The sequence below is a fragment of the Gavia stellata genome, chromosome 8 (assembly GCF_030936135.1).
Source record: "Gavia stellata isolate bGavSte3 chromosome 8, bGavSte3.hap2, whole genome shotgun sequence".
Lineage (NCBI taxonomy): Eukaryota > Metazoa > Chordata > Aves > Gaviiformes > Gaviidae > Gavia > Gavia stellata.
The window spans coordinates 19,646,163-19,790,341 of NC_082601.1; the positions used below are offsets into that span (position 1 = coordinate 19,646,163).

Below are 144,179 nucleotides of genomic sequence, written 5' to 3' on the forward strand. Positions count from 1 at the left end.
TTTTATTCATTGACTGTGACAAGACCTGTTATTAGTCTGTATGCAGCAAAGAGTTGATCAGGCATTTTACAAGCTGTTGGGGATGTCACAGAAGTCATCGTAAGCACTTCTGTTTAGAGTGCTTGCCAAGTATGACGGAAGAAACCATTTTCCCATACACAGGTTTGCCAAGACAGAGCTCCAGTCCATTCCCAGGGTAAAAGGCTGCAGTTCGAGAAACTACTATTTCTCTACTATGTTTTCAGTGTTTGACTGCCAAACATAGTTCTAAGCAAAAAAAAAAAAAATCAATAGTGTGCTTCTTCTGACTCTATTATCCCCCCACAAGGATGACGTCAGTTCTTCTGTTCCCCAGTGTATATATTCATTCCCAGTGCTCTGTTCTACATGGTCAAACATAGAAAATATAACTGTCCACAACTCTTATGTTTTGTCCAATCCACAGTGCATTGTGTATTCTAATCCCAGGCTTTCTAAAATTGTATCTTCTGTTGTTTTCGGTGGGGGGGTTAACGTTGTAACAAAGTCCTGGGACTTCCTCCTGTCCCAGCACAAACAGCATTCTGTTTGTCTATATATATGATTTGCAAGAAAATTGTGGCCAGTCTCTCAGTGTATTCCTCGTGTTCTACATACCACTCTTCAACTTCTCATTAAACTCATTAATTACAGAGCTGCAGGAATATTGCTACTTTAACCCAATCACAAACAGACTTGGGGGAAAATCATATACCAGATAAGCCAGGAGTTAGGAAAAAAAGGTGTGATCTCTTAGCAAGCCTGATCCCGTTGATCGCTTTACTACAAGCAAGGATAGGTTAGTACAGGGAAAACTGGAAGAATGTAACAGTCCAATCAAAAGAAGTTTTTATCACTTATGACAGCCATCCAAGTAATAAAAAAGGAACAAATCTTGAAGATTTTCATTCAGCATTGCATTACAGCAAAATAATAAATAAAAATCTTCTATGGATTAGCGCTGGTTAGACCAAAACAATGAGGGATTCAGTAGCATGCAAGAGAGTGCCCTTCACATTAAATGACAATTTGGAAGTGTTTAACAACATATGGTCTCTTTTCTTTGACATATACGATTAAGAATATATCTTTTTTATATCAAAATATAAAATACCATCTGTCATAAGTACCAACTATGATACTGCCTCTCTATATATCCAATTAATTCACTATACTTTCTAATGTAAATATTTCTCCTATTTTCTCCTTTTTTCTTCTTCTGTAACTGTATTTATTTATAAAATGTCAATAAACGTATATATTAAAAAAGTCAATACTGTGTCTTGAAATGTAATTAGGAATAACAATGAAAGTCTGTTTCACTTTGTATCTCAAAGAAGAGCCAAATTTTCACATGGTTTGAAATGACATGGCTCATTTAAGTCAGAGGGTATAGGTAAATTACAAAGATCTAACTATGTTGTTTTTCCTTATTATACTCATTAACCCAGAGGAATGCTCACTTTTCATAAATATTTTTGTTTCTTTCTTTTTTCAGAAGTGCAGAGTTCCTTAAAGACACATTACTGCAGAATGAGAATCGAAATATAATGAGTGTTCCTCATTAAGGTGTCAGAATTCCAGTGAACATGGAGGAATAAAAGGATTGCTCTCAAAACCATGGTACAAATCAGGAAAATATAGAATGCATTTCAGTTCACTGAATTAATACTTTACCTCATTAATGTAATATAAAAAAAAAAAGAACCTTTGACCACGTAATTATTTTAATGACTTTTGAGAACATTAAAATATGCAAAAGTCTCAAAATACAGTCTCAAGACTGTAGGACCTAAGTTTTGCCAGGTTAAAACAGGAAAGAACATAACAGCCTGTTTGAAGCAGGGTGCAAGTTTTCTTTTGTATGAGACAAACATACACAGATAAACATACACATGCAGACAGACAGACATACATCTTTACTCTTTTTTTCTGAATAATTTGGCTGTGGGTGCAGCAATAAACTGCACTAATAGGTTTTGCATTAAAAGAAATTACTAACCCACAACATAAATTGCATTTTAAGCCTTTAGCTTTTTAAGAATCTTTTTGAAATTTTAACTCTTGTGATGCCCTCAGCCTAGTAAATATCTCAAAAGGGATTGAAGAGTCAATTACAGGCATATTGTTTTTCAAAAAGATTTCCCTTCTTAAAAAGCAGAACAGCAGGTATCATGGTAATTCACTTTATCTTTCGATTCATTTTACACATCACGGTATAAAAACCTAAGACTTCTAAGTCTGCTAAACTGTCATGGAAGGGGTGACTATATCTGTCTGAGGTTGTTTCAGTGTAATTTATAACACAGTACCTTTTCACCTGCTTCCACGTAGTTGTCTGTGAGCAGAAAATGCTGACCATCTTCTAATACTACATTCTCAATCCTTAAGGGAGCTTTCAAAAGCAAACCATAATGCACTTCTTGGTCATTCATGGCGGAAACTTTATACACAGTCCTAACAAATTGCTTTTATAGGCTCTTAAGTTGTCCAATACTTTCTAAAATTCTTGTATTATTTCAGTAACTAGATATAAATGAACTTCTAAAAAATTTTCTTGTTTTAGCCATAATAAGTTCCTGAGGTACTGAGTTCCACAACATGTTCATGTATTGACTGAAAAAATATTTCCTCGGCCTTGTATTTCCCTCTTTTTAATTTACAAAAGAGTTTTTGCTCCTGTGTTAACACAAGGGTAATAGAAATTCCAGCTCGCTTCTCTGCATCATTCATCGGTATGTATGCTTTTATCTGATTATCTCCTATTTGTCTTCTTTGTATGGCAAAAATTCTCACTCCTTTCCATTTCTGTTTATGCTGGTTTTATACATATGACCATTCTTATTACTCTTCTCTAAATCATCGTATTTTCTGTAATACTGTGCTTGAGAGGAGTACATGTGGTACTGTTCCCATTACAGTAATAATTCTTTTATTGATTTGATAACACATCCGTTGGTTCTTCTGCCATCCTATTGTCTAGTTATTTGAGCACAGGTGCTGTTTGGCTGCAATTTGATTCTGAGCTATGGGCAAAGTTGACCCACAGCACTTTACAGCAAAGCAGTTTAAGCGCTTCAGTTCAGCATGTAGCACTTTCCACTCAGTATCACTTAGAGGCCGCCATCCTCTAAAGGTCTTTGCTCCCAAAAGCTCCAAGTTAACCGTGACAGCTATGGATCCAGCTATGGATCCAGCAAGCACAATGGACACCACGGATGCGACCATAGCATCCCGCTGCCTCAGAGGCTTCTGAGGCGCCTTCCCACTACTGCCGCCAGGCTCTCAGTGGCCTCAGGCCCAGGCCGCCCACAACTCGCCCTCTAGTCTCGCCGTCCCTGGGGCTGGCCTGCACGGGCGTGTCGGGGACCGCCGCGGCTACGTGCGGCCGAGGTGCCCCCATGACACCCGGGAAAGGCCTCCTTTCTTGCTCCGCCTCCCAGAAGGCGCCGACGGCTGCAGCGGCCGCCCGCGGCCGGGGCAGAGGACGGTTTAACGGCTGGGGCAGACGGCGGTTTAAGGGCCGCAGCTGCTCCCAGGCGCGAGCGCCAAGCGCGGGCTCGCCGGCGGCACGCGCCGTTGCCAGGCGGGCCGCGTTGCCATGGCTCCCAGCCCCCTCCCTTCCCGGGCTGCGGGACCGGAAGCTCCCGCCGCGTGCCCTTTGAACCGGGAAGTCCTTGCGGAGGCCTGGGCGGACTCGGTTTGAATGAAATCCGGCTGATTCACGGTGGCCCGGGCCGAGGCGGCGCGGCCGGGGAGGGGTCTGCGCAGAGGTGAGGGCCCGGCGGGACGGGCGCCCTCGTCACAGGGATCTTCGGGACCCCGGCGCGGTCCGTGGGGGCCTCGCTACGGCGTGGGGCGGCCTCTGCGTGGCGGCGGTGGCGGGAGTGGGCCCGAGCGTCGGGCAGGGACGTGGGTGGTGGGGACGGGAGCTACGCCGTCCCCTCCTCGGGAGGGGGGACGGGCAGGTCTGGTAGCCTCGGGGGCCGGTTTTCTCCCCGTAGGGCACTGGCCCGGGTGGGGAGCACGCTGGGCCCCGTGGGGTCGGCGGAGTCTGCCCGTGTTTGTGCTGGTTGTGCTCGAAGAAAGTTTGGGCGCTTCCGGGCAGCGGCGGTGCCGGGACGGCGCGGCTGTGAACAGGCGGGCCGAGGTGGCCGGGCCCTGGGGGGCGGCGTAGTGGGGGCCCCGCCACTGGAGCGGGCCGCCTGGGCCTCGGCGCCTGACGGGCCTGGGGGGGCCCTGTCCCTTTGCCGGCCGAGAGCAGCCTTCGTGTTTCCCTTCGGCAGCGCCTGGGTTGCAGGCGCTGGCTGGTGTCTCGGGGCGCCCAGTGTCGCAGGGGGGGCCTCCGAATGCGAGTTTATTCTGCGGTAGCAGCCATCTGTTTCCCGTCAGAAGGACTTCACGGATTGAAGGCTGGATATTAGGAAAAAGTTCTTTACTGAGAGAGTAGTGAAACATTGGAACAGGCTGCCCAGGGAGGTGGGGGAGTCACCCTCTCTGGAGGTATTCAAGGAGCGTGTGGATGTGGCATTGTGGGATGTGGCTTGATGGGCATGGTGCTGTGTGGTGTGGGTGGGTTGTTTTGGTGTGGGTGGTGGTGTGTTTTTTTGTGTGTGTGTGTGTTTTGTGGGGGTTTTTTTTGTGTGTGGTGGGTTTTTTTTTTTTTCTTTTTTTATGGTTGGACTTGATGATCTTACAGGTCTTTTCCAACCTTAGTGATTCTGTGATTCTGTGTGATTCTGTGAAATGCTGCTGCTTCTGGAGTGAAGCATTGCGGCGGTCCCCAGCAGTGTACGGCTGGAGTTGGGGGGCGGAGGGAACGCGAGGGTGAGGCATTGTCTGGGATACGTAAAGGAAGAAATCTTTAATCCGTGTCAGGGAAGATGAAGCAGAATTAAGTAGAAAAGGAGCGATAATAACAATTAACAGTGCTGTTTCTAGTATGCAGCAGAGTTAAGTATCGTTTTCAGAACAAATTTATGTGATATAGTTGGATACTCGTAAACAGTTGGCAAATCTGAATGTGTGCTGATGTCATCTCTTAAAGTTGTACTTGTTTCCGGTACACTGTAGAAAACCAGAAAAACAACAAGGATTGAGATTGAGTTTTTTAAAAAGTTTTATGCAAATGTATTTGAAAGCTGTATATAGCTGAAAAGGTACTAGGTGAGCTGAAAAGTCTGACAGGTTTGTATTAATCTTAAAGCTTTCACCCCCTGTGAGTCCAAGGTGTACTGTATGCCTCGGATTTAGGGAGTACACTTGAAAGAAGATTCTGCTGAGAAGAACACTGCTTATGAGCTTGTGTTATGGAAACAAGGAAAAGATCTGTATTTGTGAAGAAATCCAGAAACTGGCTTGCAAATGAATTGCTTCTGAATCACTTAATGTGACTATGAGCAACAAGGTTTTGCCCATAGCTTAATGGGAAATTTGTGTTCCACCCGCTGTTACAACATGCCACATCAGGGATATTAATTTGATATCTATGGTTAAGAAAATGAGAAGTTAGAGCATGCTTCAAAATTAACATTAAATAATACCAAAATAGAAATTAGTTTGTAAACTCTCTTGGAAGTGATTCAATCTTGACAGGTATTAGGGAGTGTATACTAATAGTTGCTACGATTATCTCCTAACATCTAGGATGATGGGAAAGGACAGGTAGTGAGGATACCTTGAATAACAGAAAACTGGTGTGATGAGTACTTGCTGGAGTTGGTGGTGGGGGATGGTTCCACAACAGTTGTGTGTCTACCCCACTTCTGCAGATTTCAGAGAAGCTCATTACTTTATATATAGCATAAAATTAATTTTGTGGGTTTCTGTGGTGGTGTGATTTGTTAATGAATCTTCCCTTACCTGTAAGTTTGGTGTGGATGTACTTAAGTAGCTTTAGAGTAGTCTGCTTGGGTCTGGGTTACTTCAGTAACTCCAGCTCATGAAGAATGTGGTAGCATTAGGTTTGCTGGGCTTCTGGAAATCAGAAAGCAGCATCCAAGAAGCTAACCTGCATACCTTCTAGTCCAGCTCAGGTCTATTGAGATTCAGATCTACATGGTCCAGAAACATCAGGTTTACAGAACTGAGCACATATGGAAGCAAAATAGTCATGTAGCTCTGGACTTGCACTACTGAGACTGCATTCGTTCATGGCATGGTTAATCTTTGGGTTTAGTGAACAGATTATTGAGAATTGATGGTAATTTTTTTTTCCTCTTTTCATACAAAATGTATAGGAAGACTCCCCCCTCCTTGTCACATGTGAAGTCTCTGTTCTTGCATTCAGTGTTTGGTGACTTTACCTGCAGCGAGTTTTTGCTTTTTTCTTGGTGAAATTATGTTTCTCTGCAAGATGCAATTCCTCATCTGATTTACCTTCATAGCTGTTTGTCATGCCTAGTGAAGTTGAAATTGTTATAGTTGCAGCAAAAATCTTCAACCACTTTTTTAGCTGCTGTTAATAAAATTGTTAGTCCATCTGCTGTGTGGAACTTCTCAACAGGAGATCAGGAAGTGCTTCTACAAAGCTTAGTGTGTAGTCTCAGGTGGAGAAACTGAGTTACCAAAGATGAAATGATTTGCATGAAGTCACTCAGTGTACAAATTGCAAAGTGTGGAGTAAATTGCTGTCACCTGAGTCTAGCCTGATACTCTCTCCGCTAATAGGGCAGTTTAGTAGCCAGTGTTTTCTTTTCCATGTATGTTGAAGCTAATTTTGATTTTTTTATTATTATTTGACTAACTCAAAAGTTGTCAACCCAGGAGAACCCTCTTTCATTGAGGAATCGCATCATGCAGTATTAATGCTAGATAAAAATAGTGCACTGTAGTGTGAAACTCGTGTCTCATGCAAAGAGATTCAGTAATTTAAGAGTGTGTTTCAAGTTGATTTCAAAATACATGCTGAAACATGCCGAGTATAAGCACAGCAGCTATTGGTTTATACCTATATGTATATATAAATTTGTGCACAATACATTTATATAATTTCATCCCTATGTTACCTAAGGAAAAATGTTTTCATTATTAAAAGTCAGCATTTAAGTCAACATTTAAGTGACTTGAAAGTAGTAACCAACAACTGAATGGTGAACCAGAGCTCTCCAAATGGACAACTCTTGCCAATTATTACAGTTACCTAACAGTAGTATTACGAACAAATATTAGACATGGGTTTTTAAAAAAGTTCTGTTTTCAGATCAGTTTTGAGATACTCTGTGTATACTTCCACTGCATTATTAATAACCACAGACTTTTCCCTGTTGAGGCCAGGACAGTTAGAAGAAAATTGCAATAATGGAGGCTTGGGGTTTTTAAATACCATCCCAAGACTAAGGTTTTTCAGCTGAGGTGTTTCAATCATGGACATACACAACCAGAGAAGCTACTTAACTTTCTTTAAGCCATCAGTAATCACATTGATCTCAATGATGAGTGCATGTCATCTAAATCCTGCAGTGCACCAAAATGCAAGTTTATTATAACTGTCCTTCTGCGATTTTCTAATACGGAACTATTTGATACGTGTACTCACTTTCATAAAGCTTCACTTTAAACAGAGACTGTTAACTCTAACTTGCAGACAGAGGGAAATATTATCAAAATACCTTTTACTGACTTTGGAAGGAAAGGAGGTGAGATTTGCTGTGAACTGTTTGTTTACTTTTCTGTGTTCTTTATATATATCTGTAAGTATGTGTGTATATAGGGAAAAAACAACATGTAAGTCTGTAATCAAAACTAGCCTTTAGCACTTTGGAGCAGAGGGGGGAAGAATTCTCAACTATAGGTTACCATGTTGTGTGCCTCCCCCAGGGAACCAATCAAGCTCACAGACATTGGTTTCTTTAATATCCTTGTGGGAAGCAGGGAAGGGATGCAAGACTCCTGGGTGGCCAGATGGATAAAAGTGAATTGGGTTGTAACTCTGAAGCCTGCTTGTGAGCTGGTTGCAGCTCTGTTGCAGCCTGTGCTGATATAACTGCTGGCTGTTGTGGTCCTGTCTCATCTGATCTCTCCTGGATCATTTCCTTGTGCAAAGCTGGCAGAAATGTTGCAACTTTTCTTTTGACTTGTTAGTGGAATTCCACCCCAGCCTGTCAGCACTGAGAAACTTTGACTTGTTCTTTCTCTTCTAACTTTCCAGGAAGATTTACACATCTTCCTTTGTTCTTTGCACTTGTTTGAGATAAGGTTCAAAATGGTCCCTGTTAAATTACCTCAGTTACTAAAAAACCCAAACCAACCCTAAAACCCAAAGACATTCTTTGGGCAGCTTTAGCTTAAAGGATGATTTGACATATATGTCTTCTGGAGTCTGGATTAGCGTTAAAAGCAATCAGCTCTTCCAAGCCCTCTTTTTCTGTTGTGCCAAGACAACTGTTTCTGGGATGCAGTGTGAATCCACTCAGAGACGTGAACAGGGTTAAACCCAACATTTTTGTTAGCCTATCAGTTTACTGCAAGGATGCACAAATGGCTGTCCTGGCAGTACTGAGAAAGCAGCATCAAGTTGGTAAGCAGCAGCAGCAGTTTCCCCACTGCTCCTTATGTTAACGTTGACATTGAAAAAAAAGTCTATCAAATCATGGCCACAGACCATTTCACAGATCTGTTTTAAAACACTGCACTACAAATGATTGAGTGAATGCAATTAGTGGGCAGTGTTCTCTGGGAGGAGGATAACATAACTCCCAAACTGAATGTGAAGCAGCCTTTCTCAACCTGAATTCAGGCAAACTTAAAGGCCTCTGTGACTTTCCCAGTCACATCAACTGCTCTTGCAGAAATAAACAAGAGAACTGTCCATACCTGCAGACTGCTTTTTACCTTTGTGCTTAGGTCATCTCAGCTATGGCAAAATCTTCTAAAATAGTAATAAAGGACCGTAGTTTCAATTTCTAACATCATCTTAAATTATTGATTAGTTTTAAATTGCTTAAACGGGTTATTAAAATACTTTACTCTTCCATGTAATTTTGAGAAACTTGGAAACTTCTTTCATTGTTACACATACTTGGGCAAGACATGGTATGTACCGCTTCCAGGGATTATATGGTACAAGCAAAAAAAAATAGTTTTCTTTGGGTTATTCTTCAATGGTACTTTGTGCTTTTGTAGGTAATCCATGTAACATTTCTTTTTACAAGTGCTCCTGTTTCTAAATTTCACTGGTTTTCTGCCCTTCCCCTCCTTTCTATTTCATTCTATAGGAAAGAGACCTACTGGCATCATCTTCATAGTCAAAAAGTAGGAGCTGCTGCTGAGTTTGTTCTGCGATCACCTCTTGCTGAGCACCAGGTTAGACATGCATATTTGCTTTATTTTTAAATGCTAAAGTTATCTTGATTAAGGTTTAAAAATGTTGCTAAAGCTGGTTTAAGGTTTATAAAGGCATTATTTCATAAATGGAATTTATGGCTGAAATAATATTTGGGCACAATGGATTAACAAAAATTAAAATTGTTTTTAATTTGGATTGCTAACCTAAATTCTTCAGGTGCTTATACAGAGTAAACAAATATGTTTAGGTCTAAATATACTATAACCTACTAAAACACCTTCAGTTACAAATAAGAAAGTAAAGTATTAGTTGCCAGAATTCTCACCAGAGTCAAGCCATGGAGTTAGTGAAATAATTTGCAGTGCATCTAGAACTGGTTTGCGGAGATTTTCTCTCTGTGCTACTGTTTTGAGAATCTGAACATCTTCAGTTCAGCGGTTAGTCTGTGATAGGTGGGAAATGTTACATCCCTCCAGTTCTGTAAGACAATGAGATTTTTGTTGTTCCAAACCCTGGAAAGTTATGCTGATAAATAATCAGTTTGTGTAACTAATTAGTCTAATCCAACTTCAATACAGCAAAATATGCTGCTATAAATGATGTACTATTCAGTTGGGTTAGAAACTGGAATAAATTATGTAAATAAAAATAGTAATGAACTGGAAATAACTATTGCTTTTCACTTGCTAAAGTGGAATGTAAATAGGTATAAGATTTGTTAATCAGTATTATTTCTTAAATGTACATAGATAATACACCTCAACAGCTTATGGAAGTTGCTGTAGCTGTAGGAAAGACCGGGTTTATGGTTACCAATTGTAGAGACTAAGAGTTTCTCAAAATAAACATACAACCATGATTGATTAAAATCATAATTTTAGTAGTTTAAATCTACTTCTCAGCTACTCTTCAGCCGTCGTTAGTATCATGAAAGATGAATCATTGTGGGTTTCAGTGGAGGAGTATCTACCACAGAGGGGTAAAATGAAATGTAGTTGGTGTTAATTTGTACTTGTGACTGTTTTATTGAAGCCATTTACTGTGTGCTTACATAATAGCTTTAAACAGCAACTTAACCATTCTATGGAAATCCTACAACTTGATTTGGAATTTACTGTAGTTCAGGATAAAAAAGTATATACACTTTGTGTTCAGCTTTTGCTTGTAATAAAGAAGCTTGGTTTCAATGACTGTCTGAAAAGTAAAGCATAACCATTGACCCTTTAATAAACTCCTTTTTAATTTGTACAGTGCCAAGGTAGCTTTAAAAAAGTACTTATTGTTAGTTGAGGCTGCAGTTGTTGGGTTTGCATGTTCTACAAAATCAAGGGAGTGAATCAAATGAAGCGAATAGCTTGCTAGTGCATTAAACTAGGAAAGTGAAATTAGCAAATAGAGCAAGATCAATATCCATGTGTCTTAGATATTGTTGTTTGAAATGGGTGAAATTTCATACACGATTAAAGTAGGAGTTAGATAATCTTGTCTAGTGGGAGGTTCAAATGCTGCCCCTGCGTGTTAACAAAAAGCTTAAAATATTGGTTTTAAACTTAAACTGAAATAAAGCCTGTTAGTATCTAGACAGTAAAAATATTTTCAGAAGGAATAATGAGATGGCATTCACCTTCAACATAAAGACTTTTTTGTTTTTAATATACAAAGCAAATTTATTTTTCATTATAAGTTCAAAGTTCTTTTGCATAATTATTTTTAAAAGAAGGTTCTTGAGTTAGTATTGTTAATGCAGTCTGAAATTATATATGTAATTCTCTTATGTGTAATGTAGCATCCATTTGGAGGATGAACTTATTTTGAAAATATCATTACTTGCTGTTCTCAGTTGCTCTTATATTGCCTGAACAGGCTTTGTTGTGGTGTATTAAAACTTGTGCAATTAAGATCATAGTTTCTGATGCTTTACTTTGTATCTTCTATTTCACAAATAAAATAAGCCAGTAAAATTTGCTAATTTCTGTAAGCCTTGGAAATGGCTTGATTTGCTGAAAGCAGCTGTTTAAAAAGCAATATTCAGTAGGTTTTGTTTATTTTATCACTGAGTTTTGTTGTATAAAGCTAAGAAGTTGAAAAAGCCAAGTAAGCAAGATAAAGATCTGTTACAGCTGGGAAAGAACCCTTGCTTAAATATCCACAATTAATTAGTAGATTGCTTTTCAGTAATAGAAAGTGAATAGACTGTAGAGAAAGAAACATCAGTGTAATTTTTTTAGTTGGGCACCTTAACAGTTCTTATTCCTGGTGATCACTCCTTTGAAATTTGCAAGATAGAAAAGCTTTTTTTTTTTTAAAGTAAGGAGTTAGTTGCATTGATTGGAATAATCCTGCACTAAAGCAATGGCACATGCAACACTGGAAAGGTATTAAATGACTGTACTGTCACTAGTGTTCTAACTATATACACATTAAATGTTTACTTTACAGTATTTCTTTTAGTATAATGAGTTCATTTAAAAAAAAAAGCTTTTGATGCAAATTCAGGTATCCATAATCTGCTCAGTGTCTTTCACATGTAGTTTTGATGATAACTGACAAGCTGTAAGTTAATTAGCGTAGAACTTACTAATGAGGATGCTAAAATCCTTACTTTTCTCATTTTTATTTATGCTTTCTGAACAAATTGGAGTAAACTTGATGGTATATCTAATAAGTTTTAGGCACTTCCTGGATGTAGGTGCTATTCTTAAGTAACAAAAATTCCCCAATTAATTGAATGATAGGAAAGTTTTGAAAAGTTGGACAAGAGTGTTCGTCTTCAGAAATGGGAATAACCCAAAACCAAAGCAATAAAACACGGTCTGTTAATTAGCATGGAAGACAGCTTCTTGAATTAATATGTGGTGTTAATTAACAGGAAGTCTGATGTTGTGTTGTAATTACCACCAATATTTTTGACATACTGAGTGACTGAAGGTGAATTATATAGATAGCAATTTAGTAAACACTTCAGAGCTTGGGAACATTTTTCCTTTGTTTCTGTTTTTCTAGAAATATGGATAGACTTCTGCGACTTGGAGGAGGTATGCCTGGGCTGGGACAGGTTAGTATATAGCTTGTCGATGTCTTCTTTTTAATATTAGTCAATTCTGGAATATTCCTTTTATTATATTTAAAAACAGCATCAAAAAACCAGTTCATAGTAATAATCTCTGACTCTAGAGATGCTATATAAGTGTACACAAAACATTGTTACAGCCTGACTGGGTTTTTTTTTTGTCAGTATGAACTCTTGTGTTGGCACTGAGTTTACAGAATGTTCATAAACCTTTTATTTGGTGTTTGAACATTTTAAAGTTTGGATTGAAAAGCATTGGAAACACAGAATAAAATTTAAAAAATAAATTTCCAATAATATGGATTTTCAGAACATGAAGATTGTTCTAAATGGCTGAGCATACCCACTTGCTCCTTCATAAATGATGTATTTCAGTCCTTGGATCACATTAGGATGGGCATTATAAGATGCTGAAGTATATGTACATTTCAGGAGGTAATTTGAGTTTATCACTTGCAGGTAGCTGTAGCCACCTGTATGTGTGTTTTATTGTGTCTTCTCCTGTTCACTGTTGTCCTCACTTCTGTAAACTACTCTACAGCAAAAAGGCCTCCCTGGCAGCTGTCCTGTTCTGGTGGGAGACCTACACACATTGTATGGCTGCCTCTTCTAATAGAGCAAATCATAGTGCTTTTCTCCTTGGCCAACTTGTGTGGCCAGCAGTCTTCAAAAACAAACCCAAGCTGGGTTCTGGGATGATTGAAATTGCTAAACCCACAGCTTCTTTTGGTGTGTGGAGCGTGTTTGCGTCCAGTATAACTAGGAAAGGAGTGGTTTAATACTGAAGCATTTAGTGAAATATTCTAAGCTGATTTACAGGCTCTAGGTGTTTTGCCAAATAAGCTGTAACTCTTGGTGCATAATTCTTTCCTTTTTATAGCTAAAATTCTATTCACGCTCTCTTAGTGAATCTTCAAGCAGCCCTCAGTTATTTTTAGTTTCACTTTCTTAAACAGTTATTTCTCTTGTTCCTCTGAGCTGCCAGCCTGCTTCATGACTCTTCATTTTTTTTAACATCTGCGCGGTCTAATCACTCAAGCTTTCACTTAGTCCTCTCTGAACTTGACGCATATCAAAGCTGTTTTTCAAATTTACAGTTAACTCTCTCTGCTGCTTTCTGAATTCTCAGTTTTAACTTAAAGCTTGCTAGGAAATTGTGGCAGACAATAGAACATAACATTCAGAAGCAGCTCGCTGAACTCCTCTGGCAGCTTTGGCTTGCAAAGCTGCTCCGTGTTTATTTAAATATGGAATTGTCTCTTAAATGAATTGATGAGTCTGTGTTGGATTAAAAAAAAAGGGGAAAACTGAATTGTGCTTTATGCAAGTTGCTCCTTGCACTAGATATCTTGACTACTTTTGTAGTCTTTTGGTTTACTGAATCAGCAGGAAGGCTTTTCAAAAAGAATAATTTTATGTCCTTAAAATATGGTGTTTCAATGGCTCTTCAAAGATCACTTCTGTTTTGAATATTGATTTCTTGAAAATTGAAATTGAGAAGATGGTACAGAGTGAATCAGATGGCTTTGAGGTGGAAGAGAGAAGTCAGGTATCTCCTGGATGTACTTTGCCCTGCTAGAAAGTAAAAGTTACTATCATTCGTTTGCACTAGAGTGTTTTAAACAACTGTACAAAGCTTTTTGTTTTTCTTACTGCTGTGTCACAGTTGTTCTCTCTTTGGAGGTTTTGCTTTTAAGGTTGAACATAGTAAAAACATCTGTTGAGTGAGTCATTTTTGCTAACATAAGAATCAACCGTGTGTATAGTTTTGTAGAAGAAGAGAAGCATTTTCAAAATAATTTTATAACACAATTTGAGGATTTTTTTTTTCTTGTTTGCTTAGCAAGAGGACTGCATCACATAAAGTCTGCTAGCAGTCCGTTTGATTTGCTTTGTAACTAATGCTCAAGTGACAGCAAATGCTTGGTCAGCACAGCTGCTATTTGATCTCTGCCAAGGAATTCTTTCTTATTGACTTGCCTTAGCTGCTTCAACAGCAGTCACTTGGCTGTTTCGCTTTGGTGAAACCACCTCTTCTGATTATCTTGTTTGGGTTTTTTGTTTTTTCTTCATTTCCAAACTCAAATATGTTTTCCCCGGTGCTCTTTGGATTCATGTTTTTACAAATTTCTTTTAAAGTCTTTTGGTGTCTTGTCTTCCACTTGAAAACTGCTTTCAGTGAATTCATGGTTCTTTCTTTTCTTACTACTTGCTTCTTCAGCATGCTATTGAGTGGCTGATTGGCTTTCAATGTTGAATTGTCCAGAGGTGGTTGGTGTTAAATTCCCTTGTCCCAAAGCCTATCTTCATATGGCTAATAAACAAATCTTTAAGGAAGTGATCTTAAGGTAATATTTCAACAATAAACTTTCCCTCCAGTGACTTGTGGCTTAGAAATTTTGAACCATTTCTTCTCTTTTAGTCTTAGATGGACAAAGGACTATCTTCATGAGGCAGCAGGTGGACAAGAGAGGAGGGAAGAGAATCTGATAGCTTTTGGCATCATAAGCCATCCACAGTATTTTCTGGCAGTGAATTTGGTTATTAACTTTGTGTTCTTTATATGGGAAGGTACCTGTGTTTAGTTTTGAACTTTATACTGTAAATTAGACCTTCTTTGCAACACTGCTGCATGCAGAAATTTTTTGTCTTGCATGCCTGGTATTGGAGGCATTTGAATTTCTGCTCTCATGATATACACATAAGAAGAATGAGTGATTGAAGCTTTTTAAAAAAGATGTTAAAGTTTGAAAGTGTTGTAATGTCCCAAACAAAATGTTTATTACTTTAATTTCCCTTCTGTAGCTCATGGGAGTTCAAATTTTGGCAGTGCCTTGTTTTCCTTCTCTTGTATGGTCTCATCTTCCTCCCCTTGTCATGTTGGGGTTTTTTAGTTACTATCTTCCCTTTCCTGGTTCATTCTTTTCTGTCTCTCCCTGTTCATCCCCCTGGAATACTGCCTACCACAGAATTTCACTAGTGATTTAATACTTTGCATTGTACATTTGCTGCAGACAAATTAACAGGCTTTGTGGGGTATGTAAAAGCATTCTACTTATGTAGCAGGCAGGAATTTGGAGCAACACTCCTCTTCATTTTGTATGCTGAACTATTGTTTGCTAGTGAAATCATTTCCACATATGCCTCTATTAGGCAATCCTACTGGATACTGTTTAAGAGTGTGAGAAAATTAAGTGCATTTTTAGCAGAGCTGTCTTTCCCTAACACTTTCAGAAAAATAATCCAAGCTATACAAGTTCTTGTCAATGCTAACACAGTCTATTTTTCTGAATCCAGATGTGATAGGAAGCAGTGAAATAATTAATGACACTTTTTAAAAATACTGTTGAAGTAATTTTTCATTACTTGATGGATTTTTGAAAATATTCATTTACGTTGCTCTGTTGGTGCAGACAACTGTTGTAGCACAGTAGGTGGAAAATAAAACTGGTTCTGTATTTCTGAATTAACATATTTGATGGCAGAGGGGAAGGGAAAAAATCCAAATGGGAAGGGAGGGAGAGACAGAGAAGTGACCTGGGTCTTATAAGGAGTGTTTACACCTTGACTTGGAATATAGAAAATAGAAGTGCAGATAGCTATTTTATTTGAATAATGGACTTGCCAATTAGCCATCAAGTGCTTCCATCTGTGAAATAGTTGATCAGATGGGTTAGCTGGGATGTTTCCAGATTAGGGCATTGTAAATGGCACTTGAAAACTGTCACTTTGATTATGAGGTTTCAAGCATTGCACTGCTTGATGCTGTGGAACCTTTTTCCCTCATATTATCATGGTTTTTTAGAACATGCTGATCCTATTTAGTAAATCTGTGGCACCGTGGGAACTTGGGAGACCTGCCACTGATCTAAAGTTCTGTTTCATCTGCTGATGTAGCCAGGATGGTTATTAGAAAAGAGCACTACTGGCTCAGTATTCTGTGGGGCTTCAGAATAAGAGTTGGTGATCTGGCAGGCAAAGGAGGGTCAGGCTCAGTGGAGATCATTCCCAATTAACAATTAAATGCATATTCCTTGATTTACTTCATTAAGCTGATTAAGTCTCTTGAAGTAAATGATGTGTTCTGCATCCTAAGATTCCCTATGTAAAACAAAACAAAAACCCCAATAACAACAAAAAACCCTCAAAACCAAAACAAGCCTAAACAATGCCGCCCCCCCCCCCCCAAAAAAAAAAAAAACACCAAACAAAACCCCAACCAGAAAAAAACCCCAACACTTTAGCATCTTATTGAAAATTGTTTTGGTTAATTGGTTCTTGAAACAGGTTGGGTTTTAGTTTGAAGGGTGCAAATGTGTTGTCTCTGATGTAATGAAGTGCTTTTTCCTTTGGAAAGCTGTAGGGTGTTTTTTGTATCTTGGTATCTGTTGCACCTGCATGACTTTTTTTTCTTCCTGTGTCTCCTGAGTGTATATGCTTTATGTGGTTTGAATTGTGGTGATACACTATTGTCTGCTTCTCATATGTATTTGAAGCTTCAGATACTCCTTTTGAGAATAGTCTGCCAGGGGAATAAACCTGAATTATAGCTCTTAAAATTGTGCATCATTTCTGTGCCATTGCTTCTGAGACATTTTCCACCAAATTTCTCAAGTACTAAGAATGTTAGTATTTCTAGAATTCCAATATACCTCCCAGTAGATGTGATGGTGTACAGTTTGGGTGGGTTATTCCAGTACTACTTTTTTTTCCCCCAGAAGCTCTCAACCCATTTAAAGAGTAGAAAAATTTTCTCAGTGACAAACATTTTTCAACTGTTAAAAAACATCCAACATCAACTCCCATAAAAAGTTCAAAAGACTTAATTGATTGCCTTTGTTACCTCGTGTAGAAAGTCAGTTTATATATCCAAAATAGATTATTTTGTTTTAAGGAGAAAAAAATCACCTTAGATATAGTGCTGGTTTACTTTAATTGACTGGGATGAGTATTTTACTGTATTGGTTAGTGTTTTAATACAGGGCTGATCAACCAAAAGTTTCATATCAAATTTAGGGTACCGGTGTGGCCTGGGTCTGCTTACACTGGACATGATGATAACTCTATGGATAGTGTAGACTTATTCGAGAGTTGTTGGGGATTGCTAAAGGCTGGGTACAGTTTTCCTACATTTGAAACACGGTTGAGTGATTGTAATGTGATTTATATCCAAAAGTGCTAATGGGAGAGGGAGGGAGAAACATGCTATAATTTATTTAGGAACAGTCATATGATTGTACTTAACACTAAGTAACACACTGTGTTTTATGATAGCTGCCCTAAAGTGATGGGCTGCACTACAGCCATACTTTACATATTAATCACAAACAAACATAAAACTAAAAGTAACAAAGCTAGTGGGTTGTGCCTGAGCATTATCAGCTTCCTGTGGTCTACTATTTTCCTATAAACTCTGGAGACCATTCTTAGCTGTCTCCTCTTGGCCTCGGATCTTAAACTTACTTATTTCTAATAATTAGCCAATTAGCTTCTTTCTCCTCAATGTAATTGCCAGTGTAGTCCAGCTGACTTTCCCCAGAAGAGACAAAGGAGCTTGGACAAGGAAATGAGTGTAGCCATAATGAGAAAGAATGGGGATAAAAAAGACTAAACAAGAGCAGACATCTTTGTGCCTTTTGCATTACACCTGTTCACTTGTATCGTTTGTTTCTGTATGTAGGAAACAGCCCCCTTACAGTGATTGATTTAATTTAATTCTCTTAGAAATTGTTTCTTCTTTCTGAAATCCCGTGCTGTTGAATATTAAGTTGCAATGCTACTATGCAACACCTTTGAACAAGGGCTTCTGTTTTCCTGTGGTGTAGAAGAGGCCTCTTCATTTTTTCCTGGAAGTCTGAAGTGTTCGTCTTGTATTAATAGTGGTGTGGGGTTTTTTGTTTTTGGTTTTAAAGTGTTACAAACAACTAACCTTCCTACATGCTGCAACTGAGTCTTCCAATTCACCTGCTTGTGTTCAGAGGACCAGCTCTTCACAGTGGAGAGCCTGTAGGCGTATAGAACCCAGTGCATTCTTCAATGTATTGAGTAAATCCCTTTTAACTGCTCTGCTGCACAAAGTGTACTTTAGGGTTACCTCAGACAGCACCTGCTGAGGGCTACCTCGCCTTCTTGGCAGAACTGTGCCTGGAATAACGTAATTAAAAAATCTGCATTAGAGCAAGACCTGGAGGCAGATAAAATCTAGAAATGATGACTTGTTATCTGCCTTGAGGCTCTCGTTTCTAAATCCCGATACCGTCTGTAATGGTGATAGGAATAGATAACAGGTTAGTCCTGGTTTTATTCTGGAGTGAAACTGATCTTTGTATTTTCTGGATTTTCTTTTTTTCCCAGTAGCTTGAGGTTGTGAAAAATAGTAGCTCTTTTCAAAAACACGCCCAGTGTTACGGAGGATTTTGTTTGTGTCCCTGATCTTACAGCTAACCATAACATTGTCATAGAATCATAGAATGCTTTGGGTTGGAAGGGACCTTTAAAGGTCATCTAGTCCAAATTGTCCTTATGGTTGATAATAAAGAATACTAACTGCACTGATGTAGCATACCTTCCCTTGCTTTTTTGCGTGTCTCAATAAATTTGTAAATTGTATAGGGTTAAGAGAGAGGAAACACTAGAAACAGGAAGGACTACACTTAAGTGGCCATTTCATGCAACAGTTGGTTAGGAGCATTGCAGAAAGTCTGACTATTGCAAATTGCATCAAGGTGATATATGTAAATAACTTTGTATCATGAATACATGTTAATATTGGGTAATAAATATTTATTTCTAATAAAAATTAGACTAAGTAAATGACTTTCTGTAAAGTATGATGTAGTAAAATTAAGCTTATCTGACCTCAAACTAAATTCAGCTAGCATCATCTGATGCCAAATCCTGGTAAGTATTTTTTTTTTTTTCTCAGTAAGCTTTAAGCCTCAGTCTTTGAGAATATTTTCAATGGTAGTATTAGAGAACAGGAGTGCTGTTTTTGTAAAAGACCTTTTACAATTTTGACGATTTTGCGCAATTAGATGAGGAAAACTCATTACATTCTACAGGTATATGGGAAATCCTGCATGTGCCCATACTGGTGGATTATTACACCTCTTCCATGAAACTGTTAGTAGTGCAAGAGAGATTACTAATAGATGGATAGGATAGAAACGTAAGCTAAAATTTAGTGGACTCCTTTCTTTTTTTTTTCTTCTGTCTTTAACTAAAATTCTGGCCAGGTTCTCTGTGGAGTGTCCCAGTGAACTAGAGATTATTTTTGTTTGAAGTTCTGCTTAATTTAAAAAAAAAAAACCACCAAACAACAAAACAACAAACAAAAAAGTGAGACAAACAGAAGAGGTAAGCAGTAAAGTTTTGGCTCTGCACTGAAGAGGTGTTTGCAAACTGGTGATCCCAACCCATTTAATCAACTGCTCAAAGCTATACAAAGTTCTGTGTTCTGTAATTTTGGTTTTTGAAAAGAAGGGGAGGTGGGAAACACTATATATTTCAAGTCCATCTATTTTGCTGTTTATGGAGTTCTGTTGTAAATGTGAACCTGGGTAAACTTTTTTTAGGAGACAGGATTTTGTAAAATGTACTGAGGCAGGTTTTTTCTCTCTATCCTGTTAAGGGGTTTTTGCAGACGTTTTACATTTAAAGTAGCAATTGATGCCATATTATTTCCCTAGTATCTGTACTCCATTTTGGAGTCTATGAGACTGTCTGTGAGACTAAACATATTACTACAATTTTTTTCATCTGACATATGGTGTAACAAGACAATGTGATCCTTTCAGAAATCTAGGCTGTTTGTTGAGACTTATGGTATTTTGTGGTCTGTTATGTATGCTTGATTATAATTGGTATAAAAATGGACCTAAACATACAAACTGTTTAGACATAATGCTAGCTTCAAAATATAATTCTGTTGATGTGGAACTAACTGTAAAATAGTGTGTGTACTAGCTTGAAAGCTGCAATAAAATTTCAAATTGTTACTAACTAGTGTGTGATTCACAGTGCAAATCAATATATTTTTCCTTTTTTTATGAACTCTGTGATTTTTTTTTTTAATGAAATGGATCATTTTCTCTGTCATGACTGATCATGTTAACTTCCTGTACTGCGGAAAATGCAATGGCTTCTGGTGCTTGTCATGACAATGTTGCTAGAACCATTGAAATCCAGGAATATGGCTTACTCCCTTTGCCACTTCCACTGATGGAATATGAGTTGGTATTTTCTCTAAGTGTGTTGTCTCAGGACAGGAAAAATTGTTCCACAATCACATTTTTGGTTAGATTTTTAGGCTTAGTAATGTGTAAAAAGCACTATGCTGATCTAAGGAATCTTTTATTCTTTATGTCAATATCTCATCAGGTTATACCATTTACTGACAAAGGGTAAGAGGGGAGAGCAGTGGTACTCTGAACTTTTAAGGTCTTTTTATAATCAGTAATACCTCTGCCTCCTCTGCATGCTTGCTCGAGTTTGTGTTCTCTCTGCAGGTAGTATTCTGTAATGTTTTTTTCCCTCGTACCAAGCTATACGCCCACCATTGGATTTACCTCCACAAAACGGTAGTTTTAAGTTCACTTCAAGTGTCTGATCATTCCACGCATCCTTTAATACGATAAATTATTATTTTACAATTATTGTCATTGCATTTATATCCCAGTTGCCCTTCTCCCCTCCTCTACCTACATAACAAGTGTCATGATTACCTGAAGCACTTGTTTTAGAGGAGGTAGGGAAAGGAAGTGAAGAAGTGGGGGGGTGAATACTTTTTTAAATTAAAAAGCAATGCAAGTTTTCTCTGTCTTGTTTTTTTAGTTAATCTTTCTCAATTGTCTTTAGATATAACAGCTCAAAATACGTACTGAAAGGGTTAAGTCGGCATGAAAGAATTCATTTCCACTTTAATGACCTAGCCTTGCTGGGTTAGGACGATGGGGAACATGCTTCTGACTTGTACTCCTATTGCCAATTAACACCTCCTATAACAGGTTGCCTCAGCTAGTCATTGAAGCAGAGGCAGTAGAAATAGTTTACATGCAGCTTGTTTTTCACACTAGTTGTTTAATACTCACAAAATTAAACTATTAAAAGGTTCTTTCTTACCTTACTGGGAAAGAAATAAACACTATAGCGGTCAGTGTTCGCTTGTGTCCCCTATGTTCACTTTTAAATTGTTCCAATTGCAAACATTAAAGTAGTAATGATTGTAGCAGTTCTTACATTTTACACAGAAATATGTTGTTTGGTGCAATAAAGCTAGGATTTGCTCTATAGCACTTTAGTTCACTGCCTTTTTTTATTACAGTTGCCCCTGCAAAACTGAGTTTCTTTGAAACAGCTATGATGTATTTCAAAATCATCTTTTGTGCTATTAGTGTGACACCAGAGCAGTGTTTAAGATCCGTTTAAACAAAAGAAAGTGTCTCCATTTGTGGAATATTTCTCAGTTGCTTGTGTAATTAATCAAGTCCATTTTTAATACCTATTTGAATAAAGGTAAAATAGTACGAATAAAGGTAAAATAGTACAAATAAAGCACAGTGCTCTAAAATGACACTTTAGTTCACATTTAATCAGCAGGTATTTTAATAACATAATAAAATTGGCTAAATAATTGATACCAGTTCACACTAAGAGAAAGGTGGAGTAATATACCTAAAAGTGTTAACAAATTTGCTAAAAGGCCTGAGTAGGTAACACTTCAAGGCGTTAGTTTTTATCCTGTTAGAATGGCAAATGCCTTTACTTGGGCAGCCCTTGTTAACGAAGTGTTAAAGGGCTGCTTTTTATATTGGATCATCTCTTTAACTGTTTGAAACAAAAATAGTATCATGCATAATTTAATATTGCAATGTAATCTTCTATTCATAACTTGAATGTGATTTGTTTTCAGTTACAAGTTTTACTGAAAAAAATTAACAAAAATAAAATGTATTTTAATAGTGGTAACTTAATTTTAACAATTATTATTGAAATTGGGATTCTGCCATTCTAAACAAAAACGAAACCAGAGTTTGGGTTTTATGAGGTTGCTGGCCATCAGGCATCTCATTTCAGTGATTGACAGCATGTATAGTTGATTCAGAAGAAACATGTATTTTCAGTAAGTAGTACATTAACAGTATTGGTTTTAGAACAGTTTTTGAATTTTAATAATTACTGTGTCCAGCTTACACAGGAATGCTTGAGAAAAAGAATGTTCAATATTCCTTTCAGTTTCCAAATCCCATTTTTCTCCAGTTCCCCAAGAAATTATCCAATAAAGCTGTGGGCAGGCAGAATGAAGGCTGTTTTGCAGTGAGATGGACAGTCTTACAAAACTATGCAGTGGGAGAACTGTCTGACCTTCTTTGAATACCATAATATAACCAAAAACACCAGCAGATCTTTTGCATTGCAGATGCAAATGCTTTCTTGTTTGGGTTTCTAATACCAGTTAATTTAATTTGGTACTCTGTTTCATAAGGATGGTACTCCTTTGTTAAAGTTGGCAGGCAGTGAAGTTTATGAACAGTGATAATAGCACATGCTGTGGAGGGTCAGTGTAAAATACTTGGCCTCCATGTAGAGATTAGCTAATAAAGTCTTTCTTCCGCTTTGCTTCGTGAAAGAAATGCATAAACTTCTGTGGAAGACTAGCAGAAACAGGCCAAAGAAATCTCAAAACATGTAACCCGTAGCTAGCTCCCACAGGTTGTGTAACTAGCACACAGAAGCTGCAGCTGTCACTCCACGGTTGTGTTAGATTATCAGCCGTTTATGGAAAAGGAAGTGGTGGAGAGATGGAAGTAAATTGGTTCCAGTTTCCAAGTGTCTGGTTTTTCAAATGGCATTGTCTAAAGCCAGGTAAACTACTTGGAAGACCCCAGATCTATTCCGTTGTTTTTACCTGTTAAATCTTTTAAAAGTTTTCGGTTAAAGAATTTGATTAACTTTGGGTTTATAACTTTCTGTAGAAAGACAAGTGTGTGCTTGTAGAATTTTATGTGCCAATTTGTCTTTGGTAGAAAAACAATCTATTGTAAAAGTAGATTCTGGACAGGTTTTGACCTATGGATCCTTTTGGCCTCAAAATTCTTGAATTGGTACCATTTCAAAACTCTCTTTTGAACAGCTTAATCTATATTCAAAACCAAGGAAGGAATATTAACATGAAAATTAATACACATAAGTGGTACAGCGCAATGAGTTGTTTCCTTTTCTCATAATTTAGCTAGTAATTATAATCTATAAGGAGAACAGAGTAGACTGGAAGGAGGTAGTGAGGTCTTCACAAAAGAAGCGTCTGTGACCACAGAAATACTAAGTATGTGCAGTTTGTTCTAAGAAGACTGAGAATTAATAAGTGTACATTATATTTGCATTGTATACTACCATTAGCTGATTTTTCATTTAAGAGTTCGGGTGAATTGGTTGAACTGCATGATAATTAATATTTTAATTAATATTTTTACTCTCTCAAGCATGTGCTTAAAGTGAAACAGTGAAGTTTGCAGTTCCTATCTCCTAACGCTTAGTATAGTCATTTTTATATATTTTTTTTTAAACTCACATTTAGTGTGCAGAATCATTCATGGTGAATACTATGTCTTAAAAAAAAATATGCTAAACAAGTTGATTTACACCAATGAAGCATTCCTTTATGAATTAGCAGTGTTTCCTATGCTGAAAATGAATTGTTGGCTATGAGTGCTGGCAGGAGAACTTTAACCTAAGTTTTGAAAACAGAAACTACTTTATCTCATAGAATGCCCAAAGGAATGATAAGGTATTATATTAAATATCCCCTTTTCTGGACCATCACCAAGGTAAACAAGCATTTGAAAGCTCCAAGGAGTATAGAAATAATGAAAGAAGGAAAGATTAGGAATGAGTACAGTAGGGTAACACCCTGCTTTAGTTCCTACCTTTGCTTAAACTAAAGATAATTTAGTTGCTTTGTTACAGAAACAAAATGTAATAATGTTTGCCTTTGTCTCCTCCCTATGTGTTGAATCTACTGACTGATTTTAAATAGATTTTGAAATGGGAAAAGTTATGAAGAATAATTAAACCCTTACAAGTTGTGAACACAGGTGTCTACATAGGGTACTGAGACGTGATTAATGCCTCGGCTGCAGGAAGGGTGTCAGTGCGATCTGCCATCTTAACAGACATTAGAGATTCCGTACAGGAGAGCCTATTCAAGCACCATAGTCTGTGGAATAAACTTCAGTTCAAGCTCCTGATTTTTTGAGAAGCTAGTCTCAATCAGACAACAACATTAATCTTCCAGAAATCACAGAACTACTTATGCTAGTTTGGGGGAGATTTTTTTAATGCTATTCTTTATTTTAAAAAATACTGAATGGTGTAATGGGATGCTTGCTTACAGTGAAACGTTAAACAAAATCTGTGAGTGCTGTAGAATATGTATGGTGATCACAGTATGGATGTTATCGTTCTTCCTAAGGCAGAAGATTACTGTTCGTACTCTTACCCTCACTTCAGACCCTCTCTGGTCTAGAACTGGTAGAAAATTGGAAGAGAGCTTTTTGTATGAAGAAGAGGGTTGTTACCAAACTAATGTTTTTTTCAATTAAAACCCAATTCATCTGTGCTTTATTCTTAGCAGTGGTTAAGTGGAAATCTAAGTCTTTGTGCTTTCCAAAGTATTAAGACTTCTAAGTGGAAAGAAGATCGCTTAGAATAGATTTAAAGCAGAAGAGATATAGTTAAGAAAGTAAACTTAGATGTTTATGGAGAAAAAAACCATAGTAACGGTATCAGAAAATGATTGGGCATTTGAAGCTTTATCAGTCAAACAACTTAGTCATAGTAAATTTGGAATAAGTGATTCAGGTGCCCTGTGCATCTGGTTCTGTGAAATGTTGTGAAGAACTGCGTGTAGAGTTTTGCATCATAAGTGTTAGAGGAATACTTCTCCATTGGAGTATCTCACTGTTGGGCTATGGCTAGTCAGGGAAATACTTGATGAAGAGGTGGAATTGAATAAAAATGGACCTTTGGCGAGAATATTATAGAAGGTGAAAGGTTAAACCTGCTGGAAGATTCCTGATGGAAAGGCCAAAGTGACAGAAGAATTAGCAATGAGTAGTTAAAGATGTGAGGGAAAGCAAGTATCAAGAGGTCATGGTCAGCAGTATCAAAGTTGGAAAGAAAGGCTTGAAGGTGTTAGGAAGCAGTTGTGGTTGACACAGATCCATGCATGTATGTGAGTTTCAAAATATAAAGAGTGGATTCAAAATATAAAGATTGGATCTGGAGCTAATAGAGAAGGAATTCATTGACATTGGGGGAAGAAAAAAAACCCAACAATTTTGTTAGTGTCTTTAAAGCGTTCTGAAGACTAGATTATGTTTCTCTGTGTGTGTGAAAGTGAATGTATGCAGAAAGGACAATTATTATACAAATTTAATATGCTGATTACTTAAGTTCCTGGTTTTATCTTCAGGCGGCCATGGCTTGTGTCAATTGCTGTGTCTTCTGTTTGATGTCATGTGGATGCATGTTGTACTGAATTTTTCCACTTTAAATGAAAAATCAAGAATTTACTCCAATTTTTTCTTTGCCCAATTTTGCTTGTAACTGTGGAATCAAAGTTCTAAATCTACAAAATGTTTGTGTAAAGGCACCATTTTTTTTATTCCCTTAACTTAATGTAGAGTATCTTTTTTTACCGTACTTCATAGTTGCCTTGTTGCCCTACTAAGTTTACATCACTTAATGCAGAAGTAACCTTTTGTCTTTTCAGTGGAAATTTGTTGTACGCAATTTGGTAATAAAGTAATAAATGTACTGTTAATTGGCTGTAATGAGGTATGCTGATACGGAATTCTGTATTTAAGAGCACTGTGTCTCTTGCTCCTCGAGAAAGGGACATTTAAACTGCTGCCTCCTGTGTTTTTCATTTTCAACAGTACACAGAACCTGTTTCAACCAATCATTCACACCTGGGACAGTTGTGCTAATTTTTGAATAACTACTCATAAGGCAAAGAGCAAAGTATTTTGTTCACAGCTTTTCCACCTAGGGATCGGAGGTCCGTTTTTTCTCTCACTGTACCGGTGTATCTGCAAAGTACTCCCATAGCCTTTATCTGCAGGTCCTCCTTAGCTGAAAGCTGATGAAGCAAAGGGAAATTGCTGTTTGTGTTGGTGCCAGTTAATCATGCTAGCCCAGCAGCATTTACATTCACACCACTGTAAGAAACACATAGTTAATTGGAGAACTGGCTGTATTTTACAGCTGACGAAGGTTAGCATTGCAGCAAGGCTGACTAATGGAAACTTATCTGACTCGTAGCCTGTGTATCTTGTAACAGGTTTGTACCCAGTGCGATACTTGCTAGTTTTTTATTTGACTGATTCTGATAAGATTGCTCTTTAGACTGGTGGTGTTTTGGGGTGGGGGGAGAGGGGATGATGTCTAGGTGACCTGTATTACAAAACAGGTTAGTGAAGGAAGATGCTGTAAAGAAGTGTTTGGGGTTTGGGTGGGCTTTTTATTGGTTTTGTTTGTAAGAACTGCATCTAACTTACAAAGTCACAATTATATGTGCATTTTTCTGGAAGCTTTGTAATATGGAAAACAAAAAGTGTTTAGAAACTGCAGAAAAAAAATGGTGGAGAAAAATAATTATTTATTCTTTTCATAGGGGCCACCAACAGATGCTCCTGCAGTCGATACAGCGGAACAGGTTTATATCTCTTCCCTTGCACTGCTGAAAGTAAGTGTTCTGTGTGTAGTGCATCTGTGTATAGTGCTGGAGATAGAGCACCTGGCACCTATCCAGAGTTTATGGACTTGTGCTCTTTAGGTGCTGGTCAGACTAATTTTAAAAATAAATTAATACTCAGAGTAAGAAACTTATTTTAATTACTTCTCCTTTGTTGGCTTCATTTTTACTGTTTTATAGTTCCTCACAATTCCCAAAAGTGCTACAAGTTGCAAATTATCTATAGATGAAAAAGGCTGAAAGAAGTATCCTGAGTCAAACTTGAACCTCCTGTTAAATGTACAGTGTCGTTTGGTCTTAATTCCAGATGTTGAAGCATGGTCGTGCTGGTGTCCCTATGGAAGTTATGGGTCTGATGCTTGGGGAATTTGTTGATGATTACACTGTGAGAGTGATTGATGTTTTTGCAATGCCACAGTCAGGAACGGTGAGTTCTTTGCAGCTAGACCTTGATAATTTTGTTTGCTTGTTTCTTTTTTCCTTATGGTAAATATTTTTAAAAGCTTTTCCTGGTTCATCTCATTTATGCAATCTTAAGGTATAATCTGCTAGGTATGTCTAATGTCTAATGGATTTAAGGGTTTCAGTAAAAAAAAAAATCAGTTAAACCTGATTTTTTGTATTTTTTTAGTGAAGACTAGTACATAAGTTTTGTGTATCAATATATGGAGATGTTATGTCTTTACATATAAATATATTGGTATAGCATCACTTTTTGATTTATAAATTGATAACTTTAAGAACTCGTATACCATGAGCCAGGGGAAGGATTCAAAATGTAAAAGGTTTGATTAGAAGTGTATCATGCCCTTAATTGTGATGGTGCTTTAGATATAGTTCAAACTTGCTCTCTTTGACAGATCTTACAGCGGCGTATCTCTTAAATGATATTTTTATGATGTGAAAAAAAATATGTATTTTAATTTTGAGTGAGAATATTAATGTTATGAAGAGATATTTTAAAGAGATGATGAGCTAATGGGTATAATTGGAATTTATGGTGCTTTTTTGTGTAACGTGAATTAAATATTGTTTTTTAAAAGAAGCACAGATCCCTTTGTAACTGAGAGCTGCACATCAATGAAATTTTCAAATTCTTTTGTTTATTCTATGCATGTGCATCGTATAAGTAGAATCTGCCAAAAGACAGTATGTGGTATTTATCTTGAAGAAAACGTGTAGAGCTGAACTAGTGAGAAACAACAGTCCAGAGTTTGCAGAACAAAAAGAGGAGGAAAAGATGAATTCCTATGTCTGTTTAATCATTTTTGCTCATAGTAGAGATGACTTAAATAGCAATTCAAAATCTTCTTTCAGCATTTTAAAAGTCACATTGAAATACCTTTCTAAAAATTGTATTTTACATTTAAGGGTGTTCTATCAAACAGTTCTAAAGTAGTTGGGTTGCCCTTTTAAACAGATGCTTATGAATGGTGTTTAAATTTTTGTTTGTGGAAAGTAACAAGTTAAAAGATAATATTGCTTTATGTACAACTACTGTGATTTTTGCCTGTCTTTTACATCAGGGTGTCAGTGTGGAGGCCGTTGATCCTGTATTTCAAGCAAAAATGTTGGATATGCTGAAACAGACAGGAAGGTAAGTCATCCTAAAGAGGGCTGACAGTAACAACTACTCCCTGCATGTTGCTTAGAAGAAACAGCTGGCTTTCCGCAAAACTAGTGACCTAGGGGCTATTAATAATGTTTAAAAAGAAATAATTGGCCCAGAAATCAGGTGAGTAGCATAGCATGTAATTCAGTCCACCTCATGCATTTCAGTTGTCAAGAGATTGTCACTCATGTTAAACCTACAGCTTTGATTGTTGCACAGGAAGATGAGTGCTGCTCAGTTTAGCATAGGCAGCTACTAGACAGTACCTGCTTAAAAGATGGATTTTTAAATTTAATATTAAAAAAATCAGAGTTGTAGCTTATTTATGAACAATTTTAATTAAAAGAAAGGGAAAATAATTTTGTAAAAGATCCTAGTATTTAAACAAATTTTTATTTCACTCCTGCCTCTCAACAGTTGTCGTCTGCTTGCTCAAATTCTTTTACTGTGGGAAAAACTTCAAAATTAATGTTAGCAAAAAGCTCAGCAGCTGAACAGAACAGTGCAAATTGCTTTTTGACTGAGTTCCTAGTTCTACTGCTGGTTTAATTGATATTTAATCCTTTCCCACCGTTGGTTCCTGTTGTCGATGTCTGAAATGGACTTTCTGCCGTGAAAATTCAACGCTTGATGCCAAGGAGTTAAAGAGTAGATATTTACTCAAGTGCTGAAAGGGTAAAAACTAGTTCAGGGAAGGTGTGGTAGCAGGGTGAAAAACTGAAAGCATTATCTACCACTGCTCATGTGCATCCCTTAATGATAGCCCTCTTTTGTCGCATTTATTCATGTCCATGTTTTCACCATACTATGGTGAGTAATTTAAATATTTCTAATGGTGTTTTTTTCACAGCTTATCCTAATTTATGCCCTGATACATTACTACTTCTTCTTCTTCTTGTGTTACATGTTTTTATTTTTAAGAATCTCTGTGTCCTCTTTGTTTCAGACCTGAGATGGTAGTTGGTTGGTATCATAGTCACCCTGGCTTTGGCTGTTGGTTGTCTGGTGTAGATATCAATACTCAGCAGAGCTTTGAAGCCTTATCAGAAAGAGCTGTTGCCGTGGTGGTGGATCCCATTCAGAGTGTAAAAGGAAAGGTATAGTAGGCTTGCCTTTTTTTTTTTTTAAGGTACTTCGGTGACACTTAATATAGAAGCACTGTAAAGATGTGCAAGTTCTTGAATTTTTTGAAGGCCCATTCTGCATTAAAAAATAAAAATAAAAAAAAAATTCTCATTGCAAATGAAAAGATAACTTGAATTTATTTTGCCTCTTACATCAGTAGTCCTTAAACAGGCTGGAAGTCTTTGATATTGTCAGTACACATAACCAATCATAATCCTCCCTTAATATTTTGCTATTCAGATGTCACTCAACGTGTTTGCAACTAATAATCCAAGTATACATCGTTTCAGATATTACATTTTAGCCACAAAATCTAAGATCAGTTACTAACAGATTGGAATAGGTTCGGCCCCTTAATGTGGGTACAAACTAAGAAAGCATTGATTTATAGGCGTTTCATATGATGGCTTTTACTATCATTTCTATTCCAAATATTTTGGGCAATAAAACTTTACAGAAGACTTGGTATCAAGCATTTGAGTTTTTGAGAAGTGTGCAGATAAATGATTAAGTATGTTAAATGATTATGAAAAGAGATTAACTTGCAAAGCATATTGGGTTATAGCTGTCCTTTGTTGAAATCTCTTTTGTTCTTGTTTAGTTCTCTTTTTATTTCTTTCTAGCCCCATATGCCATTTTCCTATTTCCTGCCTCATGACAGCAGGGAGCAGCTCTATTATCACCTTCACAGAGCTGTCTGCAAATGTGAGAGGCAATTCGATTTTGCTCAACCACAGGGAGAGTGGATTAGAAAAACTACAGAACGTACAGAAATTGGCTAGGTGGTTTACTGCTTTAAAATACTGCTGAGGTGTTTTGTTTGAGCATGCACTCCCATTGTATTGTAGAATAATTATTGAAATGCGTCATGGTATATATGGATGATATTAATGTAAATTTATAAATATTTAAAAAGCATTCATCTTCTGTAAAGCTGTAGTATCATATTTCCTGTGAGACAGATAATATTAAAGCTACCAAACAATTTCACTAAGGGTTCCCTTAATTTTGTAACAGAATATTCTGAAGCTACAGTTGCATTTTCTGTTGGGTTTTTTATTCTTGTTTTTTATAGCAAATTTGTTTATGTTACAAGTAATTGAAAAATTAATAGCTTCTGGTTGTTTGGCAGTTATTAGACATCAGAATCAATTTTGCTCCCTTTAAATTGCATAAAGAGTAGAAGAAAATTTAAGTAGTTTTTGTGGAAAAAAAGACCCTATGCAGCAGAATATTTAATTTCTCCAGACTTACTTTTTCTAGAACTTTTTCCTTTTGCTTTTTCTTATTTTCCCACTCCAATATAAATGTTGAAATATAATTATTTTTATTTTGTCAAAATATAATTTTTGGGACTACACTAGTAATTAATTTAGACCTCATCAGCTATGAAATCTGTTAAGGAGAAAAGCCTCCCAGTAAGTGACACTACTGTTATACTACACTTGCTCACTAAGTGCTTTTTTTACTAATTTTTTTGCTATTGTTGTTTGACACAGATGTCATCTTTGAGGGTCTTGGTTCTCTTCAAGAAAATAATCTTTGGCATATTTATTTTGAATGTGAATAAATTTTTGTCCATCTAAACATTTCTGGAATTTTTTTCTATCTAAACATTTCTCAATTACAGCTCTTCTTATGGCGTTGCTGCCAGTACTTGAGATCACTGGAAGTCTTGTAATGTTTGTTTTTCATACATCTCTAGCTGCTACAGTCAGATTAAATTACATTCTCATGTTTCACATAAAGTTTACATCTGTCATGTTTCTGGCAAGTGCATTCTTAAAAGCTTAGAAATAGAAAGATTCCCCCAAATCTGAATACCAGTTCTAATGAATTTCTTGATTTTGGGGGTGAGAGTGGGCCATGGAATGTGTATGACTTATGATCCTGGTTGGCAAGATCACTTATAAAAATGTATTTTGATTTTTAGATGAACTGAGAGAAGAACAGATATATTAGAGCTCAAGGGGATCTGTTAGGTCAGGTTTGACTGCTTCATGTGCATGGCTGCCTTAGTATGGTGTCCAGTGCCTCTTTGTATGTTAGACAACTCCAGCTAAGCCTGTTTCAGGGAAGTACCTGCTTTTTCTCAGCACCAGCAAAACAACTGCTTGCAGAGGTAATGTTGCTGGTGTACTAGCCACTATACTGGTGAGCTTTTGCTCATGTATGTAGCTATGTGAGTCCAAGATCATTATTCATTATACCTTTTACTAGCATAACTGTCTGGCAAAAAATTATAGTGAACATGTGGCATAGAAGATTTTAATATGGTGTGTTTTGACTGAGATTCAGTGTATTTAAAAACAAAGTCCAAAATAACACATTAGCTAATTTTAAACCTGCCTCAGGGCAGGTCCATGCCCATATAAATTGCTGTGGCCTATAGTCAGTGAAGCAGTCGTGGTTGTGCTAGTGAAGAATAACCGGGGCAGAGGTTATTTTCATGTGTCAGGAAGTTGAAATGAATTCTGATGACGAGCTTCAGGTTCACCTTGACTAGCTGAAGCATTAAAAAGCAGTTTCCCCTGTCACTGGTAGAAAGCAAAAACTTGTTAACTACTTTCTTAGCTGTCCGCGTCTGGATACACGTGTTCCAAACACCTAGTAGGACAGGGGTGTATGATTGCAATTTAAAGACAAGAGTAGATATAATTCTCATCAGTTAAAAAAAAAAAAAGAAAAAGTCATTTTATGTCATCTTAAAGCCAATGAGCTAAAATAAAAAGTCATAAAATCCTTATATAAAAATAAAACCCTCATATAGATCTGTGGATTCAATGCCAACTGCTTTAATGACCATTTTAGGACTGGGATATAAATATAGCAGGATACATGAAGGAAAAGTAATTCTGAATACTGATCTTATTACTTTACATTCATATTCTTGCACACGCAGTATGCTTTTTCATGACTGTGTACCATATATTGCAATTTTTAGGCTAATAATGTTCTAGCTGTCTATAAAATAAACTCACAACAGATCAGTGAGTTTTAACTGAAGGTCAGTGTTATCAGAAGCCAGAGAGAAAAAGCTTTATGTTTTGGCTTTTTTTATTGATTTTTGTGAATGAAGTCAAAGTAAACATGCTGAAATATGGTCAGTGGGGCAACCTGCCTGGCTGTTGCTTCATCTTGTACTTACTAATAAACCTTTCTTTTACCCCCTCCAGTTTTCCAGTCTGTGCAATGGAAGTTGTAATACATATTTAGAATATTCCACAGAAGCAGTAATTTCATTAAAGATCTGGAATAAAGATAAATATTGACATTTCATATTTATTTCCAACATACATTTTGAAATGTCTGTACAGAGAACTATATACCTTTGCCAAATGTTAAAAATAATTTTTTTTTGGACCTTAAGAGGTGAGGAACAGCTGCTAAGTTAAGGAAAATATAACTACACTAAACACACTGTAACATAGTATCTTTAACTCCACAAGCATTAATTTACTGTTGCACTCATATGTTAAATTAAGAAAAAAAAGTGGTGTTTTCTTTTTTGAACTGTTTTAAACTTTAAACTTTAAATCTTTACTATAAAAAAGTCACCATTTAAAATGGTTTGTTTTTCTGAGGCAGTTCACTAGTTTCCCTTGATTAATAATTGCTGGCATAGGGATCGGTAAAATATCCAAAATTGTCAGAAGTCCATTTCGTACATCTGAGAACTTTGTTGGTGCTTGTGGTGTTTAGTAGGATATGTAGCAAAATCTCTTACTCATACAGCAAAAGTTTATGTCTTGCACCGTAATTTTCCCTAGCAAGGCACTGTCAAAAGTATTTGTAGGAAGATCTGTTGGCTTATGGCAAAAGTATTTTTTTAAATTGTTTGCTGAGGAAGACTTGTCTTTGCGATAACTTTTTATAAATTCTACTTTGCATGTTAATCACCTCCTGACAGATAAAAACAAATACGCTATGCATCTTAATCTTGTGCTTAAACCATATCCCACCACTTTCATAAAAGTGGTTTTTGCTATGGTGTTTTATCCTTATCTTAATCTCATTCAGAGCGTACAAGAAAAAAAAAACCACGTACATTTGGGTAGCCAGGTAAATCAAAATAATTCCAGTTGTAAATGATCTCAGGAGATCATCTAGTCCAACTTTGTGCGGAGCACAGTGTCAGCATTGAGTTCAGACCAGCTCACTTAAGGTTTTGTCCACTTGAGTCTTGAGATGCAACAGCCTCATGGGAATACCTGTTCCAATACTTTATTAATCTTGCAGGTTTTTTTCCCTTGTGTATAGTCAGTAGCTTTCCATTTCAGTTTATTACTACTGTCTCCTGCCACATACATCATTGAAGAACCTTGTTCTGTAGTCTGAGTAACCCTGTCTGGAATGGGAAGGTTTGATACTTCAAGGAGTAGCCAGAATGTGGGCTACAGTCTAAAACCTGCTTGTTTAAGCAGTTTCTTTTCAGTGGAAGTCGTAAATTGCTTTCTTTTGTTCAATTTATGAGATCTTTAGAATTTTATTTGAAAAGGAGTAACAAATGTGATGAACTTTAAAAATGAGTAAAAGAACAAATGATAAAGTGTGAAAAAAAAATAATTCTTATCATGCTCCTAGAAGTCCCAAAGAGGGACAGTTATACTGTATGTTTAAAAAAAAGAAGTATTATTTGTCCTAAAATAGCTATTATCTAGAGAGAGAGAGAGAGAGAAAGATGCTGGGTTTATCCTCTTTGTACAGCTGAACAGCTGAGGAGAAGAGAGCTTAGCTGAGTTGCTGCTGGAGGTTCATAGCAAAGTTGTGTCTGTCCAAAGCCAAGGTCATCTTGAGCAAGGTGAAGGTCTCAAAGTCCTTTTCAGCTGTTAACAAAGAAAAATAATATCTTAAAATACTCAAATTTCTATTTAGAATGATAAAGCATTCTACACCTATCATAAAGGTGTGGTGGCTGAAATACTATACTTTGAAATTTTGTAGTATTCCAACATGTTTTTAATTCTTACTGTGCTAATGAGATTTTGTCCATTTTTCAAAATGGACAAAATTTATGTAGGCATAGGATAAAATGCCACCGTGAAACCAATAGATCACATGAAAAACAAAGCTCTGTTCAACCATTTGCTGGATGACATGTTCTGGTGACCTCTTCCATAAAACACTTCTCTTCCTCTTAAATCTAGGTGACAACCTGTGTATAATTAGTTATGTGTGAGCGATATGGTTTTGTTAATACCCGATTACAGTTTTTAACTCTTCAGAGTAATAGATTGCTCATTTTGTTGAGTGCTGACCATAAGAATAGTGATTTGCAAATAGTTTTGATCTCTTCTGCTACTGTTGCGTTCCAGTTTAGATTAAATTTTCTATATGCTACACTATCTCAGCTTGGTGACATATGTGGGGAAAGGCAGCTGAACTCCCTTTCTGAGACAGTTTTTGTGTTGCAAATCCTCCCAATTTATCAAGACAAATATGTATGTGAGTGGTTTTATAACTTGATAGTCTAAAAGGGTGAAACCAAAAGCAGACAGAGATTTAACTATTACTCTTCTGAATGTTGGAATTACCGTCTAGCCTCAAGAATTTTCTTCAGCTGAATGTAAGTCTTGCACTAGTTTTCTGAAAGACTGCATATTTTCAGTCCTCCACTCTTTTATCAGAGTGCTGCTATTTTTCCTTTGAACCTGTCCTTTTCTCTTGTTTGAATTAACCACAGGATTGGAGGAGATGGTGACTGTTTTTTAAGAAGGCAGAAAAAAGCAATTCTTAAAATGAGATGTGTGGAGATACTAGTGTAATGCCTGAAACTTGAAATTTAAAATAGCCCATTAAAAAATAAGTTTGTGAGAACTTTAAGTATATTGGAGCCACCTACCAAGACTTTCTTCCTATATTCAACTCCCCCTCCCCACTTCATGCATTTGTTTTAATAACCTTTACCTTAATAAATCTCCCCTAGACACAAGTGAATTCAATGGTCATTAGGGTACAGCTTGAAAGTATCAATTAAAAACAACTAAAGAAAACAGTAAATTGACTATATTGTCACTACTGCTTTGGAGGCATGTCTGTTTATTGTGAATTATTATGCAGATAATATTTTACAAGAAAGTATATTTTAAAATGCGATACCTACAATTTTATGTCAGAATCTTTTATACCTGGAACAACTTTCATTATTAGAACTGGACTTGCTAACACTTTTCTATTGTAAAGGGAAAAACTCTAAAATAGAGAAGATAACGTCACAGTGTGTAATTTTGGTTGAAATTTCAAGGGTACGTTTCTGTACATTTTGTATGACATCTAGTACAGTACTCTTACAATACTGTGGTATTTCTTAATGTTGACTGAACAGAGCATTTGGTGCAGTAACCTGCATATCGGAGACGGAAACATCCTAATTTGATCTAGTCAAGAACCGAGTTTCGATAGGAGCCTGATGTAGAGAATAAGAAAGTAGATATGTTTATACTGGGTTTGATTACTCTTGATTCAATAAGGATTGTTCCTCTTGTTCCTAAAGAATCGCATTTGTAAGAGATGAATTGCATCTGCCCTACAGTGTAGGCCACTCGGTATTTTCAGTTCAGGATGTGCTTTTCTAAACCTAGGTGTAAACTACAAAGTATTGAACTGTTTTATTACTGCCAGTATACTGCTGTTTTGTTACTGTTTTGTTTGAAAACCAGCATGTTTTTATAGTAGTTGCACCTATTTGGAATAACATATTTTGTGTATTTTACTCCTTTATTTTTTTAATGGGATGACAAAACTGTTAGTATAAATGCTGGTGTTCTAAAATTTGTTTTGCAATGTCCTTTGGACTTGCTGTGATTTAATTAAGCGATGTGTGTTTACCTACTAAACCATTTACGTAGGTTACTTGAGTTCACGTCCTTCCTTAAAACAAAAAAAGTTCCAAGAAGACTTTTTGTTGAAAAGTATTAAATGTTTAATTTCCTTTTGCCATGCTGGATGTAGAATAGTCCATTTGTCTTCATTAAGGCATATAGCTTTAAAACTTGTGGCTTTGCTACTTGGGAGTTATGGATGCATGCCCTCGCTTGTCAAGATAAATGTATTATACTGTAGTTCTCTCCCCTCCCAGTATGGATATTCAAGTTGTACTGTGGATTTGACCACAAGTAAGCAATTCTCTAAGGATGGAGAAGGAAAATGCACATACTCCTAGGAATATATTTTCCAGAGCTAAAATTGACATTTTATAAATAATTTCCATGTTGCAAACTTCAAACTCACAATCACAGCAATTCAGTGATATGCATTTGGCATGAGTCAGTTTCAGTTCTTAGTGCTTTTCATTGGAAATGGCATAAAAAGTAAGATTTCTCTGAATTTTTCATGTTGTGGGCTTACAGGGGACAGAAGATGTTCTTCACTTGTAGCTGTCTAACAGTGCATGGCAGCATAAATAACGAAATGGTCATAAACCCGAGCTGCACTTCTCAGGTCACATGTTCCATTTCATTTTTAAAGAATCTAGAAACAAACTAAGCAGTTGATAACAGGTCAGTTGCAGGTGATAAAAGATATTTTAGATGCCACATTACTACTTTTTCCACACCTGGCATAACCACATTATATCCTTTGCAGAGTTGTCTGTGCACTAGTATGTTTGTTCATAAACATATGGCATAAACAATACATCGCTATTTGAATTCCAAGGACACAATACATTTTTAAAGATAGTAACCGTATGTCATAGATTCTTCACTGGAAAAAATATTGGTGTTAGAACCTTTTTTTAATTTAAACAAAAAAGGCTGACTTATTTCTAACTGAAGTTTACCATTAAAATACAGTGGGTCTTGCAAAACAGGACTGTTTCTTTCAATATTGTTTGTAAATTTGATATTGAAGGGATTTTAATAGCAGCAAGCATGTAAAGTACTCTTGAAATTATCTTAATTTTTTTTTTTTTAAATACCCCACAAAGTTATGAAGACTGTTTTAGAAAAAGTGGTAATACATATATGGCATTCACACTCTCAGAAGAAGCTAAAGTAAGTCTGGCTACTAAGCATCCTAAATTTTAATCAAGCCATTATTTTTAATAACTATGTGCAGTCTATAAAAGGCCAGATTTTATCTAGTTAGCAATTGAGGAGTCCAGTGCTTGTCTTAAATTGTGAATAACTATGAATCATAGTAATTACAGCTATCCTCAAATTTATTAAGTCCACCGAAGATAATTGTAAATTTTGTTTCTGAAAATAAGCTATGTGGGCTCTGCTGTGGGTTGTTGACCTTGGGGAAATGCTTAAAAAATGTGGTATAGTTATTGTTTTTTAGATTATTATGCTTTTTGAAGATAAGACAGATGTACAAAAAGATGCAGTTTTTATTTTGTATTGGCAGCTTCCAAATATTTAGTATCTATTTCCAAGAGCTGCAATTAGTAAAGCATCCATGGTACTGAAATCCACACATCCCACAAGCTAATTATATTTGCAAGGTCAGATTGAATACATATTTTCAGAAAAATAAAGGGTTATATAAATGTGTCTTCTACTTGGCTGTTATATCACAGTTTGTTGATCTGGAGTATAATGTGTACAATTCACAAATTTGTCTGATAACAGAAAGTGGTGTGTGATTGTGTTTATTTTACTAACCAGTATATTCACAGCAATCACTTCCAAATATCTCTCCAGTAAAGATGTGTTAATTACAAAACAGACAAGGTCTTCTATTATATTAAAGCTACTAACAAGAAGACAGCAGGAATCACACATGTAAATAGCATCATCAACCCCTATTTTAGTCCTCTGTTTTGATCTGTGAGTTGCGCATAGACCAAAGGTGCTATTAAAGACTCAGTATATGAAATAGGCAGCATTATATGAACAAAATTTATTCAACAAGAAAACAGACCTTTAACATGAATTTAACAAGCCTGAGAAATTATAAACTCTCATATGCTGCAGATTCATGCAGTGATAATAAACAAAAAAGGAAAGTAAAGAGGTTTCCTTAAGCTAGCCAAACTGCTAATGGTTTTGTTATAAGCTGTCTGCTGTTGAAATGACCTCTGAAAAGTCTGAAGACACTTGTACTAGGAAAAATTAAATGGTCAGAGTGGTGAAAGAGTTGCACTGTGGAAGTGCATTTAAAAAAATTCTATCTTCATATTTCTGGAAAATATCACAATGGCATAGACTTTTGTTTAACTTTTTTATGCCTTTACAGAAAGGGAATTTAGCATGCATCTTGGAAACTGTAGTTTTCACTAAAACAGTGCACGCTGCGTTAGGTAATTTAAGTACAATGAAGGCTTAAAATTTTGGGATGAGAAATACTGACTTCTTACAACAAAAATCTAAGTAACTGAGTGGGGTTTTGTGCTGCTTTTAATTAATCCTTAGAGGTTCTTTGTTCCAAATACTGTGTCTAAAGTTTCCATCATAGAATACGGGGTGACCATGTTGCTGTCATCTGATTGCATCATGCTGTACTTCAAAATACACAAACGTAGAGAGGAGACTTCAGCTTGTACTCACCTCCAAGTGCTCACCGGGACTTTTTTCTTGAGTCTTACTGTGGCATAATTAACACCTACTTCACCCAACGCTTATTAGTACACTGGACATTAATGAGTCTATTTATTTTGATATAATCCTCTAAAGAGGGACTGATTTGTGATCACTGTGAAAAAAGCAATTACATTTCATAGGAATGAATGTGTAGGATTTATTGTTGTATTTGTGTTTTTATTGCGTATGAGGTCTAAATTTAGCCTCCAGGTTGTTGAGCATGTTAGTTTCTTTAAGATGGTTGCTATAGTGATGGCAGCAAATTCCTTTAATCTTAGTGTAGTTAAAGTATTTAGTTACCATTGGTTGTCACAGTGCAACTGAGATGAGAAATACCGTTCACACGCATACTTTTTGTACCCCTCTGAGATTGCAGAACTTGCAATTTTATATTTTTTAAAGCTTAATATTTGTGATTTGTGATTTTAATATTTCATACCACTTTCTGATAGATTGATATTTGTTCTACTCAGGAAATACTTGCATTTCATTCCTTCAGTAGGACAGATAGAGTGGACAGTCCTTTCCCACGCAGGTAGTACCTGAAGCATAATGAAAATTGTTTTTCGTCAGAATTAAGATGCTAGAGTAATATTCAGTATCACTCAAATATTTTAGCAGCTAGTTCTCATTTTAATGTGAAACTTATCCAAACGTAACATGGAGAACACCAACTGAAATGTTGAATTTATTATCAAAACCAAGTTTAAACAGTTTTTTATTTGGGGGTTTCTTTTTATTTTACATGACCCAAGCCCCAAAACAAATCCATGCTGTACAATGCCTTTCATTCTTGGATAAGCTCAACATTGTCTAGTGAAGTTCTCAGTTAAACTCAAATCTAGAAGCGTGGCCATTAGTAAGTTATAAAGCAGCTCCTTGTGATTATAGTATATTGCCAAGTTCATGTTTCTTGCTCCTCAGGGTAAATTTTTACTTGCTTGGGGTTTTTTCCCCTCTTATCTAGCTAGTCTCTGGAGAACCTGTGGTGTGTAAATTTTGTTTGCTTTGCTTGACTTTTTAATTTATCCTGCCTGTTTGTTATGGGTGGGCATTTCCAGGTGTTCATAAATTAGAGCATCTGGTTAAAGTGGAACACAGAGAGAGAGATATACACAAAAGCTTGTCACAAGTGTTTTGAGAGAAAAATCTGATAGTGATAAAAGAGGGAAAAAATACAATTATTTTCTATGTTAGTACAAAGAATGTACAGATATATAGAAACTGTTTCAAATCTTTTTGAGAATTAAGTTTTTAATGTAATTCCTTTTTTGTAGCATTAGTATCAGATGGCATGCTTCTGCTGCATATTAAATCTGAATTGTGTTTTGTTTTTATTATTGTTCAGAAAACATTGTCACTGTTAAGTCATGTTAATTGGGTCACAACCTAACATTTTTAATAAAGATCTTTTTTGTACGTTTTCTGCGTGCAGTTTTAAGACATGACATATGCAGATGGATTTGGTCAGTCAGCTGAGAGTCCAGGCAATAGCCCTTAGTGGCACTAAGTCACTCAACACGGCTGAAATAGTTGGGTCTCAAAAGTAAATACAACAGGTGATAAGTTATTAGGCTTTTTCTGTTTACACTTTGATAATTTTTTTTGTTATAAATACTTGCCAATTAATTTTATTTCCACATGAATGACCTCCATATTTATATTGTACTCCTAATAAATTGCATATGTATTTAGTTACTAATATTTGTGTAAATGGAGAGGAAAGTGCTAGAACAAGGTGGGAGACTTGATGGCGCTTTCTCTGCAGACTTTCAGTGACAGTGGTTGTTTTCTTGTTTGTTCAACATAAAAGACTTTGTTCAGATCTAATTCCTCCAAATATCAAACCAGCCATATAAATGCATCTGTTGTTGTCCAACCCATAGTATGGAGAGGAAGAAAATGGTACTATTTCTGTGGATGTACCAGGCTGTACGTGCACTGGTCCAGTTAAAAGACTGGGGCCTAAACAAGGAATCTTGTCTTGCAATTAGGAATCTGTAGTGGCAAGTACTCAGGAAGAGTGGGTTTCAGTGTATTGTTGGTATGTTCTCAGCTCTGTTTCACCTCACATAGGTATTGGATAGGGGGGTGGGTTTTATTGTATGGGGCCATGAAATCCTATTTCCAAAGACTTTTCATAGATAAATTCAGCACAGGACAGAATAAAAATCAGTGATGGTTTTACTTCATTTGCAGTGAAATAGCGCTGAATACTACCTACCATGTACCTTTAAATCATAAATGACCTTGGTTTTCTTTTACTCTATTTTTTACTCCTGAGCATGACACTGACAAGGACTTTTTAATCCATCAGACAGTTTATAGACCCTTTCGTAGTCACAAGAAGCAAAAAGCATCTGACTAGAAGGGAATACATGGGGCAAGTTCCTTGCTGGCTATAATTTTGTTGTCATTTCAAGTATTGTGGTAGTATAATTGATGTGACAGGGCTGGGCTTTAGACTTGGTCCCTTAGCTTGTGCTCACTTTCAGTTTTAGTCTCTCTCTGTCATTCATTTTGATTGGATAAGATTTAAGTGGCAAACATATGCATACCTTTGAAGCTTAGAGTAAGCGTACATAAAAATTCAATGTTATATGATGATATGATGTATATAAAACTTACAGCCCCATGGAAAAAGGTAATAATTGGTGTCACCTGACAATACAAGGTAGTGTAGTGTGCTGATAGCATAGCCAGCAGGAGGCTCTTTTTTATTAATATTATAATTAAATGATTTTCTGGATAAAGGCCAAAACCAGATGAGAGTTGATTGTGCCTTGTTCACTGTTGCTTGGCACTATTAGTTGCATTTTCTAAAAAGAATTGACTTGACATCTTGTTTTTACAGGTTGTTATTGATGCCTTCAGATTGATCAATGCTAATATGATGGTCTTGGGACATGAACCAAGACAAACAACTTCAAATCTGGGTCACTTAAACAAGCCATCTATCCAGGTAAACCCAGTGTTGATAGTCCTGTAAATTGCAAGGTTTATTCAGCAATTTTGGGGAAAGGTACCTAAAAACAGCAAGCTACAAATTGTTTATTGTTCTCTCTGTAGCATTTTTCTGCATGCATTTATAGTTGATGTGATTCATCAATGGAGTTATATATGTGAAGGGTTTAAAATTGAGCCCTAAATTAGCTACCTAAGTGTGAATGCATGGATAAGTATATACTGCAAAGGTTAAAGTACAGATTTATGGAAATGCAAACTTTTAAAAGTGACAATTGATGTCATACCGTGTGATGCAAGATAGATACAGTTTTCAGTACTGCAATTTAAAAACTGCTGCTTATTAACATCTCAGCTTTCCTAAAGATGAATTATTCTGAAGCAAATTATGGAATAAGTTCCTTCATTAATAATCTTGTCTTTCAACTGTATGCTTATGTAGGTTCTTGATTAATATGTAATCTAGATGTAACCTGGTACTGTGTCTTAAATAATTAATCTCTGATTTTTATATAATGCAGTAATTTGCTGAAAAAATGGTGGAGTAGGAAATTCAATGGATAAATAGGATGTTTGATTGGCTTCAACTGTAATGTTTCTTTTGAGAATGTTGTCTTATTTCTTTGCAAGCATTTGTGAAACTTAAATATTCAAAGTTTGATTTCTGAAGTTGACTTTCACTATTAAGACAAAAACGTTGGTCTTCAACAAAGCAAACCTTTATTTTGAGAAATAGCTTCTGTCCTGAAACAAGTATCCTCTGGAGTGATTAATGCTTTTATCTGTGTCATTCTTCTGCCTCAATGTTTTTTCCTTTTTTTTCTCTCCAGAAAACTTTTTTCCCTTACTGTGCTTTCTAAAAGGCATGTGTCCTTGCAACCATGAAGCCTAATTCCTGCTCTTTTGATCCATTACTTGAACAAGAAAAGTAGTATTTGCTAGATAAACATCCAAGAAAAAGACCATACGCTAGTCATAGTAGAACTGATATAAGGGCTAAACTTCTGCTGTAAGACAGCTGTCCTTTGGGAGTAACTAGATCACCATACCCCTATCTTTCAAAAGATCAGTTGTTTTTTATTACTAATGCATTGAAACCCTTTACTATTTACAAAAATGCTAGCCAAAACAATCAGACAATTAAAGAGCGTCTGTTTCAGGAGGTTGTGTTTTACTTTTGATTTTTGAATCAGTAAAAGCTGTGAACTATAATGAGTATGAAATAAGCAGCTAATACTCTTGATTGGATATAGGCATGCCCATGCTTGCATGTTTCAAAGCTTTTCTAACTGGGCTTTTCTGGACCATGTGTAATGACTTCCCTTGTAAACCCCTGTAGTATTGTTCAACTTCATTATTTTAAGATCACTGTCACTACAGCATGACATATCTTGGCCATGGGAGTTTTGGGTTTCTGTTGTTAGAGTGGGTATTTTTTGTTCGTGTTGGTTTTTTGCAAGTTGGTGGTGAGCTGTTGCAAATGTCACTGTTAAGCTAAAAATCGTAACTTGAAATTATATTCTGTTCTTAAATTCAAGGGTTCTTGCAGTATTGTTTTGCTTTAATGTCATGAATAAAATTCTGACCCAGTTGAGGTCAGCAGCAAACTTAATATTGATTTCAGCTGGGCTAGAAGCAGGGATTTTAAGACATTCCTTAAAAATTTCAGGAATAATAACAGTATGTGGCTTGACTTAATTCCTTTTTTTGTGTTTTTTTTCTTGTGTTCCCTTATCAACAGCTTTTTTACTTGCTCTTTCTAATTTGTAAGGCCTGTGGAATTATGGTTTCCTTTTGAAACAAAACCCACAAAGAACAAGCTTTGGTTTGCTTTGAAGTGTTTTATGGGTTTTAATTGAACTTGTTGCGGTGGCTAAACTACAACTACTGTTCAGGTTTGAAGTGGAACAGTTGTTTACCTTTTACATTTGTCCACTCTTTTATAAAAAGTGATTTTGGAAGGGGAGAGAAAAGAGACAGGATAACAGGGGAAGGCAAAGATATTTGTCAAATTTTAGGAGCTTTAGAAAACTCTCTAAATATCTACAACTGAGTTTAAATGCAGACCCCCAAACCTTATATGCAATCATTTTGAGTGGATCAAGAAAATGGCAGTGGAAACTACTTATTGCTAATGACTTCAACTATAAATTATTTTATTGGTGATAAAATCTGTATTTTACAATTTTAATTGTAATAAGTGGCACGAGTGATAGTAATCTGTAACTGCTGGTTGTTGTAAGTGTAACCATTCAAGTAGTTTTGTGTCTTTGTATATGTGTTTGCAAAAGAAATTTCTTTAAAATAAATGTATGAGAACATTTTCAGCTTTCATACGGATAATTTTGGAATGCTGAAATATTAAGTTGCATAAGATGCAAATACACCTTCATTCTGTATAGCTCTAAAGAATATATTTAAACATAAATAGGTGGAATGATTGAAACATAAGAAATATTTACCACTAATTCTGCATATTTTAGGTATGATTTATCATACCTCATTTCTAAATGTATACTTCATATGCAAAATTTTATTTGAAAAATAGACAATTTTAGTTGTGATGAGGATTTATTATAAAATTTTCTTACCACCACCACCCCCAAAATATTAATCCAACTTGCCCTTAAGTCATAAATGTAAAAAAAACTTTGTAATGCACATGAGCAAAATAGAAGATACATGCATATAGGTGTCATTTGACCTAATCTCGGTCGATCAGATTGTGCAGGGTGAAGGACAAATTTGCAAAGGGCATAATTATAATGAGGGGCTTTTTTTTTATTTAAAGTGAAAAAAAATTAGCTTTAATATCCAAGGTTAATTTGATTGCACATAGTCTAACCAATACCTGACGTGTTTATTCACTGCTTCAGCTACTCTCTCTTTGTATTGTACCTTAGAGGATGAACTTGAGAATGTTGGCAATGGTTGTAACTAAATAGATAGCCAACATTCTTTTGTTTGTAACAGAAAGAGCCTTATATTTTAATAGAAGTGGTAACCAAATTTACTGAGAGAGGAAAGACTTGAGAGAAATACACTTGTGCCTATGTGTAGGTCAAATGTTTGCAGGCAGTTTCCACTTTTTCCTATGATAGTTGTTACTGTGTGAAAAAATCTGTGGTTTAGAAATAAAGTATAACTGTCAGTTAACAAACACTGAAAGAGAAATAGGAACAGGTATATTTACTTGATACCTACTTGTAGTCTATGTATTTGTTTCGTTGTGTTTTTTCTTTTAAGTGATATTTGAAGATGGCTATACTTAAATGAACTTTTCCCTTCTAATATTTCTTCATTTCAATAGTGCATAATTTTTTATGCAAACTTTTCCCTGAATTTTACAGGCACTAATTCATGGACTAAACAGACATTACTATTCCATCACCATCAACTACAGAAAGAATGAACTAGAACAGAAGGTAATTGTTTTAGCTTTTATTCAGAGGACAAAGAACACTATACAAACTAATTAAGATTTGTGGCAATATTCTGATTTCAACTGCTGATACTTTCAGTAGTTGTTTTAACTCTCCTGGAGTAGATGGCTTTTCTTCCAGAAGGCGCTCTAGATGTGTAGGCACAATGTCATCAACCTTCCAAAACCACATTCTAATATTCATATAAATAGTTTGACAACATTTTTGTCCACATGTTTTATGGAAAGTCCTCATGCTGTTCTCTGCACTTAACAGGTTTGTGCAAAGTTTCAAGTTTTCAGTGATGAAGCAGAAAGACATACTAGCTGCCTTAGGTTTTCACAGGCTGGAATTCCTGAAGCTAGAAGACCATATTTTCCAAAATGGAATTGTATAACCAAGGAATCTCAGGTTTTTATTTCCTATAATCACTTTGACAGAAGGTGCTTCCAGTTGGTATGAATGGAGCTCCCCAAGACATCACTGAATATCAGGAAGTAGTGATGTCCTACATTTACAAAAAAAATATTGTTCAGTTACTGACAACAAATACTGTCAGTTACTTTTGTATCAAACTTCCTCAGTCACAAGTAAAATCTAGCTTGACAGTCTCCAATCAGGAAAGCAAACTGTTGTGGTTTAACCCCAGCTGGCAGCTAAGCACCACACAGCTGCTCGCTCACTCCCCCATGGCAGAATGGGGGAGAGAATTGGAGGGGTAAAGGTGAGAAAACTTGTGGATTGAGATAAAGAGAGTTTGATAGGTAAAGCGAAAGCTGCGTGCACAAGGGAAGCAAAACAAGGAATTCATTCACCACTTCCCATCGGCGGGCAGGTGTTCGGTCATCTCCAGTAAAGCAGGGCTCCATCATGTGTAACAGTTACTTGGGAAAACAAATGCCATAACTCTGAACATTCCCCGCTTCCTTCTTCCCCCAACTATATATGCTGAGCATGACGTCATATGGTATGGAATATCCCTTTGGTCAGCTGGGTCCAGCTGTCCCAGCTGTGTCCCTTTCCAGCTTCCTGTGCACCCCCAGCCTACTCGCTGGTGCGGTGGTGTGAGGAGAAAAGGCCTTGACTCGTGTAAGCACTGCTCAGCAATAACTAAAACATCCCTGTGTTATCAACACTGTTTTCAGCAAAAATCCAAAACACAGCTCTGTACTACCTACTATGAAGAAAATTAACTCTATCCCAGCCAAAACCAGCACACAAATGGAAAAAAACCCACAACTTACCTACAGAAGTTAATTCTTGAAAAGCTGGATTCTGTCCTCAGTTATGCCTGTCTACGTTCATGGCCTTATTAGGGTTATAAGTTGATCTCAGAGTTGGAGGTTATGATGAAATGGTCAGAATAGTTTTCTCACTTAATTTTGACTTTTAGAGAGCTAGAAGTAATAAAAACCCCAATTCTGAATAGTGAAAGAATATGCATGCAAATCAGGGGGTTGAAAATAATTTGTGAAATGCATCCTTTTTAGGATGTCCTTTAGACTTTCAAGACCACTGTTACTGAAAAGAATAACTGATTCAACAAAACCAGCTCTCTTGGGAAATGTCTGTGAAGCTTCCGGAGGTTATTGTTTCTGTTCAAATACAACAGTGTGGCCAATCCAATCTTTTCTGAAGTTCCAAGTGTGTGTTTTCTTTAATGGCTTTGCATATGTAAGTTACTAACTTTGCAAGTAGGAGAATAATCTTGACCAAGTTAGGGAAACTTTAATCTGTGAGGCAGCAACTATCTCCACACATCTTTCATACGACAGGTTCGTACATATGTCAAACCCCCCTCATGGTGGTGGTGGTCTGTTATCTCCATCTGTAGCAAGAAGAGTACATGCTTCATGTATTAGATGAGAAGCCCATCACACCAAACCATAATTGTAAAATCCAGATAGCCTAGCTAAACTGTCCATATGCAGTTCGCCTGCAACTCCTTCTGTCAGTAACTAAGATCTTGCTAATACAAATTATGACACAAACTTTCAACTCCGTTCATATGTTCCAAAGCCAGGTTTCTTTGGAAGCTGTACATAGGATGAAATGGGCACTTTTATTCAGGTGGTAGCAATTACAGGACTTACAGGTTCTCAAAGATGCCTGTAGTAAATGTTTGCAAATTGAAGGCAAGCTGAAACTGTTTGCTGAAAGGGTCTTGCCTACAGTCCTCAAGCGTGCAGAAGATCCACAAAAATATGCTTTCTTTATTCATGAAAATCAGGAAATTGCCTTTGTTAGCTATTCCTTCACTCTTTCAAGAATGACATCAGAGTGTCAAGTAAAGCTTTTCAGATATTTCTGATAGTCCCCATGTTTATCACCATCAAAACTCTGCATTGCTTTATCATATTGTTTTTCGGGCTGTTTACTTTGTAGGAGGACAAACACGCCCAAGTCATCCTTTGGTTGCTTTTAAAGTTCACTTCATCACAACTGTGGCAGCTGCTTGCATACAGTTCAGAATAATCACTGAAGCCTAAATAACTACTTCATACATTTAATCCAAGCATTAAAATATTTTTCAACTTCATCAGAGGCCAGAAGCTTCAACCATTCTTTATTTGGCAGCTAAAATACTCACCTTTCTGTTAGCACTCCTACAATGCAATTGTGCATTCTCAACCTACAGCAAAAATAAAAATGACAAAAGAAAAACTTAAGTATTCCTGTCAAAGCAAATGTCACCCTGGTTTCCATGCCACATTTTCATATCTAGGGTTCAAGAAGTTTGATCTTTAAAAACTTACGCAAAATCCAGCATCTGCTGTAGCGGAATGGTTGATTATTGTATTTCCTATATTTAAACATTAAGATCAATAATTTTTTATTACATTCTTACTATTAGAAATTGGTTTTCTGTCAAAGAGATGTTTATAGTATTATGAATGTATGTTACAATGAATGCTCTAAAGAGGTTTTGTTTTGCAGATGTTGCTAAATTTGCATAAGAAGAGTTGGATGGAAGGTTTGACACTTCAGGACTACAGTGAACATTGCAAACTCAATGAAACAGTAGTGAAGGAGATGTTAGAATTAGCTAAGAATTATAACAAGGTATTCATATCCCATAATGATAGTGTAACTGTAGCTGAGTACATGAAGTGAAGAAATTTATTGCTTAATTTCAGAAGTAAGAAGTTGATCATCACAAGCTTTATTCAGAATGACTTGTAAAGGACTAGACTGTAAGAAGAAAACAATTGTTGCAGGAACTCTTTTGGACCTTGGTTATTTGATTTGTATAATCTGTTTTCAGCCAAGAGTTTCTTGGGATTTGGTTAAATTAGACACAAGTGTGGCTTTAAGGGCCTTGTGGAGATTGTGTTTCTTATTAAGCAACTATATATCATTTCTATGTGAAGTTGCCTATTGGCTCTTCAGGCTTTGACACCCCACTTTTTGCCCTAAGCTAGCAAAGCGTTTAATTGCATGTTTTGCTTTGCAATGTGTGTAATCACATCAATTTTGTGTTTTTACTTAGTGAAGAGAATATAAGATTCCCGTAGATCACAATAAGCAGTTGATTGTATTCTTCATTCCATCAGTCAAGGATTACTTGACCAGTATAGCAGAATAAAAGTTATTTATCTATATCATTCCAATAGATAGATAGTAAGTATTTAGAACGCATTCTAGAGTCCAATTCAATGTTCTTTTTAGATAAAGAAATTATTGGTGTTGTAAGAAAGAGGAATCAGTTATTTGTACTGTTTTAATACTGCCACTTACACTTAGAAATATTTTTTATAAATACTAGATCTCAATAAGCACTCTGAGTAGTAAGCACATCAGTCGTTCTTGACAAGTGCTATTTTAACTTCTTAGAAGTCCTTAAAAACAATATTACATTCACTAGTTAAGTTAGTGGATTTAGTTTATAAACATACTGTGTTTGAAGGCAAGAGAACATTATAAAAATGTATTTAAAATAAGTGATATTAAACAGTATAAAAATTTATTGAGATCAAAACTCTAGTAGTTGAAAGAATGTAGGTAACATTATTTTTTGTTCTGCTTTACTAGTTAAACTATCTTGAACTATATTTAACTATTGATACCACTCATTTAAGATTTCTTGCTTAAAAACAGTTTTGTGAATATCTGACGATAAAACCATTCATAAGTATTTGCCTTGATCTTTTGCACTAACACTTAGTAATTAAAACCACGTCTGCTGAAAAGCAGAAGTACCTTTCCTTTTGACTTCCTGAAATGTGTTGCCGTTTGATTTTTTTCTTTTTTTTTTTGAGAAAGAGAATTATATTTTGAGAATCTTGTGGCTTGGGGAAAAAGTAAATGAAATCTGAAACACTGACCTTTTCTGTGTTTCTTTCACAGGCTGTTGAAGAAGAAGATAAGATGACACCTGAACAGCTGGCAATAAAAAATGTTGGCAAGCAGGTGAGGTGTGATGAATTAGAGTGAGGTGGAATGATATGCTTCGTTCATTCTAAATATTAATTTTTTTACATGTGCATAGGTGATTTTAATTCTATGTGCAAGATATTCTCAATGCTCCAAATAATGAATTTCTTTTTGTTGAAGATCATTGTGTAAGGAACAAAGCTTTTGGTTATAGGTAATCGGCAGAATATCTCCAAGTCGTGTTCTACATGCATTTGTATTACATGCTGAGGAGCAGTGTTGAGATTTGGTAGTTTTTCTTTTTTTAACTTCTTTCCGCGAAGAGTCGTAAAGATACCCAAGTCTCTGTCAGAGAGGCCAAAACTGTGGAGACTTTTAAAAAATAGTAATAGTTGAAAAAAGGTGGGAATGTTGTTTATGCATTATCATAACTAAAGAGCCAGTTCACCCCTATCCTCAGTTCATGAACACACTGTTAGTGCTTAGCTCCAATACACATGTATGCAAGTAAGCTCTGTTGCTTTGTATTGCTGTTGAAGGAAAACAGTTTAGGACTACAGCTGAAACTGAAAACACCCACTCAATTCATTCTGTCCCTTTGCAATGTCAGGATATAATGTCTTTATAGAAGACTCAACAGAAAACTATTTCTACATTTTGATTTCAGCATAAAGGTTGAGGAAATGTGCTTTGGTGTGAGGGAAAGGAGACCAAAACAAGTTTTAAGCGGTTGTGTTCAAATTCAAGAAGGGCAATGGAAACAAGAAATAGCTTTAAAAATATCCAGTGTGTCCTTAAAGAACCAGTATGTATTGTATTGCTAGTAGCAGTAGAAGAATTTAAAAGATTCTGGATTGCTCTTATGTGTCAGCTGCTAGCAGCTATGTCATAACACATCTGCACTATTGTTCAGTCACTCATGTATTTCTGTAGCATTCAAAACAATGGAGTTTATGCACACCTACACATACATAAATATATACATAAAATAAAACATGTAAGAAGGGTTGTATTTTAAGGGTTATGATGATAACTCAAACAGAAATTGAGCTTCACTAGTTAAATCATTAGCATACGTGGAAAAAAATCTATTTTGATACAGTTCTTTAAAAATAAAAGAATTTTTTTCCTGATAAAACTCAGTTTTCTTTAAATCACAAAATGGTTCCGTTAAGTAATTTCTATGTGGTTTTTTTATGCAACTTTATATATAAAGCTGTGTAAACAAACAGCTGCTCTCAATAGGGATATTATGTTTACTAGCTTGCATAGTTTGCTAGGAACAGAGAGAATATTGGAGAACTGTATGATCTTTGAAAATGAGTTACTTAAGAAGGACAGCTTACACAGGTTTTCTAGTACACTTTTATGTAAACTTAGATGGGTTCATTAGATTTTGACAATAATTCTTTTTTTAAAAAAAGTTCAAATTCCCACACATGATTGTCTTCCATGTTTCAATTTTTTTACACACAAGAATGCTACAATAATATTACAGTAAAATGTAATGATGTTTTTTAAATGTGCCTGTTAATTTTGCCGTATTTGGCAACTAATTACTTAATCTCAATTCTGAAACTGAAGAAGTGCATGAGTATGGTTTTCAACCAGAAATAATCGTACTGCTCTATGCAGGTGCCCACGAATGCCCACATCAATTGAGTAATAGTGTGTGTGTATATGTATTTCCAGAGCACTGCTCAGGCTTAACATTTGATTTTTCAGAACATTTGAACATAGCATTGTGCATTTTTTCAGTTTTTATGGGTATAAATATGCTAATTTTCTTGCAGTCAACACAACTATTCAAAGACTGTGTTATATCATGCTTGAGTCTTTACAGGATTAGAACACACATTTGTACAAAGATCTGAAAACAAATTGCAATGTACCAGAACTAAGATTAAAATATTGGCCTTAGTGAGATGCATAGTAAATTCCACATACTGTGTGTTGTCCTTACAACTCACAGCTGTCATGCTTACTCTTCAGATGCTGGATAGAAACCTACTTCCTAAACCTATCCTCAATTTATCTGAGTGATAGTATGGACTAATAAAATCTTATTCATGGAAATTCAGTCATTTGCTAGGTCTTGTTAGAATGGACAATTTAGGAGCATTACTGGCCTGTGTTCCCTAACTTACAATCATCTTAAATAGACCTGAAGTAAATTAAATCCTTCAGAGATGCGTTTCAGTAATTTCTCTCATGGCATCCTTTGTATTTCAGGACCCCAAACGTCATTTAGAAGAGCATGTGGATGTGCTGATGACCTCAAACATTGTCCAGTGTTTAGCTGCTATGTTGGATACAGTTGTATTTAAATAACCGATTTACTGTTTGTGATGCTTTCTGTGTATATTTGTTTATTGTTTCTGATACTCACAAAACAGAGACTGTTGAGACTATATTTGGTTAAACAGAGACATCTGACTTCATTTGCAATCTAAGTGCAGCTCTGTAACACCTTTCAGTCTCTTAATTGTGCAGTTGCTTCAGTTTCTTTATGTCAGGGTCTTTACAGATTCCAAAGCATTCAAGAACACAATGTGGGCAAAAATGTATTACATTTTCATTTAATATTTGGGGGGGAAAAAATCAGTAGTACATATATATTTTGATTGTTGCAACATAATAAAAATACATTTACAAACCTGTCTTAAGTTTTGGAAAGCCTTTTTTGAGAAAGGGCGGTGGAAATTAACAGTGTAGGAAAAGTGTTGGTAAAGGTTTGGTTTTACCCACTGTAAAACTACTGAGATAATTAATTGCTAGGACAGCAAAAGTTCTCTAATGAAATTTGGCTCCCACTGATTACCAAATACTCTCATTGCGATTAAAAAAGAATTTGTAGTAGCGCTGAATTCTGAGCATGTACAAAACCCAAAATGCTGAAAATTCCCCTGCCAGCTCCCTTTCAATATTATTCAAACCCTAATATCCACAGAAGACAATTGACCTTAAGAAAATGAATTCAGTTATGCTGATAACTGAATCACACAACTCTCACAAGCGGTGTCATAAATAGCAGTATTCTCAGAATAAACGTTAAAGTGATAGAAGCTGTTCAAGGTTATATGAACCCTCCCTCCTGCGAAAGAGAATGTGCACGAGATGTCCATATATGTAAATATATGGAGAGAGTCCCAACTGGAATATGACATTTAAAACTGTTTCCACTGACTAGAGAGGGAAACACAGGAAGGCAGGTGAGTTAGCTGCTTGGTTTTAAGCAGGCAAAGCCAAATAACTGGGGTTGGGGGGGTGACTTTGGGGTTTTGGGCAGGGAGCTGGTTGGGGTTTTTTGTTTGTTTTTAAAGTACTGGATGGTACTTAAGCTGATTTGATTTTTCTGTCTGGGCAGAAGTGTTCTCTTCCTGTGTCACAACATTTTTTTACTTTTAAAAAAAACAAATGGCAACAATTGTGGCAGGCAAATATTTTAAAACTAGATACATCTCTTTGTATTGAAGATGATTTTAAAAAATTATTTGACTTCTTACTTGCATACTAAAGAAATAGCCTATAAAATTTTCTTATTTTCCACTTTGCACCCAGTAATTTTCTTTTTACTTATTCATTACCATTCAAAAGCTTTTCTTTTGTTTGGAATTTCTTATTTAGGCCTTTTAATTTACTATTTTAGAATAACTCTCTCACATGTATATTTAGCATGCACTTCCCTCAGAGGGAAACATGCAGATTTTTGCAGCTGCCCTCCTTATGGCCTTCCCTCTGCCCCCACAGTAGGCAGTAGAATATCAGACTGGGAAAATGGAAACATACCAAACCACATTTGCCTGCATATAGTTAAATGGAAGTGCTTTCTGGTGATACCCACTAAAAACCTGAGTATCATCGAGGAAGGCTGTTGCCCGATGTGTGCATACACTGCTGCACCCCAGGCTGAGATGGGGCAGGAGCTGATCGGGGGACCTGCTCTGGGGCTCGTTTGCTAGTGGGGCTCTGCACCCCTGCCGCTACCTATTCCCACGCACACGCGTAACACCGCGAGGGAGACAGTTTGGCAGGTCATGGGTAAGATGGTACTGCAGAACAGGGATGAAGCTATTGCAGTGCTGCAGTGTATACATGCGTGACAGGCTGGTGTAAGCAGGGAAACGAACCACTGAGACTCACGTATTCTAAATCAATTTTGACAAACGTACCTCTTGCGGAGGGTAGCTGAAGGGAGTCTGTTGGAGATGTGGATCTCCTGTAGCATGAGCTTGTGCTGTGGTACCCTGCTTTCTATCCACGCCTCAGTTTGACTTGGAGGCACAATTTTCCATTTACTAAGATGTTTCATGAATAATCAAAAGGCTGTGTTTCGGGGCATCTTTCCTCATTTTTGTCCAGTGCTTTAGGAGCTATATAGAGGACTTGGAAGAATGTATACATGCAGTAGCCTGAAAAGCAGCAGCCCATATACCCTCCTGGAGGAAGAAAGAGGTTTTCAAGCAGCCACCTCCAGCCGCAATGGAGCAGACCTTCATTAGCAGCTTGACCCCTCGTCGCCTGTCAGCACGAAGGACGGGCATATTGTATTAGCAAACCTTTCTCCTTCTTTCTATGACGATTCTGCAACACCACCTGCCATTGCATATCCCCCCTATTATGCCAGTTTAGGAGTTGTGCACTGAAGATTTTTGGCATATATTAGCACTTCCATGTGATTGGCAGTATGCTGCCGAATTCATTGCAGCTCCGCATCTATATGGGTGTAGCTCCATAATTCAGGGCAGCGTTTCCCAGGGTTTATCTGTGTTTTGACCCAGCTGCTGCCTATATAAATCCATTACTTTTCTGTCAGTTTCAAGCAGGGGAAAGGGTGAACACACTGGTGAAACAACTGTTGGAAACGTTATTTAGACCTGATATTAATAAAACTATTTTCTTAGCACTGAAAGGAGAAGGTGTAGTGAGGAAAGTTGCATGCGCTGTACCACCCGACTGCAAGTAAAATGGTGAACTGCTTGCTTTTTGCTTCACAGATTATTTTATTAGAATAGTTTCCTTGCAGAGAGTGTGTGTGTGATGGCTTCTATGAAACACCAAATAACTGAACTAGCTCATGGTTAAGCAACAGAAAATCTAAATGGCCGTGGGATTCGAGAGTGCTGAAATACGCATTCTGGCAAGTCATACTGGTTCTAGTCTTCTGTGAATTTGAGTTTGCAAAGTTTCAGCCTGGCTTCAGATGATTATACGCTGGTCTTGGGTTTATTATGTGATAATCCAGGCCGCATTAACTACCAGGGGAATCTGAAGCCGGCTGCTGGTATCACCTGGAAAGAGACACGATCTGTAAAATACCTGATGTCCAAACCGCTAAGGGGAAAATACTAAGAAAAATGAGAGCTCCTCCCCGGGCAAAAAACCGGTGCTTTTAAAAGCTCGCAAGCTTGCCTAGGAAGGGAACGGGAGACGGACGCGGGGCAGAGGCGGGGGGGGGCAAGCGAGCCCCCTGAACCCCAGGCGCACCTCCACGCCTCGGAGGGTCCCCCTTCCAATTAGCGCGAGGCCCACACGGACGCGCTGCGGGCCCCTCCGGCCGCTCCCTCCCGCTAAGGGGGGTCCTCGGTGGGCGGGCGGGCGGCCGCAGCCCCCTCCCCGCAGGTGCGCGGGCCCCGCCGCCGCCTCGCCGCCCCGGCCGCCCGCGGTGCCGCGCGCAGCCCCCGCGGGTGCGCACCCCGGGGCCGCCGCTCTCCGCCAGGGCCGGGGCTCGGCTGGGCCCGCCGCTCGCCCAGAGACGCCCCCGGGCAGAGGGTGCCGGCGGCTCCTGCTGCAGCACCGTCGTGGTGTGGGCTTCTCCGCGCCCGTCCTAAAGCTGCCGCCCGAGCCGCGGGCCGCGGCAGCGCGCTGCCGTCAGGCGAGGCAGCGGCTCGTGACAAATCCGTTACAAAAGATCGCTCCCCTCCTCGCGCTGCCTGTGGGACTGAGTCACTGAGGGAAAGCAGGCGTCGAGTGGAAAGGAATCCGGAGCCGGGTGGGTAGATGGATGCCTTCCACGCTGGTTTGCTGATAATCTCCGGCATTACGGCTCCCAGATGAAATATTTATTTACTAAAGAACCCGTAAACATCGCAGCAAATACATTAGGGCACTTCGGCTGCGGGGCTTATGATTATTTCAGAACTTAAAAGAGATGATAGGCGGCCGCTGTCAGCGGGGACGGAGGGTACATTTTCCCCCGCGAAGCGGGCACGGGTGGGAAGGGGTGGGGGCGTTGCGCCGGGGGGCCGGGGGGGGGGGTCCCTCCCGGGAGCTGGGGGAGAGGGGCTGCGCGCTCCGAAAGGGGAGGCACATTGCGGGGGTGAGCCCGGGGCAGCGGCCGCCCGGCCCGCGCTCCCCTCGCAGCCGGTCCCCGGAGCCCCGCGCAGCCGGTCTCCTCCCGGACACACAAAGGCGGGGGACACGCGCGCAAGATTTGGGGAATCGCAGGGATTTTGATTTATTTTCCAGCCGTAGTAAAAAAAAAAAAAAAAAAAATTGCTGGAAAGGTCACATAATAATGAGCTCTTACAGCGAAAACACTCTTCCCTTCCCCCTTCCTTCTATCTCACAATAAAATCATCTCCTTCAATTTGCCATGATCGTCGCGACCAGGAGCCAGGTGATTATCCTAATTAATGTCTATCTAATTAAATTACTGTCAGCGGTTAACCAATGGCAGAAGCCGTTTCATCCTCTCCACAAGCAGCAAGATCAAAAGTGAGTCTTTCCTGATTGCTGCATAGTGTCAATTGGCCAATCTCTTCTCCCAGGGAAGGGAGAAAAAAAAAAAAAAAAAAAAAAGTAAATCAAACGTTTGGGAAGCATTTGGTGGATGAAGTGCTTTCTGTCTAGTGAGGGTCCCAGGATGTCTAGCTTCTGATGCTAAGGAGCCCTTTCAGATCCAGGGACTGAAGGGTTATTACTGTGGTGCTAGAGCTATGCAGCTGGAGCATTGTCTTTCTCCCTCTATCATGCTCTCCAAGAAATTTCTCAATGTGAGCAGCAGTTACCCACATGCAGGCGGATCTGAGCTTGCCTTGCATGATCATCCCATTATCTCGACCACTGACAACCTGGAGAGAAGTTCACCTTTGAAAAAAATTACCAGGGGGATGACGAATCAGTCAGATACAGACAATTTTCCTGACTCCAAGGACACACCAGGGGACGTCCAGAGAAATAAACTCTCTCCCGTCTTGGACGGGGTCTCTGAGCTTCGTCACAGTTTCGATGGATCTGCTGCAGATCGCTATCTGCTCTCTCAGTCCAGCCAGCCCCAGTCTGCTGCCTCTGCTCCTAGTACCATGTTCCCATATCCCAGCCAGCATGGACCTGCTCACCCAGCCTTCTCCATCGCCAGCCCCAGCCGCTACATGGCTCACCATCCTGTGATCACCAACGGAGCTTATAACAGCCTCCTGTCCAACTCTTCTCCACAAGGCTACCCCACGGCGGGCTACCCTTACCCCCAGCAGTACGGCCATTCCTACCAAGGGGCACCTTTCTACCAGTTCTCCTCCACCCAGCCGGGGCTGGTTCCCGGCAAGGCTCAGGTCTACCTGTGCAACAGGCCACTCTGGCTGAAATTTCACCGGCACCAGACGGAGATGATCATCACGAAGCAGGGGAGGTAAGCCACCGCGCGGACCTTCGCCGGGTGTCGGGGCTGAGCCGCCGGGCTCCGCCGGGGGAGCCACCAGGAGCCTCCACCGCCCCGGGGGAGCCGCCCGCCCGCCGCCGGGGCTCCGGCTCTGGGCGCCGGGAGCGCCGGTACCCGCCTGAGCCTGCCTGCGCGGTGCCGGTGCCGGTGCCGGTCCCCGCCGGGGCAGCCCTCCCTGCCGCCCCGCAGGTCCCCGCGCCCGCTGTCCTCATCCCTTCCCCGCGGAAAGCTCGACGTTTCGGGGAGGGAGTTTCTTTTGATTTTTTATTTCCCGGTCGCTACCGGGAGTCGTGAGGATAAAGCACAACGGGATGGTTCCTCCGCGTGTGCCTGTCGCTGCCGGTGGCTTGCTTTCCTTCTTTCCTTTTTTTTTTTTCCCCTTTCCTTTTTTTATAGGCGCATGTTCCCTTTCCTAAGTTTTAATATTTCTGGTCTCGACCCCACGGCTCACTACAATATTTTTGTGGATGTAATTTTGGCGGATCCCAACCACTGGAGATTTCAGGGAGGCAAATGGGTTCCTTGCGGCAAGGCGGACACCAATGTACAAGGCAAGTTCCTCCAATTAACACTTTTCCCGACACGTATGTAGGTGAGAACGATTAATTAAAGCCTTTGTGGACTGGCTCTGGCGACTTCTTAAACGAGAATGGGCCAATGATGTTTTTTTCGAGAAAGAAGGGTGGAGGAGGAAGTAAAAAGTGTTCGGAAAACGCTGGTTTAATCCTTCTCGGTTAAAATGAAGATAGTTGCGGCAGTAAAATACTGCAAACTTTAACGGGGTCCTTCGACCTCGTGTGCTGCTACAGTGGCAGAACCGGGGTATACGCGAGAACTGTGATGTGCTTGTGTTTTTTGTCGTTTTGCTTAGGAAACCGGGTGTACATGCACCCCGACTCCCCCAACACGGGAGCCCACTGGATGCGCCAGGAAATCTCCTTTGGGAAACTAAAACTTACAAACAATAAAGGAGCATCAAACAACAACGGGCAGGTCAGTGGGGGAAACGCAGACGCTCCGCCAGTCTTATTTTCATTGCTTCAGGCAAAAAAAATTCTGCCGTTTCCGAAAGGACGTATTTTTTTAGACCGTGTCGTTAGCTGAAAATAAAAGGGTGGTGGTGGGAAAAAGCCCTCCCGTTTATTTCCCCGCGGGCCTCGTCGATCCCGAGCGCGTTGCCCAGGCTGACACCGCTGCCCGGTGTGGCCGGAGCAGCCCGCAGCCGTCCCGGGGAGGCGGCGGGGTCCCGGGGAGGCTGCGGCGGGGTACCGCCGCCCGCGGGCATGGCTCTCCCCGTCCTTCTCGCTCTAATGTCCTCCTCTTCCCGCGGCCCCCTCCCTCGTTTTCCTCTGCCCGACAGATGGTGGTTTTGCAGTCCCTCCACAAGTACCAGCCCCGCTTGCATGTGGTGGAGGTGAACGAAGACGGGACGGAGGATACCAACCAGCCGGGCCGAGTGCAGACCTTCACCTTCCCCGAGACCCAGTTCATAGCAGTCACCGCCTACCAAAACACCGATGTAAAGAGCTCCCCGGTTTCTCCCGCTCGCGGTCGCCCCTGCTCCCTGCAGGGCACCCCGCCGAGGCCGGCCCGGCCCGGCCGCTGCGCTCCCCCCCCCCACACCCCCGCGTCTCCGGCGCCGGGAGATGGGGCTCCCCATCTCGCCCTCTGTGCCACTGTGCCCCGGCCGAGGCTGGCGAGCCCCCAGCGCGGCCGCAGCCGCCCGCGCCGCTCCGCGTTTGCCCCGGGAGCGCCGCTGCCCTCCCCGCCGGGCCGGGCGGGAATCCCGCGGGCGGCGGTGCCGCTGCGCCTGGAGCTGGGCCGTTATCCGCGGCGCATCCAGTCGGAAACGTATCCAGTCGGAAACGGCTCAGTTAGCTGTTAGGCTGTTAGCTTAAGCTTTAAGTCTGCAAAGATCAATTAACAACCTCATTGATTGCGCCGGGGGTGACGGAGCAACTTCCTCAAATTAAAAGCTCGTTAACGCCTGGCTACGTTTGGCAGTGGTCTGGCTTTGCTACAGACTGGTGCCCCCTTTTTCAAATGACATATGTTCAGTCCACGTTCTTGCTTTAATTATTTTGCTCGATGCAAATGTAAACTCTTAGCTACCGTTCTGCGGTACGTTTTGCCTAGTTTCTGGATTTAAATATATTCACACCCATGCAGTAGGAATACTGTCACGTCTCAAAACATGGGGTTAAATATTAAATTTTATCGTACTTTTTACAATAAAGTCAATCTTAAAATTAGACTGTCGTATCTATAAGCATGCCAAAGCCTTATTTCTCACGTTTTAAAGGCGATTTGACCGACTAGAGTAAAGCTTGATCCTTTCAAAAATGTGTTGGCTGCAGTAGGGTGTATTTTTCAGGCTTTCACAACGTGAATCCTCTCTTTCCCTAGATCACACAGCTGAAAATAGACCACAACCCTTTCGCAAAAGGCTTCCGAGACAATTATGACACGTAAGTAAACCGGATTTTTATTACCCTTCTGCCGGCTGCACACACCTGTCAAAGAGGGAAGCTTTAGGACGCGGGCTGGCTGTATTTCACACCAAAACGTATAATGTCAGGCTTTTCCAGAGGCCTCCGGGAGGGAGGCACCCGCAAGCTCCCCCGGCGGGGCCGCGGGCGCGGAGGGGCTGTCCCTGCGGCTGGGCTCCGCGCAGCCCTGCGCAGCCTGCGGCCACCTCCGCGCCGGGATCAGCGCTGCCCGCACCTGGGCCCGCATCTCGCTTTGGCACTTGCGGCGGTTTTGTCGTTGGTTTTTCCTGGCACGTATCTTTGCGCCCCTTTCCAAGTTCCCGTTTCACTTGTGCGCAAGGGCTCCGAAAGCAGCACCCGAGCAACCCGGGCTCACTCCCCGAGCAACCCGCCAGGTTTGAATGATCCCGGGCTCCCCAGAGCCCGGTGTCCGGAGGAAAATTTCTTCGTCTCGTTTTGTTCTTCTCTGGGGTTGGATTATTTTTTTATTTTTTTTCCCTTCTGGGTGGAGCTAAAGCCTCCGAAGTTTTAATCGCGGTTTCTCCCCGTGCTGCCTCTGCCCGTCCGCCTGTTCCCAGCCGCAGCCGTCTGACCCACCCGGCCGCGCCGCCCGCGGGAGCTGCGGCTGGTGCCGCCCCGAGCGCGGCTCCGGCGGGGCATCAGCCCCCGACTCCCCCGCCGCCTTCCCCGGCCCCCGGGAGCCGAAAGGGGACATCCCGGCCCGGCAGGCGCTGACGGCTGCGGCTTCCCCCGTCCCGGGGTACGGCTCGCCCAGCATCCCCCCTGCCCAGCCCGGGCCGGGCCAGCGGGAGGTGGCGGGCACAGGGCGGCCCACACGCCCGGGCGGGCGGGCGGCTTTGGCGCTCACCTGCCCCGCTACAAGCTCCGGGTCTGCGGGACGGGGCTCCGGCTTTGAGAGGGGAACCCTCCTTTTTCCTCTCTAAACTGCGGCGGGGAGCGGCCTCCCTTGGAGCGCCTCAGCCCGAGCGTATCTTCAGTGCCTGCTTAAGCCTCCCTCAGCTCTGACAGCGGTCCAGCATCCCCCAGCAGCGGGATTTCAGTCCAGGGGTGGAAACGACGCCGAGACCTGACCTAGTGCGAGAGGGGCAGGCCTGATCTCGTGCGAGAGGGGCCCGGGGCCGAGCACCGGCTCTCCTCGGGGAGCGGCCTGTGGTGCGGCCGCTCTCCCCCACGGGCGGCGGGCGCAGCGGGGCAGCCGGGCCGCCGCCGGGAGGGGAACGGCGGTCCCCGGTGCCACGGAGGGCGGCAGCCGTGGCTGCCCGCTCTTCTGGGAGCTCTGCGAGGAAGGTGCGCGGCCTTTAGAAAGGCTGCGTGGCCTTCGCCCCCAGCCGCAAGTGCTTTTCTCTTTTTAATAGGAAAAAAACTTTATAGGGTGTCACTTGAAAGGAGACGGGGGGAGGGGGAAGCTTCAATGCTGTCTAGCACGTTGAATTTGTTTAAGGGCCAAGTTTATTTTGGATAAGAAATTCCAGGAGGCGTGGAGGGTTAATTAAAGCACAGTTTTAGCCTGAATTAAATACAGATAGTAGTTATTCATCCATTAAAGTTTTTATAATCGCAAATTGCAGCCCAGCATGGAAGAATTATATATAGGCCACGCAGGGAACACTGGATGCGTCTGGTTTTACATTTCCTGCAGTAGGTGTTTAAAGATTAGCTTAATTTAAACTCGGTAAAATGTTGATGGTTCGTCTGTGACTCCCAATAATAAGTGTTAAACAGCCGATATAATTCCGTAGCCTGCCATTCATGCTGTTCGCGGCAAATGACCGGGTTGCCTGTTGCGCATATGGCGGGACCGGTCAATGCGTCGCCGCGCGGGATTTCACGCCGTGGGGATGCCGGGCTCGCACCGGAGCAAGAGCTCTCAGCCCTGCCAATGGACGGCCAGCCGGTTCCGAAAGACCGGCTCTCCCTGCCTCCCCCCGTCCTCCGCCTCCTCCCCCGTCAAGGCCCGCAGCGCTCCGGAGGCCGAGCCCGGAGAGGAGCGCAGGCCCCCGGGCAGGGCCGTAGCGCGCTGGGGCGGCCGCCGTCCCGTCCCGTCCCGTCCCGTCCCGTCCCGTCCCTCCCCCGAGCCCTGCGGCCGGCCGGGCGCGGCGGCGAGGAGGGCGGCGGGCTGCGGCGGACACCCAGCTCTCTCCCCTTCTCTTGGGCAGGATCTACACGGGCTGCGACATGGACCGGCTGACGCCTTCCCCCAACGACTCGCCCCGCTCGCAGATCGTGCCCGGGGCCCGCTACGCCATGGCCGGCTCCTTCCTCCAGGACCAGTTCGTGAGTAACTACGCCAAGTCCCGCTTCCACCCCGGGGCAGGAGCCGGCCCGGGGCCCGGCGCCGACCGCAGCGTGCCCCACACCAACGGGCTGCTCTCCCCACAGCAAGCCGAGGACCCGGGGGCCCCCTCGCCGCAGCGCTGGTTCGTCGCCCCCGCCAACAACCGCCTCGACTTCGCCGCCTCCGCCTACGACACGGCCACCGACTTCGCCGGCAACGCGGCCACGCTGCTTTCCTACGCGGCCGCCGGCGTCAAGGCGCTGCCGCTGCAGGCAGCCGGCTGCGCCGGGCGGCCGCTGGGCTACTACGCCGACCCCTCGGGCTGGGGGGCCCGCAGCCCCCCGCAGTACTGCAGCAAGTCGGGCTCCGTGCTCTCCTGCTGGCCCAACAGCGCGGCGGCGGCGCGCATGGCCGCCGGCAACCCCTACCTGGGGGAGGAGGCGGAGAGCCTGGCCCCCGAGCGGTCCCCCTTGCCGGGCGCCGAGGACTCCAAGCCCAAAGATTTGTCCGACTCCAGCTGGATCGAGACGCCGTCGTCCATTAAGTCCATCGACTCCAGCGATTCTGGGATTTATGAGCAGGCCAAAAGGAGGCGGATCTCCCCCTCGGACACCCCGGTGTCCGAGAGCTCCTCGCCCCTCAAGAGCGAGGTGCTCGCCCAGCGGGACTGCGAAAAGACCTGCGCCAAGGACATCGGCTACTACGGCTTCTACTCGCACAGCTAGGCGCGGCCCGCCCGCCCCGCCGTCCTTTTGCACAATAACTCCTCCGCGTCCGCGCACGGACCCCCGCCCCTAGCTGCCCCATCCGTACCCCCGGCCCCGGCCCGGCCCGGCCCGGCCCGGCCCGGCAGGCAGGGAGGCAGAGCCGCGGCTGCCGCCGCCCCCCCGCCCCGCTCCCCGCCCGGCCCGGCCCGGCCCGGCCCGGCGGCGCCCCGGGGGCGCGGGGGGCACCGCCGCTCCGAAACCCACTGATAAGTAGGATGCTTAAGACTCTCTCAAACCGTACAGCGCTTCCTTCCTTTTACCACGGATGGATACTAGGGGATAGCAGTAATAGTGGGGGAAAAGAGCCTGTGAAATGCCTGTACATAGTATTTAATTTATTGTAACCGATTACTTTGGTTCTGTTTCCTTCTTATTTGTTTGGATTTTTTTGTTTTGTTTTGTTTTCATTGTTAAGTCACAAAACTTAGATCCTGTTTACATTTCTCTACTCCCCCCCCCCCCCCCCCCCGCCTTTGCTCCCTCTTCCCCCTGCCCCTCCCCAGGTGAACACTCTTTCTAAATGCCTCTGGAAATACAGAGTGGTCCATAGCTGTAGCAGCGAGTAATGGGTTTCTCACTTTCTCTGCAATTCCTCGCATGAAATAATTACGCTGTGGCCTGGGCTAACACAGCTAAGGAATAGCGCAGCTTTCCCTACAAAAGAACAGAAATACGTCTCGTAGGAAAGTCGATTAAAGTAGCATGACGCCTTCCAAACGCAAAATTAACTGCCTCTGTGGTTTTCTTTAAAAGGAGTAGCTCGACATCAGCAATATTATTATTTTTGTGGTATTTCTCCTCCCCCCCTCCTCGCCCCCAAGTGCCAAATCCATTACTGGTCCCTGCAGGTGCCAAATATGCTGACAAACTCTTTTCAAATTTCTTTGCAGTTTCCCCCTCTTTCTTTATATTGCTGTAAATCTTTGTAATGAATAATCTAAAAAAAAAAAAAAGATATAGACGACTGAATTGTTGGTAACCATAGTGTAGTCCAGTGAAGATGAATTGTGAGTTGTATATTTTACTGCATTTAGTTTTGGAATTGACTTTTTCATAAAGTAGCTAACCGAGATCTGACTTCCTGGGGAATCACATGCACATCGAAAGTAAGAGCGATCTTTCCTGTAAACCTCTTATTATATTAATGAAGGAGAACTAATATCCCTCCAGGTCTCTCCTCCCGGCGAAGCAGAATAGTAAGTCTTCGAATTTTGAGTAGCAAATCTATACAATTAACGCATTTTTATATAGAAAAAAAAAATTTACAAACTGAAATATGCATCAGGCTAAATATTCAGTCTAGATTACACTCGACGGGGACATTTCCTAATAGAAATTCAGGGTCATAAACGTGTGTATATTTTTGACTCTTCTGTAAATCGAATGTTGTGATTTTTATATTTGTTCTGTTACGTCTGTGGAACTGAATAATTTATACCAGTACATGCTCCATTGAGAAATGTTTCGGTTTTTGCCCGTTTGTATCGTCTGTGTATACGAAATAAAATAAACCTGGCAAAACGTTGACGTCGTGTTGGAAAGCACTTTGCCGTTTTGCAAGTACGCAATTAGGGGAGGCCAAGGGGAAGAGGCTGGCGGGAGCTCGCCCCTCTCTGCCCCGCTGCCGGGCGAGGCTCCCGGGACGGGAGTCCCGCCGCTTCCCCTCCCTGCCGCAGCCGGCCCTCTCGCCCAGCGTGTGTCTTTTTTTGGGGCGAGGGGTGAGCGCAGGGGCGAGCGCGTACAGCGCGTAGCCAAGCGTGGAGGTTTGCGGTCGGAGAAAGAGGGAGACGAAGCCCCGTCGGGGTTGAGAGGTTTGTAATTGTCCCTGTCTTTGACGCTTCAACCCCCTGAAAGCGTTCTGCAGGCGGGAGCGGTGCCTGGCGGCGCGGGGGGGGCCGCCGCCTTTGCTCGCGGAGCAGCGGCGAGGGGCGCAGCGCTGCCCGCCCGCAGCCTCCCCTCGCCTCGCCGCGGCTGCGCTGGCGGAGCCCTCAGCGCGGTGCCCGGCCGGGCCTCCCGGGGCGGGTGCCCTTTCGGAGGAGCAGCCTTCCCTGCGGCGCGGGCTGCCGCTCCCCCGACACCACCTCTCCCTCCGCCGACCCTCTAGTGATGCTGCCCCCCCGTTAAAAAATACCCGTCGATGGGCTGTAGGAAAGGCGCCATCCCCCGGCACCTGCCTGGGTCGGGGCGCGCAGGTGCTTGGGGTAAAAGGCAAGTTTTACTCTTGAACCCTGGGCGGGGGAAGCGCGGGCGCGCAGCCGCCACCGGGATTTCGCCCCGTCGCGGTATGGACGGGGGGGCTGAGCAGCCCTGCTGCGTGCCCCCTCGCCTTTCGCCTCCCCGAGGTGCGGGGCTCTACCTGCGCAGGGCCCCGCGCCCCAACGTCTCCGCCGGCCGCGCTGGGCCGCGCGCCGGGTGGGCGGGGGGAAGCGCGGGCCGGGGGCCTGTGGTGGCGGCCTCGGAGGGCAGCGGGAAGCGGCGCCCGCCCCGCGGCTGCCGTCAGGCTCAGGGTGCAGCCCCCGGGGCGGCGGTGGGTCTGCGCGGCCGCGGGGCGCCCTCGGCCTCGGAGAGGGGCCGTGGGGGGCAGTGCCCCCCGGGAGGCGCGGGCGGCCTGGGGCGTCAGGCGGGACAGGGCCCCTCGGGGGAAGCGCGGGCAGCCGGGGCGGCGGGGGGGAGGGTGGGGGGCGCGCCCCTCCGCGGCCGCCTCGCACCGAAGGCCGCGGCGCCGCCCGCGTCCCCCCGCGCATCGCCCGCGCCTCTCTGCCTCCCGCGGGCCGCCGCCTGTCCCCTCAGCGGCGCGGTGCGGGGCTGTCCCGCCGCCCTCCCCGGGGCTTCCCGTAGCCGGGGGAGCAAGGCTCCGAAAAATCAAATCTTTTCGGGCCTCCCTCCCCGCTCTCGGCCAGCTAAAGCCGCCCGGCCCGCCCCTCCTGCCGCTGCCTGTCCGGCTGCGTTGCCCCCCGAGAGGGCAAAGCGACCGGAGCGCGACACGGCGGCGGTCCCGGGCGGGCAGCCCGGCAGGCAGCGCCCAGGGGAGCCCGCGGCCGCCCGCCTCCCCGCTGCGGCGGCGGGGTGCAGGGGGCTGCAGCCGGCAGGCGCGCCGGGTAGTCACCGCGGGCAGACCGCTTGTCGGAATTGGTCTGGCGGGGTTTTATCTGGTGGGGCTTATCCGGCGGGTCTGGAACAAATACGTAACGTGTGACAGGTCTGAACAAAACCCTTTCCTGTGCCTGAGTGGTTAATGCTATTCCCTAACTATTTCGACAGGATAATTCCATAACTACTTCTGCGGGAGACTGGAAGAGATAAGGGCTGCAGAAGTAAAAAACGCTATTTCCTGTCGGTAGGTCCGTTTATTACTATTATAATTTTTTAGATGATTATCATTATTAGAGCTGCGCCTGCGTATCTGCTAAACATACGTTTACTGACACATTAAGATGTTTGCGTTCACCTAGGATCGATCGTGCAGGTTTTGACCCGGTGTATGTAAACGATAATGTACTTGCAGTGCGCTCAGTATAGTCGAAGCAAAACCCCGTGTGTGGATTTGTTAGACCAGCAACTAATTGCATGAATTTTACATGAAGTGTAATTTGTATTGTTGTTCTAGGCATGCTGAACGGGCTTTTAATTTAATTATTGTGTAAAATAATCTATTCAATTGCCTTTTCTTTGCTTTACTTGATGTAATACAAAATCAAGCTCCGAAAGAGGCGATCTGTAGAAAGTAATTAAAAGTTCTTATTGGTAATACTTTCTACGATGTTTCACGTTAATACTATATCAAATGTAACACAGTGATTTACGCTCTGCAGATTTTGCACGAGTACGCTATGCATATTTGATGACACATTGCATATTTTAACAAGGTTTTTAATGACTGATTGAAATGTTTGCTAAGATATTTTCTAAGAGCTGGAGGAGAAATGGTTGTGGAAAATGTGTGTAATAGAATAGTGATAAGGATGAGAGGGTTTTGATTGACAGCATGAGGAAGCAGATGGATGACTAGGTAGGTCAGAGGTAAAGATGCCTTTGACAGCTTTTTAAGTTCCTTTGGCCATTTTGGTCCAATGAATCATGCAAAACATGTGTACATTACCAAACTGATGTCTCTGCATCGTTTACTGTTGGAATCCTCATCTTTTCAAACCCACCCTAACCTTCTTTCATCACCACTTGACGTGCTATGTCTAAACTAGATTGCAAGATCCTAAGAAGGCAAGAATCTGTCTTGTATTACTTGTCAGAAAAAAAAAAAAAAGAAAAAAAAAGTCATGTAAACCTATGGAGCTAGAAGAACAACCGCGACAGATTGGCAGAATAGGCGTAAGGTGGGACACGTTCTTCTTAATTTTCGCTGTCTGGTCATCACTCCCCTCCCCTAGGTAGTGCTCAAGGGAGATGTGGTGAACAATGATTTCTCTCCCCCCCCCCCCCCCCCCAAACTGGCATAAATCTGAATTTTCATAAGTCTGATAAGAGACCTAATTGCATAATTTTCCTTATAACATTATGCAATGAGTGCTATAGTTAAAATGGTAAAATGGTTTTCTTCACAGTCTGTGTTTTCAGGTGCTTTGTATGTCCCTTGCAAATTACTTTGTCAACTGGAAATGCTCTGATTTATCCCTGTAGAAGGTTACTGTTTTTGGAAATCTTATTTAAATTACACAGGACAATTTTAAAATCGCTGTGATACAAAAAAAGAATGTGTGTGTATTGGGAAAAGCAGAAAAAAGGATTTTGCATGAAAGTATGCTTTCCAGGTACTGTTTCTGTGCAGAATGGACACAAGTTTTCATTTTAAGTATTAAAACTTGTCACGAATGTGGTCTCCAGTGGGGAATGTGTCACTTGCTAAGATACGGGGGCAAAAGCAAAGAAAAAAAATTGAACTAACGGAGTGATAAGTAGACGGAAGGCAGCAGACTGTTTGCGTTCGGTACCCCGTTCTTTCCAGCTAAATAGATGTAATATATTTGTGGTGGGTCTAGAGAGCCACACAGCTTAGTGAAAACATTTAATGCATTTATCAGAATGCATATTAATCTGGGAATGCACAAACAAAAGCACTGCTTATTTCAGAGCGTGATCACTTGAAAGCTGTCCATTTGTTCAAATATGTATATCTGAAAAAAAAAAAATACTGGTTGAAGTATATATGTATAAAAAACTCTTGAATTTTTGAGCATACGTAATATTTTTGTTCTTACAGATGTAGAATAATAATTAATTCATAAAGTTCCAAGGCTGCCATTGCTGATTTGGTGTAATTTTTGGCCTTATAAAATATATTACACAATAAAATCTGTGATGTTTTATTCATGCCATCACTGCAATTTCTCATAGTTGGAGTGTTTCTAACACTAAGGGACTGACAGAAGTACAAACGATCTTGTTTGTCTTAAGTTGACTTTTTAGGTAATTTTAATTTTTTTTTTTTTTAAACTGAAGGCAGAATGGATGAAAACTTCAGGTACGTTACTTCTGTGTAATACCACCTATGCTTTTACACAGATATTAACAAGCATTTATTTCTTAAGCTTTAAATAAGAAACAGCTGGTAATGACTTTGAATCTGTTTTAAGAGACATTTTAGGTAAAATGTTGATAGCTTGTAAATGTGTATTCCTATCTTAGTCTCTGATCGTGCATGCAAGTTCATATGTGTGAACAACGTAAAGTAAGAGGTCAATCCTACAAAGACGATTCACTTGTCTAAAAATTCACAGACATAAATGTTTTCAGGATCAAGGCCTTTTTCAATAATTGTGATAGTCGTGTACCTTGAAGTGACTGATTTAGAATACACTTAATAATTTGATTTTTTTAATATAGTAGAAACACTGCATTGATGAGTTACCAAGCTCCCACTTAAGTCATTTGTAATACATTTTTTTGGCTTGTTGGGTAATTTCTTTTTTTCTTTTTTTTTTGGGTTTTTTTTTTGGTTTTTTTTTAGTGATGGCACTGACACATGATTTAAACTTTCTAAAAGTCACATCCTAATTTCTATAGGCCATGCTATGGAATTAATTTTTGTAAATAGGCTTCTTCCTTGAATTATATTTAGTTACACATTGTCTGCTTCTGTTTATCCAAGAAGCAGGTAATATTGGTCTGGGACTGAAGGGTGAGGGAGCAACACCAATATTTTGAGTTGAGAGAAATTTTAGGTTGCTGAAAGGTGTCCTAGTTTAGTCGGAGACACCCACCCACAAAGAATTAAACTGAAATCATAAATGTAAGCTAAAAAGTGCTTTTGGTGATTGATCAACACCTTGGTTACAGCTTATTTTCCTTTGTGGAAATGTTTGCTGAAGGGGAGGTGTTATTTATCGGGAGTTGACTGCAACTAGACTCTCACATCTCCGTCTTCCATAGACCTCCTGCTGGAGGCACTGAAGAAATATGGTGGTTGCTCTCTGGCCCTGGGGAAAGTTGGGGCTCATCCCGTATAGTCTAGGAATACCACTCGAGGGCCTGGCAGCAGCACCTCCCATCTTGCCTGTTGCTCTGTGATCAGTGCCTACATTTTATTGAATTAGATCTGCGGTGTAATAACACAGAGAAATAACCGCTCCCCACGCCACATCCCCTTTCAGCAAACCCTTAAAGCATTTGTTCCCTCCCCATGTTGCCACTGCTTTGCCACTATACTTATAAAACACGATGGTTTTGTACACAGGTATTACTTTAAGCTTGGTTTAAGCTCTCTTCTGGTAGCTCAGTTTACTTTTGCATTAGGAGAAGGGAGGATTTCACTTGAATTAGATGCAAGGTATTGAATAAGAGTTAAAAGGTTTTGCTTTCTGTTGACAGTTCCTGAATTTCCTATGGAAACCACCATGCATAAGTGGTTTTTCAGAAGTCTCTGAGTGGTTTAGTAGCCTGTGTTTAGAAATGATGAAAATCTCACTGAAAAATCTCCAGTGCTTGCAGTTCTAAATGATTTCCACACTTTTTACAATTTTACTCTTGGGCGCATTATTGAGCAGCTATTTCAGATATTCATTGAGGACTGGTATTTGTGGCAGAGTTGGGGTCAGAATAGCATGGATTAAGTCCTCAACTGGTGTACAATTATGCCATTTCATTGGCTTCAGTGGTTCACTACTGATACTGTATCATCTGATTGTTTCCTCTTGTGGTTTAGATACTATCCAAAGCAGGTGCTGTTTGATGGAATGAATAGGGCCAAGTATTTGATATACATATTTGTTTCTCCTATGTTAAAATAATTATAAAGACATCAACTGATTTCTTACTGTACTTACATTTTTATTTCTCTGTTTAGCTTATAAGAATAATTGAAGCTTCATTTCTGCTTATTGTCAAGGTTGATTTTGATGCTTTAATTGTCTTCATAATTGAATCAAACCCAGTTTGCTTGGTGTGTGTTACACAAAAATTTGTCCCTTTTTAGGGGCAATATTTAGGCCAACTGTATTCCTTTAATATAAAAGAAATGTTCAGAGGTTGAATGGAAGGAAATTCATTAAGTATTTTCAATCCTTCTTACATGTGTCTGAAATTTTGTAATGCCCAAATATTTTTCACATTCTTTGCAGTCTTATCTAGTGTAGCTCTTTTTTCCCTTTGTGTTAAATACAATAAAACCCCTCTGATGTTAACATTCAGTATTGTATTTTTAAACATTTCAGTGTTTCAGTTCTTGTGTTTCCATATATTGTTCACTTACAACTTCTCTCTGACCATTGATAGAAATGAAAATTATTTAAAAAATGTTTTTTTTAGCCGCAGACTGATTCATTTGTATAAGTAGACGTAAACTAAAGTAATGCGAAGTGTAATGACAGAAATGAAAAATCGGCCTTTAAAAATTAACATAAAAATTTACCATAACAACATGTGGAGGTAAGATTGCTTCAGGAATGTATTTCCCTTTACGCCATTTAGACAGATGTAACCTAAAAGGACAAACCCCACAGCAGTCCATTAGTAGGATATGCTTGTTTTCCAAATACGTTATAACTGGAGAAACAAATTGCCCTGTGACAGTGTAAAGTTTAGCATATACGTGCACATAAGTGTTTGCAGGATCAGGGCCTAAGTGTTTTGCTTTAGCAGTGTTATCTGTTGTGGGGTTTGGGGTGTTTTTTTTCCCTTGCTAATTAAAATGCAGTTCTGTCACTGTGATCACATTTCCCATCTACAGAGGGACAAGGGCAATGCCTGCGCTAAATACACATTGCGCTAAAAAGTAATTATATTTAATTTTGACTTTATTTTGATATCTACAGCTGCCTCAGGATAAGGATCTAGGAGATTTTAAGTGTAGTTCTGTGTACCCAACCGTTTCCATGAGGGTTGGTTTGCTGTCAGTTCAGCTCTCTGAAGTCACTTGGATGGTGATGTTGCTGTTGTGCGGGAAAGGCTGCCAGGCTGGTGGGTGCAAGGGCAGGACAGCAGAAAGCTGGTGATCCCTTTTGTAGGCAGGTAGGTATGAGATGTGCTCATCTATAACCCGAAACCTGACCCCAGAGAGTTGTTTAGGGTAATGCATGCATCGCTGTATTCCTGGGTGATGAAGCAGCAGAGCTCCAAGCTGGTGCAAATACACCAGTAGTCCCCAAGTAGCTTCTGGTCTCCTTCCCCTGGTAGATCTCCAAACCTTCCCATGAGCTCCAGCCTCTGCCTTGCTCTCCTCCATCCTTTTCCTTACTGGGGGGGCACTTAACTGGCTCCTCTGTGGCTTGTTCTGTTCAGAGCTTGAGCATGTAGACGAATGCTCTCTCCTTTAACTCCTTCTGTGGAGGATGCTTAAACAAGGAGTGCCTTGCTGAGTATCAGTGAAGAGGACGAGATTCATGGACGGCTGCTCTCTTTTGTACCCAAACCTTTTAATTTACATTTACATACAGTTTCTTGTGATTGTAAAGCATTTAACTCATACAAAACATTTAACGTAACACATTTTATAAGAATCTACCATGTAAATATTTTTAGCATTTGTAGTTGCATAATCAGGGTGTCTGTTTCCGAGTTTTTTCTTACGTAGCATGAAACAGGTGAACTCCCAGTTTTATGGGTGTTGCATTATAATTTATGGGGCCTCTGCTGGTCTAAGCTTGATTCTTTATAGCTTTTAATTTATTTATTTATTTTATTTTTTACAATTTTAACACTATTTTCCAGAAGACTCCTGGCCAGGTGATATCTTAAAATAACCTGCTTAAAATTTATTCTTTTATAAAAATATTTAAACTTGTAACAAATTCTAGTCTATTCTGTAATTGCAAGAGTAAGTATGTCATGTCTAGCCAACATAGATTTAACCTCTAAGATTAAATGTAGTCTCAAATAATGTTATTTCTGAATAATAGGAGAATATTCTAGAACTAATAAGCATTTTTTTCTGGGTTACACAAACACACTGTTTTGCCTGAGAAATCCTGAATTTTATGCATTTAAGGTTTGTTTTGTTTTGTTTTTCACAGAAAAGTAGCCAGTATAATGCAGCTAATGCATCCATCTTCTGTATTTTTCCACATCTTGGTGTCTTTACATTTTTCATCCGAGATATAGGAGCAACTCAGCTAGTGCTTTTATTCTATGCCATTACATTTTTCTTCAATTTTTTGGTGTAATATTAGATTATTATTATATTTGCAATATCCTTCACAAAGTTTCGTCTTGTATTACAGTGTCTGCAGTGACAAACCACAGCTCGTCTGAGACTGGGAAGATTTTTCTTGAGCGTCTCCACCATCAGACTATGGTGTGTGTATGTCAGTTTTTCCGCAAGCTTGGATAGGGTATCAGCTGTCATTGAACGTTGTCTAGATTTATATTCTAGCTGTACACCACACGACTGTGTGAAGACTAGCCTCTGCAATCTAGGAAATGTATCTTCTAAATTCTTCCTCACGGCTGTTACTAGTGGCTTTGTTTCTGACAGTTTCTAATTTTCTGTACATAATAAAATCAATTATTTTGCACGTATATGCTAAAGCTAGAGGCTGTTTTTTGACTGTGCATGCTACAATTAGTTATGTAAATAGAAGCATATGCTACAAGTTTCCAACGCTCACCCTGCCTTTATAGAAGTGTTGGCTCAGGCTCTGCTTCGAAGTTAGTTGGCAGAGCTGTTTGGTACTCTGTGGCTCAGGCTCTGAAGACAATGCTTTCTTCATCAGTTCCCTCTCGTGTTTAGTGTTTTAGTCTATAGTATGTGTTTCTACACCAAAGCCAATACATAACTTGAATGCACTGGGGATTTTGGTAGTCTGACTTCTAAGCTTCTCCACATTTTTCTTGATTCATATATAGAGGTATGCTGGTAATTGTAGGTGTGCTATTGGACACCTTGTGTCTGCCTACATCAGTCAATCTTCCCCCTATCCCACTTAGGTTATTTCTTTAAATTTGAACTTGTGTTTCTGCCTAATGAGTTCTAAACCAGCCCTTTCCAGAGATTTCAGGGGTATATAATTAAGTTACATTATTATTTATTCCTGTATGAAAACTTTATTATTGCAACCTCTTCAATATCATCAAATATTTCTGTGTCTTTTTGCAAAATACTTAAGCTGCAGAGTGTAATCCAAAAGGTAGGTTGGTAAAGCAGCAAATTCCAAGTGATGTTTTACAAGTGCTCATGTGCAAATTGGTTTGTTTTTAATCTTTTCCTAGAAGATCCCGCTGGAGCCCTGATCAAGCACCCAGTGTGGAACAGCTTTTGGCACTTTGTTTTTCAGCAGGACTTCTGAATCTTAAACCACAAGCTTCCATAGTTTGAGTCAGAAAAACCAGACAGGTTTGTTAAAGCTTATTACCTATGACTTCTGTGCTAGCTCCCTGTATAGGGGGGACATTCTTTAAAAAAAAAGGTGTTGTGGCACCTACTAATGCAGGGTATTTGCTGGATATGCAAGCTCCTCCAGAATTCGCTAATAAAGTTAACTTATCTCTTAACTTAACTCTGTGCTATTACTTTTGAGAATCATGTATTATTTGTATCTATGTGATAACACCTTACTGCCAAGAGCATATGATAGTAAAGCTGCAATGTAATAGTATACAGGAGCTTAATGACTGGCATGTGATTGAATTTAGATGCTGTGAAAAGCCTCTGAAAAAAATAATTCAAACAAAACTCAGGTGAGAATCCAAGACCCTATTACGGATTGACCAAAAAAGTCCTTGGATATTTTGAAGACTAGTTGATACACTTATTTCTAAGGAGTAATTAGTTCAAAGTCTGCTGGGTGCATAAGACTAAAAAATAAAATATGCTGAGTGAATATATGTCTTCACAGATAAGGAAAGTTCCTAAATCTAAGACAGCAAAATAATGAAGTTTTTTTTCAAAAAAAGGAGCTGGCATAGTCTGAAAGGTGGGAAAGAAAATCCTATAGCACAGTGTAATTGGTGTGCTGCGTTGGTAGAAACAGTACTGCAAAAGCAGAGACCAATCACAGGTAGTACAAGCAACAGTCTTCCATCAAAATCCTTCATTTGTTGTCTTCTACCAGGATCATTAACAAGTGATTACATGTAGGGGACCTTTTATTTTAGAGAAGGACGAGGGTTACTCTTTGAGATGGAATATTTTAATTCGTGTATATTGCTAAATAGTGCATGCATTAGGCTCTTCTTTGGGTACAGGGGTTTGTTAGCACACACCTTCTATTTCGTCATATATAAAGTATTCACGTCTTCATATTTCTGAATGTGTGTGGTGGGTCATGAAAGAGTAAATTCCAGTGGCAAAGTGACCTGTTGGTCTAATAGCAGCTACTTTAACTAGGATTTTGGTAACTATACTTATTAAAATTACTTTTTTAGGACTTTGGTCAACTTAAATTTATCTTTTAAACCCCATTCCATTAAACATGTGTAGTGTCTATGCATAGGCAAATACTTAGAAACAAACTATAATTACGTTAATCATATTATTGATAAGGTAGATGATAAATGTAGAAACAAGTAGGTTAATTTGACCTGATCAATGGCTTAAAATGATGCTTTTGTAAGTGATTTTTTTTCTTTGAAAGTAAACCTATTCTCCAAATGTATTTAAAATGTTAATAAACTATTAAATGAACAAGTAACACTATATTCAACATTTTTACACCATTTCTACAGTGGGTAAAATTGTAGTATAAAGTTGGTGTATACTCGATAACAATTTACATGTTTATTTTACCATCTGGTAAATGTGTAAACGATATTTTGAGAAGCACATTTCAAATTCACTTTAACAACTTATCCCCGACAATATGTATCCTATCTCATGTACTGACTGGAAGGATTTTGAAAACCTCTCAGAGAAAAATGCAGTAACAAAACATATTATTTTTTTAGTGATGCTTAAGATCAAGCTTAGCATCAAGTTGGAGGTCTTTCACCATTTGGGAAGGATTTTGGTACATTAGTGGTATCAAAGAGAGATTTCAGACTATTTTACACACCACAGTATAAAGATATCATATCATCTTCCCTAAAGAAACCATAGGGTGCATAGGTAGTAATAACAAAACAAATACAGTTTGCTATGTTGTTGTATAACTGTATTGTATCCTTTCCAGGGGGTTTGAATTTGCTATCTCTTGTGTCTAAATATGGGAAGCTCATTATTAGAAGTGTTACAATGAACCCCAAGTGGATTGCTTTTCTCATGTACTTTAACAGCACTTTGACACTGCAGCCTTCTGCCTTTTTATTTTAGTCTTCTGTTTATTGGTCTCTCTGGATTAAATTGCAAGCACTTTCTTAAATATAACAAACTAGAGAATATTCTCTTGCAGCTCAGCTTTTATTCACCCTTTCCTAGCTGTTACTAATCTTAACTGGAAAAAAAAAAAAAAGGACTTCATTTTCTCCTCCCCCAACCCCAATAAAATTTAAAAAACCCTGCCCTGAAAGCAAGTCTGCCTGAAGAACACCTCCACACTAATTACCATCTGGCCAATCTGCAAATGAGGTTTGAGAGCAGATTTCAAATGTAGGCTCCAGCTAGTCTGTGCCTTGTATTAGTCCATTAGTATTTATTAAGAGATTTGAAAGCATTTAGGCAACTAAAGAGCGGGCAGGTACCTTAACTTTTGGAAATCCAGTCAGGCATCTATTTGTTCCTTCCAGCATCTAAATGCCTTTGACTTGGTACTTGATCAGCGATGCTCCTCTACTGTTTGTGGCAGCTAGTTTTGCTTGAGTACAGACTTTATAATGGACAATGGTCTTAAAACACCTTTTAAAATACATTGGTGAAAAAATTTGTATAAAATTATTTGTACAAATTCTAGTTAACTCCTGTATCAAAGTTAATGAATTACAACATTCTCTTATTTTTGTTTATGTGCTATTTCAGCATGTGGGGAGAAAACCTTGCTTAGTACAGAGTCAAATCCAGTACTGATCTTGAGTAATTGGAGAAACCTGTGAGCTGCTCCGGTTTTATGTGTGCATCTAAAAACAGATTTTAGCCCAGTAATAATAATGAATACAGGTTGTCATTAGGCAGCAAATTTAAACTTAAAATAACATTTGTATTTTTGCAAGTTAATTGACCACATTGCATTTAATGTTACTGTTTTGTTTCATTTAGATATTAAATGCATTTCACTAATGAATTTCAAGTTTAGCAGCTATTTTCTGGTCCTCTTCCCTTACAGAGATTAGACAGGGACCTCTCCTGTTTGTAAATTAGTACAATCAAAGATGATAAAATTCTTAGCAGACTGTTAAAGAAATAATTTTTCTTTTTACCTGTCTTCCCTTTGCTGGCTTCTTGTTTAGCCTCAGCTCTGTGAAAAGTGCTGTCAACCTTATGTTAACAATAATTTATCATTTTGTTTTTAATGATTAAAAAAACAACCTAGAAACTCTTTCAGCAAAAGAGCAGTAGTTGTTTAGGACACCTGCTGTTATAAAAGATCTTCCTACAGGAGCTAATTAGTTCATAGATAAAGTCCCAATTGAGAGCACATGGGAACATGCAGAACTGAATCTGAGTTTTGTAGCACCAATAGCACTTTTTAATATGTACTGAAAATGTCCTTCTCTTTAGATTGGCTGCTGGTATCTATATTGCAGAAGCAGATGTTCAAGAAATTACTCAGAGGCTTAAAATGGTGTTTAATTGGAATCACCTTGAAAAAAATAGGCAACACTTGGAAAATCTACTCAATAGAGGTCTGGGGAGGCTTCCTGAAATGACACAGCTTTGAAGGTAGGTAGTTAATAGATTAGGCCATGAATACTGGGTAGTGTTGCTTTTATTGTTTTATATTAGAATTTTAATATAGCAATTTTTCGATGGAAAATAGTTTTGTTCTGTAGCTATTTTCTGTCAAACATGGTGCTTGCAATCAGGAGTGCCAACACTAGGGAGGAATCTACCCCTTACTGCATGATCACACTTATCACGGTGGATTCCAAGGTTTCTTAGCTTGCAAAATGTAAGCTGTTTCCCTTTAAGTGAAGAATATCCAAGCCCTTCTTAGAAAGATTAATAAAAAATGACCTTTCAAAAAAGTGCGTTAAAATAATATATTTAGTTCTTGTATTGTTAATAACTGGTGCTCATTGTCCTCAGAAGCTTTACCCCCGCTATGCTTTTCTGTGTGTCTGCTTATTTCCAAACATTGTAAATATCAAACTATGTATTCAGTGTTCTAACTTTTGAAATAAAACTTTAGAATTAAATGTAACATTTTAATAGATTTTGATATTAACTAAAATGGACCTTTTAAAGTGACATAAATACATAAATGGAGATTGATAAATTTATTTCAGACTACCATATGGGAAGGCTGATTACAAGGGCATGTGGAGCACAAAGCCAATTAAAGATACTCTTACTTCTTACTGTGGACCATTGCTGCCTTCCCCATATTCCCTGGAAGCTAAACTGAATAGGATTTATGAAAAATATTAAGCCAAGGGTATCATCATAAATGCTCTCTTTATATAGTACTGTTCTCTATTGACAGTCAGATTTGCATCAAAGAACATGACACCAGTGACTTGCTGGCAGCTTAAGTAATTGGGGAAAAAAGTGGTTATTCATACGGAAACAGGAGTTGGCTCATTACAGCCAATCACCTGAATAGCAAATGGTATGGCTGCCAATAGATGGAGAAAAAGGCAAGTCTAGTGGAAAATAGGAGCATTTAAAGGCCAAGAAAAGACATATGGTCTGTCTATGCTCGCCTTATACGCCTAGAAATTATAAATTAAGCTACAATATAGCCCACCACCTTAATGTGAAAATTCTCCATTTTTTCCCATTTTCATCTTGAGAAATTTAACAGATTTGGGTAGTAATATTGACTTTGGCTTTTGTGTCAGCATTTGTTTTATATAAAAACTATGGCTGAATTAATTGTTGTCTAATATTTGATTCTGTTATGGCCATAAAGGATGTACTTTTAAAATAAACTCTCTTTCATAACAATTGTAAATGTGGATCTGTTCTGTCCTTTGCAGATGCCCGTATTTTCATGAGGGTAGGCAAGAGAAGAAAGTGAATCGTTCTTGGCAGCTAGTTTTTATAAGGTAATCCTGTGATGATGATACAAAATGATTTGTGTCTTCAAGAGCAGTAAATACTTTAACGGATATCTCTCTCATTTACTGTTGTAGCAATAATTTTAATTTGTTGTGCTAATGCTTTCCTTTACTTTTTAAGGTATATTGTATTATTCCTGTAATGAAATGAGTCCAAGTCCAAATTGGTCTGTAAGTTTCAAAAACATTGGGCTTATTGAGGTGGCTACCTGACTACCTTTCTGGTAAAGCATTACTAAAAGTTGAGAATACAAAGTCTTTTAAAATGTTCTTATATAGACACATTTCACTTGAGAGACCAAGTTCTTGAACATCTGAGGGCAGTTAGAGTTTTAAAAAGATTTTATGTGGCCTCAAGACTGTGAAGGCTTATAGCCTTATAGCCTTTTTCTTCATGAGCTTTTTTTTTTTTCCTTTTAAATAGATTCCTTATTCTAAATCATCCCATGATATACAGTCATGGGGAGAACAGATGATGAATTCTGGCCTTTTTTTAATGCCATGCTCTGAAAGTCTGGTGGTTTCTCCTTTTCAGTTAGAAATACTGATAAAATAACCAATATGGGACTCTGACATAAGCTTTCTGCCCCTTACTTCTCCATTTTAAGTACCTGAAGGAGTTACTAAAGCTATTATTTCTGGTTTGCATTCATGTGCTCTGAAAACACATCATATTTTACATATTCCAAAATTTCTCTGAATGCGGCTGAAAAAAATACAAATCTCTTTTTAGTCTGTAAATAATTTCTGACTTCATTGTAGTGCTATAGGAATAATGGAATATAGGAATAAATTTTGTTCTGAAGCAAACTTTGGATTTAATGGAGGAACAGTGGATAGCAAAATGGTGTATTATAACTAACATGCATTTAAAATTTGACATGTGATAGATGTTGTGAAAACCATGGAATTTAGAGCTGCATAAAAATGTATATATGCTTATCTGAAGTAATTGCATCTATAGAGTTTCTAATTGGGTCCAGTGACATAGTACACTTGCAGTTCTTCCCGTACCCTCGCCAACGTTGGGTCCTTTCACAAGTACTTCTGTTCTCTTTCCTACTGTTTCTTTGCGGGTGAGTGACCTGCTGGCTTCATTTCCCTGTCTCATTTTGGCACAGGCACAATCGAATCATCCCAACTGGTGACCCTTCTGACAAGGAACTGCAGAAATGAAGTTACTTTATCCACTTTGAATCTGATGTGTGTCCCACAGGGTTATTTTTGGATTTCTGAGGCGCAGGGCAGACACAAGTAAATGTTTGCACAATTCTGAAAACATGCTGGTAAGAAAAGTTCTTATGAAAGTACTGCTTTATTCTGGGATCATCCTGCATTTAAAGCAGTGCAAACTTTTATTTCAGAAGTTCCATCCTGGTGACCTTTTTCATTCAGATCCAAAAATCACCCCATAAATCTTCAATAAACCCTCACCAGGTAAGACCAGTCTAGGTAACAAGAGCCTTTCCCCACCAGTATACACTGGTATCAGTCATTTACTGTCGCTCCAATTAATGGTAGTAGAAGTTACACTTGTAAATTCCCGCACGCATTAATGAGTGAACAGACCCCCTCCGTTTAGTTAACCATCTTCCAGTTACCTGGCACTTTCCCCATCCCTTGTGAGATCTCAAATATTTAATTAAAGCCTTTCCTTTTTTTTTTTTTTTAAATTTCTTTTTTTTCCTCCCCCCACTCTCCTTCATTCAGTTTGTTGAGTTGTAATTCTTGTTGGCCTGATGCCTTGGCAACATTCAGCACTTCTAATTGCCTGTATAGTCTGGCCTAGTCATGGAGCCTTTTAACTTTCATTCAGGCTTCCAGCAATATCAGCCTCACTGGTCACAAGCTTCCCACTCAGGTTCCGTTCACAGCCCTTTCGCTGATTACTTGTTATGTATTTAAAGAGCTCCATACTGTTTATTTCATTTCCTATTTGAGATAGTCTGTTTGCTTGATTTTTTTTCTATACTAATTTAATTTTAAACATGTAGGGCTGTCTTCCTGGTCAAACAAGCCAGAATTTTGCACCCATATGTTACATTAAATAATAATAATACAACAAATAATAGTCAATGCTTTCTACTTCTATAATGTCTACCATTCAACGATCTCAGAGCATTCTTATTTTACAAGTGGTAGAACGGTGTCAAGAGACATGAACTACTTGTTAAACATTATGTATGACATCTGTTACAGAGCCAGACATAGGACTGAGTTTGGTTTTCACTAATAGCAGTTAGTCTAATAATTGCAATATAGTGTAGTAATTATTAGGTTAAAACATGCTTCGACTGAATACGCTGTACCCTTGTAGAGATATGTATTGTAGAGGCTTTTGTTCTCGGAATATCACCTTTATTGGTATATAAGACACAGAACGGACAGTGGGATCCAATGGATATTCATGTGGACTCTGTAAAGGTTAGTAACCCCTGTAATTATAATTTGTGTTGATTTTAGAGTCATTATTATTAATCAGAAATAGACTGTCTTTAGAGTCATTATTATCAATCACAAATAGCCTGGTGCATTTTTGTCTCATTTTCTGTGTGAAGACCTAGCATTCCCACTTCCCTACATTTCAGCAAACCTCTGGCTTGCTATGGCTACAAAAACTTGTTTTTGTCTCTGCAGAGATAATATGCTAATGTTATGACCTATGCTAACATAATCTGAATGTGTCCTCTCTCAATGTCAAACAGCACACAGAGGTCGATTGAAAATGGTCACTACAATTTTTGTTTTTTAAGGTTGCCCATGCCCAGCAGCTAATCATGGCTCTATGCTGCGAGTGCTACCAGCACCTCATCCGTGACCAAGGTCACATTTCTTTGTGATCACTCTGCAGGAGTCAACAGCTGATCTTTAATGCCCACAGTTGGCTTTTGGGATGTGAATGTTTACACTCGTTATTACATGCTTGAAATAAAGGAAAATATTACATGCGTGTGTTCTTCTTCCCAAGGTCGGACAGCAGAACGCAAGGGCAAAGAAGAACCAATGCGATTGTATTGGTAGCATATGTGAGCGGGGGTGAAGCAAGTAAAAAGAAGGAGAATTCACTGCTGCCTGGGGAAGGGTCCCTAACATGGTGGTAAGCATGGTGAAATGATCTTTTATAGTTTTCAGTAGTGAAATTAGCTTAATCCCTTTGGTGACAGAAGGATTACTAGGGACTGCGTAGGAATAACAAGGTAGACTGGAAAGCTAACAGCTGAGGTATGTGGAAGTACAAGGTTATACAATATCCTTGAAAGAAAAATCTTAAAATGGCATCTGGTTATTTTCTTAAGACAAGAACAACTCAAACTGTTATCATGCCTGAAAAGCAACAATATAAAAACCAGTTTGCTACAAATACAGGATTTCATTGGTAAAATAAATATATGTCCAATTATTTTTTATGTTTTAGCTTGTTTGACCTGTGTGTATTCTGAGCTCAGTGTTATGCACAACTTTGTGCCCGTGGATGCGTTCGGGCTTCTCTTAGATAAGGACTGTGTGGGCTTTTGAACAATAGTCTGCCAAGCAATGTATCATGAATCCTAATTGTTTTAGAAAACAGTTGTTCTTTTTCTTCAGCAAATACTGTTGTATCCACATTATTAACATAGATATGTATAGTCGTTTTGAAAATCATTCTCAGTTTGAAGAATTCTAATGCTTCATACAGTGATTATGCACAAGTCTCATGTATAAGCAATACCGATGTTACTGGAAGCGCCTCATACAGAGTCCAAATATAGCAGATCAAATCAAAACTGTGCTACATCTTAAGCAACTGTTGACCCATTTCCATATCAAATTGGTTTCTGTCATAGAAGACTTTGCTTTTTCTTTTAGAGATATTTACTTGTGCTGTGCTAGCTCAAGTACAGTAATAGCACATTTTATTCTAAGGTAATTTAATAATTGGTCAATTGTTTTTTAACTTTGTTTATTAATGACTTTCTATTTAAGAGACTGTCATAATGAAAGGTTTGTTCCTGCTCTGTAATATGTGAACGTACTACTGGCTCCTGTAAAATCAGTCGCCGTGATTCAGCACATGTAGAGAGCCTCTGCTAGGTGCTATGCCATGTGCAGGATGCCCACCAGTTGGCTTGATAAGCTCAGTCCTAAATATCTAACTTAAATAAACTGTGGGGAGGAAATTCTATTTTAAAGATTTCACTGTGTCCCCTGTTTATCCTACTTTTTTTTTTTTTTTTGGGGGGGGGAGAATAGCAGAATTAATAGACTGTGGTGTATCAGTAAAATTTCAGAGATTGCTATAAATACCTTGAGTAGGAAGAAGGTGAGTTGTTAGCAGTGTACTTTGTTTGTGTCACTTTGTCAGAACATTAGCAGTACCTTAATATAGATTTCTTTTTTGGTTTCTAATGATCCGTTCATATCGCCGGGGTGGGGATGGGGAAAATGTGCTCCTGCTGTTCCCCTGGCTTGCTGCCGTTCCCTGCCGTGGCTCCCGGAGCCCCCCTGGGCGGTAGTGGGCCCCCTCGCAGGGAATGGCCGCCCAGACCCAGCTCCGGCTGCTGCTGCAGTCGGTGGCGGTGCGCTGTTGTGTGTGAGCACCGGTGTAAGCAACGCTGCCGAATAGTAAACCTCAGACCCATGTAATATTTTAAAGCAGGATTTATTTCTCGCACAAAAAGGGTATAGCCCAGGCTGCGGGCAGTGGGCCAGCTGGGACCTCAGCAGGCCTGCCGGTGCCTGTGCTCTAAATCATCTGTTATGTTGTATACTATCAAGCCATGCCTACAGAATTAATTACATAATACCAACAATAGTTGAACATTTTGACTCCAAAATTTCAAATAAATTTGCTTTTTTTTCCAATGATTGGTATTTGTTTTGCTTTTTATATGTGCTGTTGTCTAAAATATAAGCATAATTCACAGTAGAAATGTTACAGAAAATAATACTATTTGAAGAATAAATGTGATAGATTGTTTAGGTGATTTTGATGCCTTAACAGCAGTCCTGTGCTGAGGTCATACGTTTTTTGTCATCAGTGACTATACAGATGATTCAAGTGTAGAAGAATATAATTTGTGAACTTAGACTGCCAAAGTATAAATATACTTTCCTTTAAAAAGTGGGTTCTAGTCACTTGGGAGAGCAGTGCTGTTAACATCAGAGTTTTCACTAAAAGCTAAAGTTCTTTTCTGAAGGACATGGTTTTACATGCCACTTCCCAAAAGGCGTTTCTGATCTCTGTTAGCAGAAGCTACTGTTTCTTCCCCAAACTCAAGATCTGTATGTCAAATATAGAAACAACAAACGTGTGGTTTTACGTCTCATGTCAAAGATGATGCCTTCAGAAAGCACAGCCGTTTCCACTATGATGCCAGGGCAGGGTACAATATTAGCTGACAGGCATGGGAATCTTATATTTTACAGGGTATGTCCTGATGGCAGAACTAGCCTAATTCACGCCCTGAGAGCAGGCAGGTTACAGCCAGCTCCAGCCGCCTTGGAGCTCCTGGTCCTCAGGGGTGCCAAGCTCTGTGTCCTCCACCTCTGCATGTAGAGGATGTCCAGGACCATAGGGCTGTTCAGGGACTGGTGACCCATGAGACAAGCTGCCTGTCCTGACAATAATCTGTAATGGAACATTTTCACATCAGAGAATGCAGATTTTCTTAAAATGGCATTTTTAATGGAGATTGTTTGAAGAAGCAAGAAAAGTCAAGAAACTTAGCTGACTCCCAGAGGGTTCCTTGCCAGCCTGGTATTCCAGCTTCCATCTTTTTGGTAACCTGTGTATCAGGTTAATCTCACAACTGGACAGTTTCAGATCCTCACTGTCTTACTGATAAGACTCTTAAGGCTGAAAGATGCACGTTTCTTGTTGCCTTGCTCCTGTTAGAAGCCCAATAAGCCTAATGGGAACTTTGAAGTTCCTGTGCAAGCCAGGCCTTATCATCTCCTTGTTTTTCAGAGTAAGTAGCCTATTATAATTCCCTCCACCACTGATTATCAGGCCTGTTTTATGTATGAATGGCTGTGATGAATTAAATTATTGTAACTGTAATTTTACAATGCCAGAGAAGCAAAACCTTTCTTTGTAACAGTGTTTTAGGTTGTATTGGCTGCAGACTGTGAATGTGCTAGATGTATTTGAGAATTTTATGGCAAATACTGGCTAAGGGAAGCCTGAATCTAGGCTTTGTTATCCAGCCTTTCATGTCTGTGAATTCCAAATCTATCTGAAAGGAGAGAAAGCAAAAAAACCCCTTTCTTAAATCTAAGTGGTATTCTCCAGCTGGAATCCTGTTACACGTCATTAGATACAAATATTGTTTTTAGTGAACTCCTCAAATTCATGGCTTTTTTGAAATGTTCCACTGCACTTGGCAAAATGAGGAAAAAAACCATGTAATTGAAAATTTCTTTGGAATAAATAAAACATAGCTGTTATTAGCATTTAGCTTTGTATATGATAAAAACTATTTGTGTTCAGGTTTGGTGATGATGCAACTTTGAGTCAGAGACGTGGGTCTGAATCACAGCTAAACAAGTAATTTTTTTTTCCTTTGGGGATCTTCAGCCTGGCTTTGTTCAATGAAACTGAATATGCCACATTAGAGCACAAGCAGATGATTACCAACAATGTTTATTGATGCTACCACTAAGAGAAAATGGCAGACTGATATCAAATAAAGAGTCTTAGCAGATGGGATATTGGCATTTGAATTGGTTAAAATAGATTACTGATTTTACCCCAAACCTGCCCTTTTATGAGCACTACAGTATTGTTGCTTGTTGAAGAACTGTAAATCATATTCATCCTTATAAAATTATTTCCTGTTGCAGACCCAGACTATTTATTATTCCGTATGCAAAGAATATTTTATTATCAGGGAAATCTAAAGCAGTGGTTCCTTGTTAGAGCTCCTGTCAGCACTAACTTAAGACATAAGCTGCTAGCATAGAGTTAGATTAAAAGAAACATTTACTGTTCCTAGGCATCCCTTCTTAATACAAAAACAGCAAAACCAGATCTGCAGACATAATTAGACACATGGCTCTAATTGAAATAAATGGGAATTAGAAGCTTGCCTTTCCCTAACCCTCTGTGACTGAGCAGTGCCGAGAACCACATGAGCCTGAAGAATGATTCAGAAAGCCCAACTAAGGGGTAGAGCTGTGACCTGCCTCAAGTCTGCTAAAACCAAAATGCTGATGTAGAATAGGCCTAGGATAGGTGTAAGAACTTAGTGGAGTTTAGGCTATCTGAATCTGGCTCTAGGTGCCTAAATAAGGCTGTAAGGTCTTGGTCATGATAACTCTCACAGACTCCAGGCTAGCGTGAGGAGGCATGCAATGATTAATTAGTTCTTTGGTTTTAACATCTAGCATTTTGTGCTATGAGTATCCAGCAAGCTCTGCAGGGGCTATCTTCATTATCAGCAACCCTTTATCATGGGTCAAGGCATGTTCTTTACATGTAGGTCATCAAAACAGTCCTGACTCACCAATATTTGCTCTGGTGGCTTTTTGCACTGGATACAGTTCTTGATGCATTTGAATTAACAGTGACCCCTAGTATCCAGGATGATTCATCACAATTGCCAATGCATATTTATAGCAGCAAAAATTCATTCAGTGCTAGTCAAGGAAATCATGTGTGAATTTAAGTCCAGTTGGCAAGGTAGTACAGTATCTGAAATGTTGGCTGTGCAGCAGCTGTCATCTATGCCAATCTATTCTATCATACAGTAAGCAGGTGGCTCACACATATTGTTTTTACTACATATCATTTTAATTTTGCAATGTCTCACTGAAATAGGAAATGTGTGCTACTGATTTCAATAAGATTTTCTTTATTGAAGCCAGGAGAACATGTTAATAGCATGCAGCAATTTACAGTGTAGTCAGAGTAATACAGCAGCTGGTGAACCTGTTTATTCCCTGTGGCTGTAGTTATGTATCAATCTTAAGTGTAGCTAATTAACTTCTATTCATTAGGGATTTTACATAAATTCAAGCAGAAAAGAGAATACAAGCCCCAAACAGTTTGTGTTCCTTCAGCACCCTTTTGTGATACCACACTGCAGCAACCTGTCTCCTCTGGTAGACATGCGTTATCCTCAGGCCAGCCGAGGGGGTCTCTCTGTGCTCTTCTGTATTTCTAAGATTGGTAGTTTTTTGAGGGCTTAATCTGCTGAAGGGATTGTCTTTATTGCGATGTTGCATGCTAGTTGTTGTGTGTGATAATGATATCTTGACGTATTATAAATAACAGTTTTCACCATACAGCCCTTTGGTGTTTCTGCTCATCAGAATTAGTGTTTGTGTAGGTCAGGTGAGGCTGGCAGGACAGGGAGTGACAGTGTCCAACTATGGACAGTCTTAGCATCCCTGTGCAAAATGTGGTCTGTTTCTGGTATTTGATGATCTTCTTGGCTTACTTGATTCTCAGTACGTTTCTTAGCTTCATCTTACCCGGTTGGGCAAATTGTATTTTCTTTCACAATAGGCAGCATGACCTACTTACTTTTTGTTTCCATTTACGTTTTTTAATTTTATGAGGATATCTTGCTTGGTCTGATTGTAACTCCTATTCATATTATGGAAAGCTCTCGTAAGATATTTCTTTTTGTGGGAATTACTGTCGATAGAACTGATAACGTATTATCTTTTTTTTTCTCTGTGAGTTGTTTGTTTGCCTTTTACTTACAAAGGTTGTTGATAGCAGAACACTTATTTTGGCAAGATGTTTCAAAAGTGTATTCTCCAAGAGGGTTTCTAGGTTAAAACAAAAAACCCCACCCAAAAATAACAAAAATAATTAATGGGAATCAGGAAGGAGAAAGAGGGAGAATAAAGGAATATGATATATGGGAATGCTTCTCATCCCTTAGGCTGCAATGTCTCTGAATTCAAGATTTGCGTTTCAGTGAAGATGAGTTTTGCCCCAGGTGAGCCAAACACCAGTGATAGCCTACCTGACTTTTCCTAATAGCTTGTTTTCATTGTCCCGTTCTCTTTGTGTTCACTTTGTTCTTCTCTCACTTGTACGTATTTGCTGAACATCTCTTCTTGCTCCTTCTGACTTTGTCTCGTCTCCAGTGCCCTGCAAACTTCTTTCACTGCCCCTCACTCTCTGCTCTTGATTTCTTTACTTCTTATGGCTGTGACAGTTTACCAGTTCATGTATCGTCTCATGCTGAACATCCAGTTCCTCTGAAAACCCCACTGTGACTTTTATGCTTTTCCAAAACAGAATTATTGAGGCTGAGGATGAGATCAAGTGAAGGATCAACATCATCCTCTCTTCCAAAATTCAGCTATTTTCTACGAATTAATAAAGTATCATTCCACTGCGTGTCACGCTACTGGGTGCTCTGGTACAGCAGCTCCCTGCAGTTGTGTCATTTGAACACTGAGTGGCACTAAAGCCCACGTCACTGACAACACAAGGTATTCCAAAACAGGGTCTTTAACTCCGGAGGATGCAAACTACTAAATAACACATGAGAGGGTTTTTGTATGGCTGGGAAGAGAAGGTTTTATAGATGCAAACATGTAACAGGCATTACGTATCTTGGACATGTTGCCTCTCCAGTTATTTTTGAGGAGGAATTTAGCTGAAGTTTTGCTAGGGATCATTCTGAAACCATTGAAGAATTAATCTGACCATGATAATGACTTTTTTTTTTTAAATTAATTAATTGACTTTAATTCTTAGCCAAGCAGGTTCAATATATTACAAGCAAGCCATCCTTCTGGAAGTCCTATGTCAACATGAACGTCAAAAAAATTTCTCGGTTTGTTTAGCTCAGAGAAGCTGTAGATAAATGTCTGGTGCTGTAAGTGCTATTGAACAACCTTGATGTCATTTCTAAAAATTATTTGTGGGCAATAATTCATATTTTGTAATACCCCATTGTACTGACGAAATTTTGTACAAAATTTCAAAGTTAGTTGAGATCCATCTCCTAGTTATTCAAAAGGTACAGTTTGATCAAAGGGTTTTAATCTTCCTCTGAAAAAAGTGGCTCAGTCATATCTGCTTTTATTGTAGGAATGCTGTTTTTGTGATTAGTTCATGACATGAATGTTACATTCAGTTTTCTTAAGAGCTGAAGATCGTCCATGCTTTACTTGAACAGAACACCTGGGACTTAGACAGCTGCACTTTGTGTTTAACAATTTTTACTGGAGCTCAAGTCTGGGTCAGATTTGGCACATTGACTTCGTTCGTTATGCTGAGGACAAGACCATACTCGCAGCTCTGACCTGAAATTCTGGAGGTGTAGCTGTAGTATGCGCTTAAAAGTGAAACTCTGGGGGAAACCACCAATTTCAGGCATAGCGTGGTGGTCCAGTTTCAAAGTGTGACTTAGATGCAGCGAACACATCAGGCAAATGAAGCTAACTATAAAAATCACTTCCATTCCTCTCTTTACTTATGTTCCATCTTCTCCTATGACACTGCAGCCATTGGAATTTATTTGATGTTGGTGCACTAAACCAATTTCTTAGTTCCCCATAAAATCTGCTTTGGCTTTTGATACTCTCTGGAGAGTGACAGGACACATGGTAATATCAGCATCTTTTTCTTACTTGATCAAATTTACCCCCATCATTGAATTGTGTATACAAGTGGCATGTCCTATTTATTTAGTATGAGTGCACTAATCAGATTGTGCATTACTAATCGGAGCAGTACCTTATTTGTCTTCACAACTGGCAGATGGTTGTTGGGTACAGAAGGATTTTAAGTGGGCAGGGGGGGAGTTTAGTGGCACGCATTACTTTCTGGCACCTTTCATCTGTGCTCTGCGGCACTGCCTCACTTCTTCACACCACTTTGAGGCAGGTAAGAACTTCTTCCAGTTAAGTGAAACTGAGCCAGCTGGACAAGGTCTGGCATCACCTTGAAAAGTTAACAGTTTCCATAATGATCTGCCTACATTTAGAGGGGGAAAAATCTTAACTTCATGTCCAAGCACAGCTTAAGGTGGAATTGTAATTATAAAAGGCTACTGTGTCCTGAGCTGATTTTTATCAGGGAAGGGTAAATCAACTTTAATCTACCGCAGGGTCTTTCAACTCTGTGGTTTGCATTAACTTTCTCACTGGTTCTGTATTTGAGATATGGGAAGGTGAGACACCAGAATTTTGATAAGACTTATGCTTGTTTCCCATATCTGAACCTTGTTCAGCAGTATGGAAAGGCCCTTCTGCAAGTTGACCACCCCTTTTGCAGTGTCTGGCCACTAGCTAGCAAGTATCATAAACACAACCAATGACCAATATATTTTCTGTTTAAAACATCCCATAATAGTGCCATGGAAGAAGAACAGTTAATAACTTGATGCCTTGCATTCATACACCACAAAGGTTGTATGTTTTTATTGCATTTTGCTGGGATAAAAGAAAACTACCTATATAAAAACAAATAAATAAATAAAAATATAATCTTGACTGTATGATCCCTGTTAAACAGCAGGTCTGCATCTTAGAGGGATGCCAGACAAGGTTCCTATTTTAATGTTACTCTCTAGATAAAGTTTCAGGATCAGTTGTATATGATAGAAAAACTCATTCATATGTTCTTATTGCATGACAGTTATCGAGTTCCTATTCAAAATGGGGAATATTTTTGATATTTGCTTCTTCTGCAGTGGCAGATGAGAGTTGCTGCAAGGACCCTTACGTCAAGTGTTCTGATGACCTTGTCAGGCCTCCATCTGTGGTTACATGAGTAATATATTCTTGTAGCTCTGCGTGTCGTGCTTCAGATAATTCACCAGTGTATGGAGTTTCAGACAAACGTGGAATTGCCTTTTCACAGGACTCTAAGGCTCTATGCTCTAAGGCTTGTGGCTTTGCACAGTTACCAAAAGCTGTGCGAAATATGTTTTGCAAATTTGGACAAGCTGTACTTGTGATGTAATCACGATTGCTTTAAATGACCATAGATGGTGGCAGTACCCCTTGTGTCTCAGAGGTTTTTCCTGCTCTTTCTACAAACGAAATTTGAATACTGAATTCTTTCTTTCCTGACAGCAGATTCTGCAAATTCGTTAGTAGTTAGAGAATCTTCTTTACCTTCCTTCTATTTAATATCCCCAAACAGGTATTTACTCTTCCACAGTGTGAAAGGTTTTCTCATATTTAAGCCAGCCTGGTGACACATTGTCATTCCTGAATAGTTCTGCCTGGAAAATGGGTAATTTATTACAGGCGTTTCACAAGGAAGAGAAAAATGTCTTCCATTAAATTGTTTTTTACTACCTCTAGGCATTAAATCATATTCTTTTCTGATTGATGGTAGCCTTGTGATTTGGACAAACAACAGCAATCAGCTAAGGTGAAAATGTACTGCTCTCACCTGGGGGTTTGTTCATGAGCTAAAAAGAAATGGCAGAACTTGTGACAATAGTGCTCACAAGGGTATCTTGGACTAAATTTCCCTTTGAGATACAGGCTTTTTCCATTTTTGTTATGATAAAATCTGTTTAAATTTTGTTATCAAAATTTAGTATTAAATACAATATTAATAATCACATATAATCACATCCTTACAATTTTTCTTGTCATGGGGAAATGGCAAAGTTTCCATGCTGAATTTGTTAAACACCCTTTCAGTACCTTTTGAAATTTTTGAAGATGACCTACAGAATCATATGGAAATGCATTGGTGTGATGTTCATTTTGTTTGCTCCTTTTGAATGATCTCAAAACATAAAGCATCCTGAAAGATCTTACAGGGAGGTGCTCCTCAGTTATGCTCAGCATATCTTACATCTGTTAGGCTGTCATAGTCGTTATTAGGCAAATGGAAGTTAAGACTTCCAATACTACCAATTCCTCCAGAGGAGGACAGCTATTAAACAAAATTGCAGCGTACTTGGTGCTACCGCAGTTTCACTGCCAGCATTATCATAGCTTAGTAATTTAGGCATGGCTCAGATATGAACGTGTGTGCTGCAACGATAGAAATACAGTTATGTTCTCTGAAATAACACCAAGACATATAATAAAATATGAATTATCTCCAATGCTAGGAACATTAACATGCAAAAAAGTGCTCTTTCCCCTGAACAGGTCAACCTCCCGCCACCCCTGTATACAATTCAAGTGACTTAATATATTCCAGTTGTGTAGTTGTAGTTTGGCCTGAGGATGTGGGAGAAACCAAAGTCTGTATGGAGAGGAAGCACCTCTCTTAGTGTGGTGGGAAAAAATGGATATACTTCTGAACTTGTAATATTTTCACTAGATCTTAGCAAGAGGCAGCAAAATTCAAGCAAAATGTAGGTTTTACAAAAGTGGTCCAGGTATGATGCCAGACATTTGAGATCTGAGTTTCTTGTAGCTGAGACCTGTAGCATTATCCTGATGACCATCAGTTCTTGGGGTAGGGCAAAGTGATTTGTTCTCATGAAAAGGCTCTGGCCTCTACGCACTTTCCAGTCTCTCTGAGTGCTTCATGGGGTACCTGGGACAAGCCTTGTGCTCTTGGTGTCCCACTTGTCTTGACTGCAGCGCACTACAGCTTCCCCATGCCATAGTTTTCTCTTTGTGAGAACCAGGGCACTGGGGGAGAAATGGTACAATGGTCTTATTTTGATATGGATATGTCAGAGTGGGAACCGCAGGAGGTGAGAAGCAGTCTTTGGTCCTTTAGACAGTTTAGACATTAGTGTCCCACAGTCTAAGTTGTTCAAGACGTTGCACACAGTTTATGATATAATTTTCGTCAAGGTTTTAATCAGTCCATCACTGTTTTCAAGACACGCAACCTGATGCCAACATCAAATTATGCAGCAGCACAGTTCAGCCAGTGTGATACTTATGTTTGATGCTTCAAGTGGTCCTGATAACCTCACACTTCCACTGTAATGTGTTTTTAAGTGTGCAGTGAGAGTATTAGAGGAATGCTGGTCCTGCCGGCAGATGGTAACATATTTTACCTGTGTCAACGTGTTGGCTGTGTTTTTTAGGAACAGGCAATGATTCCTCAGACTAGAGCACTAGTACAGGCATTGCTGGGCATAATGCAATGGCTAGGGAGTGGATTTACGTCTGTGTCCTTACACTTACAAATCTACAAATAATGTGGTATTTGCAGAAATGGCAAAGAGATTACATGTACTCAATGGCTTGTGTGTCTTTTTTAATCTCTTAATGGGCTTAAAGACCCTATAAATAGATGAGATACAGAAACCCCACACTCACCATCTTAGAGATCCACAGACATGCAGATAAGATTTTTTGACAGCTCTTATCAGAGTCCTCTACTGCTGTGGTAAGAGTTTGTACGAAGCATTTTATCCATGTGTTTAACGTTACAAAAATAATTCCTGTAATATTGCCATATTAGTACTTCTCAGTTTTCTCTTTATACCTGGAATTTTAATCTTATGTTTTTTCATCTCGAGGAGGAAAGTACAATTGTATTTGAACTTAATTTTTGCTGCTTTTCCCAAGCAAAAGTTTGGAGCTCAGTTCTGTGGTTGGTGTGTTTAACTTCCGTCAAAATTGGATAAAAAAATGGGGTGCTGGCTGTGATCTTGCTAATTCAGCCCATAGAGTTGACTCATCCCAGGTACAGGAATGTGCACTTCTTATTAAACTTCATGAGGTTTCTGTCAGCCCACTCCTCCAGTTTGCTGAGATCTTCTTGAATGGCTGCCTGGTCCTCCAGTGTATCAACCACTTGCCCAAGCTGAGTGCCCCTCCATTGGCTTCAGGAGGGCTTGTTCTGTCCCATCATGTGGGTCATCGATGTTAAACACTTGAAGCATTAGGCAGGATCATCCCCAAAACTGTCTGACTGGAGACGGGCATGACTTGTAGCTGGCTGCAGTTAAGTTTTGAACCATTGACCACTAGCCTTTGGGCCAAAAGGCCCATCCAGCTTCTCACTGACTTTGTGGTTCACCAATCCAGTTCATACCTCCCCCAGTTTCTCTGCAAGGATGCTATGGGGGGACTGCATTGAAAGCCTTGCTAATGTCAAGGTAGATGTCAGTGCTTGCCCTCCCCTTGCCCACAAATACAACCATTTCATTATGGAAGCCAATCAGGTTGGTTAGGCCCAACATGCTCGGTGTAGTTCTGAGCTTTAGGACAAATGCTTTGAAGTGTGGTTGCAGCTTACAGAATATATGTCACTAACAGTTGTGTATTGGGATCCCCAATATACTTTTATTATCACTATTACCAAACATAATGGAACAGGGCTCTAGCACATACTGTGTAATCTTCCTAAGGGAAATCTAATATGGTGAAATTCTTACAAAACCAAGGAATTGTTATAACTGACTTCAGTGAGGCCAGTAAATCAGTAAAGATTTCACTTTCTGTGTCCTAATTACCTGCCTATTGGGGAACATGGATGAATTTGTTCTCTTTGCAGAATTTAAAAGCTCAAGTGAAAAGTATTTCTCTTTAAAGAGAATAGTTACTACTTTGTAGTAATTATTGCACTATGTATGAAAGGAAGCAATTGCAATTCAGTGGAAATCCTTTTCAAATCCCTATTTTTGATTTGAGTTGGCTACTTCAGTAAGGAACGCACTTTCATCTCATGAAGCCCATTTGACTGTGTTGGAGCTGTGCCAGTTTATACCAGCTGCTGGTCTTGCGAAATTGCAAGCCATTTTCCTGGATCCTGGATTCTGGATTTCAGGTAAGATATTTTTTCTGGAAATGTAGCATGTAGAAAAATAAAAAGGACATGTATTTCTATTTCACTAGTACGTCAGTATTATTATTTTACAGGCAAGAAAATTGAGGCACAGCAAATGTTTTTCCTGTATGTAGTGGTTAGAGCAGCAAAACTGACAAAGGTGGTATTTTGAAACATAGGAAGCACTTTTAAAGTCAACACTGTCATATTTGTCAGTAATGTGTTACCTGTGGATATAGTTTTTGTCAAAAGCCTGTAGAGAGCTAGAAATTATGAAACTAGTAAAACAAGCTTACAGTCAACACTTCTCATTTTATATGATTTCCGAAGTATTTGCTATAAAAGTGTTTGTTATAAAGTATTTGTTATAAAAATCTTGTGTATGGCAAGAAGCCTGCTCAGGCTGGAAGGAAGGTGTGATTAGAAAATACGGTAAGAGTTAGTGTTCATTAATTTTTACTTGGTATCTCAGAGTATGCTCCCAGAGGTGGTGAAAATAATCACATCTGCTAAAAGAACTCCATGATACTAGGGCCAGGTTCCTACCAAAGGTGATGGGTAGAGAGGAAGCTAGATTTCCAGCTCCATAAATTACCTATAGCGCTGGTTTGATTACCAAGGAGCCTCAGTGTTATGTACAACCTAGAGTGGGATTTTTATTGGAATATTTGTAGCTTTAGTAGATTTGCTTTCAAAATTTTAATTAAGAAATTACTTTCTGAGTTGGTTTGGTTTTTTTTTTTCCTCTCTTTAGATTTGACCTGTGTTGAATGAACTTTCTATTCTGAAAACTTCAGGAGGAGGTGGGTGCTTTTTCTGCCAGGAGTAATTGATTTAGCCAAAGTGGTGCTGCAAACAAACCCCTGGGTTGCCTGCAAATCAAGACAAGGTTGAGAATACCAGCAGCTGGGATAATGCTTTTTACCCAAACTGTAGTGAGAAAAATGGATACAGTATTTCCCCCCCTCTGGTGGGGACTGTTCAGTATAATATATTGGAAAGTTACTTAATGATTTGGGGAAATACCATGCATGAGGTTCTAAGCTCATCAGTGGCATAATCAGAAATAGAACACAAGTTTCCTGAGTTTCAGTCTAATCTTCTACACCTGTGTGAAAACGTGCCTTTCCTAATGTATGACCAGGCTACAAAAGCTTCATGCCAGCAGCCCTTTGATTAAACGTGAATTTAGTTGGTTCATCAATATTACAAGGAAACAAAAAATAATTTAGGCTTCACTTGTTTTTTGTAACAAAGTACGTATCACAATGTATTTTTTTAAATGAAACAGGAAAAATGTAATCAATACACACTTACAAAAGTTTTGAGGTGAGATCTTACTGCCACAGAAGTTGGTAGCAGAATTTCCGTGGACTCCATAGAGTCAAGACTACATCTTTTGTTTGGTATTGTTAGGCTTGTCTGGGTTTACATCAACATAAGTACATTTTACAGAAATATTTTCTTTCATTGTTTTCTTGTTCCTGAAGCTTGGAAATTAATTTGCGGTTTTACTTGAAATACAAATACCAGTAACAGGTTGCAAATAAACCATCCTTTAAAGGTTTATCTTTATTAAAGAACATTTTTCTGATAAATTTGCACTAATCCTAGTCCTCTCATTGTCTGGTTTTGAATATTGTGTGAAATTGGTCACTCCGCTGCTAAAGTCTGCTGGCAACCTTATAAGTGCACTTTGTTTTTTGAATTATGAAGGTGGAGAGAGGACCAGAGAGACATAAATGACTGAATTAGGTAGACTTCAAACATTTCTACTATGAGGACACTTTAAAATGTGTAGGCAGTCCTTTTATTCAGTTTTGTAATTAAGAAATCTTAGCTCTGAATATCTGATGAACTTTTGAGAATCAGATCTCAATGGCAAGAGTTAATTTGGGTACCTTTTTTGCTGAAACTGTCTGGAAATCTAGAGTTTACTCTTGAGTACAGAAGCTATTAACTGTGCCTTTGGTGTGAATCTCATTGTTAATTCCATGCTAACCTGATTTTGGAGCAAATAGTGGAGACCTTGGCATGGGACTGTGCTAAGTTAAAGAAGCAAGACATCCTAGGTGTATGTGTTAGGGAAGGTGAGAAGAGGCCATACCTGAGACTCCCTGAAGCGGTGATGACTATGACACCACGTTAACTAAATACTGTTCTGGTATTCCTTTCATATGCATTCTTAACTTTCTAGCTGGGTAAGAGAAAGCCAAATACCTGTGTAAATTCCCTGTCCAAATCTCAACAGCTCAGGCATTATGTCATGCAAACTCAGCACTGCTTCAAGGACCCACGTGGCTTGGGTGCAGATGAGTCTAGTTCTCACGATTTAGTGCTTTTGTTTCTGGGATTAACACAGATAGCTTTGATGACTTAGATATATGGGCAAAATATTACTGTTCGTAAATTGTACACATCTCAAGGCATAGTTCTTTTTATAGTTACATGAGTACCTATGGAACACCTGTTGGCTGAAGTTTTGTGCCTTTTGCTCGATCACAGTAAGGCCACGTGATCAGTGTAGTCTGTTATAGAGGCTGATAGATCCGCGGCTGAAGTGCCTATAGTATAAGGCAAGTGACAGACAAAGGATATGATTAGGGTTTAAAAGGTGAAAGCAGGTACATGCACTTCATAATATTTACTTTAGTATGTATTTGCAAATTTGAAATACTGCGAACAAAACCACAGCCAGCCTCATCAATCTTTCCCAATAACCATCATCTGACCCTGTAGATGTCCCTGTTAGGAACTCTCCTTGTGGTGCAGTGCTTAAGGGAACGATCATGTTTCATGATGTGGAAAACAGGGGATCATCCAGAGGTCAAAGGCTTATAGTCTGGCTTCCGAATGCTACACTGTTAAGACAAGTTTTGGAATATTTTGGTGTTCCTGTGCCAATTGGAATAGGTCACAGGAGCCATGACAATGGTGCGAAGTCTTCTCTTGCAGTAAGGAATTAGAAGCACTATAAAGGAGGAGAAATATTAACACAGTACCTACCTATATAAAGAAAACGTTCCTGACATTAGAGGACTTCTTGGCCGAGAAACAAGAGATGTAGCAAGATCCAATGACTTGAAGCTCTATCTAGACAAATGTTGTCTTACATCTGTAAGATACGTTTAGTTACAATTTGCTGTTAGAATAACTGAGCAAGAAACAGTATATTATCCTTCCCTTGGAGGTTTTAAATTAAGATAGGTTAGTCTTTCTGAAGGATTATTTAGGTCAGTGACTAATCAGGGCCTGATTCAACATATTTTATTTAGAAATTCAGATTAAATGGGTGATATGTCTGAGGAATTTCTTTCACTTGAAAAATAAGCCTAGAAATGGTTGTTATCTTAATAATTAGCAAGCTAATGTATTGATTCATTTTATGTATTATTTTATTTTATTTTATTAGGTAAAGTCTTTAACACCTCTTAATTTTATTTTAGATTTTAAAATCGTATTCTCTAATATTAGCATAGCAAATAGCAAAAATCAAAGATCAGAATACCGTAAAATCATAACCTTTGGTAGATGATCCATTTTGGGGAAAATTAAGGAAGTAACAAATATTTGGTGCTCTTTACCAACACAGATTGTCTCACTGTGTTACAGGAGTGGTAGGATTGGGCTTGTGGACATAGACATATTTCACTGGCACTACTTTTTTTGGCTGAAGAATGTGAGAGTTATATTAGTGAGGCAATTTTTAGAATACTTTTTTCCAGTTCTGTTGCCAATAGGAAAAAAGAGACTATGTCACAATCAAAGAATACATCCCAATCAGCACTGAAACTTTTTGGATCGTATTTCAAGTGAATTAACTTAGAGTCAAATAATTTCAGACAGAGTATATTAGCAAAAGAAAGAGCCATTACCGCTTTCCAATGAAATGAGAAACATAACTGAGTACCACCTGTCACAAAGGCAGTACAATGGTCCAGATGGTTATTTATTTTCAGATAGGGAGGAAGAATGGAGAGAGGAAAAACTGCTGCCAGAATGTATGTTTTTTTTTTTTTTCCCCCCCTTTGTTACCTTCTTGTCAGAATACCTTCTCTAATCACAGGGAACAAAAATTTCTTAGGAATAGGTTGTATTGATGGGATGTTCCTTTTGATATCTAAAGGTAGTTCACTTTTTTTTATTAGCATGAAATGCAGTTTGAGAGGTCCACCCATTACTATTTCATCCTGTACGATCAACAAGACAAAAATGGAATGAAAAGGATTTTGGCTGCTTGGTAGTGATTTTCCCTTAGAAAATTAATTTGCAAATTTACTTGAAATAGAAATACCTGTAACAAGCTGAAAATAACCTGCAATTTTTAAAAAAGGTTTCCCTTCATTAAAGAGGTATTTTTATGATAAATATGCACAATATGAGCAGTCAAACTAATGTGTATTGTGCATGCATTTTATTTACTAGTGTATTTGAGGCTCTAGCTTGGGCAGGAATCAAGAGAGGGCAAACTGATCTAACCCTAGTCCTTTCTGATTTTGAATATTGTGTGAAATTGTTCACTATGCTGCTAAAATCTACTGGCAACCTTGTCAGGTCTGACAGAGTACAGGTTCTTTTTGGAATGAAGAACATGGTGAGAGTATTGGACATAGATGTAGATGAGTGAATTAGGTTCCAAGCATATTTCTACTATGGGGACATTTTAAAGTAAGTAGTTTTCATGTTCAGTTTTGTAACTAACAACTATGTGGAAATCAAGAGTTCACTCTTGCTTAGTAGCAGTTCTCGCCACCCCCTACCCCCCCAGTACAGTGGCATATTTTATGGCTAAACTGGGAGAAGAGCCAATACACCCAGGATGTCTGCCTAGAACAGGAATTGTATTCAGAGAAATGGTTTAAATAAAGCATTTCTTTTAAATTATAGCTATATTTTTGATCACAAAATGAAAACTGACAGAAAGGTATGACAGTAAAAATGTGAGTGGTACTGGGCCAATAAGTGATGCTAGGCTTCTGTGACAGCTTTTATGCATATATAAAAATATACATATGCAAATAGCATTGCTTATTTCTGTCAGAATACCTTCTTGGGACTTAGGTGGAGGAAGGACCTGTCACTCCTGACAATTAGGGAGTAGTCTTCAGGTAGAAGACCAGAACTTTTATTACAAAGACATAAGAGAAGTATTGCAAGACTTCTCATGAGCTTGAACGCTGTGGTTTTTAGGTCTTCATTTTGGAGCTGCATCTTAGCACACACCTATTTTTGTATATACAGAGCTATGTCAGTGATGTTCAAGCCAGTGGGAATTCTTTACATCCCTGACCATTTTTATGTCAAACCCAGGTAAGTAGGTGTATGCCATACATCTCCAAAATCTATGCTATATACCTCCGAAGTACTTTGAGAAGGGGCTGAGCCCTCTGAATGTATTTCCCCTTATATATAATACATACCCCTTGTGAACAGATTTGAAGGAATGAAACCTCTGTTCAGTGGGGTTTAAAAACATTGACCATGATTCAGGAGAACATCTGAATTACTGGCTTGCTGCAGGCCAAAGAGGTAAGAGGCAATTTTAGGAAGGAGAAGAATAAAAGTCAACTTTCACTGTCTTTATTTTCTTCTGAAAGATGAAGGCAGGCAGGGATCAGGTCAGTTTCTGACCTAAATTCAGAACATTATTGAAGAAGAAAAATACTTCCCCATTTTCCCATTGAAGTTTGCTTTAGTAACTTAGGTAATGCACTAGATACATATATAAAGGTAAAATTAGAGTCTGACATAAATGTGTCACAAAAGTATTTATTTCAATAGCATATCCTAGGTATTCTTAAAATCTTAAAACTTCAGTGTATCTGCATGTTGTGATTTCACAACACCTGCTCTTCTTGTGCTCAAGTTTCTCAAATTATTGATGACTTGAGAACCTCCTCTTACATTTTACTTAGCTTTCGTGCTTGAAAAGCTTGAAAATGTCACCTAGTTATGTACTAAAAGTTCAAACTTGATACTAAAGCATGCTCTATCTCACGATGTCAAAGCTAATTATTTTGGGATGCAAGGTGGCATTACTTCTGTAATAGAGTAATACTGCAAAATAGAAAATTGCTGGACGTGCCTGGGAGTGTGGCTCACGTCAGATGCAACAGTGAAAGAAGCCAACTTGAAGAAAGGGAAAACAGAAATAAAATTCAATTATAAAGCAATTAGAAAATAAATGTATTACTTTCTCTTCATTCTGTCTTTGGTGTGATATACTGCTAGGATGTCCTAAAAAGAAATCAGTGTCTTAGTTATGTTTGATTAAAAATAAAGCTTTCAGCTCAGCCCTTTATGTTGTTCCACTTTTATATGTGGAAAGCCTTTGGCTTTGGAGCTTTTGGATTCAACATTTTGGATCTTAGTATTGAAGCATGTTTGTCACAGCTGTTGAAAGAATGACTTGCACTTTGACTTTGGCTATTAATTTGTGGCTTTGTAGCTATGGAGCTCTGGGATATTTTTGTGTGAGTGGAGCAGGATGATACAAAACGATTTGGGGAGGTTTGTTATTTAACAGAGTTTTTCCATATTTTGTCTATTAATTAGCAATGGTGAACTCCTGACTGTAGAGCACTCTGACAAAGAAGCTTTGCAAAAACAATTACATGACTGATCCTAACTCTCTTTTGATGGCCCATTCAGTAACTCATTTGTGGCTCGTGCGAATGGTGCTCATGGTCTTGATCCTGTTTCTCACTGTGAAATGTTGGGGAATAGTATCATGTACACAATAAGCTAATACCCTTCCCCATGGTCTTCATAAAATTTGATTTGTTCCTAGTCTTTGCTTTTAGATGTGTGTATGAATGAGTGTGTTTTGGGGGAATCTTTTGGGGAGTGAAAGACGTGTAAATGCCATTGAGCTTCTTGTATTGCAGCTTCTTATTAAAAAAAAATGCTCTGGGACAAGCTTGAGATATTTAGGCAGAGAAGTCTAAGGATGCTTATACTAATTTACATTGAAATAGCTGCCTGTAGACTGAAGGTTTTTGGTCTTCCCAGTGTCACAAGTGGTATATTCACTTTAAGTCTTTTTTCTTTAAAGAAGGAAAACCACTTTTAAACACATTCCTTTCCCAGCTTCATCATGACTCTTATAGCTTAATTATAAGCTCCTGCAAATAGGGTTTTACTGTCCAAATGCTGACACAGCCTTACCTCTAGTGACCTGAATGGCCTCCTGTGTTAATTACTGTAGATCAGTAATCATGTTATAAAAATATGCATCTGGCTTCTGTCCCAGAAGCTGGACCACAGTGCTGTCTGTCTTTCTGTACAGTGTTACATGTATCACTTAGTACAAAGACCAAATTCTCAGTTGTGACTCAGAAAAATAGCCCCCTTCCTTGTAAGAACTAGCTTTGACTCCCCTTTCTTTTATACGACCTCCTCAGCTTTGTGTCTCCCTTGGCTGATGTACAAATAAATCGACCTGGAAGATCTTTAGGAGACTTGAAGAACATGCCTCATGGCAGGTGAAATTAAATCAGATTTAGTGAAACTATTTATTGATCCACTTTTAGACTGGAAAGTGTATCCAAAATGTAGGGAATGGCCTGCTGCCTTGGCAAGGAAATCAATGTCAACAGGGAGATAGAGGTTTACTTGTTAGCTTATTTTTCCTAGTCGGGCCTCTGTTAATTTTGATTCTTATGCACACAAGTTTGGATGGGCATTTTCTGGGGGGGAGATGTGCTGGTAAGTGATGAATATGAGAACTCTTCCGGCTCAGCTGCCTCAGTAGGCAGCATTGCACTTGTGTCCTTAATAATACAAGTATTGTGGGGGCTCAACTATCCTTATGTTCACTTGGATAGACAAATTTAGGCTTTGACGATTGTGTAGCTTGTTGGGCTTTTGGTATGGCTGAATGTAACCATTGAGTTGCAGAGGCAGGTAGACTAGGAGAAGCTAAATGTGTAGCAGGCTCGAATGATAAAATTGGGTGAAGAAGGGGGTAAGGCTCCTGTTAAATTAACTGTATCCAGAAGGATATAGTAATCAGGTATGTGTTTATAACTTGCAGTTAAGAGGGGATGATTGGGTGATTTTAGTGGAGCATGGGACAAACCTCTATTTTGAAGGTGCTGTCTGTGTCTAAGGGTCAAAGCCTGGCACGACCGAGCAGAGGATCACTGTTTTTCAGTGCTCTTCTGATGCTGATCAGATGAAAATGAATTTTGGCCCAAGACCGCACTGAAGCAACAGTCTTGGGGGGAACTGTGGCTGAAGTCTGGCGTAAAGTGGTAACTCCGAGCCGGGTCTTGATGGTTGCAATAGTGTTACTGGGGCTGTGTGTGTGTCTATGTTTGGGAGCCGGTCCCTCGGCTCCTTCCTCTTCGGACGTGGAGCCCGATCCCATGTCGGCCGCAGGGACAGGGCAGAGCTCGCCGGAGGAAAGGCGCCGTGTGGAGGAACTGATGGCACCGGTGTGCTCGGGTGCCGGTTTGCAGCCGCAGCCGTGCAAGGGCGAGGTCGGCCCGCCTTTGCCGCCCCGCCGGGGGCGGCGGCAGGATCCGGCCGCATCCCGCAGGTGGATCCGGCTCCTGCCTCCCCCCGCGCTGGGGCCGGCGGTGCGCGGAGCCATGTGACTGCGCGCGCTTCCTGCCTCCGCGCCACCTGATCCGCGGAGGGAGCGCGGCGGCGCGCGGAGCCCAGCGCAGCCCAGCGGCTCCCGCAGCGCCCGGGGAGCGCGGGCGGGCGGCGGGGAGGGCGCCGGCGCGGCCCCGCCGCCGCATGGAGACCCAGGACCAAGGGGCGCAGATGGAGCCGCTGCTGCCCACGGTACGGCTCCCGCAGCGCGGCCCCGGCCGCGGGGGGGTGCGACGCGCCCCGCGGGGAGGCAGCCGGGGAAGGGGGCGCGGGGGGCCGCCTTCCTGCCCGCCTGTGCTTGGGGTCGGAGCCGGTTTCCCGGTGCGCGGGGAAGCAGGTTGGCTCGCTCGATGCGGCGGCGGCGGGGGTGCCTGGGCGGCAGGGCGCTCGGGGATGGAGCGGTGTGTGTTTGTGCGTGTGAGTACGTGGGTCCCGCCGGGGCAAGCACCCTGCCCTCCGGCTCCCCCAGCTTCAGGCGTCCCCTCTCTCCGCATCCCCCTGCCTCCGATATCTCCTTTCTCAGGCTCCCCCTTGTCCCCCTGCTCCCCGGCGGTGGGGCAGTGCTGGGGAGCGCGCACCTGTGGGCTGCTCCGTGGGGATCCAGCCCCAGGGCTCGCTCTGTCTCTGCAGGTCCCGGGCCCTCCCTGCTTGCAGACCGCAGAGGAATCTGCGGAGGTCTGGCACTTGCGTGGCAGGGTCTGTCTCCCACCGGGTCCCGATTTCTCCTTCGTGCCGCGGTGTCGCAGTTTCTTGTGCTCAGACGTGGAGCTGGTAATCTGTGGGGTTATCGTCGTCTGGGGGGGTACACGGTGCGCTTCCGAGCACAGTGTGATTGCACAGCTACGGCTGGGCAGGGTTTCCCCAGCAAGTACGAAAGGGGTCAGTTGGTGGGGGACTTCCTGCGCTGTTAGATCAGTGGGGACCCTCTTTCCTGCCTAGTCTCCCCCAAACACAGGGTTTGCAGACACACACAAGGTGAAAGTGTGGGTGTCGATCTTGACCTTGTACCGAGATTCTGTTTATGAATGGAGGTTCCTGCCTTGCAGTGGAAATCTGTCTGTCTGGGGCAGGGAGAAGTCTCTCGTGCATGTACGTGAGTGTCTGATTGTGTGTATACAGCCCTGTGAACACACCGCATAGGTCTGCGGAGGCTTTGCTGGCTCCTGAAATGGCTCTGTGTTAGCACGATGAGCCTCACAATGTTGACAAAGCTTGAAAGAGACAAGTCTCAGTTGCCACAGGTTGATGAGATGTACTCGTAGCAAGCCCATTTTTCGTAGGGTCTGTTGCCATAATCTGTTGACGTGGTCCATTTTGCAAGCAGGTGTCAGGCTGCTACGCAAGTGTGAGGTTCTCTTTGGCATCTCCTTTCTCCTTGTGGTGGGGACAGTTTTTCCTGTTGCTCTCTGAATACCTTTTATGAATCCTAATTCCTGTTACTTGCTGCTCTTGCAGTTTCTGACGCTGGAGTAGAAGAAGATCCTGTCTTTCTCACTGACAGACTGGTTGCCCAGTTCCTTTCTTAGAGAGACAGTTCAGTGTAAATCTGGTTTCCATCTGTAGTTCATGATCACTGATTCTGTGGAAGACTTAGTCCTCAGTTTCACACCAGCGCGTTAGTCTGCAGTAGGTAGCAGTCTCGCTGTTGCTCATACCTTGCTATCCTACGTGCTGGAATCGCTTTGTCAACACGTGTTGTCTCTGGTTGTGCGACGGCTGCTGTGCAGGGAGTCAGAGGAATCAGCTTTCAGAAGAGGCAATGTACAGGATTGCCTTTTACTGTCTGGCTTGAAGTTTTGTTCCTCCAGGGCTGTGCACAGAAAAAAAAGGCTGTTGCTGTGGTTGAGAGGACCAAAGAAGATAGTATTTCTTGTGTGCTGATGAGGGAGGAATTGTCCCCGCTTCCGCCTGCAGCCCTGACTGGCAGAGCCCTGCCCTGATGCAGTATCTGTCTGCAGAGCTGCAGGTCTGTTGCTCGTTAAGTTGTGGCCTGGTTCCCACCTCCATTTACTACAGCTAACTAGTTCAGCAGCTGTTGTGTTTGCTTCAAGTAGGGAAGGGAGACTTCTGTACTCCATGTAATATTTATTGTGGTGTGTCCTCCTCCTCAGTCCTGTCTTACTCTGCTGTTTCTGGGAGGGCCTCTGCGGGTCAACAAGGCAATGTTGCTTTCCTGCCACAACAATGGTAAAGGCACAGCTCCTTAAGTCTTCCAGATTTCTCTATCCTGGTGGCATTTTCTCTGTGTGTCAAGCAATGACGTGTGTGTACGTGCTCTGGCAGTCTCAGCCTGGCTGGTGTCGAGCCCTGCGTGTGCTAAGGCAGAAATGGCTTTTGCATGGTGGGAGTCTTGTACTTGGAGTCATGGCAGAGTTTAAGGAGCAGGGATTGGTGCTAACTTCAGCACTGTTAGCCTGGGAGGTAACACTGTGACATAGCAGTACCTTTAGAGTACTTCTGTTTTAGGGCTTAATCCCCATCTTGACTGGAAACAAACGGAACGGGTAATGCAAGCTGTAAAATGGATACAGTTCTGTTCCCCAGTGTCGTCCCAGTTTGGTGGACTCTGGGTATGAAGAAAAAGGCTCCTAGCTGAAAGAGCTTCTTTCCTTCAAGGACTTAGTAGTCTAGTGGCTTTAGTATATGCAACAGACTTACCTTTTTTTTTTGTGCAACTGTAACACATGATATGTTTTAATTGCTGTTTATAGTAAAAAGATAGCAAATGTAGTCCTTGATTAATTTTATCTTCTGATGGTGCTCAGAGATTGTGAAGCCTCAATATAGTTTCCCACCAAGACCCCGCAGTCTGTACAAAGTAGAATCTATTTTTATGTAGTGTTAGTCATCTGTTGTTATTGATTTATTATACAGGCTTTTAATTAAAAATCCCAATCCCTAGCAATTTGTAAAATGATAAAATACATTGTTGCCTGTGGTTTTGAGGAGTTTAATTTCCTTATCAGTCTCTTTTCACAAACTTCTTTTGGAAACAGTTCTTATGCAGCAACAGCACCTGTGTTAGCGGTTAGGCTACTGCTTCTAATTTTTTTTTGCAGTGTGCGCGAATTTCTATGAAAATTATTAGAAATCTATTGCAAATTGTTTGTAAGTGCAATATTGTAGAAATAAATGAAAAAGGAAATTGTTCACCGGGAAAGAATTTGTTCAAACCGGTCTTGAAAACATAAATATAGTCTCCTTTTTATTGTTCAATACATAAGCTAACGCAGTAACAAAGTGCAGGCTTGTATGCTTTCTGTACCATCTGATGTTTTATTTATCAGTCATCAAGTATATTTTTTCAGTGTGATTATTCAGAGTGCTTTAAAATAGTTGTGAGTAATTGAAAGATTGCCGAGGAGTCATCATTTGTTTACAGAATGGGAGAAACAATCTGCAGATCTTCTCTACAAAGATCTTTTATTGATTTCTAATCAAAGGACCAGATATTGTTAGTTTGTCTGTATACATGTATACCTCATTGCATGTAAATTATTTTGCAAATTGTCACTTAACTTCTGCTATGAATATACTGCCTTAACTCGTAGAGTATTTCTTTCTGTCCATTCTGGATCTCTCTCGTATGCAAGTCAAAATTGGCTTTCAAAACAGGGTTTTGACAGAGGTTGGATGCTCGAGATATAAGGAGCATGTATAGACAAAGTGCATATATTTTTGTTAACTATGTTTATGCTTGGCATGTTGTTTTCCTGTGTTTTCTGAAGGTAACAGTAAACCCCATGTATGTAAAGCCAAATTGACTCTTCCTAAGTTCATATTCTCCTGCCTTCCTCATTCAGTCTTAAAATTCAAAAGCTGTTTTGCTTTATTTATTTATTTAAAAAATCTGGTAGACGCAAGACTTTAAAGCATGTCATTGCTGATACATGTCCACGGATACATATAATGCATATGCACGCACTATGGTATGATACAGTACATATGTGCTAGGTAGATATTGTTTGTATTGAGTACTCTTGTCGCTGCTGCAAATGGCAAGCAGTTATTACTACTTAGGCCTCCGTATGTGGGAGAACGGTATAGCGAGATCTTGGGTAGTAACTATTTTTAATGTAGCAGGTGAGTGTGGGAAGCTGCTCACAGTAACAGGCCAAATTCTTTTGCTTTTGTTAATGCTGAGTGGGACCTTCAGCGAGACTTGCAGATGAGATGTATTGCTCATTATGAGAATGGATGGCACAGCCTGACCCCACAGTTTGTATAACAGTAGTAATTCCCAGTTCACTTCACCAAAATTTAGCATTATAGCAACAGTTAAGGCAAGTTTATAGAGACTACAGGAATGTTGTGATTCTTTTGGAAAAATACAGAGGCAGTATTACATTTTCAAGACAAGAGTACCGAGATAATGGCACCATTGAAACTAAAACCCCAAAACCTGATTATAAACTTAGGATTGAATCGCTGCTTTGGGTATTTCGTCTTTACTGCCTGATTCCAAGTTCTGAGTGAAAAGAAAAAAGAAATCTTTTTTCCAGGAGAATGCTAGAATGAAATGAAGTAACAATCAGGAATACCTCTTTAAAAAAACCCCCAAACAACAACCCCCTCCCCCTTGTATTTGCCAATGTCGTGATTAAAAGAAGATTTCTCTGGATCATATGGTATGCTGTGGTGTTACTCTTTAAGAATAATTGGCAGCCTGATATATATTTGTGCAAAAATAAGAAAAAGTGTGAATACTGTGTGGAAATCATCCCACTTTAATACATCTATGTCTGGTTTGAGTTCTTCCCACTATTTCTACTTGTTAAATATATGCTTTCAATTTCCTCTGCTAATAATTGCATCTTCCCTTCCTACTTTTTCCTTTGGAAAAAAATAGTAGAATCAATTCTAAACCAGAATACTTCCACTGACATCTTTTAATGCTTCTTAAATAAGTAAAGTTTACAATCTCAGTGGATGAGTGGATTTAAGCAGGTGAGTGAAGACTTAATCCACTGTAAATCGTCTTGAACAATTAGTTGTGTATCTGATAGGAGAAGAGAAAGCCACAGGCATAGCATGTTCCTTTCATTTCTGTATTACGCTGTAACGTGTATGTTCAGGTCTACATTGTAAAAAACCCAAACTTTTGAATACTCATGCCATTGTGACTCCCTTTGCAATAATAATGCCAGTTTTATGTCCTCCAAATTAATGGAGGACTGAATGTATTCAACACAATTTTCAGCATTGGTGAAGTTTAGAAGAAATTATTCTTGTGAAATGAAAAGTAAGCTTTGCATATTTAAAGATGATTCAAATCCACCCCGCTTCTTTCTACAAGGTTGTTGATTAGGATAGGCAAGGTGAAAGTTGGAATAGATGGGAAAAAGAAGTTGCAGGGTGAAATGAGGGTAAAATTGAGAGTGTGGAGAGATTTGTGCAAACTTGGAGAATTGAGGCCATTATGGCTGACTGTGGTATGAAAGGAAAGAGGGAGATGATTAAGTTGCACGGGGAAGAATTGATTTGGTTATGGCATGGGGGAAGAAATGGAGGAACAGAAGCAGGAGAGCCAGCTCATGCCCTTGTACAGCTGGGGAAAAACAGGATCTTGAATCCTGATTCTTTCTTATCTTTGCTGATTTCCCTGGCCACCTCCTGGAGCCTTTTCACTTTGTTTAATTAGCTATTTACAAGACATTGAGAAGTTGATTATACGTAGGTTTTGGAATTCAGTGGAGATGTGAAAGATATGTCAAGATTTGCAAGTTCTCAATTTTAATCAAACAGAGCAGGAACTTGCTGCAAAGAAACAGGGACATGAGCATATTTAGGAGGAATGAAGTCTTCAAGGTACGTGAGGTAATATTTGGTATTTGTAAGGTATTAGCTGATTAGTACAGTACGATGTGCTGTGTTTCAAGAAAAGAATAGCAATTGTAGAGCCATTGAAGAACAACGACAAAAATCAACGTGGGCCTAAAAAATATGAAAGATTTGATGAAACTGGGATTCCTTAGCCTGACCATGGAGACACGCATGGTTAGTATGTAAAAGGCTGCTGCTGCAAAAAAGACCAGTTTCTTTCTTCTATCCCTACTGAGTAAGAAAAGAGGAAAAGGTTATGGGACAATATTAAAAGGATGTTAAAAAAACCTGTCTAATGGTAAGGATAATGAAGCAGTGGAACAAATTGTCTAGTGTATTTGTGGAATCTCCATTATCCATCTGTAAGAACAAGATGAATATCTGACAGGAAAGACGCATATACAGTTATTGCTGCTTTAGGGCTGAGTGATGGAATAGAGTACCCATGAGATCTTTTCCAATCCTATCATTCTGTGGCGAGAGCTCACTCTTGTGTTTTTGGAAAGACTGTTTTACACATGGGTGATATATTTTGTGCAAACTAAGGAGAAAGGAGCAGTTTATCTGGATTATATTATAGCTTCAGTTAAGTCCACCTGAATCTTGAATTTACTATAAACATTTACTATAAGCACATTCAAAGAGTATATTAAAAAGATGCCTACCTTTCATCCTATTTTGTGATTGCAAGCAGGTTTTAAAACCATACAAAAATATAAACTGTAACATTATTTATGAATTTGTATCTGCAAATTGCTAATCTTAAATGTAGATTTTTAAGCTGTTGTGGAGTCCTGTTGACTTTTTAAAGAGCGTAGGATTCTGTCTGCATCAGTGGGGCTGCAAGAAGTTCCACGACAAGGTTCACTGGGAGTGATCAATTTGTAGCTGTCACACCCAAAAATGCCAGAAAGTATTGCATGTTTGTGTTGCTTTTTGGAGGGAGATTGGGATTGTTTTGCACCTTTTTCTGGAAACTTGTATTAAAAGTAGTCAAAATGCTATAAATTAAGAAAAACTGATCTGAAGCCACTGTTCTGAGGAATTGTTCCAGATATCAGTCACTAACAATTGCGCTGGATTCTCTCTAGAGGCATTCATAGTCATTAAAACTGTGTAAGGATGGGAAAAAACCCCAAACCCTGCTATTAGATTCTGGCAAAAATAGAAAATAGATACTTAAACTGTAATTAGTCTGGCAAACTATGTCATTAAATTCAATAGCAAAATGCCATGTCATTTCTGGAGAGGAGGATCATATGTACATGTAAACTTTCTTTTCAACATACGACTATGTACAAGGGTTTTATTTTAGAAGTAAGCAGCCATCAGCAAGAATGTGATTTCATGTCAAATCTTTCCCAGTGAAACAATGTGGTGGTTGTGTGATTTTAAGGTTGTTCATAGTGTTGTAAACATCATTAGGAAATAAAGGTACAATCAGGGAGATTGTGTATAAAATAAGTGCTTTAGATTTTTTTATTGGTACTGGCTAGTAGTTTTCATGTTTTTTTCTTTATAGAATCAAATAATAGAATTCACAGGGGAATAAAGATAACTTCAGGACTTCAGGATTGTTCTTTCTTCTCAAGCATTTTAATTTTGGGGTTCAGGAAAATGCTAATAGTAAATTTGAATAATTGGATTTAGGCTTGTAGAATACAAACTAGAAATAAAAAAGGGCTGCATTATATTGATGTGCTTAGTATTTTTAAGATTCATTAAAATTGTGTGAGTACTAAGGGAACTATTTCATTCTGTAAAGCTGTATTTCAGTTGTAAAACAAAGCAAAGGAAAAACAAAAAAGTAATTCCAGGATAAGATCCTGCAGTCTCTCCTAGATCTGGTTGGACCAAAGATGCAATCGATAAATTTGTGCTAGAGTGTATTTCTAGAAAGAAGATTTTGCTTTCAACATTCATCCATCCATCCATCTATCTGTATCTTTGACAGTTTCCCAGTAGCCAAACAGGAATCCTATCTGTCGTATTGTTAAAATTCAACTAAGAAAAATATTCATGTGTTTCCTCACAAATTAAGGTGTTGACTTTTTTTTTTTTAAATGTATACTGAAAGCATAGAGAAAAGTATGAAAGCTTTCTATTTGGAATTAAGCAGCATAATGATGTCTAAAATCAGCTTGAGGAGGTTGCCAGAATTCCTGTGTGACAATCAATGTATTCTAACTGCAGGTCTGGAAATGTGCATCTTTTTTCAAGGCTCAACTCAGTAGAGTTGAAGACATCATTCTCATTCTTGTTTAATTATATCATCTGCTTATCTCATAAGACAAAGCCTATTGTCTTAGCTGCAACAGCTGCAAAACAAAAGTGAATCTTGAGCTTTTAGCTAAATCCATAAACTATATGCTCTGTTAAATGTAGGAAGTTGGTATTTTTCGTTTGAACTGCAGCTAAGTGATGATAATGATGAGAATTTGAATGGCAAGTATTAGCCATTTTATTGGCCAATTAGCCAAAGATTTGTTCCTTACCTTGGGATTCAAGGTTGAGCTTATAGATACACTGTTCCCAAGGACTGCTAGATAGCCATGCAGAAGTGATTGAACCACTATTGTCCCTACTAACAAAAAATTTCTCACCTGCTCTGCCCAAGTGGGAAATGGATAAAGTTTGATATTGTCTCCTAAGAATGAAGAACAGTTTTTTGATATTGCACTACCAGTATCTCAAGTATATTGATGCAAAATTGAAAAGATTGGAAGTTTATGATCTGAAAATTCATAAGTAATAGGATATATTTTCCTACTATGCTCTATAGTATGAAGAATGTAACAAAAATTATAATTTCATATTACCTGTGGAAGAGTGGGCATTCTTCTACCTTTGATTTCATGAAAATGTGGATAAACCTGTATCGTTTTTCAGAAAAATCAGCATGCTTTAAGAATTTCTTTTAATAATTTTTGTGACCTATTTAGGCAAGTACTGAAATAGAACCAGAGTGTCCCAGAACAGTACATTATTGTGCCGACAGAAGGGATATTATATGTATTGGTGTTTTAAATTAATTCATAGAATAAAAGTAGTGTTCCTTTCCACCCTCTCGCCCCCAAATCTAAGCAGCAGTTGCTGCCAGCTGTCTTAATACTGTCCTCAGAATCAACCTAAAGTTTCCAGTTCTTTGGAGGCTACTGCAATCTTGTTTGAGGCTCGTGTAAGTTCCAAAAGTACCATCACCAATACAGACATTCATGCAGTCTCTGCAAGTCTGCTGTGTTTTGAGGCTTTAACATACTTTACTTTTTTGCAGAAAATTTCATAACTTAGGTTGTAACCCATATTATCCATCTCCTTGAGTTACTGTCATCCTTTCCCTTTATTTGAAGAGAAGATAGAAATGCTCAAACATAAGACTTGACTGACTATATAATTACTTTTAGAAAGCTTCCACTTCATTCTGTTTTTCCTCTTAATGATTGTGTTACAGTGAAATACTTAACTATGTCCACTTGTTTTTTTTGCAACATTATAATACCTTTTGAAATTAAATGTGGCAATGAGCTGTAAAAGCACTCTTTAAAGCTGTGTTTCATACTCATCCGAGAATCTTCTCGTGTGAAAATTCTAATAATAGGTGAATCCCATATCATTTTTTGAGAGAAGTAGCTGGGTGAATCCAGAATACATGAACATCCTCTCAAAAATAGTATTAAGCAGTGCAGAAGCCTGCATGCTTATCCTCACCAGTGTCATAGAAAGAAGTGTCTTCTGTAGCCATTCAGCTGGCTTTCTTCATTAAAATCAAATGTGCCTCTTGCTTCTGGAATAACACATCTTATTGACTGTGGCACTCATCAGAAGTTATTTATTATTTCATGTTTATTTGTTTGTGTCTATGTGTTCTCCCTTGACTTGCATACAAAGGATGGCTGTACAAAAAAACTCCTGTGAGGTAGAAGCCTTCATCAGAGCCTTCTCCTCCAATTCCTTAGTTGCATGTGTTGACCTTACATAAATGCAAGGTAGGTTTACCCTTGATAAAATTGGGGTAATCTGCTTTGTGCTTTGCATTACATAAGAATAAACACAGTAGTTTATTACAGCATGGATAAGATGCTGTAAATGAGCCACCAAGTTTAGGTAGTTGTATTTTTTTGTCTATTTGTTTAGGCAAAAAATTGTGTGAACCTTTTGGGATGAGGACCGTATTTTTGTTCTGTGTGGATGCACGATCTGTCATGAAGGGGTCTTGGTCCATGACTGGCCAATTCAGGAGCTAGGGCAGTACAGTATATGAATAATAAACTTGTTTATTGGCTTGATTGCAAACAAATAGATTTCTGGCAGTGTAAAAATAATAGAATCTACTTCTCTCTAGTTTGTTATTATCCTGTTTGCTCATGGAAATTACTGTGCTATTGCAGCATAACCATTATGATTGCAATCACATAAGGTGCTTGCAGTAAGATTGCAAATAATAATAGTTATAAATTGTGAATGGACAGAATTAAAACTACCTCTTAGTTTGTGCTTTTATTTCTAATTTTTTTTTACTAATAAAACTTTTAATTTTCTTGATACAACAAATAGCAAATTTTATGGATTAGGGGAAGTGCTGTTTTATGGATATGAAATTAAAAAATTCTAGAGGTTATGATTAATCTTGTTCAAATACTGTAACCCAGAGACTGTTATTTTGCTATCTGCTATACTTTAATCTTTGAGTCTCAAATTCTAAATTTCATAGTGATTGCAGAAATAACTGTTTATATAGTACTTCCATTATGAATATTCATTAAAAAGTAAGAAATTTCATTAAAATAAGTGGCAAGATTGTCTTGAGCAAAACCAAAAGAATTGATAAATGGTTTGTGCAAACTGTAATACAGTGTTGTTAATGCTTTACAGTTATAGTACAGGTTTTAATAACTCATTTTATTACTAAAAGTGTTTATTTCTGCTACTGATATATTTTATATAGGAAGATAATATTGATTTATAATTATTATGAGTGATTTAGTTTGGTTTTTTTTAAGTCCATAATGTAACTGATTATTTTTCTGCTAACATTTAGTATTTTTCCAGCAGACTTTTCTTATATGTTAAGAAAGGGTATGGTTTTTTGTGTCCATATATATGCAAACATGAAAATATATTTTATTCTAATAGAGTATTTTTAAAAATTTCTGCCTGTGGCAAATATTCAATTCTGTTGAATGTTTTCAGCTTCCAAGAAATACAAGACTAAACAAATTTTCCTTTGATTTTGTTATTAATACTGTGTTTTAATACTAGTAGTATTCTATTTGAATTATCTAAAACCTGGGCTTTGTTTTGAGATGGTAGGTGCTCAGCATTTCCTAGTGATCAAACTACTTCAAGGCACTAAAACCACATTGAGATTTATGACAATATTCTAAGCCTTAAAGCAGCTTTCAACAAGTGCCTTTAAAAATGGTTGTAGTATTAAAAAAAAAGTCTTTTTTCCTTTTTTTATTTGGAATGGGAAGGCGGCTCAATCTACAGCCAGCAGTGGGATTCCTTCACAAAGTCTCAATTCTCAAGTGTTTGATTTTAGGTATCTTGATTTGTAGGGATAGGAATACAAGTGATAGCAAAGTTTCTATCATTTGGAAGTGCTAGGATTACAGATGTGTTTTGAACATGGGAGATCTAGGATATGCATATGAATTGTGAGTATAACGAAAAGAGCAAGACATTAAAAAGAAAATTCAGTATCAAATAATTTTTGTCAACTTTTATGTGTCTGCTATAATCTTGCTATCTTGTAGCTTCAACACCAAGAAAACACCTACATTCTAGATTTTTATTTAAAATATAAAATAGGCAAGATTTTATCTCTAATGGTAGAGATGGAAAATGTGAAAATGTCAGTCTTGGTAATCCAGAAGGCAAAAATCATCCTATGTGTGTTTCTTTTTAAATCTCATCTTTTGAGCCGATGTCGTGATTTTTAGGTGCTACTGCTGGCTCTTGGTATGCTTTTTCTGTAACAAATTCCATCTCTTCCTAGGATGGTTTTCTCTTTGCTGTCTAGGGTGCTCGTTGTCCAGGTTGTGCTCCTTTTCGATGCTGTGCTCTACTCAGGCATTTCCTCCTGCACTTCTGCTGCCTGTGCTTCACACAAGTGCCTGCCTATGTTTAAGGCATGGTGAGAGCTAAGTGTCTGCTGATGTGGACACAATATAAAAAAACCTTCCAGAGCACCTTCTGCATATTTTTTTTCTTTCTTCAAGAAAAAATAAGGAATACTAAATGTTACCTGACCTGTCCACAGCTTTCATGTGGTAGTGACATGGTCTCGGATAATGTCACTGATGATAGCCCTGACTGCTGGCAACCTGAGTCTGGGCTTTCCCGGAGCTTTCAAATTCAGGACTGCAAAATCTGGATCATATTTTGAGGTTGTGTCATTTAGCATTTCTTGACTAGTGGGGAAATAGTTTCTCTTCAAATTGAAGCTATGTAGATTAGGAGTTGTTCTGGAAATGAGGCAATTCTGAAGACAGAGGATATGACACTGTAAAAAATAAAGAAAAGGTGAATACAGAATAAATCTGAACTATGTCATTATAGCAGAAATAAAGGATTTCAATAAAATTATCAATCACTAAGTTAAAAACAAGAGAGAAGCACTTTTTCCACAAAGTGTAGAGTTCAAGTGCAAAACATAGTCATGTGGGATATTGTGGAGGCCATAAGTGTAAATAGGTTAAAAAGGAATTAGGTACTTAAGCACAATGATCCTAATTCAGCAGATGCAATCACCAGCTTAGGAAAACTTCAAAGTGTTGATTACCAGAAACCTGAATACCTGCGTCTGAATACCAGAGGAAAGACCGTTTGCTAGTTCCCTTTTTTCCTTGTACTATGAGAACCAAGTAGTGGGGCAGCCTGAGACAAGATACTGGATTTCAAAGGTTTCTGCAGTTCTGCTTTTGCTTTTCTTCCTGGTGTCCATGAAGTAGGGTTTGTCATTATTAGCTTGGCAGTGATGGGTTATGTCTGGAATGTTGTTGTTCAGCTGTAGATGAGACAATTTAAAAATAGCAGCTGATCCAAAATGAGTTGGGGTTGCCCATGCACTGTCTTTACTTTCTTGTGCCAAAGAGTTTATTTTCTTTCTTATCAGTTACACTTTTTTTTTGTCTTGGATTGGATGTTTCAGGAGAAAGATGTTCCTGACTGAGGGGTCTCAAATGTAGGAAAATGTAGCATTTGTCAAATGTTTGCTGTTTAAGCAGTGGGCAGCAATGACCTGGGAGAGGTCTGTCAGACTATGTTCTTGCTGAATTCAGTAGCAAAGGAAGAGGAACCTTGTTCTGCTTTGCCCATGCATTCTCGTTTTCTTGCAAGCAAATGAGCCATTTAAGTGTGGACGTTTTCACAGGCTTGTGAACTGCTGTCCTTCCCCAAAGCACCTTCCTTTGCTGAACTTTCTGACTTTTGTTAACGTCATTGCTCCGGCTGTCATCACAGAACTGATTTTTTTAATCCAGGTTGCTTTCAAGCATTTTCGATGATCGTTGTGAGTGTGTTGCCCAGCAATTTATAGGCTACAGCTTGGCAGGACATGCTAAATATTTGCTTTTTACAATGGGCAAATAGTTGTATATTCTTTTACAGATTCAATTACGAACTTCAGAGGAGGGCACAAGGCTGCCACTGAGCCAGGGAGAGTCATTGAAGGAGCTGATGATGGATGCCAAGTGCTTTCACTTTAATGGTATTAATGACAGACTATTATGCTGGGTTTTGCTTGGTTGATTAATTTGGTTACCAGCTGCGTGTGATCCAACTGATGGGCCCTAGATGGCATCTAGCCTGTCTCTTTGCTGCTGCTCTGCACACTCTCTTTGCATCTTCATTGTGTGCTTTACTTTGGCAAGCAAAGAGAGCTCGTTGCCTGGATAATGACAACACATGGCTGTTGTAATGGGAAAACGTGTTCGTGTTTCTGGGAGTTAGAAAGTTTGTTGGTTTTAAAGGTCCCCAGTATTGGTGCTTCAGTCTTTGGATACTGAAATTGAGGTAAGTTTTTGGTCTCTATTTTACTCTGCAGTTTCACATAAGAGAAACCTGGTCTCTAGAATCAAGCAATATAGTTATGCACACTCTTAGCAAGATGTATTTTTCAGATGCATAAATGCTCAATATGTTGGAAAATGAGCAATTTTTTACCTGATCGTTTTGACGGTACCACTGCATGCAAAATTCACAGTCATTGTTTTACATAAATCTTCAGATAGATCAGGAGAGACACTAAAACTGTGTTTCTAATTTACACCACTGCAAATATTTAAAAATAACATGTAAAACAGTGTGCGGGGATGCTAGAATAAAAATTGAATGCAAAGGTCTGTAGAAAAGAGATGTTTATGAAACGTTTTCCTTGCAGGACTGGGTAAGACTAGGTGCTGTGTTGAAACATTTGTAAGAAGGAAATCTAGGAAAATATTCTCTGTGTCAGGATTAAGGAATTAAGTTCTCAGTTTTGGATTGTGTTTTGCTGAGAAACCAAGCTTGAATTCTGTTTTAAAGGTTAATGCTCAGGTTTAGAAGTTTGGCCTTAAAAAAATCTCAAAAATTTTTACCAGTATTTCAATCTCAGTCGCTAGGTTTGGATCTGATCTATAATAAATGTCCAGATACAGAAGTCTTTCCATACGTGTTTTCTGTTTATTTGGATGGCAAGACTTGGCCAGATTTTATTCAGGGAGGTGTAATGCAGTGTAACTTGATTGAAACCAATGGAGTTGTCCAAGATTAATATTAAAAGCTGAAAATGGGATTTCTCTCTCTCAGGGTATTTCTATAGTAGTTTTACAGTTTACACAAACATGTAATAGCATCCTGTTTTCATATGCTAACATCTTAATCCTTTTCATTTTGTTTTCTGTTTTTCTCCTCTTCATTGGTTCCCTCTTTGTCCATTATGTCCCACCATCAGGCGTGATTGTGCATATGGTTCTGTACAATATTGGTTTTCTAATCCCGACAGCTGAGAGCTACAATGGCAGCCGTCTGAAATTAACTTAGAAACTCAGGATCCTAATCATTGGGTTTTGTGCTGCTTCAGCTGTCTGCACTTTCAGCCAGCTAAGCCGAGACTATTACTTGCAGATGTGTAAGTGTGATAGAGCTGATTGATGGGTCAATTCAGGATTCAAAATTGAGAATCCAGCTGGGAGTTGAAAAAGGAAGAAAGCCTTTCTTCCACATATGGACATGGAATATATTGGAGAAGATGAGATCTAACTCTTGAAACTTAAAGGGTATGTACAAAAATTTTCAAAGACATTTAGACTTCAAAAATACATGGAAGTTCCTACTGAGATTTCAAAAAACCGCGTAACTAGGTTCGGTGTATTTTCACTGAATTGTCTGATTAAAAAAACCCCAGCAACAGAAAAACAACTAGCAATTAAGTGCTGTAGTTTTCTGACAAAAAAATGCAAAATTAACACTGAACAAATTATATGTTAATAAAAATACAGTCACCTGAGGAACTATGTAAACATACATTGAATCCTCCTGGCTTTTACAAACTGACCAGATCTAATATATCTTGGTTTCCACTTCAGCATACTTGCAGTGTTATACTAATGAATAAGAATAGATCTCTTTTTGGGAAAATATCTAAAAATCTAACTACAAAACAAGATTAAAATAGACTACTTAACTAAAATGACCTACAAGCTCATTTAAATAATGTTTGTTTAAAATTGTTGTGCTTTGCCTAGGGCATAGAACAAAAGCGCAGAACCTGGAGAGCGAGCTACGCAGGCAAGATGCCTGTGGCAAAGTCTGCTGTACATTTGGTTAGTCAGATGCTTAAAGATGTTTGTTTCTCTAGGTACCTTTTAGCTTTCATCCCCTTCAGCAATGATGAGTCTGTTCTCAAACTGTGTTTTCTTTGTGATCCCTCTAATGGTATACTTTCTGCAGACTGGTTTTCATTTGGAAAAAAAAATTGTGTTCTCTCATTTAATTCTTTGTATATTAAGAAGTATAAGTCAGAGGTAGCAAAGAAGAGCATAGACTAAAATAGGAGCGCACTCTCGAGTGTCCGTTTTTTGCTTGAGAACATCTGGATCACTATATCCAGAATAGATCAATGTGGCAGACTTAAAATTCTAGATAATTAGCATCTGTATTGCTAATAATATCTGAATTGCTGCTATAATTTGTACTGGTGTTTCCAAAATGTCTTATTTTGGGGGCTTCTAAAACAAACGGGGGAAAAAAGTAGAGGGACTCTATTTTTTACTTCACAGTATTCCCTTAAAGCATGGGTGATCTAGTTGCAGTTTCTCTCCAGCAGCTGTAAGAGCACTTGAACATGTATCTCCCACTTCCAAGGTGAGTAACTGATCCACTCCAGTGAATTGCAGCTGGACCTGCTAGTGGACCTTTACGATACCATGCAGAAGATGGGGATTACTGGTGCATTGCAGGGGTTTCATGTTGTTGCATAATGCATTGAAAAAGTTGCATAATGGATTACATGTGATTTGAGATTTTTTTCCTTGTTAATTTGCCTAATTGTTTTCTTTTTAATTCACGGAACTTCATCCAGTTACTATAGTAATTGATGGACTCTTCCTTCACTGAAGTCTTGCAGCATAATTGAGTGCTTTCTCTGTGTATTAACCTGTAAGGTTGTTTTGTGGTGGTGGGGTTTTTTTTGTTTCGGATTTTTTTTGGTGTTTTTTTTTAATAATTTTTTAGTATGTTTCTTGTTGGCGGGATTTTACTACATAAGGGAGGTGTAGTGTTATAACTATCATTTTTAGAGAAGAGAGGCTTTACTTAAACAAGACCACTTTGCAGAATTTCCTAACAGTGCATGATTTGGCTGATCTGCTGTGGGAGTTCATTCTAGCACCAGGTTCTCTCCAGCCACAATTATTTTTCCAGCCCTTCCTTAAATATTTAGTGATCTGCATTAGGAGAGTATGATGAAGCCTTCATGCTGTTCGTAGACTGCCATTCAGACTTTGTTCTACATATACTTGATTTGATTAGGATCACAGTCTTCAGTTAGTCGACTGTAAATATTTTGAAGAACTTGATCATGGGCCAGGGATGGTCAGGGTGGCCTAAGTGAGGATAATCAGAGACGGCTGGCAAAAAAAGGGGATTGCACCCATGCATCATCAGTTGCATTAAATTACAGTAACCTATCTAGATGGAAAAAATGTAGTACTTTGACTGTAGTCAAATTTTGAAATGGAAGGAAGGGGCAGCATTTCCAAGTTACTAGTATATACTTTCTACATGTTTGTCGTGTTAATAGTGTTTTTTTTAACTGATACAGTTGTTCTGCTGTTCATAATTTGACACCAATTTATTTGACTGTAGTTTCAAAATAGGAATGAAACATTGATTTAATTATTATTTACGTAGGGAAAATATGGTCATTTTCCTAGCATAAATACCAAGGCCTTAAAAGAAAAGATCTTCACATACCAAAGAATTATGTTCATTTAAGGAGCCAGAATTTTCTCCAACTAGTTATGATTGGAAAATGGATGTAATAGTCTTTCTCCCTCTGGAAAAGACTTGTTAAGGCTGAATGATATAAAGTTTCTGAAAATAGGGCAACTGTTATTACAATAAATGATAAAAAATGTAGTGAAAGACATTTATCATCTGAATAATGTTTTTTTGCTCGGAGGCTTACTTATATTTAGTCTCCATGTTATAAATATCACAGTTGTAATTTTTTGATAGAAAAATCACAGCAGTGATTGTTCTGATACACTAGTAACGGAGATTTTGGCATATTCCCCAGCACCCCGTTATAAAATTTAGATGATGAAATATGAAGATGGAGGGTTTTTTTAATGTTACCTAAGTGATTTTGATGCTCATTAATTTTTAATGACATCTGAAAATTTGAATATGTAAGTTTATCCCCTTATTTTTACATTTTCTTTATGGCCATTCAAAAATACTTCCCAATTTAATTTCTTTCCTGAAGTTTTAGAGCCTCATATAAATCCTTGGAGCAATTTTTTTTTCAGTTTTCCATTTTCTTGTCTTGCTGACAAGATTAGGTTGGTTTTCCAAATCGTGTCACCCATCAAGGAAGTTTTTTCTCTCCTTATATGGTTATCTCCTGCGAAGGAATTAACAAAGAAATGTCTGCTTGATTATTATTTCATTGAGTCTTTTTAGCTGATTCCTTTAGGCCAGAAATGTTCTTACCCTTTACAATTAAAAGCTAATTTAGCTGTGAGCCATTATCTGGGAAATGGGTAAGATCAGTGAGGAAATTCACTTCCTGACAATGCATAGGATTTCTTTACTGTTTCTAGCAATTGTACTAGAAAAGAGTTGGCTGTTACCTTGTATTTTGTTCAGTCTAGCGCTTCTGGGTGTCTGGAAAGTTGGGTTTTCAATTTCATTTAATTTTTTGAGTTCCACAGTCCTTAATAATTTCATTGTTTGAAAGTTCTTGCTGAAGTTTAACTTTAATTTTACAATGGAAAACTTATTCATGTTGTTTTGAATTATGCCTGCTTAAATCATCCTAAATCATTCTCCTCAACTCTCAGTTTAAACAGTACTTTCTTATCATCTCTTCTTAAACCATTTAAGATTTACGTTTGTCTTGTCTTCTTTTTTAAATGAACATGTTTGTTGACCACCTAACTGTCTGGATTTCACGAGAGTTTTGCAGAGCATTTGGATACACCTCTGTCTGCCTGCTTAGGCTCTTTAAGCAAAATTCAAAAGATGAATTTCAAGAAATTAAATCCTGGCCTACAGCCTAAATTATTCAGATTTGTAAAATTTTTTCAGGACACTTAAAAAACAGTTAGCTGTCAAAGCACAGGCATTGGTAAAACACGAACAGAAATGGAAGGGGGAATGATCCGTCCTTTCCTTAAAAGGTTATTTGCTACATTTTTAATTTTTTAAGAAGCATTGTAATGTTTATCATCTTAGTTCCTGAGCTTCTCACAAGGATGATGTTACATCATTGTCTCTCGAAAGCGGAACCATCATTGTTCTTTCATCTATTTAACTTATTCCAGAAAGTATGCTATGTAATGATGATGAGAGACTCCTTGTTGGATTTCCTGGGTTCTTGTTGTTAAGGTCACTTTGAAAATTAAAACCAAAATCTCTTGGTGTTATTTTGCACAGCTGAGCAGTAAAACAGTCAGTCACTGCGTTTTAGTTTATATATAATGGAAAATGCATCAGGGAAATACATCCCATGGAATTAGTTCAAGTTCTGCTTTTTGTGTACCTACAGGGCTTCTTTAAATCAATGCCCTTGTTTGAAAATAAATATATGCATAATTGGACTCACTTATAATAATTTTTGTAGGTAACTATATTCAGAAGTAGACTGAAGTGCAGAGAGAAAGGACTGGAAAGGGTGCATGCGCCAAGGGAAATAGCCAGTAGAGAAACATGAACTCTTGGTAGAGCATTAATTGTGTTTGATGCTATTCATGTGTTACAGAAATGTGTTACAGGAAAAGTTGTAAGTTTCTCCTCACAAAAGCTCTGCAGTTCCAACGCCATGAATTCTTCTGGAGCACAAACCATAAGCAAAAAAAGCTGTTTCTTTACAAACCTCAATTAGTTTTTAGGGTAAGAAACTCTACACAATGGTTGTGGTTCTGCTGAATTTGAGTGTAACTCACGTTAGTACGGTCTGCCCTGCATACTTAGTGTGTTATCCTCTCTAAGGAGGTATTTGGTAGTGCTGGGCAGCGGCGTGTATGTTCTTGAAGGAAGTTTACTTGAGACTAAATTTTCTCAGAAAGGTAATAACTAGGGAGAGGTGAAAGACCTTGCAACTGAGTGCTCAGAAGTTGGCGTTAATAAGCTTACTCGTAAGCAGTGAGCATTAGGCATAATAATGTTTGTGAACTTCGCAGCTCGTTGTGAGTTTGAGCCGGTTCCAGTAGTTCTCTTCAGGCCTTGCCTGAAGGACGGTCGCCATCTTGGTGTGGGAAAATGCACGAGGGCAAAATTTGCAAATGTGATTGGCATGTTTTTGGCTGTGTGTGGATAAAAATTGGAGGCATTTTTGCTGTAGCAGCATAACACTGTGCCTCTGCTGGCTACGTCCACTAAGGGGAGTATCTGGTTAGCCTGAGTACACTGGGACACGCGTGCAGCTGCACAGCTCCTGGGCCGGCCGCTGACACAGCGTCCTGCCGGTGCACTAGCTCACCCCAAATCACCCAGGTATCTGACATTTGACAGGAATAATGCTTCTAAGTTTCCTGGGCATTTATGAAGGTTTTGGGCTTCATTTTCAGGTGCAGACTCCTGAACTTGGTGCAGATGTTGGTGCTCAGTGTGAGGGTCTGGGTTAAGTGCCTCAGCAGTGTGCCTGAGCGTCAGCTTCCTCCCACAGCTCCCTGACCCTCTCCTGTGGGGAAAATGGTGGCCATGCTCATGGCTTCCTTTGTATCAGTGGTTCAGAGGTTAATAAAATTATGCAGGACGTGGGGAGACCTGGGTTCAACTCCTTTCCCTTTTTCAAAAGGATAAAACCCTGTTTCTGTCATCCCTGGGAAGTGTTGCAACTGTGAAGCAGCTCTTGCCCCCCTCTCCCATTGGGGCCGTTTTCTAGAGGTGTGGGAAGAAAGTACCCAAATCATTTCAGGTGGAGAAGAAAAGCAGACCTATATCTCCCATATTAAAGTGGAACAAACAAGGGTGGATGGTGTTACAGTATTGCTAGAAAACAAAGCAGTGGTCATCTCTGTATTTTAGGTGGCATTGGACGTGCGTTTTTCAGAGAACAACAGAGAAACGTGAGCGGACATGCGTGAGGTGAGAGCAACACCCGAGCCCAGGCCCTGGCTGGCTTTAGGCTCTGGTTAGGCACTGAGTTTCTTTGCCCTCTTGAGACCGAGATGTCTCGCAGCAGAATTTTAGCCACAAATGGAACTTTAATGTAAAAAAAAAAAAAAGAGGGGCCTTGAGGCCTGGGTGGCTGCCGATCTGTCTGGATTGTTTTGTTTCTGTTCACATGTTTGTGTTTGATTTTTTGTTAAGCTTAAGACTTGCTTTGAATTTATCTAAATTCTATGCAAATTTCATTGCAAGTACGAGGTTCCCTTTCAGCATCTTTCTTAGTCTTTTATACTAGGATTCACTTTTTAATAACTGAGTAATAATATCTAAAATGTGTGCTGCGGAGCTTAAGAAAGAAATTAAGTAGTTTGCTTTTGTCCTGAGTAGGTCACTATTGCCAACATCTGTTGTCTTTGTTACTGTAATTATTCCAATTGTCTTCTGAAGAAAGTATAGGCCTTTGTTTTACTGAGAGCACTAACTGGATATTTTTTCTTTCTAGTAACATGTACATCGAAATGCTTTCTGGGTTTGGTCACGCCCTTTCAAATCAAGTGAAAAGCAGGGGATAAGATATGGAAAGAAAAAAAAAATGTTTTAACATAAGCCCAGAGTATATTTTAATTGCATAGAGAGCAATACATGGGCTTTATTCCCAGTGCCAGGCATATGTATGTTTATTTCCTGCTAACATTTGCCCCATGTGAGTAGGAGTTTAATTAATAATTTCTTGTTTCTCAGTTGTTTTTCTAACCAAAGCATTTGATACAAAAGCGTTAATCTCAATTTTCTTAAAGTAAATGTAAAAAAAAATAGGAAAAGTGTTTTCATAGTGCAGGACAACAGGTAATCTGTGCAAATAAAATCAGATTTCTGACATTTTATTAACAACATCAACAATTAAGTATTGCTTCCTAGGATCTGAATATGTAAAATTCCCAGTGACAGCATGTTGTTTATGGGCTTTGAAATGATACTTTCTTTGTTAGAGTGCCAGTTCCTTTGGTATGTATTTCCTCTGTCACCTGGGGCTATTTTTCCAACACGTAACGCATGTGATTTTTTTTTTTTCTGCTTTCTGAATAATCAGCTTTTCCTTTTGCTCATTAAGCATAAAAATACGGCCAAGGTATTAATGCAATACAAGGTATTAACAGTGACCAGTCTCTACCAAATACTAAGTTCTTTTTGTCTATTACCTAATTAACATACTTTAATTAGTTCACTACATTTAATGAACATGTTATGTAAAACTCAACATTTTCTACCTTCAGGATAACCATGACATTCAATCTAATGTGTCAGACTGGTCTGTATGAATAATTAATACAGTCTATATTTATTAATTTAGTATACAGGCTGCCTTGACAGGCTGGGTAGAGGGGTGGTCCTCAATGTGGGGGTCAGGCAGCAGCCTGCTGGGAAGGGAGCAGGAGGAGCACCCTGGGAGGGCTCTGCCGGGGGTGGGGGAAGAAAGGATGAACCAGAACAGAATTCAGGACCCTGCTCACACCAGGTGTCCCTGAGCCTGTCTGGGGTCCCCTGCTGGGAGGAAGCAAAAGAAATCTTTTGCTCTGTCTTCTGCTTTTTTGTGCATTTCACCTTCTTTCATTGCTTCACTGGTAGCATTGGTTCAAACCAGAAGTACTTAATGATAATAATTCATATAAAATGCAATACATGTATTTCTTTAAAAATACCCTGCACTTGGGCTATTAAAATAAGGTAACTGTTGAACAGTAATTTTTTAAGCTGCTTGAAAAATGAATTTTAAAAAGAACCTGCTGTTTTAATGCTGCTCATAGCTGCCTGAACTTCAGAATGTCTTGGGTTATGAGAAATGAAATTATGTACAAGAAAAACTACAAAACTGTGAAAAAGGTTCAGCTGAGTGGAAATAGGCCTTTCTCTTGTCATGTCAGTGTGTTTTCTGTTTTCTCTGATCAGAATGGCCTGTTGGGCTTGGTAGCGTATGAGAATTTTTGGCTTCCTGAACATTTGAGAGACTGGTGGTCAGCATTTGGCATTGCCTTATGCACCGTCTGGGTGGAATGCCCTGTGCTCCAAAATACCCTGTGTGATGAAGATCTCTTTACAAAGCTTGAAATTGTCTAGAACTTCTTTTTTGAAGACCAAAGACTTTGCTTTATTGGTAGCAAAAGTGATAGACAGTATAAGTTTCCATATGGGTATAATGCCATCTAGCTATAAACACCCGTGGCTGTAAGGCTTTGCACAGAGGTCATACTGATAACCTGGAAAATAGGCTTAGACTTTGGAATGTCAAGCTGGTAGAGGAGCTTGAGAGCATGAGCAAGGGAAAGCAATGCATTTTTCTTGAAATAGATTATGACAGTACAAGGAATGAGAGGTTCAGGTTTTTACATGTAATTCATTTTTAGGCATTGTATTCTTGGGAGAGGTAATGAGGTGAGTACATGGAGCATCTGTTTGAATAGAAAACTCATCTAGTCAGACTAATTCTGTTTCTCCTGATGGTGAAAGACCTTTTTTGGTTTTCAAGGTGAGAAAGAGGCAACAGGCCCAAATATAATACTACCTTAAATTCAAGCTCTGATTTGGTTTCCCTAGCCACCTTTCTCTCTTCCTTGTCAAGTGAACAAGTGGTTTCTGTTGAGTTAGAATAGAATATATATAAGCCTGTAGTCTATCAACTGCTGGAGGCTAAGTGGAGTAACAAAGCCATTAAAAAAAAAATTAGGACAATTTTCTTTTTATGATATGGTCTGAACTGTTTTATTGGCTCGTAATGCAGTGTACTGTCTTTTACATTAGCATGGATTATTTCTATTCCGTTTATTGTAAATACTTCTGCTATCATTGAGTGAATTTTGTAATCTTTTGTTGCTAATTACTTTTTTTGAATGAGTTATTTATAGGGAATCATGTTATAGCTGTGGTATTTAAAATTATTTATGGTAAATTGGCTTTTGCATGAGTTGTAAGAACTTTAATAATGAGGAATAATTTATGAAATAATAGATAGAGGTCTCCCATCACCTTGCTACCAAGTGGGTGCTGGCTGCCATATATTTCTTTTCAAAATAAGTTAGTTTTCTTTGTAGGATAGGGAGGAGGCTGCAGTTGAGATTTACACTGTCTCTGGCCAGCAACTGGAAGATGCTGTAGATAGTTAAAATGTTCAAAACTTTTGCTAGTAGTGTGTGTCAGGTACCATATTTGAATGATTCTTTTCATGATTCTCCTTTTACATACTATTCTCCTTTGAGTTTGCACAAATGCTGAGCATGTTAAACTGTAGAACTTACCCTTAAAAAACAAAAAAGGGATTGGTGACTTGAAGAAGAATTATTATATAGAAGTACTATATAGGAATTTGAGAATAATCAGACTACTGAAATAACACAGGTGTTCTTGGATTATATCTGAGGTGGAATTTGTGGTGTCATATATTCTCTTGAAAGGCAATCAAGAACTACTTGAAAAATAGATTTGGGAGGAACTAACAAAAATATTATTCCTTACATGTACTTAATGACGTTAGAATTCCAGTTATTTAAAACTAACTCAAATCTTCACATGTTGTTTCATATCTTCTGCTTCACTTTTGAAAACCCTAACTTTTATTAATTTATCTGAAAACTCTTCAAATCAATGAATGTGTCCTTTAACATTTCATTACCTTTTGTTTTTATGTAATAAATGTAGAAATAAATCAAAAACTTGGAGAATTCAAATAATTTATATAAAACAAGCTTGATAATTACAATAGTCAATGCCACTGTGACTGATGTCTTCATGTTATTATCTCATTACAAAATTGCAAACAGCAGGCCGTTACAATTTGCATTAGTTTCCTAAAAGTTTTTTCATAGTAAACTGCATTTATTATTTTTACCTAAAAGACTTTTTACCTTAAGCAATCCAAGAACCAAAATAGTTTAAAGAGTTATCTGGGTTGGTGGTATTACAGTGATGTGGTCCCATATTCATGTCAGGTATTTAAGTTACCTGATACTTGAGACTTCAGTGGATGGCACGATATGGCTAAACAGGTCATAAAGTGTGACAGTAAGTACAATTTTTTTAGTGCATTGATAACACAAGTTTGCTTTGTGCAGGAGATTTACAGCCTTTTATCCAGCTGAGTTTTGAAAGTCCCAGATAATAAAGCTGGCACCGTTACCATGTGAGACTGTTCTACTGGTGACATAGTTCAAAGTCAGTTTATAACCATGTACTTTTGTGAATTTCACAGTATTAAATGTCAGTATTTCTTCTAACAAAAAGAAAATAGCATAACATTTTTGTATCAAATTTGGAAACATTTTTTGGAATAATGTGAGTGTTTATGCCTCAGTGGTGTGTATTTCAAAGAGGATGTTGAAGGATGAGGGAAAGAATGGAAGTCCTGTCACTGAATGTTTCTCTGATGGATTGATGTCACATCTTTTTATCAATACAAATTTAGTGTTGCTACGGGCCTTCATTTAGTTCCTGAGTCTGGTCTGAGAACTGAGTGATGAGGTTTTAGTCCAAGTATATACGGTAATGTGTTCCAAAACATTGGAGATAGCACAGGCTGAAGCCATGTACCCTCTGAGGAGTATGATGAGGCTGCCAGACAACTGTCTTGTGGTCAGAATGCCCTTGCTTTATAGTTACCCGTTTCTCTGAAATTTGCATGGAAATTGGCTCACAGCTGTAACCTAAGAGGAAGTTTTAAAAAGGGTTTTGAGCAGGGGGAATTATGATGGAGTGTAGTGACTGCTTGCTTATAGAAGCAGACATACATCTTTTCTTTATCACTGAGCCTTGGTTTTCCTTCCAAACTCATCTGCTTTTTTTCTCACCGACTTAGAAAACAATAAGTCTTTAAGAGAGCAGGAAGGCCTGAAACAGGGCTGTGCTGGTGGTGGAGGTATGGTGGTTCCACTGATGATCACTGGAGGGAGATGACAGTAGGAAAGAAATTGTCTAATTCAGGAATCTTGTGTATGCATTTGTCACTCTCTGGGGGGGTGGTCCCACTGCTGTTTTACTCCCTCTCCGGGGGAGAGGAAAAGGTAAAGGTGAAATTGGCTGCTGCTGAATTTCCCTTTCAGGACAAAGGGGGAGGTTGATTATGCTGGGTATATTTAGCCGGGATAGATCTGATCATTTAGATTTTAGCCTGTCAAACAATAGCTACATTTTGTATATAATGCACAAAAAAAATCTGTCAGGCAGTCCAAGTTCATGCAATAGTTTAGGGTAAGAAATGATACATTTTCATCATGTGTATGTATATGGTGTGTGTATATATATACCTAAGAGAGAATGACTGTGAAGAATCATGGAAATAAATATCTTTGCAACTTCGACAAAAAAAAAAGTTAACAGTTACACAGCACCACAGTTACTATTTTTATTTAAGGGTAAAGAGTCTTTACAATGGGGCTCTTCCAGAAGACCTGCTGTTGCACTCCAGGTATTATAATTTCACTCTGGCATCTGCAATACTCTCTTTGCTTAAAGTGTGAATACTAGTTCTATTAAACACTGCTTCCCAAGAATTGAGTAATTTTTTTTTTTTTTTACTGTTTCTTATTATTATAAGACAAGCATATATAAAATAACCAAACCCCCTTCAAAACCAGGCAAGTCCCCATGACTGGAATGCATCTAAGTATTACATTTTCTTCATTTCGGTGTTCTATCTATCTTTGTCCTTTACACTTTTTCATAAGTGTCGTGTATTGAAGTACTTAGCTGAAAGGCAATTTAAATATAAAAGCAGGCAGTGTCTGACTTCTGAAGCTCCTGTGGGAGACTCTGTATGTTCCAACGGGTGTTTTGTCCCAGTTTTCTATCTTTGAAGCAATCATTGGCTATTTGTTTTTCTTGAGATCTTAACATTTTTATCTATGTCCTTGCATTACTGGGTGTAAGATTGTGTTTTAAATATTTTTTAAAAAATCTGGGCCAGTAAATTTTAAAGCATTTTGAATTTTTCTAGGAAATTATATCTTCTTCCCCATTTTTATCCATAAATATCTGTGAATTTGTCTAGTTTATGTAGTTTGTATCTCTAATTTTATGATTTAATCCAGAGCATCCCAACATAAGCTTTGGGGCCTGCCTCTGGTTTGGGGGGACTTTTCTTTCTTCTCCCCTTTTCTGTGTTCTTCCTACATAAACCAGAGGGAGCCTGCCCCCAACCCAGTGCCTGTTTAGGCTGTGGATGCCTGTCCTTGCACAGTCATAAATAACATGTTGAGCTTTTAGTGAAGTGTGTGCTGCTTGAATAGCTTTTCTGTGTCCCCTCCCAGAGAAAGGGTGGCAAGACAGAGCTGGTGCAGTTAATCTTAGCCTCTTTGCTCTGCGTGTGCACTGTTTTGTTAACTTTGCAAGAAAGCGTTTGTTTCAGAGCTCAAGTTTCAGAATCAATTTTTGAATAAAGTACTCTATAATTTTATTCATTATTTATTTTTGTAGCTGTAGGCATGATAAAATTAGGTAGTAATCTGTCTGATATATTACCTATTTATGTGATAAATTGCATTTATAGAGCACTTTTTACTGTCTTACTTTCTTCCCATCATATCGTTTTTTGTCAAGACTACTAACCTAATCCTAAAGTTATACTCTTGTAACAGCTTTTTTTCCCCTATTGCCTCCCTTCAAAGCAGTGACTTTCCCTTCCAACCTTTGAAATTCTCATCCCACATTATAATCTTTTAAGACTCCAAAGGGTCTTGCATAGGACCAGTGTTATGTTTGTGCTTTGATATTTAAGCATACAAACCAACTTGTTTTACATGAGCGAAATAAGCATTTAAAACAGCCTGCAAAATTTTGGGGTAACTGATGTGTCCAGCATCTTTCTTTTTGGATGGGCTTTGACTGAGTAATACCGGCTAAAATGGTTCTTTATTTATTATCATTCTTATTTAGAATCAGTGTATTTTATAGCAAACGAGAAGATTTTAAGTGTGTGTGTGTAGATGGATTTTTAAAATATATGTATTGATATCTATCTTGCCTGTCTGTATTTTATTGATAAAACTTTCAAAGGACCATGATGCACAAATGATGTAAAAATAAGCTGGTATCTGTGGATTTGCAAAGGTGTTCCAACATTCTGACTGTTTAGAAGTATGGGTGAACTAATGAGGAGTGCACAGCTGAGTTTGTATTCAAAGTAACAGTATGCCAATATTTTTATATACAGTGAAGACACTTGCCTGAACCTGTCTTTTGCCTTTTTTCCTCTTGTTTGAACTGAAGCAGAGTTTTGTCTGATTTAGAGCTAGTTCTGAATATGTTGTAATCGGACATAATCTTTTTAGAGTTCTTCCTTTAAGAAAAATGAGTGGGTTCTCTGCTCACAATGGGTGTATCGGTGTTGAAGTGTAGCAGTGTGTCAGGCTAATTCTCTAAAGCTCTGCACAGATCAAAAAGATTATTGAAGAATGCACAGACACTTTTTTGTGCTAAGTCTGAAGTAGAAAGGGCTAAATCCCCAGTGGGTAGAAGTTTATATAATTTGGTGATGCTATGCTGATTTATGCCTCTTGAGAGTTTGCCTGCAACAGAAGCTGGAGGTGATAAGAAGGGATTGGATGAGAGAAAGACCATCCAGGAAAAATTCATCAAATTTGTCATTCTTGAAAGGACCATCATAACATATGGTAAGGCATATCATTTACCTCAGGCTCGGGAGGAAAATGATTTCTGCTAGGAGAATATTAATTTTATTTCTTAGAGGATCAGCTGACAGGGTAGGCTTTCTCCTGGCTGGTCTTCCCCTTCTGTTTTCTCTAAAGGGAAGGAAGGAAGCTTGGAAATGTCTTATCTGTAGCAGACAAGCAAGTTGGCATTTTGCCATCATTTTCTGCTAGCAGAGAGGATAATGGTAATTATATGTCAAAATTTAACATCTCTCTTCTTTGAAAGAGAACTTTTTAATGCAAAATATTTAGAAAAGTCAGATCTATTTTGAGGCAGATAAGAAGCTAGGATTAGTGAACTGACAAGTTTTTCTTAAGAAAAAGGAGTTTTTCTTCCTCTTTAGGGACAAGGGAGAGATGAAAAGGATCAAAAGAAAGAAAGGTAAGAGGTGTGCAATTAACTAGGCTGTAAATTCAGTATTGTGTAATATTTGGGAGATACCCAGAGCAGCATCGCCTGTCCTGCTGTTCCTTTTGTGGAAAGGCTGGTAGCACTTGCATTGGTTCCAGTATTTTTGATTAAATCATTATTTCTTTGTTTATCAGGAAAATAAATTTCTGTTGTGCCGTACAACATGGAGTCCATCATCACCTGTTTAAGGAGAGCAAAATGTTCTCCTGTAATCAATTCTAGCATTCCTAATGGCTGCAAGTTAAGCCCTTTGTCAGCCAAGTCCTTAGTTAATAAAAGGAGAAAGGTTCTCCCAGGCCATGGCACAAGTTACAGTACTCTTGAGATGCTTAAAGAGGGTGGAAAGCTTTGCTTTCTTTAAAGTCAGAAAAGGAAGACATGGTCATTTTAAATATAACCTATTCACCTTCTAGACTCACACTTAAAATTTATCATTTCAATCTGATTTTACAAATAACTTTCTAGAATATGTGATTTATGTAAATATGATTTTGCTAAGAAAATAAATGTACGATTGCAAACTTTGAGGAGATTTTGTACTCTTTATTTTCTGTATTTTTCCAAGAACAAATAGAAGCGACCATCACTTATATACACTGGAAGTATAGGATTGTTCCTCAGCAGTCTGAGGGAAAGATGATGTCTGCCTTCTCATACATTGTCTTCTGGGAAGTGGGATGCCAGACATTTGAAGTTGTTTTTGAACGTAAAATACTGGATAGAAATCCTCCTTTCTTTTCATTGTTTTAAACCTGTTTATTATAGATTTATTCTAATTTGTCAGCAACATGTAGTGCAGTGATCTGGATTGTCAGGGACCAGCCTGAGATACAAGCTTCAGGTTCAGTGCTAGGATACAGCAACACTGACAGGGAGGTATTTGGAAAGGCAGGTTTTGATACAGCTACATTAACTGGTAGGCAGAATTGGAATCAAGCAATTCATTTGCAAATTTTGACTATGCAGCCATGGTTCTGCCTCTGCTTGTTTCCTGTTTTGTTTTATAAATGTTTCGAGTTTCCTTTAACCATGGTCGGTCATGGATTAGACTTACGTAATGCCTGTTGAAATAATCACAAAAGGAGAGTCTTTGAACAGTACCTCATTTGAGAGAACAAAGTAAGTATGTCCATAAAATGTAATAAGTTTTTATTGAGTTAATGAGTTTAAACTTACATTTTTCTAAACGGTTTTCTTTTTTGCCTAGAGAAGGGTATTTACACTTTATAACAAAAGAACCCCAATAATTTCATGGGAGAATTAAATAAACTAGAGAAAGGTAATAGAAACAGTCCTGTCACTAGGATTAAAGGGGAATGGGCTATCATTAATTACTTCTGAGCTTATTCCACACAAGTACAAAGATTTTTTTTTTTAATCTGTGTCGTTGTGAGCAATCAGCTGAAACTTAAGATCTGATGAATTATTTTGGTTAAGAGAAATTACTGAGCTATTTATATTGTTAATACCATTCTATGTATTGAGACGAAAGCTTGGTGACTTTGGTACAGGAGAAACCAACAGTTATGGAGTTGTTTTTGTTTACTTTTTTTGATTCAGGGTCCTAAATTTACTTCTAATCAGTGTTGAGCCCCAGGGCAATCTCCTGATTTTCCTTAGGTCCTGCTCTTGCAACCAATTCTTCTGTACCATAAGTTTCTGCTTTTTTCTTCACTTATCTGCATTTTCATGATCGTCTCTTGTAGAAATATAGGAATGAAAGGCTCACTCTTGGTCTTTGAGTTTGATTTCCTGCTCTTGCAGACCTTCAACCTCTGATAGTTAAAAAAAGCCTAGACATTAATGACTTTGTATGGATTTGTGCTTGTTCCAAAATTGTTCTTTTACTTGAATATTTTTCCTTTTTCCTTGGCATTTCTATCTTGACACCTACACAGGTCTCCCCCTTAGTCTTCTGTTTGTTAAGCTAAACAAAGCAAACATTTTCAGTTTCTTCTCAGAATTTCCCTGACCAGGGTAGAAGCCTTTATCTCTTGCAGTTTGAATTCTTTTTTTACGCATAGATGATCAGAATCAAGAACAATAAGATTTTAATAGAGCTTCATGTTATTGCATTAATGTTGATGTCTATGTACTAGAAATACCTTCCCTGATAATTTTAAAATTTCATTTCCATAGGGTCATCACGTTGGTAGCTCATAATTACTATGTGATCAGCTTTGTCACCGCAGTTTCATCCACTGTAATTTTCGATTGCTGAGCTCCCAATTCTTAGAAGAAACTTAACCATCTATAAGTTCACATCTTTGCATTTTGCATTATTAAACTTTACCCCAATTTTTATTCTTGTGGTCCTGAAGGTAATCCATGTCTTGCTGGTGATGTCCTCATATATTAGCAGTGCTTTCCAGTATCAGAAATTTTTTTGACAAACAAAATGGTGATTTTTGGTATCATTCATATGACTTATGCTCTGGTCATAAATAAAAATATATAGTAAAATTGATCCCCAAAATGTTGCTGAGGAATATGTATTAGTATTGTTCTTCCAGCTCTTTTGGTACAGCACTACGTTGTCTCACCCTACTTTTACAATCTGCAATACCTTTCACTGATCTCAAGTGTTCCCTATCATGATCATTAGTGCTAGCAAACATGACTTAAATTTAATTTAAAAAGTTGAGTGACAGAGCTTCTGTTGTTTGCTCACTCACTGCTTAGGTCAGGTCTTTTTGATATGAAGCTGATTTTTGATAGATTCAAAGTGACCATTATTTCACCTCGTATAATCCACAGGAACTCTGAATTTGCTTTTTTCTTTTTTTTCTTCTTTTTTCCTGTGAAGAAAAATGAAATAAAAGCAAACAATATTTGTGAGTAATGCTTTTGTATAATATAGTGATACCTGTTGATATTCTAAAGGGAATGGATTACTAGAGTTTTGCTTTAACATACCTCAGAATAAACATCTATACTTTATAAAATAGTATTGTATTTATACCCTCCCTCTGTTTTAACACCGCTAATGAAATGTTAAAATTTTCACTTTTGCAAAATAGTAATTGTATTGTCATGAGGAAAAACATGGAATAACTTCTGGGAAAAGTCCACTAGCTGGGAAAATATTCATGAAGAAGTAACTCTATATTTATGAATCCATTTATAATTTGTACTGAGATCTTAATCTAACTCAGGAAAATATCTTGTCTTTTGCTTGCTCTTGAACTATTCAAATGCCCTGCTGGGGGAGAGAGTATGTACTCTTTGCGAGTAGAAACTCTGTTTCTGACAGCTGTGGTTATAGCTCCTAGCTTTGTGTTTTTCACCCTTTGAGTGGAGATCATCATGTAGTACAGAATTTGGACAGAGAGAGCCTACGTAATATTTATGAAAAGTGGCTTAGCAACATATTTTTTTTTTTATTTGATCACTTCTTACCATCTTGCTGGCCTTCGTATCCTAGCTAGGTGGCTTGTGGGGACTTGGAAGTAGTTGCCGGCAACTCGCAGATGCAAGGTACTCCCTTGTGTAGCTGTAAGTAGCTACTGATCAGAATATAGTATTGCAGAACCGGGTGTTTGCATAGGAGTAAATAACTTAATATTTAGTAATGGTATGTTATTATTTTTTTAAAATTACCTTTGGAAATAAAAATATTACCTTGGGAGATGCTCCCATTTCATACTGATCCGGGGAAAGCTGTTTTCCCCTTCTTTTACTGCTGAATTACCGTTGTCTATTTTTTTGAAGGGCCTTTTGTCTCCTTATGTGTATGTATTTATAGCCTGTGCACATAGATTTAGTAATATTTTCTTGGTTGAAAATGAATTAATGAGTTATTCTGGAAAACCTTTAGAAGTGGCAGCTTTCAAGAACGTTCAGAGTGTTTAAAGTGTTACCCTGACTCCCACTATCATCAGCACTAAAAAGACAGTGTCAGGTTGTTGGGCCTCAAGATTAACTTTCTTGGAGAATATAAAAAGCAGCGTCAAGTCTGGCCTGATCCCGTTCCCTGCTGCACTTTAAAGCCTCCTAGTTCTTCACTGACTAGCCTCTCCTCGGCTATGGAACATGTCACTGGAGACCCTATACGAATGTGTGGCTAAGTTTCCTTTCCCTGTAGATGAAGCGTCCTTATGTTGAGACAGTTGCGCACTGTATAAAGTGAATCAATTAAAAACTGATAGCAGACAGTTTCTTTTTCTAAAGGGAAATGTGTTGTTCATGGATGAGACCAGTTTGCTATTACCAGTGTCATAATGTGAATGACTATAAGCCAAACTTGATTAAGTTACTCAAAAGAGCAGTTACTACAACTGTATACTAATAATGTTAAACTAACAGAAGAGGATCTGGGTGAATTAATTTAGAACCATTTACTTCTAGTTTCAGCTTCTGCTTATATTTCAAAGTAAAGACGGACATCCAAATTAATTTGAATAACATGCAAGCTCTAGTTAGGGAAGATTTTTTCTTCCAAGTTTTATTTATCTGTAAAATTTGACTGGTAGCAATATATTTCACTATGTGTTGAGGGGATGTTCCTGTGTGTTTAAGCCTATGGACTGAGTGCCTCAATAGGGCTCTCTCACTGTGTGAACATGAGTAATTTTTCTGTGGGTCTAGAATTCAGAGGAATTGTTAAGCAATAACTTTTCCCAGTTTGTTGGTGGCACTGGTTTGTCTTTAGTTCTGTGATTTTTGTCTTTGTGTAAGTTTGTTGCCATAATGATAGCAACAACAAATGTAAATAATGATTTTTAATCATCAATTTAACTTGCATCAAGTATGTGTTTTAATAAAAAGTCAGGTTATTACTTTGTAGTCTTAATAATTTAAAAATTGCTAAGGAGGATACTGTACATTTGTTAGCTTGAAAGGTCTCATATCAGAAAAAACCCGTGCACGACTGTTTTGTTTGATATCAAAACACGTTTTTGCTGTCATAATACTGGCACATTTTCAAGGCATGCTGTTTTCTGGCTGCTAGCAGGGAGTAATGGAAACAATGCAGCGATCATGCAATTTATTGAAAATAAATATTAAAAATACTTACGCAAGCAATGTTTTTAATTTAATAGGGACTAGGATTCAAAAGGCTGCATAAAATAGCTGTTTCAGTACCACAGGGGTATTTAAATGCCTTGCTGTCTGTGAATTGTTTATAATTTCTTTCTGGTAATTTTTCTTTGGATCAGATTGTGATGCTTCGTCTGAATGGTGATAATGCTTGTTGAGGAGTGGTCATGCAAGCAAAATTTGATAACCTCGATATGTCACTTCATCTGCTGTTTTTCTTTTGTTAATGCAAGGCTGGTTGCATAATATCTGATTTCTCCTTTATCTGACCACAGATGAAAACAAAATCTGTAATGGCAGCACTAGGTTTTATAAAAAACGCAAGTGAGGAGTTGAAGGATGTGGCTTGTTCTGTTTGGATGATGCAGGATTGCTTTAAGCAGTAAGCTTACTGTTTTCAGATGGCATTAGCAGCATCAGTGATATAGCTGTGTCAGCCTCCTTGACTACCGGATGTCTGAAATCGCACGGAGGAAACTGTATTTAAGATCTGATATCTTGAGGGTAATGACTCCAGCACTTACTGATGGACAGAATGGCTGTTAATGCTTTCTTCACTAGCCCAGAAGATTTTGCAAGATAGATGAGTCTGTGATGTACTTTTGTAAGACAGGAAATGCAATTTTTGGGGGTCTCTGGAAATAAAAAGGTCATGCAGCTTGGAACCGGTGAGATATTACAGTCTCTAAGTCATCAGGTATGACCTCATAGTTTATACTCATATTTCTAACACAAGGGTTTGTTTTACAGTTTTAGGTCATTTACAATCTCTTTGTCTGTGCAATTGCTTCATGTTGGATTTGCTACAGGATTTATAGAGTAGACTGTTTACATAAGCAGAGCAATGTATATCTTGGAAATCTAATGTGTTGCTAATTGCTATTGAACAATGTAAGGTTTTTCCATATATATTTTCAACCTGTTTTTTATTGTGAATATGAATTCTTTTAACGAATTAATGATAAAAGGTTATACCTTTGCTGTAAAGTAAAATGACAAGAGTGTATTGCATTTTTATTTTGCTTTATCTTTACATGACACGCAAAGCTATTGTGTCAATGTGTGTTTGTCATATGAAATGCAGTATAAGGCAACTGTTTACCTACAGTGGCAGGGTTGTTTAAAACAATGTTATTTAAAACAACGTATCATATTGTGTAACAGGACTGAGCTATTCTGCAGGCACAGATCTTGCTTCATTTTGCAGTAGTAGATTTTTTTTCCCTTCATTTCAAATTAGTTTTAAAAATAGCTCACTGAACATGACAGTGAAAGTTTGGCAAGATAGCTCTCCCCTTTTTAGTTGTTACACTTAGTGACACATACTAATACTAATGGGTTGTAAAAGAGAAGATTAATAACGTAAATATTTAGAATGTTGTTTAAAACCAAATTCATTTTACTGAAGCATGTCTTATCCTTTTTGTTTTTAACAGTTTCCAACTTCATTGCAAGGCTGATACTTTTGTTTCTGCTAATGTATTGTGGTAATGGATAGGAAAATCAGAGTACATAAAAGAAAACAAGTATATGGGTATTTTACGTAGGAAGATAGTGGCCTAATTTCACGTATGGAGCACAAAATGGAATTGGAGATACTGTTATCACTTTAGGTGTTATAAACGCTAGATAATAGCCATTGTTTCCCTTGAATACAGTATAGAGCAGTTATTGGAAATTGTAGAAGTTTATTTTAAAAGATGATATTCAGCTCCATCTTAAGAAATTCTAGATGTATTTGCAGAACATTTCCATGGCAACGTGTTTGGCCATGTGTTTTAAAAGCTCAGCTGAAGCCTGGAAGTAGTGTGCAATTTTTTGGTCGCTTGTTTACCCTTGTGAAACAATTTTCACATATAACTGGACTACAGATTGGCAGGGGTGAGCAGCATTTCCTGACCCCAAAGCACAGGATTGAGTGATCAAGATTTAAAAATATTTTCATATTTCCACCTAGAAATGTAAACATGTAAAACATGGATTTGATTTTGCATTTAGAACTGTATTCCGGTTTCACCCCCATTTAATGACATTTTGTTGGAAATGTATGTGTGTGGGAAACCACAGAAGACCAAACTTGAGAATGTGTAGCAAATTGCTGCAGTAAAAATGGCTGTCTTTTAATTTTTAATTAAAAACATATTTGTAAAAAATGTTGTATTGCTTTTACTGGCCATAATTTATAGTTTCCCAGTGTACTTATCCAGATTACATTCTTATTAATAATGGGGAAAGACTGCCCTGCTCTTAAGCTTGATTAGGTTTGGAATGATTTAACTATACCTTTCACTTGCTACAAGATCTTTTTAATCTGTTAGAATTTATTTTCAGTGTTTTAATGTATTAGTCACAATGAGTACATTCTGTTTCTTGGCATTGGAATGAAATTCCTGAAAGTATTGGTTTAATGGTATTTTGGTGCTTTGCAGGGTATTTATGGACTTTTTAATAGGACCAAGCCTCCCCCCAGCTTCTTTGTTTTCCTTACTCAAGTATAATTTAAAATCTTGATTTAGCTGTATTTTGAAGTTGTTCCTGAAGTCTCCTTTGCTCATTTAAAATAATTAGATCTCCGTGGAGTTTTGTGTAACTGGAAGCTATAGCAGTATGCCATGTGCTTATCCTGGACTCTGTTTCATCATTTATATTAATTCTGCAGAGTGCATTCTGTGGATGTTTTTGAAATGTAACATTGATAATAATCTCCAAATAGTGCAATAGACATCCACTGCAGCCTGTTTAGGATAGAAGCTGTATCTACAGAGGAAAAGAAATTGGTGAAGAATGCTTGCTTGAGGAAGTGCATGTTTAGGTCATTCAATTTTGAAACAATGGTATTACTGACTATTGCAAGTGAGTTTGAATATGTTTTTTCATTCAAAGGACATAGTCCCATTATAGGGCCTTCATTTGGAGGCGCTAGAGAATAATACCCCAAAGGAATGTATTAAGGAGGTGAAGTTCTTTTGTCGGAGAAGGAATTGCAGCAGGGTAGAGATACACACAAGAGCAGGGAATTGGACTGAAGTGATCTGAAAACTTAAAACTACAAACTGTTTTGCTTGTTTAACCTTCTCCCCACCACACAAAAAAGAAAGGTTTAAAATATCCTTGCTGATATTTGGTTATATTGCACAAATTTGGAGTAATTGAATCCAGTGGCAGTGTGTTGGTATCAGCTTAACAAGAAGGCTTTTTTTGCCTCCTTTAAAACTATACCATCCCTCTTCAAGTTGATAGCAACTTGAAGAATGCTGTGTAAAGAAAGATCTCTCTAACTAAAGAATTCTTTCCCCTTGACTGTGCATAACGAATACACATCTGTGAGTATGTGTTTCCCTATCTTTAAACATTCCTATTCACAGCACTTGATGATAAAGATTTTATAAAGAAACAAAGCTCTGTATGGATGTTTTAGGAACAGTATCAGGTTGGGCAAGAAGCCCAATTCTAAGCATGAATGCTCACACTTATGCACATACTCAGTTGTGTAGTGCTTTTACTTACTACTGATCGCTGTTCTGATTCCACATTACTGACTTTTTTTTGTATGTTGTGGTGCCAGTTTTTAAGGAAATGGCAACACTAGGACAAATAGGAGGTCAGGGCCAAACATTCACAAATGGCAAAACAACACTAGAAACAAGAAGTACTTTCAGAGTGAGTTGAAGGAATTTTGTCCTACATTAGTCTCCCTCCCAAGAGATGATCCTGTTCTTTGGTCAGATTCTTCTCGTTTAGTACTTTGATTCATATACTAAGTCATTGGGCCTAATGACCTGAATTAGGGAAGGCTTAGTGTAAGCATGTCGGAAAGGTCCAAAACATAAAGTAATGTAGCATAAATATGTAATAGCTAACTGCAGGGTCACAAAATATATGGCTAAATGACTAGTGTTCCAAGAATGCTCTATTCCATTTAGTGTTCTGAGAATATCACCACTTGATCACTCTGGATGAAGACTATTTGAAGGAGTTTTGCAGGAATGCAATATGAAAATGTGAATAAATCGCAACAATAATGCCATAGTAATCTGTTAAAAAAAAATTTAAAATAGAGTCATAGTTAGTCCCAGCCAATTCCTGTAGAGGTGGGACCACTTAAGAGGGGAGTAGTAGGGAAGGTGACCATATCAATGCAATAAAAGAGAATGGTTATGCATTACTTAGAATGGCATTTTGGAGAGAAGAAGCAATCCCAACTATGGTTCATTCTCTCTCTCTCGTACTGAACCTCATAAATAATACAACTTGTTCATATTGTTTCTTGTTTCCTTGCCAGACATATTTATTTTGCCTCACTTAACTTTTCGATAAAAGTTATTAATAAAAAAACATTAACATGAGTGCTGTTACACTACTGTGATCGGCGTCTTTGGTCTCATGATAATTTCTTTCAGTAGAAGCCAAGTATAAGTGGGAGCTGATCCATAATTCTGGTAAATTCCAATAGATCGCTTCATTAGTAAAATCAGTATAAACTACAGAGTAAGCTACATAATGCTTTCCATTTTGCCATACTGATTTCAGTGTGACCCTAAAAAGGGAGAGCATCACTTTACTGAAACATTTAAAAAATGTAAATAGCGGTAAGAGATTACAAGATGTGACTGTAATAAGGTGGGGAAATACTGCTATTCCCATTTTATTAAGTGGATCAAGTGTTTTCTTATGTTTAACTGATACTTCTCATATTTTAATTTGTGCTCGTTTCCTCTTGCCCTGTCACTGGGCACCACTGAGAAGAGTCTGGCTAAGCCTTCACTACTTCCCCCCAATCAGGTATTTGTATGCTCTGATAAGACCCCTCTGAGCCTTCTTTTCTCCAGGCTGAAACAGTCCCAGCACTCTCAGCCTCTCCTTCTGTGACCTTTGTGGCCCTTTACTGGGCTTACTCCAGTATGTCCATGTCTCTCTTGTAAGAAGGGAGCCCAGAACTGGGCAGAGCACTCCAGTTGTGTCTCAACAGGGCTGAGTAGAGTGGCAGAATCACATTATGTGGGAAGGAAATTCAGATTCTCTGTTAACTAGTCAATCAAATATGGGAAACTTTGGACAAGAATCCTTGAAAAATGAGGACTGAATGCACTGAAAATTATAAATAGTAATGTTTGTTGATAATTTTATGGAGAAGAAAAGCTTTGAAAATAGCTTTGCTTCAGTAATGGCAGTTGTTTTAGTGATGAAGCCTCCTGTTGTTTTGGAATGTCTTACATGGAATTGGACTTGATGATCTTACAGGTCTTTTCCAACCTTAGTGATTCTGTGATTCTGTGAATCTATGTCCCCCAATGCCAATTGATACAAGCACAGAATAACTCCTAAAGGGAAAGGTTAAGCTTTAATATTTTGAGCTAAGCAAATTTTAAAGTAACTGAATAAAAAGGTATCATCTAGTATGATATCGCTAATAAAAAAAAAAGAGGAGGTAAACTGTGGGGAACATGAACTCCAGGGATTCATAAGTTGTGTTTTTAGTCAACTTGCCAAAAAAAATTTGTTAATTTTTAGTGGAAACTCAGAGCTTGCACAGAGCTCTCAAATGTTCTCAACTGATGCAGCAACCATCAACTCATAAAAAATATTCAGCTTGGTGCATTGAATGAAAATGTAAAACAGTCATTAAGTGGCATGAGGGAGAGTTGAGGTATTGTAAAAATTTGTTCGTTTTTATAACAACTTCTCGCTTCTCCCCCAGGCTGCTTAAATAAAAAAAATAATGTATATAGGTGCCTTCAGTGATTCAAGATTCATCTGTTTCTCTCCTGATAACATAATAAGTTCACTTGTTTAAATTATCTTTATTAAAGATTTTATGCAGGCACACAGAGTCATTAAAATACATGCAAGAAATCATACCCATATGGTTTGCATCCACATTTAATGCAATTAAAACTATTCTAACAAAAGCAGAATCAGTTTTATGTCCCAATCCTGTGATTAAAATTTTCCAGGAAAAGCAGTGTCACTTTTATGCCTGAATCCTGCAAGCAGGACAGCTGCGAAGTACCTTGTCCTTACATTAGTGCGGGGAGCTCCAATTGAGCAATTCCATTCAGGCATGGAGTCTGTTTGGAGATAGGAATTTGCATGGTGGAGACCTGATGTCAAGCTTGTTAGGTGAGGGAGTTAACTATGCTTTAGGGGGGTTCTGTCTGAGAGTTAGCCATGCAGGTCAGTTATACCAGCTGATGTCACTCTTTAGTTCAATTTTTAAAGGTATTTAAGTGTTTATTTCTATTTTCCTGCTAAAGTTATCTGAAATAATTTAAACTTGGAGAAAAAAAAATCAGACTTCTTTCCCCTTTTTTTTTCTCCCCATTGTTTGTCTAACCTTACTAGTCCTGTTCCAGGAATAGATTTTGGGGAATATAAAATTTTTGGCTTCAGGCATGTATGTGTGTCTTAAACAGTGGTTGGGCACATCGCAACTTTAAATTTAGGCAACTCTTAGTATATAAGAAAGTGGAGGTTGGTTGGTGTTACCTCAGTGTTGACTGCCATGAAACATTTTTAATGGAGTACACCGAATGATCCTTAGTAAAATCTAACACATATTGGAAATACAACACAATAGTTTTGCAACAATGACAGTAATATAGTGATTTCTTACGGCTTTGTATATTCTGCTGAAGATTATTCCTGGGTGCTTAGATTCCACATGGCAAGCATAGGCCTAGTTCTGTGAGTGATACTAAGGATGAAGCTCAGTGTTTGGTAACTGTGACTGGATCTTATCTTTAGAATAGCAGTTGTGGTAGTTGTGCTAATACATGTCAAAAATACAACTTTTTAGATCACTGGGGCACAGGATTTAATGGAAGTGGCTGGATATTGCCAGTAAAGTTTACCTAACATATGAAATGTGAAACACACGGCAATGAAAAGCTGTCTTGGCATTCTTCTTTTGTTCTGGAAGGAAGTGATGACCTCTTTCTCCAGGAACTTGGTTGCCTTGTTGCCTTCGCCAGACTTGTGCCCTCTGCTAGATCTCAGTGTACTGTCACCAGTCCTTCTGCATGTAGTCATGAGCGAATTCCTCATTGCTGCTAGTGAGTGTCTTGCAGTGACTCATTGGGCTTTATTATTGCCCAGTCTGCCTTCTGCTCTCCTCCTCCTCTTTCCCGAGTGTTTTTCTATTTTGTAGGGTTCAGATGTGCTGAAATTTCTCAGCCATCTAACTTCTAATGCAAAGATCCATATTTGCTGTGGATGTCAGTGAGAGATGTAAT

At 39.0% G+C, this 144,179-nt stretch overlaps 2 protein-coding genes across 2 annotated transcripts; both read left to right on the plus strand.

The window, feature by feature from the left end:
• Nucleotides 1-3,720: 3,720 nt before the first annotated feature.
• PSMD14 (proteasome 26S subunit, non-ATPase 14) lies at nt 3,721-52,811 on the plus strand. Its single transcript, XM_059820438.1, has 12 exons — nt 3,721-3,791; nt 9,234-9,321; nt 12,308-12,359; nt 27,049-27,120; nt 27,437-27,556; nt 28,656-28,726; nt 29,688-29,838; nt 42,245-42,352; nt 45,705-45,779; nt 48,714-48,839; nt 50,124-50,186; nt 52,383-52,811. Exons 3-12 carry the CDS (start codon nt 12,312-12,314, stop codon nt 52,479-52,481), a joined length of 933 nt encoding a protein of 310 aa, XP_059676421.1. The 5' UTR covers nt 3,721-3,791; nt 9,234-9,321; nt 12,308-12,311; the 3' UTR covers nt 52,482-52,811.
• A 4,277-nt stretch (nt 52,812-57,088) lies between these two features.
• On the plus strand, nt 57,089-63,320 carry TBR1 (T-box brain transcription factor 1). Its single transcript, XM_059820677.1, has 6 exons — nt 57,089-57,780; nt 58,207-58,361; nt 58,682-58,803; nt 59,171-59,329; nt 60,217-60,278; nt 62,477-63,320. Exons 1-6 carry the CDS (start codon nt 57,089-57,091, stop codon nt 63,318-63,320), a joined length of 2,034 nt encoding a protein of 677 aa, XP_059676660.1.
• The last annotated feature ends 80,859 nt before the right edge of the window (nt 63,321-144,179 follow it).

What these genes read in the sequence shown, in the direction of transcription:
- PSMD14 (XM_059820438.1), top strand. Translation starts at nt 12,312, where the DNA reads ATGGATAGACTTCTGCGACTTGGAGGAGGTATGCCTGGGCTGGGACAG. An exon ending in GTATGCCTGGGCTGGGACAG is followed by an intron (nt 12,360 to 27,048) that starts GTTAGTATATAG and finishes TTCTTTTCATAG; the next exon opens with GGGCCACCAACAGATGCTCC. An exon ending in ATGCTGAAACAGACAGGAAG is followed by an intron (nt 28,727 to 29,687) that starts GTAAGTCATCCT and finishes TCTTTGTTTCAG; the next exon opens with ACCTGAGATGGTAGTTGGTT.
- TBR1 (XM_059820677.1), top strand. Translation starts at nt 57,089, where the DNA reads ATGCAGCTGGAGCATTGTCTTTCTCCCTCTATCATGCTCTCCAAGAAA. An exon ending in GGCGGACACCAATGTACAAG is followed by an intron (nt 58,362 to 58,681) that starts GCAAGTTCCTCC and finishes CGTTTTGCTTAG; the next exon opens with GAAACCGGGTGTACATGCAC. An exon ending in CCGCCTACCAAAACACCGAT is followed by an intron (nt 59,330 to 60,216) that starts GTAAAGAGCTCC and finishes CTCTTTCCCTAG; the next exon opens with ATCACACAGCTGAAAATAGA.